Source organism: Haemaphysalis longicornis, unplaced genomic scaffold, assembly GCF_048455015.1.
Source record: "Haemaphysalis longicornis isolate Haplotype H1 unplaced genomic scaffold, Haemaphysalis longicornis Haplotype H1 scaffold_1, whole genome shotgun sequence".
Taxonomy (NCBI): Eukaryota; Metazoa; Arthropoda; class Arachnida; order Ixodida; family Ixodidae; genus Haemaphysalis; species Haemaphysalis longicornis.
In genome coordinates this window covers 365,049,887-365,194,065 of record NW_027526203.1, presented here as the reverse complement: position 1 = coordinate 365,194,065, position 144,179 = coordinate 365,049,887, and the positions used below count along the sequence as shown (strand labels likewise).

The following is a 144,179-nucleotide window of genomic DNA, read 5'->3' as shown; positions in this document are numbered from 1 at the left end:
CAGTGGGGTCCACTGTTAAAGGGAAAAGGCGAGTGTGTGGATGCTGCGCTCCGCGAAGCGCCGGCACCGAGAAGTGGCGAGAATCGAGACAGCCGGCACATGCGCACTGACCGCATAAGGCGGGAGAAGCCGCTTTGTCGTCTGCTACGTCGCTTCACCTGGCCGCTTATATCCTTCGAGTGCAAAATCCCTCAGCTATTGGACCGAACCCACGCCTTTCGATTTGATCTCGAATGCCTTACCAATTCGACTATCTGGGCGACTGTGTTCTCCTTCACTTTCTGGGGTATTTATATTTCCTAGAACTGTATCTGACGCTTGAGGGTGGTAGCCAGCAGCACTCTGACTATACAGGGAGAAGGCGTCCTTCTTTTCAACCCCCGGGGCGCGACTCGAACATGTATTGCAAGCTGAGTGGCGCAGCGGAGCGCCGTAGCAGACGACAGAGCGGCTTTTCCCGCCTCATGCAGTCAGTGCGCATGTGCTGGCTGTCTCAGATTCTCGCCACTTCTCGGCACCGGCGCTTCGCGGAGCCCAGCATTCATGCACTCGTTGTTTCCCTTTAACAGTGGACCCCACTGTAGGTGTAAGCATGTATGCATGTGCACTTGCATTACATGTATGCGTATGCACTTACCGTGGGGAAAAAAAAAAAAAAAAAAAAGCAGCTCTGTAGTGCGGAAGGCTTCTTCCAGCCCACCACACTGTTTCGCACTCTTAAGTCTTACAGACTTCCAAAGAACTTGACCAGTATAGAGATGATGGGGGGGTCAGAAGAAACTTTCACACTAAAACAAGATACCAGTAATAGTATCTTTGCACATGTAGACTTTGTCAAAAGTTTCTGGGCCTAAAGAATTCAAGCAGAAGCTATACTTTTAAGTGTCACCAAATTATGACAGTAAAAAAGAAAAGTGCTTTCACCAGCTTTTTGGCATAGAACATCTCACTAGATTAAAAGCTTGTAAGTTGAATTCTTCGTAACCTATTAACGTTTATTGTTGCCATGTTGCCAACAAACCTGAGTGACTACATCGTGGTTGGTGCAACAAGGTACAACACGTGGGACGACGACAGAGCGCAGCAAATAGCCTCAAACACAGCCCGAGGCAATGTATGGTGACCAATGCTTTAAAAAAAAAAAAAAAAAAAAAAAGGTGTTCTTCCATTAGCTGTGGTCTCCCCACCATGCCTTCAATGGGAAGGAGGTTTAGTCAGCTACTAGGAATACTGATAACGGTTAAGCATTGGGAAAGCGGGCAAGTGATTAACCACACAGGTAGTTTTTAATGTGCGAGAGATGGAGCTCATGTCACAGAAAAGCCAATATCAGCAGTGCGACGGGAAAATCCTGATTAATCGATAGGGTTATGACAAATTTGAGTCAAGCAGAGGAGCAAAATTTTCCCATCCATCGCAAAAGCCGCCGAGTGGCACTGCGATCCCAGTGTCACTGTTTGTCCGTGGGGAATGCACGGCCGTCATTAGGCCGTAAGGAGCGAACACGTGTGCAATGAATGCAGTGCTGCCTTCTGCACCGCTACATTTACTCCTGCTTCGCTATCGCGTTCCACTATTAAAGGTGAAGCATCTTTAAAGTGTTTTTTTTTTGCAGCTCATTTCTTTTTTCCTGCCCTACCTTTGAAGGAACTGCCTTTTGCCAAGCGTTATATGCAGGCTCTACTGCCCAAATGACTGACAAATGCACAACTCAGCTGCTAAAGCGTGAGAGTGGCTTATCAATGCAATAAACTTGACATTGAATTCAATCTTCAAGCAACCAAACACAAAAAAAGAAGAAAGGTATTTAGCAACAAAGCATGACTAAAAACAGTCTTAAATTTGGTGTTTCATGCACTGAGGCTACCCCCGGGCATTGAGCGCTTTGTGGTGGAGGGCTACAGTGAGTTCCTTGACATGCAGCGAAATCTCAGTGAGGCCAACTTCATTTCGCTTGCATGCTCTGGAACAGTGCTAGTGCAGCTATTAGACAGACCCACTTAGCCTGCTCCTGCACCTCCTGTTTCTGCACGAGGGAGGGGTGCAGGAAAAGCTGCGAACATTTCCTGCACTTACCTGCACCAGCAGTGCATTTAAAAGTGAAAGAAGGCCGTTTTGCGCTGCTCAACCAAGCTGAAGGGGCCCTGCATTTCCCCTCCAAACCAAATTTGGAAACTGCTCAGCAGCACAATGCCTCAGACACTGAGCCACCACAGCGGGATTATTATACTTCCCTACGGAAAATCAAGCCGCCAAATTTCACCGAGCCACCACAGCGATTATACTCCGCCATCAAGAATGAAGCCTGCAAACTTGTGTGCACGGCACAGCACTTGAGCCATCACGATTGTCGTATTTCTGCAAGTGGTGCACCTGAGCACAAGCTGTTGATAGTATAACATATTAGCAGCAATACCAAAGGGGGACTCTGACTGGTCTCCCACCGATATCCTCTCACTCCCATCACAGGGGAGAGGAGACCCCCTGTTTTTTGTGATCTGAAAAGCTTGTTCACTCCGCACTGTCTCAGCTCAATGAAATTACTGGCTTTGGTCATGATGGGATTCCCCATGACCACGATGACAAGATGCCGAATCCAAACCCCCGTGTGACTTCCATCCAACGTAGCTCCATCCAAAGCAGGCCACGAAAGTGTGGCCACAAAGTCGGTGGCGGAAACGCCAGCAAAACATGGCGGCACAGCTGCCTCCATAGCTCACAGAAAAGAAGACGGGGAGGGCAGGTTGGTGCAACTCAACCTGGGTGGCGGATGAAAGCACTATGGAGGAGCTTTGGTGATTCCTGCGGTAACTAACTAGACAGTGGCATAATCCGGCCCATCTACAACACAAATGCTTGACATTTATATTTATCGTCGCAGTAAACATCAGCACGAACCTTCAAAAAATGTAGGATTGATGAGATCAGTGCGCTTTGCAGCCATTGCTGTGCAGTATCCATAGTCAATGCAGCACAGCAGCAGATGGTAGCAGTTGACCAGATCACAGCAGATGTTTGAGAAACGACCTGTAAAAGGGAAATTGCGAGAAAGGGTAACATATTATTGTGAAAGCACTATTACTCTATCTACGCCTTTTTTTTCATGAAATTTGTGAAGACTCGTTTATGAAGCCTCTGCATTTCCCAGTTTATACGCCTCGAGCGCGGCCTGTAGGGGTGCCACTAAAATCCCCCTAGCGGCCCGTTTCGAAAACCGGCGCGGGAGTCTCCGTTCCGGTCCCCACTGTCATTGCTGCTTTTGCGGAGTGTTCACGACTGAGATTTAGTGTTTGCGGGCGTTGGAAATCCCTGTTTATGTGGAGCAGTCACTCTGTTCGCCATTGGGGTGTGTTTACGAGAGTGTAAATGTTTCCGACGCGATCTTAGTGTGGTATATTCGGTCTGTATAAGCGCCAGAGGCCAGCGTCGCGGAACCGACCTATGTATGGACCTGATTGTAGTTGCACTGCCTTGAATTTACTAGTAGTGTCTCCGTAACCACCGGTTCCTCAGATGTTCATGCTACCGGTATACACTACGATGTAAATTGGTTTTGTGCACTTACATATTCAGCGGAACACTCATACCTGACAGCACGCCAGTTACTTTTGCCAATAATTTACCTCACGTCCCCGGGTAGCTCTCGCAGGCGATCGCGTGCTCTATGAAGACGCAGCTGCTTTTTAAGTGACCTATACGTACTCTTTGCTTATAGACGTCACCATAACAAGTTTTTTTAGGGCGTGGAAAGGCGAAAAGAAGCGAAACAGAACCAAACCACTGCTTGAGCCCCTATCAGCCATGCAGCGCACATCCCGTCAACGCCACGGAGAAGTGGCGGCAGGCAGCGCACCGATCGCGAAGCTCGAGGCGTATAACTCGCTTGCCGTAGGGTTCATGCCCAGCATGGGGATGAACTGAAGCAGGCGTGCAAGAGCCTATCGTTAGGCCTAACACTACACTCCATGGTCAATGTCTTCAAGAGGGCACCTGCAGCTCGAGAGACGAGTACGACGTTGCTGGCACGTCGTATGAACTTGAAGGTTACCTCACAATAAGCCTCAACATAGGATGCTAAGCCCAACGCCGCACCTTGAGGTCTTTATATTGTAAACTGGTGTTCATTGGAAAATGTACTCACTGTATTCTTTGCATGTCAAGCTACGGGTGACGGTCAACGTCCCAAGACCTAGGCTAAAGACCCAAATTCTGGGCCTAAACCGCTGCACACCTGGCAGCCGCTGCTGTTATTCTCGAGTAGCACATACCCACAGTTGGGGATTGACCAATACGCTTTGTACTCTCCCAAGCATGCATCAAGCAGTCAATTAAGGCAAGCACTACTCGGAGGGTTGCCCACAAGAAATTTGTACCCGCACTCTAAATCCTATATGCACCCTGAAGGCTACCAAAGTATTTCACGCACCTAGAATAGCACATACCCACAGCGGGGTATTGAAAATGCTTTAAACGCAGGTGTGTATGCTGCCGTAACATTATACTACATGGTTGAGGCAACCAAACAGTCTAAATTAATGTGCTTTCTTGAAGGAACACGGTGCAAGAGAGGATGGAGAAAAAAAAAAAAAAACGATACATGCAAAGGGAACAATTTTGATCCATGCAAATGACACTGGCTAAGTGAACATGACCTATGAAAATTTTGATAAGCTCCTTTGTTCTGCTGCCGCATTGATAGCCCAAGTCTACAATTGCCAATCTGGGTAAGCCAGTGCGACAAGGGCCATTTGGAAAAAAAAAAACTGCCAGGGTCAAAGCTATGCAAAATACAGATGTCCATACTAAAGCTCTCACCTTTGATGTAGACGTAGAGGGTCCAAATGAAATGAAACATGTCTTGTGAATTGCACTGCTGAGGCCTAGAAAAGCAAACAGAGTTATTTCTTTGTGCACAGCGGTGACTACTGACCTAATTACAAGGCACCCATTCCAGTATGGACCATTGCACGACCCGTAAAGACTTTTTTTTTTTTTTGCTTACATGCACTTCCCAAGATTCCACTGTACTAAACACATACCTGCCAGGTTTGCCGGGATGGCATTAGGGAGATCTTACCGGGGGCGGGGGAAGGCGAGGGGGGGGGGGGGGGGGTACCAACAACAGAATGGGTAACTTTCCACACATTTTTTTATTTACTTACAAGATAGCAGGAAATGAACTGTTTCTTTGCCCAAACTACCAACAAGCTAAGTCCTGGAAATAGTACTGCAAGCGCAATACAAAACAGCACGAACTGAACTGTTCTGTTGTTTCGTCTAAACTAACAAGAAGCTACACCACTGGAGCCTTGCTAAATCTTCAGAACGGCCATGCTCGTGCGTAAATGAAAGCGGCGGCGGCGTTGCGTTTCTATAAACAGTAAACTAACAATGGGACGAACAGGTTCACCATCTGCGCATGGCTGACTACCGCTTTTTAAGCACTTCACTGATAACGATGCTGATTGGTGTCGGGTTCAGGTATACCTCCGGCGCATTGCGGCCAGACTAGGAAAAAGATTTGGCCAAAGACGGGTGCGTTTTCGAGAGATTTTCGTTTCGGTCGTACAATCGCACAAAACCATGAAAATTCGGGAGTCTCCCGGAAAATTCGGGAAACCTGGCAGGTATGTAAACAACACAAAACTTACCAGCGCTAGACTAAATGCAAATTATTATTATTCCTGAAAAACTTCCAGCTTTTTGTAAAATAAATACAAGGGGTTATTGCTTTCAAGAGCGTGCTTGCCAAACACTGTGCAGGTGTGCCGCGGACTTGACCCCTCCGTAGGTTCGCAGCAGGTCTCCCCAAGGTATTGAGAAGGGTGTAATGAATTGCCAGGGGCAGCCCAAAAGCTGTCGCTGTGCTTAGGTTACGGCAACACGATGATAATTTGACTGATTTTTTGTACATACAAACTCGAAACCAACACAAAGGTCTTTGGTTGCGCCAAAAAGAGACACCGCAGCTCAAAGGTACAACGCAGCACTTAACTGAAGCCGCTAAGGTTGTTACTTCACCAAATGTTCCTTATTAAGCGGTATTACGATAGCCATCTTGTGAACGTGCCATCAGGAGGCCACACAATATCGTTCCCTTCACCTCTGTTTGCACTGACGCCTCAAGGATTGCGGAGATATTGGTGTGGGAAGATGAGTTTAACCAACACTGCTTTTAATTCCATGGAATTCCGCAGAAAAATCCCTGCTTTTGGGAAATCTGCTGCCATACAGAATTTTTACATTTGTCTTATAATACCCAAGAACAGCTCTACTAGCAACACAAAGAAGAAAAATTGCTTCTCAATGATTTCCACCATGCTTCTGTTGCGACACGACAAAGCCACAAGAAATGGCGGGTGCACGAGCAGAGCGACGGGAAGAAATTACGGTGACAAACCAATTCATTTCCAATGCAACTGCTGCAGGGAAAATCCGTCAGCTATGTTACCACACCTAGTGACCAAATGCAGCTGAATTCACGAGGCCAGCATGTGCACTACGCATAGAAAAAAATGCCGGTGCCTTATCCCCAGGGCAGTAGATGTTGCCACGGTAGACAGATGACGAAGGCACAGTTCCTGCAGAGCTTGGCGACAGATTTCTGCCTGAATACCGTTTTGCAAGCACGGTAACATGGTGGGCTTCATGGCCCGTCAAAACCCAAGCAAGGGGCTGCGAAGATGATAGGGAGACAATTTACCCTACAGGGAATTTTTCAACTCAAGTTCACAATTTAAATAGGGATTTTACATACCAAAGCTATACCTGGGGCTATGAGGTGTGCCATAGAAGAGAGCTACAGATTAATTTAGACCATCCAGGGACCTTAAATGTGGGCTGAAAACATCTACACACTGGAATTTCAATTCTACCGAAATACTTTCCAATTTGGAGTCACGCTTGCAGCCTGGTATGGCAAATGAGGTACTCACAGAAGAGGTATCGTCAAGAATTGATTTGATTGATTGATTGATTGATTGTGGGGTTTAACGCGCCGACGCAACGCAGGCGATGAGGCGCGCCGTAATGGAGGGCTCCGGATTAATTTTGACCACCTGGGGATCTTTAACGTGCGCCGAAATCTCGTACACACGGGCGTTTTTGCTTTTCGCCTCCATCAGAAAAGCGGCCGCCGCGGCCGGGAATCGAACCCGCGACCTCGTGCTCAGCCGCGTAACGCCTTAGCCACTGAGCCACCGCGGCGGGTTACCGTTAAGAAAACCAACCCTGTGCTATATTCTTTTTAAAATGCAAGACAGCTCAGCAGCACCGAAACTTGCTAAGTTATGCAGACATATTACGACAAAATGACCTTGCAAGGTTCAAAGTGACTCTTTTTTACATAGCAAGGCTACATCTGAGATGAGACACACCATAACGGAAGACTAAGGGTTAACTTAGATCACATGGAGCTTTTTCATGCACACTGAAATTTTGTACTCTATCTCTTAACTTCGACATGGTTACTAACGCAAAAAGGAAGATGCAAGACAAGAGCAGACAAGACTAATGCTGAGGCCTAGCATTGTCCAGTCTGCTCTTTTTCATCTTGAGTCTCCTTTTCTGTGGTAGTAACCATGTCAAAGTTAACTAGCAACTGACTAGTCCAATTTTCATCCTGAAATCTAGATGAAAGCTTACGTTTTTCCCTTCCATAAAAAATAAACATCTGCCACACCCAGGAATCAGAACTACGAACTCGTGTTTTGCAATGCAACACCACCCACTGCAACGGATATAACGCATTGCAACTTTTACTATACAACCCCTACTAATGGGCTAGCATACCACAATGTATACCCCTGACAAATAACATGAAAATAAACAAAAGTTGTTTTAGACAAAGTTAGAACTCTTACAATTCTTTTTTCTTAAGGTATGCACCTCAAGCGACCAAATGAGCATGCACTATCATGAAGAGATGAACTGCGAGCTCAATAATATGACCGTGAAAACACAACTCTTAGAATTTTGGTCAACAGAGGTCAAATGGCACGGGAGAGGTAATAACAAAGTGAGGTCATCTCACTTTGCAACTAAAAGAACACCATATGAGCTTCATCAACCAAAATCTCCCAATTCATGTATCCACGTTTTGACCATTGTAAAAAGTGACCTCGATTCTATCACCACGTTCCTAGCCACCCAATGATGTAATGAAAACTTTCCCAATCTGGACCATATTTGGACACATTTACTGTTACATGCCTGCCATTCTCACAGTGCATATGCAGGTATAATTTTCATCTTACTGGCTGCTTAGATATTTTATTTGCAAAAGAATGAACGGAAGTGAAGCCACCTAGAATTGAATGGCGTGCTTTGTAAAAAAAAAAAAAAAAAAAAGCTACATATATGTGAAACTTTGGTAACAATCAAACACAAACTAAATGGCTGCGTAATTACTTTTAGGTACTTTTACCTGCATAAAAGTGATGGAGAAATGCCTCCATTTATAAGCTTCCATACAAATGTTAGAATGCAACATAGAGGTTAAATCTTGAAAAGCAGTACCTGTGCACCCTGCGCTTTGCAGGCTTGGTAAGGCGGCGTTGAGCCATGCCACGAGGATCCTTGAACACGCCCACATAGATCTGAACGTATTTCTCATAGATCTTTGCTGTAACGCAGAAGCTCTTCTCGATGGTTTCAATGCGCTGACGCATCCGTTCATTCAGGTTAGCCATATCTGCCCACTTCTTCATCTTGGTGAAGAAATCAAGCAAGCTGCAAAAAACAACCTAGCATTAATTGAAGGCCTGTGCATGTGCCAAAAAGAGACACTTAAGCTCACTTAACTGCCCAAGTACACAGTAACACAATAACAATGCCTCCTGAGGTAAGGGCAACTACATACTTTTCCCAGCTTCAAGGCCAGCCTTTCAGCTAATAAGCAGAGCATGAAATATGCACTTCTCGAAGCAATCTAACCACTGGCAAATGAGCATAAAGCACAGACGTTATGACAATATGCCTCCACTCCTAAATCCCCACTGCACCTATCCTTTTGTTCAATGGCTTTGTATTTCATCATAAAACCAGTCACACACATTTACTCGACCCACTAAACAAACAAACAAAAAAATGCCACAGTGGAATAGCAGGACTGACGAAAAATTGGTTCACCATGGCATATCCTGCATCAGCACTATGCATAAGGTGACTGTGCTTCTAGGCATTTTGCAGCACTATGATAATGTATACCATTTAACTAGTGGAAGCTTGCACCTGTTGATTTTGAAAGACCTACATAGCTCTACTTTAATATTAAGCATCTTGTGACAGTGAAAACAAAACAAGCACAACACAAACCAATCCCTGCTTACTGCTAAAAGCCAGCTACCATTTCAGAGGCCGATTTTGCTGGGTCTACATATTTGCAAGATGAACCTGGTTATCAACACAAGTTTCTGCCAAAACTACCGGCTTCATGAAACAATTAGAATCTGGAGAAAAGTAAATTACTATCACTCGCTCTGAAATTGCGCTATTACAGCCCATTTAGTTCATCTACGGTGTTCAGTGAGGAAGACAAGGAAGGCAATTTCCCGGCTTACGAAACAATATCCTAAATGTTCCCAGAGGTTGACAGAAGCAAAGGACAAACCTAATGTTGCATGTGGACAGAAGCCTGGTGAGTGACACGCAGTTGCCTTCGATGCGCGATGTCTGGGCTACTGTGGGCACATTCCCATTTCTGCACTCAACATAGAGCGCGCATGCAATCCAATGGAGGTTGTTGCCCTGGAAAGCAAATTATGTCAGCTGATTTCGCAAGTACGAAAGGCAAAACATATAACTTTCGTAAATGAGTCACGCATGTCGCACGGGTGCAGGCTCACTTAGCAGCCACTGTTTTGATGCCGCTGTAATAACCATAATACACAACGCTGAACTGATCGAATTTGCACAGGCGTGTAGACCTGTTGGAAACCGATGCCAAAAGTTAATCTGACAATTTTGTCAAAATCTTTGGTACCCTGTCTCAAACGGCAAACAACACATACAAACAAATAATTTCTATACGTAAGGTCCGTGGTAAACTGAAAGAACCTTCACTTAACTTTACATCTGCCGGCCGACCCATTTCGAAGGCTACCAAAGGGTGCGTCTCTCCGGATTTTTCGTTTTGATACGAAATGATTAAGCGCTGCTTCGAGATTTTTACAATCCCTAACAGACAAAAAAAAAAAAAGAAAGCTAGCTCTTCTCCTTCATCAGATCAGTCAAATTGTTACGAAATAACGCCGGTTCTCCACGGAGGATCATATGGCGGTAGGCAGCGCACGCCACAATCAAGCCTAAACAGAGCGAATATGACATCAATTTTTATAATTACCGTTAAGCAGTAGCGAACTGCACTAAAAAGTTCCGTACCAGCTATACTAAAGCTTATACACTGCCTAATGAAGCACCGTTTAGAGAACGTCAAATCAGTGGCGTCGTAGAAACGCGTCGGCTGTTTTGACACGGTTAACACGCAAAAACACAACCGCCGCCAACGGACTCAAGGTTTATCCTGGGGGTACTTTATTCGCAAAAGGCCTGAACTTGATTAAAGCTAACCAAGTCAGCACGGGCAAGAAACATACTCTTTGTTCATTTACGCTTTTTAGGGAACCGGCCGAAAGAAATTTCCCAACTGCGTCTTCGTGACCGGGAAACCTAGCCCTGTCACACATCGTTTATTAGCTGTACTCGCGCATTAAAAACACCACTAATGTTAAAGCATGCGAGACAGGCACAACGAACGAAGAAGAAGAAACTTCGGTTGTCAATGATGGTTTACCTCAAGTGTGTAGTTCATGCTGATGTTCTCGTACGTGTGCAACGCTTGATCTGAGGTGAGGCGATCCATGTTCAGGTCCGAGCAAACGTCCTGAAAACGAGCTCTAATCTCCTGATCTCCCTCACTAGAAAGCCCCATGATGAATGTGGGGTTGTTCTGAAAACGAAATTACCTAACCACTCTCAGACACTCACGCGCGCTATCACACATACAACCAGCCACTGATATGCATATGCACGTACTCTCATACGAAAAAAAATCTAGTTCGGCAAATTGGCGGGAAACGCTTCGCCGAGCAACAGCTTTCTTCCGCGCAAGAAACAAGTCCAACAAAAAAATTGAGTTCGTAATTAAAATAGAAATATTAAGTATAAACTTCACAAATGAAAGCTTTTAAAAGCTATATTAGTGTACAAATATTACCATTTTGTTGCCAAAAATGTATTACTTTGTTCCGCGAAAGAAATAGACCGCGATTACTCCGCCGAAACACCGCTTTGCGCTTTTGCCAGAACCGAACCAAACAGACGAATGTCAAAATGCAAGTAAACAACATGTAATGCATTAAGCATTTCCAAATTTCAGTGTTAAAATATAAATAATTTAAAATTTACAAGTTTTCCTTGAGCCCTAAGCCAAATTTTTGTATGTAAATTCGTCCCATGCGGGGCGCAGCAAACGCCCTGCCAACGTGTCCTCTAACGAAAGGCGGCAAGGCGGCAACATCCATGGGCGGCAAGTTCGGCGCGTGCATGGGGGGGAGGAAAGCTCCATGGGCGCGTGTTTGGAACTAACCGCGGATTGCCTCTCCAAGCAACCATTTTAAAACGTATGCTTCGTAGCTAGCTTGGGGGAAAAGGGCTTTCTTTCTGTCGGCTCGTTGCGCTGCTGAACTGACGGGATCCTTATTCTGAAGCATGTGATCTACGGCCAATATTCAAACGCAACACCTGGTTCGCGTTATCCGGTACGAGCTGGGCGGATAGCTCGATGTGTGCATCATGGCTAAATCTCCCAGCTACTCCTGCACGAAAAGGGGTCATTGTAGACTTCTATGGAGTGAGGATCTTTTTTTTTTTTTTTTTCACTGTCTATTGCTGGCCAAAATTTGCGGACATTTTTCGGCATATATTTGAAATATATGCCGTAAAATTTCCGCAAATTTTATTTCAGCTTCTTCGGGCTTTATGGGCGTGTGTGCGTTTAGGCGAGGCTTTTTTGTTGTTGTTGTTGTTGTGGCTGTTATTGTTGTAATGAACACTGATAGTTCTTTTGTATGATTCAGTCAGAAAGAGGCTCTAATGCTACTGGTAAATAGTAAAAAAAAGCGAAATAAACACAGAGGAAAAGTTAAAAGGCAGCACAGAAGCAAGCTTTTTTGTTTGCATTTTGCGTCCGCGGAAAACTTGCTCTCCACAACAGAGTCAGACAGAGGAGACTGAGAAGCACTCATAAGTTAGTAAAAAAGAAAACACTATTGACCGCCACAAAAGTGGTTTAAAACGCCAATTCTTGGCATGTTGATCATGCAATTCTTGCGGATCCTCAAAAGGGGAGGCTAGAGGCAGCCAAGACGCGTCGATGGGGTAGTGTAGTATACGTGCTGGTGTTGGTAGACGTGGGGTGTGCTTGAGGTGGTGTTCGTCCAGATCCCTAAAAACGGTCAAACTTCTCGCTGGAGCCAAGCAGACACCACGTTATGTGATAGAAATGGGAAATATATGCTGAGTGCGCCTTTTGCAAAGTCCCCCCCCCCCCAAAAAAAAAAAAAAACCATCGCCTTGCGAAGCGTTCTCCTATGGCTACAGTGCGTGACTCGACCCTTCCATGCGGCAGAGCTTCCCCTCCCCCTCTCGAAAGGCCCCTCTCTGGGCCCGATACTGGTAAGACGGGAACAACTTTAAAACTTTGGAGAGCGGTTGATATTTTATTCTGGAAGTTTCGAAATTAATACAGTGTCATAAATTTCATAAAAACGAGAATGTGGGGGCTAGGTGTAACCGTTTTACACACTTGTATGGCGCGTAGCATCATAACCGCGCTCCCACGCAGGAGGAACATTCTCACAAAATGCGTTGTCTGAGCACAGTTGTGTGGGCGCAAGTTGAACCACTGGACGAAAAAAAAAATGGTGAATGCCTGTGTAAAAAACTAGGGGTGGGGGGCGGACTGTGAGTTTTTGTTTCTTTCAGAAGCGTCCGTTTTGAGGGCCAGAAGCACGGAGGAAAGAAGTGCTTAGTACAGGCCTCGCTAGCCGTCGGCGCATTGAGATAAGTGTATTGGTACTCACGCGGCTATGTCGCGCTCTCAGGAGGCCACTGGCAACGGCATCGTAGCGACGACGCCGAATGGCACCAGGGCCCTATGTCGCGGCTCGGCCCAACCGATAACCAACGGTTGACGGGCTCAGACAGAGAAGACGACCCTTCAGAAAAACGAGTAAAGAAAGGGCAGCGGAGGGGGCGAGAGTGTGCAAAATGCAATAAAAAAGGATACCTTTTAAAATAGCGTTTACTGCTTCAGTAGACGTAACTTCAGGGCCTCTCCTAAGCCTTTATTTCATATTTTCTTTCCTCCATGGTCAGAAGCATGATTAAAGGGACACTGAAGTGAATTTGTCAAGCTCCCGTTTTTGCTTGGACTGCGTAGACTGGCTCAAATTAGCACACTTTTCATCGTTTATCCGGTTGACAAATCGGTAATTATTTTACAAAGCGCGAAAGAAGAAAAACTACCATGCGCGGTTTGCGGCGGCCGCACCAACTAAAGCTGTGACGTTAGGAGGAGCGGGCACCGTGATTGGACGATGCCCAGGGTGAGCAACCAAACAAGTTTCGGTTTCGGTTTCGGTTCTGTAAAACACAACTGGTGGCGTTGTTGGATGGGCATTCTCAATAACTCAGTAATCATCGTACCGCGCTTCTGCCATGTTGTCAGCTGTGAAAATGCATAAAGATAAGCCTCCCAGGACGGCTTGGAATCGTAGCATTCACTAGCCGAGGCCTACGCAGTGCATGGACGCCCTCCGCGTACCCGCAGACGCCCAAATGTCATGCGCTTTTCCCCCATATTTGGAGCTTGCCTCATTCATGCCTGTACCGTAAAAAGCGTGTTCGCACCAGGCCAAGGGTCTGTTCATTCTGGCCTGTGCCCACTGCCCGCAAGCAGTCGGTGCTTATGGCAACAGCACGCCAACGAGAACTCGCTAGCGCGCCAGTGCCAGCCTGCGCGCGTTCTGTGAACTAGTTCGTGGAACCATGAACGTTGCGGCCCAAAAAAATAAGGTGAACTCAATGTAGAAAACGAAAAAGTTAACTTACAAAAAAAAAAAAAAAGCACGTACCCGCGGGGACTCGAACTCGTGACTTGCAAAACACTTGCGACCACACCTAGCGCTCCAGACTACTAGGCCACGAGACCGGCTCAGCCGACCTTGGTAATATATGATATATATATTGTACAACACGTTTACACTTTTATTTAGTTTTGGCATTTCAAGTAGCTTAGGTGACTATTTGTTGTATTGCGCTCGTGCAGTAAGCGTACCCCGAGTTTCCACAATAGCTCACGTCTAGCAATTGCATTTCGTAGACGGAAAAGCGTTCGCAGATGCGTAGTCGTGCTGCTGACCGCTTTGGTTGTTCGCCCAGCGCAAAAAAGTGCTTCCCGCACCCTATTTTGACGCTGTACGGTAAAAATATCAGTTGATTTTATTTCCTTAGTACCTATATTGACTTCGCTGACTCTTCTCGCGCCTTCAAGAGACCTTATATTTTCCTACTGGCGTACCAGTCAGCGAAGCGTCGCATGTGCGCTTGTGCAGCGCTTGTGTGAAGCGACCTTGACTTGGAGCTAGATACAGTGTACAAACTAACCAAGTAAAGAAAGGCACATTCTTCCATTCACAAACGTGTCCTGGCTTCGTTTCAACTGAGCGAACGAATTGCGACGACCCGTCGGCGGCCGGCGGACGAAACGCTGGGCCGACTGACTCTGTCTGAAGGCCGGGGAGCCGCGCAGTAGCGCAGCCAATTGCGAGCTCGGCACCTCCTGACGTCACACGAAAACGCCACAGAAAATGGGCGAGCGTAAAGAGAGGAGGACAGCATTTTCGAATTAATTTTTCTACTAAATAAAATCGCGTAAACGCGCCCAGAGTGGTCGAAACATGACCTGGGGACCCCGGGCTACAATTTGCGCTAGTAATCCCGCAATGTTTACATATCACTTCAGTGTCCCTTTAAGCGGACACCGGAAGTCGCAGGGTCACCTGGCTGCGTCTGCTGCATACAACTGCGCAAACGGACACTTTTGAATCGGGCAAAAACTCAGAATTCCGCCGCTGGCGTTGCATGCTCCGTATACTCTGCTCGGAGGGGCTTTTTTGTCCGAAGAATCGGCGCAGCAGACCACAAACAAAAAAGGATCTGTGAGAGATTATGTCCTGCTCGGCTGAAGGAAACAAGCATGTGCTATTCCGCCTTGTGAGTAAGGCTTTTGGAGCCACAAATGCAGCTGATAGCATTTAAGGGATAAAAAGCGATATGGTCGTCGCCTGAATAAACAAACGACAAAAACGTCACACGCAAGATTTGAAATGGTGATACTGCGTTAACTGCAGGCAGGCTTGGTGTGCAACGTCTTTACCACAACCACAAGCGTTATTGGGCTGGTGCATTTGCACGTACTTGGCATATATCGTACGCACTACATTTTTCAAGTATCACAGACCTTTTCACGGTTTCGCCCACAAAACCGCACCGAAGCGCATTTCGTGATTTTCTAGCCGTAACAGACAGCTTTTTACGTATACGTATGCCCTCACCTTGAAATTTCGCGTCGCATGGTGTATGTAGCGGTTGTAAGCTCGCTTATAGGTTAATCAGCGCTCGGCGATGAAAGCTTAGAAAGAGGGCTATTAGGTAACTTCGGTCTGTCGAAGTGTGAAGCCTCTATATTGAGGTCACAGAAGGGAAGAATGCTGTGCAAGCAAGAAAACGCCTTGCTTGGCAGCACCCAACGTTACTAGATTCTAGTAACGTTGGCAGTGCCGAGGTTCGAAGCTCGTCGTCTGCTACCGCGCAGAACGATGCGGCGCTTCCCCGCTCGAGCGCTCCCACTTGCAAATGGCTTTCATGTTTACGCACGAGCGTGTGAACCCTAACCTTGAAGATTCGCGTCGTGGGTGTATGAATAAGTAGATAAATAATGATAGCCGAAATGAGAGAAAAAAGTGCGCTCGCGCGAAATACAGGTTCACTTCCCATGGTATGACCTCTAATTTTTTTAGCATCTGCTTTGCCTTTGTTGCGATTTTCTTTGCGGAAGCTATTAAACAATTCACTGCAGCGACGATATAGTCTGTGCTATGTCACATAAGCGCAAAACAAATGGCGCGACTTTGAAGAATGTGGTAAAGAAAGAAAGATCTTTTAACGAATTTCTGTCATCTGTTGCCCACAAAGCAGTAAAGCTTCTATAAGCATGGAACCAGCATGAAGGAACGCTGACAGGATAACGTGTGCGCCACGACAGCGTAGGCTGTAGGCTTGGAAGATTATCATTTGCTTGAGTTTGATAAGGCAACGAATTTCCCTCCGGTTAGTAGTGACGGTTCCAGCTCCAGCGCAGTACGAGTTGGGCCCCATGGCGGTTGAGTCGCTGTTCCATTGCCTTTGCAACCACATTCCCGCAGGTATATGCTTGCTTTTATTGAGCCGTTTTATTTACCATTTTCTCCAACTACCCTCTATCTTAGCCCTCAGCCTCAGCCTTCTCTCCTCTCTCGTGCATGACACTGCATTAATCTTACACCATACTCCCCCATGTAACTTCCTTGCTTTTTGAGCCAATATATACTGATCCACCACTATCCCAGGGTGTGGCGCGCTTTCGGTAGAAGCTAAGACCTCCACTCGTATACTGTATATTATTTGTGGAGCTGTACATTTGGGGGCACAAAACTAAAAAAAAAAATTATCTGTGTTTTTGCTTGTTACCGTACCAACTGGAACGATGTGGCTCATGAGCTGGCCTGCGAGCTCACCAACCAGGCGTGAGATCATACTGCCACTCCCCCTCTCTCAGCACCCCTCCTGTTTTCAAAATATCCTATCTTATTACACCCGGACGCCTCACTCACTCGATACCACGCGACCGTATTACGGCAAATCCAGACGAACACCCTGCCATCCCCAGCACTGTACAGCAGAATACACCCTACCTTATACAGCCCGCTCTGTCCATCCTGCGGAGTCTAGGCCAACATGAAACACACGTTACGTCAGTGCCCCACCATGCAGACCAACAATTTTATTCACGACGAATCAGGCGGCGAGGCCGCACTGCTCAGCCCCAGCAAGGACATCCAGACGCCTCTCGTGGCTCCGGCGATCAGGGCGGGTCCTCCGGTGCTCCAGCGGCACCCGCCACAGCAGTCGCCTCCATGAATGACCCGTCGACAGGCGCCGTCGTACGGGCCAAGCTGGACTCGGGGAAACTATCGGGCCACTGAATAAAGTTCTCTCTCTCTCTCTCTCTCTCTCTCTCTCTCTCTCTCTCTCTCTCTCTCTCTCTCTCTCTCTCTCTCTCTCTCTCTCTCTCTCTCTCTCTCTCTCTCTCTCTCTCTCTCTCTCTCTCTCTCTCTCTCCCCTCCATAGGCACAGAGCCCCCCACCCACCCGTTGGTGTGAAGGTTAGTAAGTAATCCCTCTCGAACGGGTATGTGCCGCCGATGAGAAAGAAGATAGAACCCAGATGGCGACGACAAATGAGGGAAAGAAGTGCCAGGGGAGTGGAAAAGGGAAAGAGCACGCGAACCCTCAGCCAATGAAATGGCGACGCGAGAACCCCGGAATGACGGACAAATGCAAGGATGCCATATAGGTGGCGAGGTGGTCCAATTAGAATGTTCCCCGAGTAACTAAGGGTAGCAAAAATTAGTGCCCTTCCATTCTGTGAAGATAGATGACCCGCGAAGCTGGACGCAGTCGACGGAGTGCACGAAACAAACCACATTTGTTTGTAATTTGCGATTGAGCATATACTTCCTATCCATTTAGCTGAATGAAACTTGCAGGGACTCAAGCTTTATTCTAGCGAACAAACATGTGACTGTTTGTTTCCCTACCGCATAGTAGGCATCTTACTGTCTGTATAACGCACAACACGTTAACCCACTCGACCAGCGAAGACACCAGGCAGCTCGCATTAGGCTGTTTGACGCCCACGAGTAAGCCTCCCGCCAGCACAACGGACATGTCAGGACATGTCATCAGTGAGGGCATGAAGCCACTCACCGTTCCTCCACTACCCACACGTGCACGCATAAACTGGAAACCGCTTATGGGCTGTGCGCGTGCTTAGACGTGGAATACACCGGCAAATAACAGTTGTGAAAAGGAAACAGTTGTGGCGAAAAGGAACGCCAGAGCGGCGCCGAGTAAAGCGGCTTCACCGGAATGAAAACGGGGGGAGGGCGGGGGGGTAATCATATACTGCTTCGCAGTAAAAACATGTCTTTGTAGAGCAGCGGGACTTTGAAGAGAGCCACAGGAGAGAGAAGACACCTGGCGAGGGAAAGGGCTGTTACAATTCAGCGCACCGCTACCCTGTGCGCTCGTGCTACAAGTTGGTGTAGTGCGGTGAAGTTCTGTGCTTTGCCGGAAAGCCCGCCTTCCTCGAACATGTTGAGACAAGCACCCGTCACGCGGGCCCCGCCAGTGGTGACTCATGCAGCGGCAGCTGCAAAAATACATAACTGTTCTAGCAGAGGTATACGCAGAGACTTGAAACTGCCAGCGGACGCCGTTCGCAGAGGTCTCCTCTCCCCTTTCTCTCTCAGACTGTCACGAACCCGGGGAAGAGTGTTCGCGTGTGTGTCTGTACTGTGTTCGGTCTGTGTTCAAAGCAGTACGAAAGCTCTTTGACCCTTAGCGCTTCGGGTATGAATACGTGATTACTCCGAGCGCATTATTCGTTCGATTGACAGCATCGGAACCCGCTGTTGCTCCGTTCGAGTCATGTTGTAAGCTCGCCCGGAATGGTGCTGTTCCTGTATCGTCGCTGTTCATCTCTCATCATGCAGTAAACCAGTTAAGATTTTGACTTCGGCTTTTTGTCTTCAAAACCAAGGCAGCTGCTTCGGCTCTCCGCGCGTTCACCATGCTACCACTACATGACGGAGGTGACGTAATCCGATTCAGGATGCCTTCGCCAATGTATACAGGGCCCAGGGGCCCCGTCGACGCAGCTTCAGCCTGGGAGACAGCTGGCCGGCCGCGCTACGGCTTCCTGGCTCTTCTACGCACCTCGGGCTCGTTGCTCCTGGGCAGATGGACAACGGTCAGGGGCCCCTCGCAAGGGTAAAGAAAACTTTTCAGGCGTGAATTCCCTTTTCAAGTGTACGCACTCAACCAGGGGCGCCTGTACCCATTAAAAAAACTGGTGGGTGCCCGGCGGTATGCGGATTCGAACCCGGTATCTCCCGCATGCGAGGAGTGCTGTGCCTAACTTCCCTCGCACCGTAACAATTATATACCAATGCTTTCGCGTTAAAAATGTCAAGACACTGGCGGCCACTGCCTCACCACCTCGACTGTCGTGTACAAGTCAAGACAGAGTAAGGGTACCAAAGGGACACCCATGAAGTGTTCACCCTTGCTTGCAGAGCGACCGGCACACACGCATGTTTGGTGATGACGAGCTGGCCAACGTAGATGCAGTATCGGGGTTTCCCCGATAAGAGTATTTTAGGTTATCTTCCACCAAGGGGCTTCTGCCGGGGCTATGTATACAGTAATCACTACGATAACTCTACAGTGACGCGTCTTTTATCTTAACTGTGTATCACAATCACACAGCACGGGAATACGGAGGCGGCGATATCCGATAGCCGTTTCTTAGTGGGGGGGGGGGGGGGTGCGTTCGAGTACTATGTTATCGCAGATGTGAATACTCGCACATGACGCATGCTGTTAAGCATGTGAGGGCTCTTATGGAAGCTGGCACCTCTCTCCGTAACACCCTCTGCATTATGATATCAGGAGAGAAGCCCGATCTCAAGCCTTTCAGCGAAAGTACGCTGATTCAGTGGTCTACACGACGTTTCAGACGCTCGTGTGCATGCCATGAGGGCGGTGGTCGCCAACTTTAACACACGACCACATCGCAAACGGAAGAAACGGCATACACTGGCCTTCTCGCACACAAATGCAACATCCATAATCAGACTCCCAAGGGGCATGTAGATCGTACGTCCACGGGAAACTTCAACTTCCGCATTGAAATCCTCCGACAACGACCACCCAAGCGAAAGGTCACATGCGTTTGGACACCCGCTCACTCCAGTCTCCGTGGGAACACCCAACACCCTTGACTCTCCCGCAAGATTCTCACTTCAGCTCACACTTCCCACACGAAAGAGAAGGAGGCGGTGCTCAGACAGACTCAAACGAACACTTCCCCACGTACCACACGCTTACACGCCATTTTACTCGCTGTTTACTCCTCCACGTGCCCACACTGTGTAAAGTAGAGAACGCAGCTGCTGGTACAATCCCCGACCCCAGGTACGAGCAGCGGGAGAGAGAGCTGTCCATCCCGGGCCTTGCGGTCCAGCTACGGCTGGTGCATCGGGCGACGATGGCAGCGGGATCAACCGGGGAATAAGAACTCCACCCACCTCCTCTTCCGGCTCGTGGGGTCATTTGACTCATTTGACACACCGCAGGAACGCTCGTGAAGCAACTCAGGGGCATGCTTGCCCGGTAAAGGCACTAAGGAAGAGCGGTGACACTCCCTCGGGACAGATACAAAACGAGCGCTATATAGACTGGATATAATAATTTAGACATCTTAGGGCCTCTGACCAGCACCAAATTCGCGTATGCGGGTATTTTCCTGAGACAGCCGCAACAGAAAAATACTCAAAAAGTGCATCTTAGTGTGTGTAAATATGCATCTACTAGACCAGGGGTCGGCCACCTGCATCCGGCCCGCCGGGCACTATTATGCGGCCCCCGGCACGTCGTCAGAATCCTCTCTGAAGCCCGACTGGCCAGATTTGGCCTCAAAAGGGGCCCGGGGTTACACGGGAGACGGAACAGAGAATTGATGCTGTCTCCCATCGTCACGCTTAACCAGACTATTGTCAATTATTGTCAAATATTAATTGTCAATTCGCTGGAGCTTTTCTCTTTGCCTGCAAAGCCCCCCTTCCCCACCAGATTTGCCTCCCGGCCCTTTGTCGTGTCGGCATCATGCAACTCGGCCCTCCACTCCAAAAGGTATAAACTATCAAACAGCCCCTCTTATATTAGTGCCAAAAGTTCACGAGATGCCATACCAATTCTATTAAACGACACTAAAAACACCGCAGTCTGCTACATTTCTGCCATACACTGCCATTTTTTAATAAAAGAAAGGCTCGCATATTGGCCGCACATAGCACATTTTATGCAGGGTGCCCATTACAAGAGGGTCCAAGGAAGAAAAAATATAAAATTTGATTTGTCTATTGCAACAAATATACAGTGGACTCCCGTTAAGACGAACTCGGTTAAGACGAACACTATGGTTAAGACGAACAACATTTTTGCTCTCTTGTAACGTCCACAATGAAAAAAACCTCACGAACAAATTTTTACGGTTCCTTCGAGTTCGTCTGAGTCTACTCTATTTCGTAAATTTGGTGACAATACGTAGTATACCATTTCTTTTAAATTCTGATAAATCTATGACACATCGCTATGTAGAAAAGGAAGTTTCAAAAGACATCATAACGTTCAGGTCTTAAACTGTCAGACGCAAGAAAGCTTCCGGAAGGAGCTGCTGTATTCACCATCAATGCTCTCAGAGCGCTGAAGGCCAGCTAAGAGGACGAGGCTAGCAGGCAGCAACGGTTTCATTAGCACCCTCCACTGTACAGAGGCCGCTGAGAGCGCACTACTATTGAATCCGCCTGCACTGCACGCCAGAACTTCCTTGAATGAGTGGCGATTTCTGCACCAGTGCCTGACGCACAGCGCCAACGTTTTGCGGGGCCCGCCTAGTCGAGAAGAAAAATAAATGAAAGGGGGCATCGGTATCTTCTTCTCTTTTTAAAGCAAAGCTTTCTACCTCTACCAGCCAACGGTTCCTTCGTGGCGTGCGCGACAAGAAACTCCCAACGCGGCTGGGGACGGGGACGGCGGTTTTCACTCTCATAGCACAGTGTAAATGGCGCGGCGAATGGTTACCCAGCGTTCCCCGCGCGCAGGTGCCCGCTCACCTGCTCCCACCGGCGGGCGCGTCGGCGGGACGGCTATGTCGTCTGCTTTAGCGACGGTTGTTTTCGGTCTGTCTTGGCGCACATGCTTCGCGTCTATTGCGCGCTTCCTTCGCACGGCTTGACTAACTTGTTCGGCAGCACCTCCTGGGTAACCCGGACCCGACGGAATTAAGTGGTCGTACGGCAAAGATACGCTAAGGATTGGTTTGCAGAGCGGGAAAACAAAATGTAGAGACCACATACAGACATCTGGCCGCTAGAGAAACGCTACCTTCTGCGCACTGCTTGCCACGAATGGGACTCCGTTTTCTAAATTGGTGAATACCAATTCGGTTGTGTTATAAAAGGTATTACAAAAGGCGAAAGGAGCAACTATATATAGTACTAATAAATAGCGGTTATAAAAGTTCCCTCAGCATTCTCGCAATTCTCAAACTTACTAAACTAACTAGTTTAAATCGGTATGTATGGGAATCACTAAGCTCACATGCCGATTTGTTTCGGTGTCTGCGCTTGTGTCGCGCGGTGGTGTAGCCCCGAGCTAGCACATCGGGATGGCTAGGTTCACCGGTCTCACCCTTCGAAAGACGCTCCTCTCCGATTTCTCTCTGCCGACGCACGGCCGGGCTACAGCGGCAGCGTCCGCTCCCGCCTCTACTCTTATGTTCGTTCGTTCCTTCGCTCCCGACAAGCTCGATTCCGACTTGGGACCGCTCTATCCCCACCCATCACCCTTACCCGCGGTACCCCTCAAGGTGCCGTACTATCACCTACCCTCTTCAACCTCGGCCTTGCCCCCCTTGCCAGAGCCTTGTCCGAGATCCCCAACCTTCAGTCGCTTCTATACGCCGATGACATTACCCTCTGGTGCACCCATGGGTCTCCGGGGGAGGTGGAACAAACGTTGCAATCTGGCCTTAACCTTATTTCTCAGTTCTTTGCCTGCTCAGGCCTGCAAGCAGCTCCAGAGAAATCAGAGCTGCTTTTACTCTCCACCAGTAAATACCAACGATCTGTCAACCCACTCTTGTCGCTTACCCTCGATGGCACTCCCGTCCCCCGATCTTCATCCTGCCGGGTTCTGGGATTTCCCCTCCAAGACCACTCCTTCTCCCATGTAATAAAGTCCACGATCACCACATGCCACCAAGTGACTCACTTGGTCCGACGGGTGGTCAAGCGGCGTGGGGGCATCGATGAACGCAGAGCCAGTCAGCTAGTAACAGCCTTCGCCCTGAACAAAATCTTGTACTGTCTCCCATACTGCACATTAACACAAGCACACATGCGAAGTGTTCAATCTGCCCTTAACACACTTTACAAAGCTGCCCTGCGTCTCCCAACACACGCCTCTACAGAGAAATTATACGCCACAGGTCTCTTCCTTCCTCTTCCTGATCTTCTGCGCCTCCACAGGGATCGACAGCTGGGCCGTCTGTCTGGCTCCGCGCAGGGCCATTGGCTGCTTCAGCGGGCGGGCATCAGGCCCATTGACTTTCCCCTGCACACCCCCCAACGGCCCCTTCCCAGTAACCTCCGCTGTGCCCCCATTCCCTCCAACATGACCCCACACCTTCACGAGGGCAGACGGCAAGCTCGCGCGTTTTACCACGACCCCTTCCCTCCGGACACTGTCACATGCTATGTTGACGCGGCATATCACCCAGCTTGTGGCTCCACTGCTTGCGTAATTATGTCCCGCCCCACTGACACCCCAATAACCTCCACAGCAGGACCTTACTCCCATCCTACTTCTCCCTTAGCTCTCGAACTCGCGGCGATCGTTCACGCAACTAGAGAACTAACTTCCCTACCCCCTTCCCCCCGCTACCGCATATGCTCCGACTCCATGGCGGCTATTCGAGCTCTTCGCGACAACCGAATTGCCGAAGATCTGCATGACGACCTCTCTGAAACTCTCACGCTCCTCTCCCCTGCCTCGGTCGCTGTGGTATGGGTGCCGGGCCACTCAGGGATTATTGGCAATCAGCTGGCTCACCAGCTGGCCCGCGAGATTACTAACCGGGCGCCGGTGATCCCTTGGCCTTTCCCTCCCATGGCGGACGAGGCATATTTCTACAAGAAAACCCTCAAAGAGCACTACCAACACCTCCGGCACTCGCTACAGACTCTTCCGCCACCACACATTACCCTATCCATTGCACAAGTGCACACCCTTCGGGCAATCCAGCTGAACACCCTCACCACTCCGGCACGTCTTTACCACTACGGCTATCGCTCCGACCCATACTGTCCCAACTGCCCCGCTACGTACGCAAATGTTGAGCACATCCTTTTCTCCTGCCCCGCTGCCCAGCAGTCTCCTCATTACCCTAACCCCCCTCCTCCGAACTGGCGAGTGTGGTTGGCGTCGGCGGCCCTCGTCGACCAGCGAGCCATGATTCTTCTTGCGGAAGAGTACGATGCATAGGTCTTAATCTGACCAGAAATAAAGTTTTTTCTCTCTCTCTCCGCCGCTGTGAAGCCCGGCCGTGGCGCCGCCATGGTGTCCGCCGTGGCCGACTCTGCTGCGTTGGGGACGACGCCCCAGCGAATTCCAGGTAACGGCTGGCAGAATCTCTGGTTTCACCCTTTGCAGAGCCACGTGTGTGAATTCAAGTAACTTAGCGTGTGCAATTGTTGCAGGTGTCGCTTAAAGCTCTGCTTTCCAACCACCTTCACAGCGTGGATTGGAACCAATTTTATTTTTATTTACAACGTGATCGGCTAGCTACAAAGTCCGCCGCTAACATCTCGTGATCTTTAAATAAATTATTATTTTTTCGCAGAATTGTTATCGCGCCATTACACTATAGATGATCCCTTTATGTGGGTGTCGGTGGCTTGACGCGTGGTGAGACTGGCTCTTGAGAGCTCAAGCAGGGAGGTGACGCTTACGCAGACTAATTTTGTCAACATAGGCAGCGACTAGCGTGCATCTTCTACAAAAAATTACGTCCCACTCCAACATGACGTGTAAAGCGGCGCTGCTGTTCGGGCGTCAAACATCAGCGCAACGCGTGCGACGCTTCAAACGCCTAGCGCTCATAGATAATCGCTCAGTGAGCCTATAGTAACGTGGATTTAACTGTGCTAAGGCCGGGACAAAGTGAACAGTAACAAACACGGGCGCGAGTAACAAGCACAAGCGCCCATGTTTGTTACTCTTCACTTTGCCCCGCCTTAGCGCTGTTCAATCCATGCAATGAACCAACTACCCCAGCTACAAACCCTCCTGCAACCTAGTAACACTTCCACTTCAGTAACACCATCTCGAAGCAGAGCTTGACTGTGAGTGGGCATTGGCTTTTCACTGAAAACAATGAAATTTTTTGGCATCGATCCAACTGCTTGGTGAATTTGTCGAAGTTATGAAGCAGCACCTGCGACAAGTGGTTTGCGCAACCCCAGACCATTCACTGCTGCGGAAAATTTTTCAGAATGGAATAATCGAAAAATGATGGCCATGAACGCGCTCAAGCACACTCGGTTAAGGGTTGGCCGCTGCGAAGTAAGTCAAACCCGGTTATAGCGAACTGCAATATGCGCCATGCTTAGTTCGATATACCCAATAGTTCGATATAGCCGAACCCACCCATAACGAGTTTAGTGTTACGAGTTCGCAATGCGCGGGAGTCCTCCCCGCCATTCCCGCATGCAGAAACGAACCAAATAAAGTATGTCATTACCATACACAAAATAATCTATTTATTGCAAATAATAAAGCTACTTTCTGCCTTAACTGCCTCTTTCCAAAAAAAGAGGTGATTTTCGTTTTCCCTTTCGTTTTCAACTAGAACAGCTTTCATTCTTTACACGAGACATTGTTTGCACCAGTTCGAGTCCGTGTCCTTCAATATCGAAGAAATATTAGCGGAGGACATCGACTGCCGAAAGCACTTCATTAAGCGTCGTTGCATCCTTATCCTTGAGCTAGCCCAGTATGCTTTTTGCGGTCTCGTCGTATGTAAATACTGCAACAAACTCTGTAGCAAACTATTCGTCCGGTATAGCTCCCACAAGCTCGACGTCCAGCTTGCCCAGTTCTTCATGTTGGAATGGAGCCGCCCCATGAACGCGCCTAAAGTCTCCACATATGCACTATCCAAAGTCACCTTGCCTTCACTGATAAGTCGTGTGTTCTGTTGACGGCGGACTGTTCTTTTTACTTTCATCTTGTGCACACTGCATCGCGGACTATGCCGAGACCTCGTTCACATTGTAAACACCGTCACCATTTTCACTACGGTTGGTCCGTGATCCGTCGGCTTGGTAGCCCCAACTTCTTTCCCGGGTTTCGGCACCATAAATTGCCGAAGAAAGTGGTCGAAGACCACAATAAATAAATATTAACTGTATTTACATTAGAACGAATCACTTGCTACTAATGAACACATGAACACGGCGTCCGAAGGTCCTCGTCTTCTCTTCTTTCTTCCATCGACACACTCCTGCCTTCATGCACTTCCTCTTCTTCACCTTGGTTATTTTTTAATGTCCGGGGCAAAAATATGTAACACCCCAGACCTTCTACCCCGTCCCCTCTTTATAAGCAGTGGATGGCTCATCTGGCTGACCCGGACCTTGGATACCAGTGAGACTTGGCGAAGATGGCGTGGACGGAAAGTCGTATACCTGAGTATCCTGGACTAGGAATGCCCTCCAAAGGGTGAGTGCCCTGCATCTAAGCTCATTAATAAAGATATATTTTATATGTCTGTATGCCTCTGTTTCTCCCTGTCTCTGATATTAGCCTGCATCTCTGACATTAGCGACACGGGAAAAGAGTCATTTAGGGTTCGCTTTGTGTACTCAACTGATGGGAAAGTCGTAATTCAAGAAAATTTTATTGCCTTTAAATCAGACAGTGAGTCCACTAGGGGAAGCCTCATTAAGGGTATTTTGTCGGTGTTTGACAAGCCCGTCATCAAGTTTGAACCCGCTTGAAAGCGCCAACTTGCCGGGTCAACAGCACGGAGATTACCACACTTTCACATTCGAGACTGCCGCGTCACGGTTGTGAAAACGGCTCGAAAATGAAGGGGAAAAGGAAAGATGGGGAGGCAAGAATTTTCGGTAAAAATCCCAGTGTTTTTTTCTCCCTGTGTGTGCCACTTGCCCAATGTTTGGCATACGGGAAGCAGCACCATCTTCAACAGAATCCGTCACCCTCTTTGGCGTGCTCCAAATGATTTATGTTTTGTGTTCTACCTGTCTTCATTGCTGGAAGGTCCTGGCACATCATTCAAAGAGGTTGACCTTGAAGTCCCTGTGGGACAAACGCCAGGAATGTAGAGTAGACAGGCTGAAAATTGTTCGCTACCCGACGGCTGAACTTCTTGGCGCACTTGCGTTGAATGACTCGCAGACCCAGGTGTCAGACGTGAAGCCGAAACTCTTGCACGGCAGCTGACTGATCGTTAGTTTGTCGTCTCCATCGTTGTGTGCTAAGACGCTCTTTTTCAAGACAATGTTGTGAGCGAAAACGCTACAGAGGACGTCAACGTTAAGATGTGAGTCTCCGTTACTTCATCGTCAAGGCAGCGCTTTGGAACGGAGATGCTACATTCACCACCCATGCTCTTGAAGCACTGAAAGCCAGCTGAGAGAGCGAGACTAGCAACAGCGGTTTTATAGGTGCCCTGCAAGGTACAGATGCTGCAGAGAGCGCACCACTGTTCGTATTAAAGCTGCATGCGGCGAACGCTAGGGCTTTGATAAACGACTGGCGATAATTCTTGGTCCAAATTCATAGGACAATCCGAGAAGAAAAAATAATTGTAAATGAATCATGGATTCCTCCTTTCCTTTGCTTATTTACAACCTGATTGGCTGGCTAGGAAATGCGCCATTGACGTCATGTTATCTTCTCAACTTAACAAACCATAATTTTCCCGCGTCATTTGTTATCACTCCGTTAACGCGCGCGTCCTTTCTTTTTTGTGGAGGTCCTTGACTTGACGCATGATAAAAATGGCTAGCTGTTGATAACTCAAGCAGGGCGATGACGACAACGTAAATTTTATGAACAGAGGCAGTGATCAGCTCGCGATCTTTCCTGCAAAAAGAAAGTTGCAGAGGACGTCTGGTTAAGATATGAAGCGCGATAGCAGTATACTTCGTCGTCTAGGGAGAGGCTTTGGAAGGGAGCCGGTACATTCATCGTTCATGCTCTCCAAGTTGAGGAGTTCAGCTGAGAGAGCTAGACACGGCTGCGACAGAAGCACACCCCCGACGCGCGATAAGCGTGCACGATTGGTGGCTCTTTCGAGCATGGTGGCCGGTTACCTGGTGTTTGCTTCGCATGAACATCTCACTTCTTTTGTTTACCTTCATGCGCAAACAATGCTCTTTCAGTACGTTTCGCAATGCCGGAGTATAGTCTATTCCAGTGCACTACAGCCCGCGTATTGGAACGTTTCTCAAATTCATGCGTCAGGCTAGTCGCGGCAGCCATATTTCCGAACAATCGTGAATCTCATCGGGCCGTTTTGTTGGTCATGTGTCTCGTTATTCATCAGCGCGACCACCGATGGCGGTGGGCGTGCGCATGGAGAAAAGATTGTTTTCTTTCCTCCCCCTCTTATGGGCAGCGGATGGCTCGTCTGGCCGATCCCGACCTTGAGGCTTGGACACCAGCAAGACTTGGTAAAGAGGGCTGGAGCTGCAAGTCGCAGCCTGCAGGTATCCCGGAATAGGGAGGCCCTCCACCGGGCGAATGCCCTGGTATCAGCACTTACACTCATCGATAAATGTTTATTCTCTCTCTCTTTCCTCCGTGGTGCGCCCGAGTCGAGCTTCAGTCGGGCGCTCGCATCTGCAGGGTGCCGCGTCGTTCCCGGCTGGCTGTGATGGCGCCCACCGACCGACCATACGCCGCCTGTTAGGCGGACGCTCAATAGCACGGCAGATTACCACGGAAAGCTCCGGACAACTGCCGCCCATGAGGGATCGCTCAATGAGCATTATTACGCCCCACATCACCAGGCTGTGTAGAACGGCGCTCCTTGCGGCAGTTCGCGGAGTTTGCACATTGGCGCACACTTGCGGTCTGGTACGCGATTCTTGGTGTGACACTGTGCACATCAGGAATCACACACAAGTCTTAATGGTGTCCTAACTAGTTCCCCAGACGCGGAGTATCACTGGATGGTTTGGCGGATCGCGGCCGCAGCGGCCGCTTTTTTGATGGAGGCGAAAAGCAATAACGGCCGCGTGTTCTAGATCTCGAGGCGCGTTAAAGGTCCCCATGAGGTCAAAGTTAATCCGGAGCTTTCCACTACGGCGCGTTTCATAACCTGTGTAGTTTGTTTCGGCACGTAAAACCCCACAATCTATCAAATCTGGTTTGCTGGTGATTCGGCATGAGAAGTACGCACGCCTTAATATGAACAGTTTCATCATATTATGTTCATTATACTCGCCATGCTGAAACATGGGTGATTCCCCATACATGCAAAAATTATGGTCGCCAGTTGCTCTCCTTTACACTGCCGTCATTACTGAACTCGCTGGGTTACGTAGATATCCTTTGTGTGAAACTGTTATTGTAGAGGCGTCCTCATTTTTCTGTATGAAGTGTGTCTTCGCGTATGTGCTGATCAAGAATACTTGCCGTATAAAGTTTCATCCCTGCGACCGTTCACGGGCAGCGACCTGGCTATTCATTGCGAGGCATGCCATTGTTCGACCCTTCTTGAGAAGTGAGCAATTCTGAAGCGTTTGAAATACGGGAATAACATAAGTCAACTGCGGCGTTGATCCGCCATCACAGCTGAAATCAGATACTGCCAAAAAGCTCCTGTTAGTTGACGACTGTTTCAACCTTTGCTTGTGGGTTGCCTTATCTTCAAGAGAGAGAAAAAGTAGCTTTCGGCGCATGCACGCTGATTCGGCACGCCATTTTGCCCCATTGTCGCTTTGCACGGCCCAACACACTTGGCCATTGTTATTTCCCCCTTTCTCGCCCTTCTAGCATTTAACTGTTATCAAGTATATGTCGCCTTCACAATAACAACCTTAGTTGACATTCGACGCTCGTGTTGCTTATTTCTTCTCAGTATTCACGCTACTTTTTTTTCAGACGACCCTTTCAGAGATGGCGCCACGTACCCGGTTGCTGAGTTATTCTATAAGCAACAAGTTTGCTGTGCTTTCAGGCTGCTGCGAATGCCCACCATATTATACCGTGCAATCATCGCGAATTTTACACAGGACAATATCCCAGAATGCCTGTACTTGATCTAATGACGATAAAACCGAGCTGATCAGCCCGAGTTTGAGCGAAAATCAGGTCAGCCGAGTTCTTCCAAGGCTCGGGTGGGAGCAGGGCTTCTAAAACCCAACTCGGGGACCGTTGGCGGAGTAAATTACGGCAAATTGATCACAGCACTACGCAAGACCTTTTCACACTGTTACCCACCACAGGGCCGCGCATCATGAGCGCTCGCATGCTGGGATCCTCAAACACTCCGGAGCCATCCCCTTTTGAAGGCCTTATATTAATCGATCAGTCAGTCGGTCAGTCAGTCAGACAGTCAATCTTTATTTGGTATCAACAACAACAACAACACAGATACCAGGGGCACAGACAAAAAGCCAGAAAAAGAAGGCTTGACGGGGTCTGTGCCCCTTCAGTAACAATGTACAAAAAAATTACACACATGCGGAACGACAACGAACTGGTCATCATTTACACAGAGGCCGTTCTTTTTTACAACGAGCTGTCTTTTCCCGACGGTAGCCCAAAATCTTGCTTTGCTCTGAAGGGGTCTTGTAACAGCGGTAAAGCTTATCAGGACATCACTTGTTTGCGATAACTCTCTTCAGTCGCAGAATGTGTCGAATCCTAGATAAATCCACTGAGGGAGCAGTTTCACCTTTCGAAGCAGGAACGCAACTCGTGGTAGCGCCATTACACGGACGAGTCGAGGTTTTACCACTTCCTGTTTAGTTAGTGGTTTCTCTTGAACCGCATGTTTTGGCGTGGATTCAGCCATATGCAAGCGGGTAACAGCATTGTTCTTCATTTGTTAAGATTGTAGTGAGGACGAAATATCTTATGTCGTTAATGAAGCGAAGTTCTACGTTGCACTTATGGTGCCAGAATCGTCCTGCTTTTCTTTTTTTTTTTTATGGCAGATTAACAAATTAAGTACAGCCTGAGCAAAAAAAAAAAAGTTGCAGGGGATGAGAGGATACATGCGTTTATGTCCGTTTATGTAAAGCGTTTTTGCATCGCCAAGGTAGAGTTATGAAATAGAGTTGATGCATTCATCATTCACTTTCTCCTAGCGCTGAAGGTCAACTGTGAGAGCTAGATTTTCAATTGATTTTTTTTTACCTTAATGCGCAGAGGGCGCTTTTTTGATACGCTCGTAATGCCGGGGATTAGCCTCTCGATGACTTTACGTTTTGCCAGGGGCTGCGGAATGAGCCCAATAACGCTATCGAAACAAAATAAGAAGAAAATAACTTTATTTTCACAAGGAACCCCTAGTCCGGAGCTCCCGGGATAAAAGGTGTCCCCTTCCCCCCGCTGACACGTACGGGTGTTTTCTCGGGACTCAGTTTCTGATTTCCTTTTCCTTTGAAACTGTACAATGCTTCTGTAAGCGTGGGATTCGAACTTTCGAATTATTCAAACTGACATTTCAGGAGCGGCCGTTGAAGCCATTTTGCCCTTGCTGACGCATCGTATGCGAGCGCGTGCTCCTCATACGGAATGTTGTCACTGACTGACATTCACAACTTATGGCCCAACGCCTTTTCCAAGAAAGCTGTAACCATACTTGCCCCCTTGGTCGATCGCCTGTCACAGCAGTGACTTCAGAGCAAGTCAGAAGAAAGGAAGATTGAAAGGCCGGCGACACCTGACAGGAGACATCCTGCAGTATCGAAGGCCGCCCCTGCCAAATTTTTCCTTCCCCACGCTAGCCGAAACGCACGAATCGACGTTCAACGGAGCAGTCTCGAGAGGCTGTGAGTAATGAGGAGTGCGGGAGTTGAAAAATTGCCAGAAAAAAAAATAATTAAAAAAATGAAAGCGGGTCTTACGGCATAATTCCGGAAAGTTCGACTCCCCAGTTATTGGCACCGAAAGAGCGTGCGTGCCTGCAGCTCTGCAGGTGAATGACGAACCGTGCAGAGCAAACAACTCGCGGGGAGAAGCACACGGGACCGCACTCTGTGAACTGCCGATGCAGGCGAGCTCGCAGCGTCGTCCCGGGCGCCTTTTCACCGGGCCAGAGCCGACACCTAGAGGCCGTTGCTAGAGGACGCGAAGCACCGTCGCGAGCTCCGGCTGGGCTGAAGCGAACGGCTTAGAAGAAGCGGCGGTTGGCAGGACGCCGTGTCGAAAGCGCGCGGTAAGTGACGCCCCGGGCCGCTTCAAGACCCTCGGAATACACAAGGAACTGCAGGCTTTCGTAAGGTGGAGAGCCGGGAAAGTTGGTGTGGTTGCATTTTTTTGACATGGTGAAAGAAGACGGGACCCAGAAAGAGCTCGCCCCGTCGTCTTCTGTGTTCCGTCTTCTACCGCGCTGTCAGAAAATGCCGCTATGCTTTCAACAGAGGTTCTTGACCTGGCTTCTGAACGCAGCGGACGGGAGTGCCTACACGTTCCGCCATCTGTTGGGAAATATGTAGGCAAGGTTGCCTTTAGTCACGGCCCGCTCTACTGCTGTCAGCTGTTATAAAACGTGTCTTTTTTGCTTGGCGCGCAACATCGGGGCAGCATTTAGTCAACCCGATGTATAAACTCTACTACCAACCAGGTGATTATAGCTGTAGATATATACGAGGATGAGCCGCTGTTGGTTCGACTTGCTTTTGACATATGGATTTATAAAATGAACATAGAGACGTGCAGAGGGACCAAGCAGGCATAATACAGGGTGAAGTTTATGAAAACTACTACCACGTCTAACCATACGAAATTACAAGTAGCTCAGAGCGCTGCGAAGGCATTTCATTATTTTGTTTGTTTGTTTTTATTTCAAGAGTGGTTGTTCACACTACCTTCGCACAAAAGTGTATACCGTATTTACTCGATTCTAAGCACCCCTTTTTTCCGCGATCGCGATGCCCAAAGTGAGGGGGGTGCTTACATTCGAAAAACCTAAATTACCCCCCCCCCCCTCTTTTTTGCGGCCGTATTTTGACGAGGCGGGCGCAATGAGTAATATTTCATTTGGCCAACACATTCAAAAGGAAAATAGGTACAGACAGTGAACCCACCGCTTACGTATGATACCAGTCACCTTCACTACCATTCGAGTCCGTTGTGCCGCTTGGGCCGCCGCTTTGAGTATCCCTCAGCAGGTCGTCTTCGTTTACGTTGAAGTGGTTTGTAATTGAAAACTTCATAAATTACTTGGTTGCAGCATCAATAGCGAATCAGAAAATGGGGAAAGAGGGGCTCCGAGAAATAAGACAGAAAATAAGGGTTGGCAGTCAGTCAAGAAAACCTCGGAAAGCAAAGGGGAGGTTGTGGTGGGTCATAGAAAGAGATGAAGAATTTTTTTAGTCGAAAAGAAAGTGGTGAAAAAATGCCCGCTGGGTGGGATCCGAACCCACGACCTCCAGAATACCGGTCTGGTATTCTGGATATATATATGCAGAAAGATAGGTCAGCAGTCTACAACGCCAAAGGAGGCATAGGGGTGTGGTTAGGCTCTTTTCTTTTTTTTATTACGGTTAATGAACGAAACATTTTTTTAATATACAGAAGAAAGAAAGAAAAACACGCGCCCAGAGTGGGGACCGAACCCACGCCTTTCGATTACATGTCGAATGCCTTACCAATTCGGCTATCTGGGCGACTGTGTTCGTCTTCGCTTTCTGGGCTATTTATATTTACTAGAAGTGTATCTGACACTTGAGGGTGGTAGCCAGCGCCACTCTGACTACACGGGGAGAAGGGGACCTTCTTTTGAACCCCCGGGGCGTGACTCCAACGTCTACAGCCTGTCATGAGCGGGTAACTGGTGGGAAGCCCTCTTATGCTACCTAGGCATCAAGGCTGCCAGAACCGAGACCCTCGCTAGGCTTTCGCAGAATAATATAGTAAGGAAATGAGGGGCTCGTTGAGGAAATGCAGAAAGATAGGTCAGCAGTCTACAACGCCAAAGGAGGCATAGGGGTGTGGTTAGGCTCTTTTCTTTTTTTTATTACGGTTAATGAACGAAATGTTTCGTTCATTAACCGTAATAAAAAAAAGAAAAGAGCCTAACCACACCCCTATGCCTCCTTTGGCGTTGTAGACTGCTGACCTATCTTTCTGCATTTCCTCAACGAGCCCCTCATTTCCTTACTATATATATATATATATATATATATATATATATATATATATATATATATATATATATATATATATATATATATATACATACAGTCAAACCAGCAATAAGCAATATGCGCCGTGATTAGTTCGATGTAGCCGAACCCGCCAATAATGAGCTTTTGTTACGAGTTCGCAATGCTCGGGACCCCCCCCCCCCTCCCCCACGCATGCAGGAACGAACACAATAAACGGTCATTACCATACACAAAACAATCCACATTTACTGCAAGCTACTTTTCGCCTTGGTTGCCTACTTCACAAAAAATTAAAAAAAAAACAGTGATTCTTGTTTTCATTTTCGTTTTGGCGGCGACAACTAGCAAAGAATGCTCCACGCGAGACATCGTTTGCACCAGTTCGATTCCGTGTCCCTCAATATCGAAGCAATATTGGCGGAGGACATCCGCCGCCGAAAGCGCTTCATTAAGCGTCGGACGGCTTGACATCCTCCGCCTCTTCGGTGCTTTCAGCAGCACTAGCTGTCACGACATCGGCGACGGTGCCCCCGTCCGAGGGGCTCACAGTGATGGCAACGTCATCGTCGACACTCAAGAACATCTCGAAGGACACTCCTTTAGGCACAGCATCGAGAACGTTGGCGAGATCTTCCCACAGCTCGCCGATGCTGCCGTCTTGGTCAGGGCTCGCTGACTGGGCGGGTTCCGTTGTGAGTCCCGTGCGTTACGGAAAGTGTCGGGCGTCACGTTGCTCAATGCGAGGCTCAACATTTCAATCGCGACCAATCAACATATCAATCGCCGCTCCGGACTATGCATTTCGGCGGCAATTCTAGGCGCGCCGAGTTCGATGTATCAGATGTGAACTTCGTTATAAGGAATATGTTTCGCGTGTATTTTCTTGACTGATTTGCTTTTGTTCGGTATATAACATAATTCGCTCTATCCGGGTTCGTTACAACCGGGTTTGACTGTACACTAAACCCTTGTTTACTCGAACTCACATATCTCGAAATATCGGTTATGTCGAAAATTTTTCTCGCCGTGCATTTACCTCCCATAAATGCATGTATTTGGCCCCCTTTATCTCGAAACGTTTTTTTTTGGGGGGGGGGAGGGGGGGGGGCATAGATATATCGAAATGTTGAAAGAGAGGACACAAGGCAAAGTCCGCTCAGCTGATAAAGTCTTGTGGTCTCTCTACCTATAATATGCATAACCTTAGCATTGCACCAGGCATGCACTCATGCACACTGCATGCGAGGAACCACCGCGGGTTCGAGCTAGTTGAGCACGCTCACGATGCGCCGTCGCGCCAACTTAACACCGCCTCTGTTGGGCAGGTGGAGAAGGGGGCGAGAAAGGAATATGCCCAGGATGCGGAGGGAAGACGTTTATTTTATACTAACGTTCTAGTCACATATTTTACAGTCCCAATTACATAATTTACAGTACAGGTACGTATACTTCCCGTTACGTGAAAGGGGCGTTGGGGCGCCACGCGCAAGTGTGCGCGTCGTCGGCACAAAGCCAGTGGGCTCTTCGGTCAGGGCAAATTCCGGGGTGCGCGCACGTTGTGCGCGCGCGCATCGCCGTGCTGGCCAGATCGGCTCGCAGCAGCGAGGGAGACGGGGCCCATTCGCTCACAGGCGCGTACCGCACGGCGTGTTCGTCGAGTGGTCGGTACGGCCTTACTATATGCAAGCGTAGGGACAACAGGAACAACCTTAGGCACGGGCCGCAGCCGGAAGGGCTGGTGGGCTTTCGCCAGCGCAGCAGAGTTGCAGCCGGCTGGTAAAGAAAGCGTCACATACCTTCGGCCAACGCCTTCGGCGTCCTGGAAGCGTCTCCTCGAACGGACCCCCGCGCAGGGCGCGCGTTCGCGTCCCGGCGAGAGTCGGGTTCGGGCATCGTTCAAACGGACCAATGAGGTGAGGTTAGCTCCGCTACCAGGGCGGAGCGCCCGCTGCGTGACAGTGTTTTATCGCAGCAACGGTCGCTGGAGCCTTCACCTCGGGCAGGAGTTTGAGAGGACTGCTCGGCTCTACACAGTGGCGCCGAGACGAGCCGGCATTTCGGGGAGAGAGGGGAAGAGCGCCGCGCAAGGGCACAAACCTAGCGATCACGCAATGGCTCGGCGCCAGGATCCCCACAGTCTCCACTACGCGCCGAACGCTGTCGTAAAAGGCAAATTTGAAATTCCCGCCGCCGCGGCGGTTTCCTATCCAACGTGTAAACCTACTGTGGAAGGGATAACGTGTGCGCCACCGAGACACTTGTGCGCGGGTGATCACGGGTTTTCGATCGATAAGTCGGCCCACGGCCGGGCCCAGGCATTGCAAGTGCAAGGAGGAGGTTGTTCTGACTGTTCCTTGTTTTCGTTGCGCTGCACGTACAAAGCATGTTGAATTGAATCTTGCTGTGTAGTATGTGGCCGGTGCAACGGGAACTTGTGAGTATGGACCGAGATGTCCCGCCCGAAACAGTGTAAATATTTTATCCGGAGAAAAAACGTCGCCTTGATCAAGGAAGTGGAAAAAGCAGGACGGACCAAGTCAAGCATCGCCAAAGAATTCGGCATCCCTTTGTTGACGCTCTAGACGACACTCAAGAGCAAACAGAAGGTTTTTGATGGTTTCGAGCAAACTTCTCAGGCAAGTGGCCTGATTGGCTATAAATTTTTGGCATTTTGCTTAAAGGGGTCCTGGAAGGCGTTTTGAGCACACTAAATGAACCAGCGCAATCGTTAGGTTTGGGTGGTCAACGTCAAATGTACCAAGTATAACATTTTTACGTGCAGCGAAAAGCTCGCACTTTCGTTGCAAAGTTAATTTTCACGTTCTCACTCTTTCCTGCGTGTTTTTGGCCTCCTCCATCTTCTCGCAACCACGTCATCGATTCTCCCATGTGCGTCACGAAGCCGAAATCTTGCTATTGGACGGCTTTATCTCTCACTTCCAGCGAAGAGAAACGTCGTCTGCTCAGCGTCGAAGGCTCTCAGCGGCGCCTTTGGTTAATTAGCGCTTCATGCAGCACGCTTAACCCGATCTTGTTCGTCAATATTATATATCTTTTTTAATCTACTACCACTCTTCACGTTAAGGCGCGTTGGCTAGGCCGATGCGACGATGACACGGCGATGACACGACGGCGACGCCGACTTCCGAGTTGGCAGACCGCCTTATCACACGACGCCGACGGCGACACGAACACGTCGGCCGATCAGAAGTCCGCGTGGTGTGACTGGCTCGTGACCGAAGACGCCGACAATACCACCTGCCGTACGTTCGTCGGGAATCGATCTAGACGCGAAAACTGCGCCCCGACAAAATTTGTGCCGTAATGAATGCGGCTCTGTTCTCTTACTTTTTAGAGTGTAGAGTGCAATTAATATGGTCCATAAGATTCATACAGCGCAACACATGCATTCCGTATTTCGGCTTACAACGCTTCGGCCGTTCGCTTTCGCGACAATTAGTTTCCCGGAGCTGCAATCTGCATATTCATGTGCGACCAGCAACGCTTGTAGAAAATATAAGCTCAGCTGATAGTACAAGAGGAGTTACGGAAGGTTTATTAGGTAATAAAGACTCAATTTCGACCAAAGTTTTTAGCATAAAGCGTAAAACAAAAGCACGGCGAGCACTATTCCCGCATGGCGAAGTCGCAGTCGCAGCCGAAACAGTGCTGTTGACGGAGGTCAGCTATGCCTTACTGCGGTACTGTTATTCAAGAAATGTTCAGTTAACCAGTCAGGAATCCTTGCAGTCAGGTAGGAAACATTGATGTGACACAAAGGGTGGGCCTCAATGTAGATACAATTATTTTCGCGCAAGCTCCCGTTATTTCGTGTCGCGTTGGATTAAAGCCTCGCGCTCGCTCAATCACACTCGCGGGTTCAAATGTCGGCAGGCTGTTGCTTTTTTTTCTTCTGCCTTCTAAGTTGGATAGTTTCCGAATCGTATTCGCGAATCAAAAAAAAAAAAAGATCTTGGTTGAACCCTGGACCTACCATACCAAACGTCAATGCATCGCTTAAGTGATACGCACGATTTGTCCAGTGTTAAACTCGTGCTTTGTATACGTTAAAAAGGCAATTGTACTTTCAGAAGACGAAATACTGATGTGTGTATTTTGCAAAATTTGAATGCCTTTATATGAGTAAATATAGTTTCCTCCCATCCACTGCAACAAGACACAAGGTAGGCTTGAGGGGGGGGGGGGGGGGGAGGGGTAATGGCCGCGGCCGGCAACTAAACCCTCCACATATCGCGACTGGCAGCACTGAGCACATAATTAACGAACAGACTTTACAGAGCTCCAGGCCATAAGGTGAAAAAGCGAGCTTGGAACAATTGTTTTGTGCGATCATATGCACAGTCGAACAAAGCGGCAGACGCGCAGCGCTCCAAAACTCACACTACTGTTCCGAGACCGCTCGTAATATCTGTTACGGTGTTCTTGTACGCTAATTTTTGGTACGGTTATAAATGTTTAGAACCGATCGCAATAACGGAATGGAATACAACTGCCTGTGTACGCGCGTGTATGGCGTCACCACAACACGACCAAGCTCGACATTGGCGCTAACGAGAGGTCACTTAAGCAATACATAAACTTTCGTCGGTTCAGAACGCATGTACGGGCTTACTCTAATAATTTTTGAGGTGATTATTCAGTCATTCAGACTCCCATGCGTACCAAGACATATTGTCGCCGCGAACGTGTGGTGACAGGGTCGTTCTCTTTTCGCGTTATCTTTCGGCGTGGTGTGGAAGCGTAATCATCCCGACCCATTCCTTTCATCAGCTTTTCGAGCCGTGCACGGAGTGCAGGATTCATAAGCAAAATGATAAAAAAAAAAGCGGCCAAAACGGAACGCAGGAAGCAGACGGCCCCGTCCCAGAGCGATGCTCCGGCGCAAAATATCGCAGTAGCAGACGACGCCCGCAACCGGATGTTCTTGCAGACGTCACCGAGAAGCGAGTCACCATGGGAAGTCACGCTCGCGCGGTGCGAGGAGGTGGACGAAACGAGGGAGAATCGCGGCGCGGGCGAAAAGGGCTATTGCAAGTTATTGCAGTAGTTTGGCAAGTTATTGCAAAAAATTACAATAACTGCACTAATACTCATCGCTTTAAAAAAATTATTGACGGAGGTGATTACTACGACATTGATTTACCTGAAAATGCGAACACCCATGTATCGGCAAAACCTCTTTCAGGGCCCCTATAACTCGAAAATCCTCTAATCTCGAAATTTTAGCGGATTTTACGACTTCGAGACAGGCGAAACAGTTGCTTATTTGGGGACGCTGCTTTACAATGCGCGCGGAATCACCGTCACGTGGTATTTTTCATATTTCGCGGGTTTTCTTTATCAGTCATAATAAATGAGTACGGATTAGTTTGTCGCTGAAAATACCGCATTTAGATGCCCCTCGTGGGTACCTACAAATGACTCATTGACACTTCAGGGATTAGGACAGTAGTTGTCGAGTTAGATAATTAATTATAATTAATTAGTGAAGTCTCATTAAGGGAAAAAATTAGTGCCCGCTTCTCCACAGTACTGCAAACATTATGCACTTGGTTTTCTTCGAGTAACGCCATTGCTCTTTTTTTTTAAATCATGGTGCATGTTAGCTGGGACATCCTGTATAGGGGTTGAGTATACTCAGCTCATTTCTCTATCACCTGATCGATCGTGTGAATATGGTCTATTGTTGAATAGCCTTTACGAAACCCTGCTTGTTCATTAGGTTGACTAAAAAATATATAAATATAAATTTCTGTGTGTGTGCGTGCGTGTGCGTGCGTATGTGTGTGTGTGTGTGTGTGTGTGTGTGTGCGTGTGTGTGTGTGTGTGTGTGAGCGCGTGCGTGCGTGCGTGTTGTTTATTGCTGACCATGTGTAGAGCGGACTGTTCGCGTCTTTTAACGGATCGAAATAATGCTAATACTGCAGAGGCGACTGTTAGCGCATGGTATGAACTTACCCATTTTGCAAGGAACTGTATCCCCCGACCTTGCAGACACTGCGTATTTTATGCTGGAAATAAAAAAAAAACGCAACAAAGCAGATGACACATGCATAAAGGAAGGCCGGTCCCGCACGGTCCGAATTTCCCAACGCTCAGCCTTTTTTTGTTTTGTTGTTTTGTATCTTTCATCCCTGCTTTCTTTCTCGAAGACGAACTTTTACTGGCTAGCACAACTCACTATACTCGTTCCGTAGGGGGAGTACCGCTGTCGACGAATTGAAAAGTGTCTCCCCAAAAAAGTTCCATCTCCTATTTTGCGCGTCACATTACCCTTAATTTTGATTTGTAATCACATATATTCTAAGATTTCATAATGTAGCGGAAGGAACGATGACGGTGGTCAGGTGCGACGGAGATTTCATAGTGACGCACTCATCCGTGATAGCTATCTCAAAATTCATCATGATCAGTGCAATAATGTTTGCCTGCCTGCTTCCCTCTCGTCTTTGGTTAAAATTCCCAATCATGTACAGGGTGTTCCCCTTATTCATTTCCGATCCGACATCTTCGTAGAGACTGTCAACAGCCCCACCCTCGTAGCTAGGCGCTGGTGCACAGGTTCGCACTTCCTTTAACTTGCATGTCACAAGGGCCGCGACCTTCTCGTTAATACTGTGGGGTTCTTCCGCATTCCTGCGATCTCTTTGTGGATCAATGATCCTACCCCAAGCTCCTTATTTTCTCGGTGATCTCGGTAGCACGGAATGGGCCCCGCTGTTCAACACTTTGAAGCCCTCACCTGCTCTTCTAACCTCGCTTAATCGTATGATGTCCCACATAATGTCTGAGAGCCCCTCTAATGTCACAGCAAAACTGCCCTAGCAACGCTGCCAGGTTCGAATTCCAGAGGCAGCCTGTCCGGACGAGGAGAAATCCTTGGCACCCTCTGCTCTATCGCTGACTATACACTGCTACCTTTGTCGGGTGCTCTATACGCCTCGAGCGCGGCCTGTAGGGGCGCCACTGAAATCCCCCTAGCGGCCCGTTTCGAAAGCAGCCGCGGGAGTCCGCGCCCCGCTCCCCAGTGCCGCCGCTGCTTTTGCGGCACTTCCACGACTGAGATTTACCGTTTGAGGGCGTTTGAAATCCATGTTTATGTGGAGCAGTCACTCTGTTCGCTAATGGGGTGTGTTTACGAGAGTGTAAATGTTTCTGACGCGATCTTATTGTGGTCTAGTTTATATTCGGTCTGTATAAGCTCCAGGTGTGTCGCAGGCCAGCGTCGCGGAACCGGCGTATGAGGCAGCAGATTGTAGTTACACTTACCTGAAATTGCTAGCCGTGCCTCCGTAACCACGGGTTCTTAAGATGTTCATGCTATGGCTATACACTACGATTTAAATCGGTTTTGTGCGCTTACATAAGCAGCGGAGCATTCATACCTGGCAGCACGCCAGTTACGTTTGTCAATATTGTATGCCTCACATATTGATCACCACCATTTACAAGCCAGTCTGTGTTAATTTCGGGGATATTCAACAAACGTACGATGGAAAATGCATAATTATACTCGGGGATCAGCACACGACAGAGTCGTATTGTCGTGCGGTGAGTGCCCGCAAACATTCATATGCTGCATATATCCTCTGCGAGCAGCGCGGAGACGGGCTTAGAATATAATCTAAATGCTTCTTAGAATATAGACTAAATGCTTCTTCGAAATATCGTCATATGGCACAGGGAGCCTGCAGAATAAAGCAGAAACTGAAATCAGAGGACCTTATCACATGCCACGTTGAAAGAGTGTACACTCTTCCAACGACACCTTTCATCGCTTGTTAAACAGCCTACCCTGTATACTTCCAAAATTGCGTCAGCCGTACGATCAGCTCTTCGTTGAAGTAGAAAAACAAAAGGAAAGTGAATGCGAGATTTGTGTGTGGGATTACTAAACCGTTCATTGCTTGATTCCGCTCCGCATTTGTACACAGCGTACTCCTCCCCTCCCCCTCACCGATGCCTCGCGAAAAAGCAGTGCATTTCGCGTATAGTTAGTCTAGTGAACCCTACCTGGCTTAAGTTTCGACGAACGTCTTTAGCATGTCAGAAGCTGCACTGTTTTTTTTTTTTTTTTCATTTCTGTGGAGCTATTATGTTTCTTAATTCCGCACTTGCACAGCATTTTTTTCCCGTGGTTTCATTAACTTGTCTTGGTTCTTGCTATATGGCGTGCGTGGGCACATATTTAACGACGCACAGGCTTGGAATTTACTTAACATTTTCGCATGGTTTATATTCTTATAACAGGCATTAGTTATTGTCCGGGATTGAGTAATCACATCCCCGAAACACATTTTTTATGCGACGTATATTTTGAAACGAAGCCGCGTTCGTTGTCCACGCTGCAAAATGACGCCAACCTCTCATTGTGCCAGTATCAGATTATCAGGTCTAAACGAGGCGACAGTAGAATTCATTTGTGACTGATGTTTTGGAGGTGACATGGGTGATATGCTGCTACCGTCGCCGACGCCCGGAAGAGCGGCGACGAAGCGCGCAGAACCGCGTCCCCGGGTAGCTCTTGCAGGCGATCGCGTACGCTACGAAGACGCAGCTGCTTTTTAAGTGACCTAAACGTACTCTTTGCCTATAGACGTCACCATAACAAGTTTTTTTTAGGGCGCGGAAAGGCGAAAAGAAGCGAAACAGAACCAAAACACTGCACGAGCCCCTATGAGCCACGCAGCGCCAATCCCGTCAACGCCGCGGAGAAGCGGTGGCAGGCGGCGCAGCGATCGCGAAGCTCGAGGCGTATAGCTGCTAGGGACCTTAGACCGTGAGTTCAGTATTGCGTTCATAGGGAGGCTGCGGCCGAATGCCACACCAGGGTGGCCAGACCCTGTTCCAATGAGGGAGTGATGTTCGGGTCCCAGGGGGAATTTTTAGTGTGGTAGTACCTATCTAGTGTGCCTAAACGGTATCCGTGCGTAGTATTTCCTATCGGTGCCAAGCAGCACTCTAAACGGAGAAAACAAGCTATGAACAAACGTCTACATTTGCGTCTTATTCCCGCAGCGCTGGCATATTGTTTTTTCGAAAAATGGTGTTCAGGTTAAATATTTTCCCGTGTTTAATTTCTTAGAATGAAAGGCCTTCTTTATTTCGGGGACTGAATTACGTAGTCCGTACGTCGGTATGACACGAACGGTCGATCCCCGATCCTCAATTGGTGCTTCAGAAAGTGAACAATTGGTGAGCACCGCCCACAATGGAGACGCGGCTTGCACTTACTTTCCGCAATATATGGCCGGCCAGTAGTAAAATAGATGTTCCAGCCGTGTATTGAAGCGACTCGGTGTTGCAGCAGCAATGTGAAATGAAATAACCGAGTGGAACTTCCCAAATACTTAGAGCATTTATTTTACCGCAGGGCATACATGAAGGGGTATGATTAGGAAAAGTGATGATGAGGAAAGGTGATTACTAAGCTATAAGAGGAGCAACAGCCCCTCATGCATGTGCGATGGTTGTGGCTCCCCCGACTTCTTGACGCCAGGCATTACAGAGAGTTATAATTCCGAGCATGTGTCTGCCATGAGTGTAACGTTGACGTGCATGCGCTTTCGTGGAGCAAGGAGCTTTAATAACAACTCACCAAGAACACAGCGTCGATCTTCACCGTGTTGTCGTCTGCGGTTGACGTCCCATTGCGGGTATACAGCAAGTTTTCTCGTTGCCTTTAGTTTTGCATACATAATCGTCGGCATTGGAGCTATATATACTCAAATATTTCAGTTGCCGCGTCTGGTAGCGGGCTTTGTGTTCTCGCTGGTACGCGCGGTGATTTTCCTGCGGTTGAAACGAAGTCGCCATAGAATTTGCCCATCTCGACCACGGCATGAAAATGACAAGTAAAACCGGCATCTCTGGACGAGACAGTATAGCACGAACTCTTCTTGCTGGCATCTTTGCTTTGGCACCATTTTCGAAAGCATTCACGAACATGTTAGTACAAACAGGACACTTCTGCGCCACACTCTTAATAAAAAAAAGTCGTAAAAAGGTAGTAACGGCCGTATTTACTAACTCCTTACGAACCTTACTACCCCGCGGTTTTGTACGTAGGCTCTGGCACTAACAACGGCATGGTTAGTAAATTAACTGAGTGTAGGAAGGGGTAGCACTAGATTAAGGTCGTGCTTATGACTAGGTTGTGCATGGCCAGTTAGTAAACGCGTGTAGCTCAGAAAAGTGCTATCGCTGGGACTTTACTAGTGGGGGTAGTGGTGCTTACTGACTGCTTCCGTTAGTAATTTTGACAAGTGCTACATTTACTACCTCCAGTTACTAAGTACCTAGTGTATACTGGGACAAGTAACTTGTTAGTATTCCATTAGTGAATGCTCCGACCTTTTTTTTAAGAGTGCACTTATTTTTATTTCGCAGTTTTAGCGCTGAAGCCGTAGTAACGTGCCCTGTTTTAGTGTTTTTGTCATTTGCGAAACAACCAGCGTGCGCGTGCTGCCGCGGAGGCGGCAATACACAGCGGTGCAAAGAGCCTGGCGGTAAAACGATAAACGCCGGGCCCTTAAATACCTTGGAGTCAAAGCGACGCGCCTGCCATCTCCGCATCAGATGCAGCCCGAAAGCGTCTCTTTCGTTTCGCGAAGACAGCCACAGTTAAGGTGAGCTCCGTGTTCTCCCTTCTAATATTTTTTTCCCTTTAAAAGCAACGGCCGTAGCACGTGACGGTATAACGCGCAAATGAACCAAAGCAGACTGCGTGCAAAGGGATACACACACAAGCACACGGTTCTTGTTTTTACCATGTATCATGTCCCCGCCTAATACGCACTGTTTTCCTCTCAATTCAGTCATTAAACATGTCCGGGCCCCATACACACACAGTGTCATTCATTCCCACAAAGCAGCACGTACCCGCAGAGGTGTTTTAGCCAACGCTTTGCCCTGGATTTTCCGTTTCGTGCGAGTCCCAAAACTCCCATAATGTGACGAACATTGCACTCCGTGCACAGAGCGAGAGACCAATGCCGACGACTGGGCCTGTGGTGTAAACGCGAGTGACGGGATGCTAACCTCCGCAGTCTACACCACCCCAGGAAAATTCAAAACAGACATCGACACCTCCATGTATATGGATGAGACAAGAACGAGACACATCAGCGGGTATCGCCGGCGACTTTAATGTTGGCATTGCGAAACACGACAAGAGGGACTGGTTACTGACTTTTGTCCTGGGCAACTTTAGACACCCCAATCAGCCAACCACACGGTACTGACGGTGTTTGATTTTGGTCTTGGCAACAAAGCGATTGGCATACTCGAAAGCAATAAAGCACAGCTATTATCAAGTTTTGCAACAGCATCGCGGCGCATTCACTTTGGCGGGGTCAGGATGGCGCAAAAAAAAATTTGGTCTATCTTTATGTCACTCGATTCAGCCGCTTGGCTAAAGTGAAAGCTCAGCCAATGGGAAAGAGTGCCTGGACAGCAAGTATACCAGGACCGTTCCAAGCTATCCAAACTGCCGACATGGCTCCTACATGTCTACATTATTCAGCAAAAAGGAAAGCTAAGGCATATCTGAGACAAAATGTAAGTGCATAACCGAGAGTGCCAGCGTTCTTTTTGCTAACAATACACGTTGAGTTCTTGTAGAGAGACAAGGTAAACACAAACACTAAAACAAAACATGCTAGCTCGTGTTCCAAGCAGGACAAAAAACGAAAGGTAAAGAAACAGACGCATGCTGCCCCAACGTTCAAATAGCAGTACGAACGCGGGAAAATTTCATTGAATTAAACAAACCTCAATTGCATTCGCAATGTAGAGGAGGGCAAGAGCGTGACGGGAGGGAGCGGGAGAGAGGAGAGTTTTACGATTCAGTGGCGGCGCAGGACTATTGTCTTTCGACGATATTTGCAGTGGAGACAAGCCGATACGAGGCCAATCATTTTGTTCGCAGGATTTTCTCGCAGTGGATGGCTATTCGAGCGCATAACGCTGTAATGCTTGATAGTGCCGTAGAGTGGACTTTCGTGAACAAACAATGCACTTCAGGCTACTCGCCGCTTATGTTTGCCTTCTTTATCACTCGCGTAGCACGCACTGTGGGGTGCAGTCATATTTCGTGATTCTAGCAGGATTGTAGGCGAAAATCCTTCCTCGAGATCTGCAATCTCATTGAGACTGCGGCAATAAAACGCAGAAGAGCTCCGAGATAGGAAGGGAGAGAGGGAAGTAGGATGGAGGGCATTCCACTTTGTATTCCTAGGCGCATTGGTTGCGCGCCAGAGTGAGCCGCGCTGGTTCAGATATCCCGAGTTTTGATGTGTGCGCAGTTGTTCGATTTCAGGTTTCTTTCAGGTTGCCTCGCACACAAGATGTTCATTATTAATGCCTGTAGTTAGTTTGCAGTGGGCGTTATACCCACGTTTTTCTATGTTCCCCTATCTGATTTTTGATATTCACAGTCAGAAAGGTTCACGATTATAATATCTTGTGCAACTCTGTCTCTGCCTGAGCTCACTTCACATTCTCATAACCTCGAGACGCGTTCCAACCACCAACCTTGACAACTCACGTTCACTTGCGCAAAAACACACGACGGAAACAGACGAAATACGCAACAGAATACGCAACTTTCAACTAACTTTATTATGAAGATAATACTTATATATGACCACCACTACACGAAAAACGGGCCATTTCCACTAACGTTAAACCTGGGGAGGGGCGAAGAATGCAGCGTATAAGTGTATTCAAGTATTGTAAGTCTCGCTTGCCACACAGAGCGCCCTGATTGGGCGCCGGAGAAGCGCCAGGGGGAGGAGCAATCGCGCGCTTGCTGAGGCGGTAGCGCCCTCTCTTGCGTTGAACCGAATTTGAGCAATTTGCATGCCCCATCTGCCCCAGTTTGGGGTAGTGGCAGGGGTCAACGCGAGCGCAGTGCAATGCCCGCGCCTCGCCCTGGGGGCTCGTCCTCGCTGATCAACGAGGCCCCGGCACCACGTAAGTATGCCTTTTCTTGCTTCTACCGACCACCCGACCCGATCAGGCCTAGCGTCGAGAGCCGGTGAGTATTTTAGTGTGACACAAATTATAACCCGTCTACAGTTTCTGCTTGTGCTTGACGATTGCTGAAGCGGACAGGGTACGTTACAGAAACCTTTAAATCATGTTAGTTTATTTTGAAGCGGTTTTATTTTAGTACGCGTTTATTTAGTACTTTTCTTTTAGTACGCGTTACGTTCTAGCGCGAGGCGTTGGAAAACAAGTGTCCCAGTGTTCTAGTACCGTGAGTACAGGAGACGCCAACAGCCCGAGCCTGTTAGGTGCTTCGGCCCTAAAATAAATGCCGTCCCCTGTGCCTTCGATACTTATCGAGCACGTCTTACCACTTTTTGCATTGTGGTAACAAAGAATCATATTGTCTCAGAAAATACAGTTATTTTTTCGTAAGTGACAGGGAGGGCGCTCTAATACGAAAATCACCTGCACGGTGCGATACCACCTGCCTCTATAATTTATCGAGTGACGCGCCTCTTTTGTGTGCCTCGGATTGCAGCCATGGACCTGGACGAGGTGCTCCCGAAGATCGGGGCCTTCGGCGCGTACCAGAAGTGGATCTACTTCCTGCTCTGCATCCCGGCCACGCTGCCGTCGGTCTTCACGCTGTTCAACAGCATCTTCGTGTCCGCCACGCCACGCCACTGGTGCCGGGTGCCCCAGCTGGAGCCCCTGCGTGGCGTCTTTCCGGCCGAGCAGCTCGCCGACATCAGCATCCCGAGGAAAGACGACGGCTCGCCCCACGGCTGCCGCATGTACGACCGCAACTACACGGCGCTGGCGCTGGACGCGCTCGCCGCTGGTGCGCTGCCGGGGCCGGACTCGTCCTGGCCGACAAAGCCCTGCGACCGTGGGTGGGAGTTCGACACCACCTACTACGACGACACGCTGGTCACGCAGGTGACGCGCCCACTTAGCATCACTCTCTCGGGTAGCGAGGGGAAAGAACTTGTTAGTATACCAACACAGGATGTTATTTCTCCAGCTTAGTGCGCTGCCTGCCTAATTTTCCACACCCCCCCCCCCACACACACACAGACACACACAGACACACACACGCACGCACACACACACACACGCACACACCTTCTTTTTAACTCCCGGGCCGTGACTCGCGCATCTACAGCTTGTCATGAGCAGTGGACTGACGGGAAAGCCTCTTTTGCTACCTTTTGGCATCAAGGATGCCAGAACCGAGGCCCTCGCGCTTAGCTTTGCAGATGAATATGGTTGGGAATGATGGACTCGTTGAGGAAATACAGAAGGGAATGTTGGCACTTCACTAGTCGCAGTAAAAAGAGAGAAAAGCCTAACACTACCCCTGTACCTCCACTGGCGTTATCTATATATATATCAGGGTGTCGAACCGAAAAAAATACCGGTTCCGTTACGGTTCGGGTTCGGGTGAAATAATTTCGTTCCGGTTCAGTTCCGGTTCGACAAAATCACGTACCGAACCGGTTCGCGAACCGGTTCGGGAGCTTGAACCGGTTCGCGAACCGGTTCGATGAGTTGAATTATCACTGAAATTAGAAAAAAAACATTTACTAGTTTAAAACGACCGTCAAATCAAAACACAAACTAACATTCAAAATGCTGCTGCTCACCAAGGGCAGCTTTAAACAATTTAAAGCTTTAAACAGCTTTAAACTTTAAACAATTTGGAGATATTAGAAAAACACATGAAGTGGCGACGATTTACCACCTTCTTTCTCACTCAGACTTTATGTTGTCCCAGTGACTATTCATAAAGCCACCGCCAAGAGATATGACGGTGGGATATATTTTCTGCCCTTTCCTTTTTTGTTGAAATCGCAATCGTCGCTATGCAATCACCCATCACGCTAACCTTGAAGCCTTAAATTTAGTCCTGCGTACTGGCGCGTTCAAATACCAGCGCTTAATACCAATGGCGCACATTTTTTATATTTGTAACAAAACAGAAAAATCCTACAACAGGCACATAAATACTGCCAATGAATTAGAATATTTGGTCACCAATAATTTGTTAGCCGTCACCTTATCGAATGTGTTAGCCACACTTTTGTTAAAAGTAAGCTTTAGTTAACGCTCAGTCACTGCATTATTGCTCTGACCACTGCAATTCCTTTTGCGATACCGAAAGTGTGCATTACAATCAGTATGTCATCGTACCGCCTGAACCCTTACCATCGTTCCGTGTGCTACATTGCGGAATCTTATAACAGATAATGTGGTTACAAAATGAAAGGGAAATTTGACACGTGGAGCATGAGATGGGACTTTTTGGGTAGACGCTCTTTAATTAGTCCACAGCAGTACTCCCCTCCGGAACGAGTAGCAGTAGAAGCAATGTAGCGAGTTGGGCAAACGGCTTAGCAAACGGCTTAGCCACTGAGCAGCTCCTGCGGTCACACTTGTCAAGTATTAATAGTGTCGGACCTTTTAAACAAATTATGAAATGCAAAAAGTTTGCACACATCGGGTGTGAGCTTTCGCTGTTGCGCAGTGGAGCACTCCTGCAGCCTGATTGCTCCAATGAAGTCGCAGCTAGGGAAGGGCAAAGTCGTTTTATATCCCCTGCACGCTGCCGAGAATGACATTTCGTTTGGTCAGCTTGCACTACGCTCGCGCCTCCAGCAGCAACAGACCACTGCTACATTGGTGCTCATTCATTTCCCCTGTTGTTACATAGAGCGTGATAGTGTTAAATTGTCTGGAGGGGAAAGTGCGCGAGCAAGTACGAAGTTGATGGTACGGGAAAGAAAAAAAGGCCTGAATTGCATTCACTGTGCAATATCAACAGCAGAGGGTCGAACCGTTTCGGCATGAACCGGTAACCGTTATTTCTTTTTCCGGTTCAGTTCCGGTTCGACACCCTGATATATATATATATATATATATATATATATATATATATATATATATATATATATATATATATATATATATATATATATATATATATATATATATATATATATATATATATATATATATATATATATATACATATATATATATATATATATATATATATATATATATATATATATATATATATATATATATATATATATATATATATATATATATATATATATATATATATATATATATACATACATACAGTCGAGTCCACTTATAACAATACCGGTTTTAACAATATATCGGATATAACAATGGACAGCCGCGGCACCGTCAGCTTTTCATTGCATTCTATGGCAAAATAAACCGCTTATAACAATGCTGTCATGATGCAATATCGGTTATAACAATTAAATGTGGGCACTGGAACCAACCCTGAACGAAACAAAAATGCAAAAACGCTGCGACAATGCCACCCCAACCCCGCCTATTACGCAAAAGGGCATGAGAGCATACGCGCGGCGGCCAGGCGATTCGCTCTTTCTAGCGACGCTAGTGACGCCGCGCGGAATTTGTCCGAAGCCGGGAGATGGTGATCGGCGGACCGGTCGCTCCGACGGAGGCGGCCGGCGGCATCCGTGCGGGCTCGCAGAAGCGATAGGAAAATTGTAATTGCATATATAGTACTCGACAATGCCGTATAAATAATCGGAAAATATAGACTGAACGAGCGTTCATATTCTCTCAACTTTCTTAAAGCTATATAAGCTGCATGTAAACGAAAGAGTTTTGGGACTCATTGGTGTCTGCTGCGGAGAAAAATGGAAGTTTTTCCGACAGACGCGTGCGTACGTGGGGCCTCAATTATTCTTCACTGAATTACGGCTGCCACATTTAATAGTTATTTGCGGTAAGGACGCTGATTTTGTAGGCTTTTTGTATAACCTTGTGATCGACTCTTTCGGGTACTATTTACATTCACTGCCGCATAATATGTCAACCGATCATTCGCTTATCTGTTGTTAAATTGGCTCAATTCCACTGCTTCCAAACATATAAGCAGCAGAGGCTGTTCAATCCGCTTACTTTTATTTCAGTAAAGAAAAAACTTAAAACTTTTTGCGCGCGAAGGCGAGAAGCAAATGTGGGGATGTGTTTATTGATTAATCATTGAATATCGAAATAAGTGTGTCTAAGCGAGATGTTTTAGAAATGACAATACTGTAACTGGGTCTGGTAGTTCAAATGCGAGCTCTTGAATGCATTTGGTAGCCCCCATTTTCGTTTTGGTAATAAGGATCGACGCACTTAAAAATCTTACCGGCAGTCAAATCAACATAACGTAATTTCAGCCGTGAATTAGTTTTTAACGCAAAATAGTTATCACAAGCCAGAAGCACACCTGTAAAGTACTGCCTGTAGTTTAACGGTGTACGCTTCAATATCACACGCCCGTGTATGCTACATGCACGCGTAAATACATCGGCTTAAAATATATATATATATATATATTTTTTTCATATAATGCTAACACGTTCGTTTGTACACCACTGGATACGACGTAATGGTAGCCTCTTTTTTGCCGTTTGACTACTCAATGTCGTGACTAGGTTTTACTACACCCTAGCAAAACACCGCAATACGCACATATCGCCCGCGCATGGTGCGCACGGGCTTCTGCTTAGTGTTTACGCACGGAAACGACCACGCCTAAAGTAAAACGTACACTGAGTGACGTGCACTGCAATAATGTCCCAAAACTTAGCGTTGCACATTCTGTAACAGGTTGTTTGCCCAATAAAGCGGGGTTGTTCTCAAGCCACTTCCGTGCGGCCTGAGCCATGCACCGCCGATTGCCTCGCACGCACCGCTTTTTTTACACCGCAGCAGACACCCTGAAACGAATCGAATGTTGCCTCGCGATCAGCAACGTATGCATGCATTTATTTTTTAAGAAAATAGTTGTTTCAAGCGGAGCAATGGGCTTTCAGGCCGCTACTGATGCTGGCACGCATATGTTGCTACGGGGGCCCGATCACCGTCTCGTCCGCCATTGCCGTTTTCTGCAGCGCCACCTGTAGGGGCTGGAAAGAGCGGATAGCGCACTTGGCCTCGCACGCGGCGAGTGCGCGCCGAAGAGGCTCGCATGCCACCACTGCTTTCGCCTGCCGCGGCGACGCGGAGGAGGGGGAGGAGGACCGGATGGGCGCCTCTACGGGCAGTGGGGCAGTCCATTCTGAGAGTGCGCCGCCTGTAGAAAAAGCACCGGGGCGCTTTTGTGCGATTTTGTGTTTGCTAAAAACCTCCCGCACGGCCACGCGCAGCAGTTGGACGCTTTGCAAAAAGATGTCAATAAGATGGTCAGTAAGCAGTCGAAGCTGACTGCTTACGGTTTTCTACCTGCTAAAAAGTGAAAAGTTTAAGCAACTTCCCCCTCATTAAGTGCTCTTGTTTATCATGTTCCCCTCATTAAATGCTCTTGTTTGTCACGTTTTCTTTGTTATTTTCGGCATAACCCGCTTATAACAATAATCGGTTATAACAATGATATTTTCATGGCACCTCAATATTGTTATAAGTGGACTCGACTGTATATATATCCTAGCAGGGGCAGAGGAAATGCTGCCGTCTTTAGCCGTCATTTACAGCGTAGCAAGCATATTCGTGAACGTAAGTTTTTTTTTCCTTTAATTTTGCTACCCAAAGACATACATGCATCCAGAAAACCAATCGCTCCGTTAAAGTTTACCTGATCGTGTAAATAATGTCGTATCAAAACAAGGAAACAAGACGTATGAATTTTCAGTGCCATAATTTATGTCGCAATCTCATTTCAGTCCACATAATCGAAGGTAACAAAAAAAAGTTCAACTCGCTGCAATGCTTGCGCACATTGGGCCTTAGTGACAGGATTCGGAGCAACTAATGGCTTGTTCTATTAGGGAAACTCCTGGAGATTACAAGCCCTACTGAGTGTTGCGTATCTTTCTTCGATTAATGCAGATGAATGTTGTCTGCGACGACGCGTGGAAGGTGTCCATGGCCCAGTGCGCATTTTACATTGGCAGCGTGGTTGGTAACCTCGTCTTCGGCTACGTTGGGGACAGGCAAGTGACGTCTGATAGAACTACAGATTTATACCGAACAAATTCCCGGTTCCGTGCTAACTGTTACACTATTTTCCAGAAAACGATACTTTTACAGCGAAGCTGTATCCGCTAGATTCCGACCAAACCTGCATCCGTCGACAGAGCACCGTAAAATAAGTATTTCCGCCTCCACAGCTAGTGTAAAATGGTCTGTAGCTCTCATCAAAACTCTAATAAGCACCCAAAACGCCTTACAAGCTGCTATTACAGACCTTCACGGAGAAATACAGTCTTGCGTGCGGGCGCTCACAACAAATGCTAACCTAGCCCCGACCCCACAGGAAGTCCCCCTCCCCCCTTCTGATTTTGACAATGAGCAAATCTAAACTTAAAATTCTAGTCTGGCAGTGGTACTGCAGAGGTTTTGGTAAAAAGCGCCACAACCTGCAAATGCACATATCCGCTCAAGACCCCAGTCCCACCATCATTGCGCTTCAGGAACCAGGGCTCAAAGTAAAACTCACGGGCTATCAAGCCATACAATCCCCTAACAACTCATTCGCTGCTACCCTCGTGCACCGCAACGTCTCTGTTGAGTCCACCCCGATTGAGGGTGCGGACATACCACATGATTTTATTATTCTATATCCTCCTGCTCGGCAAGCCCTTCGCCTCTACGTATTGAATGATTACAGTAGCCCCAAAGCCACAGCTCACAACTTTCACTCCCTCTTTACTCATGCCATCCGAGCAGCACAGCATCATCCCCTCCTAATCCTTGGTGAATTTAATGCTTCCCATCTCGCTTGGGGGTACCATCGCACCACACCCAAAGGCCGCCGTCTATGGGACCTTGTCCAACCCAAACGTCTAACTATTGAATATGACCCGACCACCCCCACGCGCATGGGAAACAGTGTGCAACGCGATACCATGCCTGATCTCTCTCTCTCCCGCAACATCCATTGCTTACGCTGGTACAGCACACCGCATTCGCTCGGCAGCGATAACTTTATCATTGCATTGGACCTCCAACCCAATTAACCAATCGCTTGCATCGAAACCGCGTCAGCAGTATCTTACCAACTGGCACCAGTTCCGCACAGAAAGTGAGCAGATCCCGCCACCAACAAGCATCGACGCCAGCTCTCTGACCACTTGGATCGCCGAACTTCTAACAGCTAAACGATCTCAAGACAAACCCCTCGAACCTGAAATTACAAGCGACGTTGTTGACACTCGCCTCCACCATCTCTGGGAAGCTTATAGAAGTATTGAACGAAGGTGGCGAGCTGGTAAAAACCGCCGCCGACTCCGCGCCAGATTAGCGGAACTACAAAAAACTATTGAGGCCCACGCCCTTGAACTCGCCCGACTCCAGTGGGCACAACTCTGTGACCAGATGCGCGGAAATCTGGGTATGCGTCGTACCTGGCACCTTCTTCGACACCTACTGGACCCTAGCTCCTCCCGAACCCAAACCCAATCACGACTCACTCAGCTTGTCCACAAATGTCCCGGCACCAACACCCAACTCCCGGCACCCAACACCCAACACCCAACCCAATTTACGTATACGTAAATTGCACAGGGCCCCACTTTTATCGCGCCCAACTATACTCTGGACCCCCACACCCTGATTTAGAACGATAAATCACACAAGCTGAGGTACGCGCGGCGCTCAAGATCCGCACCAACACAGCTCCCGGCCCGGACGGCATAACCAATAAACTTCTACGAAACCTCGATGATACCTCTATAGCCACTCTCACCAAATACTATAATCACTTCTGGATTACCGGCACTCTCCCTCCCGAATGGAAACATGCTAAAATATATTTCACACTTAAACCTGGCAAACCCCTCGCACTCGAACAACTCCGACCTATATCTCTCACTTCCTGTGTAGGCAAAGTCCTTGAGCATATTATTCACGCCCGCCTTACTCAATACCTGGACGATTCCAACGCCTATCCCCCCACCATGCTTGGCTTCCGCTCTCGGCTATCAGTACAAGACGCCCACCTCCAACTCCTTCATGACATCATTGCCCCTCCCTCCCGAATGGACACGGCCGCCATTCTAGCTCTTGATCTTCAAAAAGCTTTCGACCAAGTATCCCATGCAGCAATCCTGAGCAATCTTGAATCACTGAAAGTAGGCCACCGGACCTATAATTACATCCGTTCCTTTTTAACCAACCGTACCGCGGAGCTTCACCTGGGAGATGGGAGATGTCGCCTCCGCACCAATAAAAATGTCATCCATAGGAACCCCTCAAGGAGCAGTGTTGTCACCGTTGCTCTTCAACGTAGCCCTCCTCCAACTCCCACAACAGCTTTCTCAAATACCCACCTTCGACACAGTTTGTACGCAGACGACATTACCCTTTGGACTTCTGGAGGTAGCGATGCCCAAATTGAAGAGACTTCAAACCGGTGCAAACATAGTCCTCGCTGCCGCGGCTCAAGCAGGGCTCACGTGTTCCACAGCAAAATCCGAGCTACTAATTCTCTTTCCGCCTCGCGGTAAACCCCCGAGCCCTCCTACCATTACTATAACTCTCGGCCAGAGCCAAATTCCTACGGTGCCCCGGATAAAGGTGCTAGGGCTCACAATTCAACAAAATCGCGCGAACTCCCAATACCTCACTCAACTAAACGCCCAAATCACTCAAACCATTGGCCTTATTCTCCGACGCATCGCTCCCCGGCATCAGGGCCTCAATAATGGAGAACGCCTACGCTTCATTCAAGCTTTCATTATCAGTCGCCTCACCTTCTCCCTCCCGTACCTCAATCCCACGCGTGCAGAACTTGACAAAGTAAACCGCCCGTTGCGTAAAGTCTACCGAGTCGCCCTGCAGGTACCTCACAGCACTTCCACTGCCAAACTAGAACAATTTGGTATCCACAATACCGCTGAGGAACTTATTGAGGCCCATCTAATGAATCAATACTCCCGTCTAGCATCGTCCCCTGCGGGACTAACAATTCTCCGCCGATTACACATCCGCATCCCGATCTTTACTAATTCTGCCCACCCGATTCCCCCTACCATTCGAGACAATACCCTAACCCGGCTGCTTCCCCGTAACATGCACCCCACAAACCACGTCGCTCGAAGGGAACAACACGCTCGTTTCCTGGCAGAAAAATACCCCGTCAAACCGACAACCGACTATGTGGATGCCGCTAGCTACCAAAACCACACAGCCTATGCCTTGGCGGTCATCAACAGTCCTAACTCCCCCCCACCCACATCTCTCACCATCCGCACCCACTTACCTACTGAGGCGGAAGCCCTTTCTCAGAGTCCTACCCCAAAAGTCATCTTGTCCGATTCTCAATCTGCTATACGGAACTTTGCCCGAAGGCGCATATCAGCCAAAGCTCTCAAAATTCTTCTGCACAACCCCCCCCCCCCCCCCCCCCCCCCCCCCCAAAACGCCCGTGGAGCTCGTGTGGATCCACACCGGCTTAGGGGGTAACGAGGCGGCCCATACAGCAGCTCGAGATCTTACTGTCCGAGCAGGCCCTTCGGTTACCCCTAACCACGGAGCGCAATCCACTCGAGATAGCCTTATTACGTACGCGGCTATCACCGCGCACTACCGCCTCCTCCGCCAGAAATACCCCCAGCCCACTCCTCACTTAGAACGCTTGTGGCGGCTCCTTCAAACTATTACCATTCCGTGCCGCGCCAGCCTTTATCGCATATACCCCGATCAGTACCCATCACCCCTATGCCCCCACTGCGGAGATGTCGACACTATCTGCCACGCCATGTGGGCGTGCCCTCGAAACCCCTTACCCCTAATCCCCTCTGTTGATCAATGGGAGGCGGCGTTGGGCGGCTCTGACCCCGGGGTCCAGAAAGCCTTGGTGGAACGTGCTGCCGAAGTCACCGCTGGGCTGCGCCCAGTGGTCACCACCCGCCCCTAAATTGCATACTGCAATAAAGTTTATTCCTCCTCCTCCTCCTCCACCACTATATCATTACGTCGAGTTTCATTTACTTGTCATAATTAGTTCTGCGGTGTGGCTAGTTCACAGTGAAGTTGTCAACACATGGCCGTCTATGAAGGGGGTGCGGTTACAGAAATTGGCTGTAACACTTGTTTTATCGAAACTACCCCGAGACAGTTCATATGAGAATCAGCCGCTAAGATGACTCTAACATAACGCCGAGATTCAGCTACTCTTCATTATTACGTAGTCCACAGTGAATTTTTGTGAAATTACCGTCTGCATCAATACAGCTTCGCTATATATAGTCTTCCATCTGCGGAACGTCTCCAAATTTTTCCGTCCGCTGGTCCTGCAAGAACATATCTCATTCTACAATGCCTCAGAGATTATGTGTTGTTTTACGCCAAGAAGGTTCATACGTTCAGGCTTTTTCTACGTCGCTGCCGCACTGTGAAAAAAAAAAAAAAAAAAACGACCGAGAAACAAAGGGCAGTGACTATATCGACGTTTCGTATAGTTCGAATACTTCCCGTAGCCACAGCGGCAGCTTTGCCGGCTTAAAAAGTAGACCTTAATTGGCGCTTTAAACAACACGCACTGGGACCAGCCGCGGTGCACGGCTCAATGGCTAACGTATTGCGCTGCTCAGCCCAAATACGCGAGTTCAAATACCGGCCGCGGCGGCCGTTTTCATGACTGAGTCGCGAGAAACAACTAAATGCCTGTGCGTAGAGATTATCGGCACACGTCAAAGATGCTCAGGTGGTTTAACCTAGTTCGTAGCCCTCCACTACGGCGCACCTCTCAGCCGAGGTGTATATATCTTCGACGCGTTCAACTTCCCAAATTTGAATTGTTTGAATACGCATTGGAACGCGTATATACAGGGTGCTTTCTCTGCACCAAATTTTTGAAAACATAAGGCTTGCACGCTAGCAGACTTTTAATTTAGCCATTGCCTTATTATCTTGGGGTGAATAACGGGTTACTGTGGCGTGAACCGGCACGGGGAATCAGACGCTGTGGCCATTTACACAGCCGCGTTCCGGTGTGACGAAGGGAACATTGGACAGTGGATGGAATGGCCCCCCTTAGTTAGTAAAAGTCACTATTGTGTGAGATTCCCTGCCTGTTTGTACCGCTCTGATATCCCCCAAAATTGATCGCTTCTTCCCACCTTCGGTTTTATGGCACTTTCCCACTTGAGGGACATCCGTCTCATACGGGTCCCCGGTCATAAAAGTTTATGGCTGAATGAAGTGGATGATTCTTTGGCGGGGTAATCGTTAGAAAAGCCTCCGATGGACGTCTGCTCATTTCCAGGTATAGGCTGCTGGCCGGAGCAAGGTTGCGTAATCAACGTCTGGCGAGGTTTCCGGAAGCTGTTATCACCTCCTTGGAAGACTACGCCTATTTAGCACATACGTTGAACCCCCGCCTCTGGGAATCTCGTCACTAAGAAATTACTCTCACGACCATACGATGAAAAGTTCCTCAGCTCAATTCCTCAGCTCAGCTCAGGAAATTGAACGCGCAGCTTGTGTATGTGATTACTAAAACGTTCATTCCTTGATTTCGTTCCGCGTTCGGACACAACGATAGTTAAGCGTCCCGCCTTCCCCCCTTATGTCCTGCGAAATAGCAGTGCATTTCGCATCTAGTTGGGTCTGCTGAGTCCTACATGGCTTAAGTTTAGACGAACGTCTTTAGCATTTCCGAAGCTACACTCGTTTTTTTTTTTTTTTTAATTCCCGTGCGAGCTATTCTGTTTCTTCCCGACTTGCAGGCCATTTATTATTCCGCCGTTTTATTCACTTTTTTTGGTTCGTGCTATAAGGCGTGAGTGTGCGCATATTTAACGACGCAGAGCCTTGCACTGTGCTTAACATTTTCGCGTAGCTTGTATTCCCTTAAAAGGCACAAGTGGTTGTGAGGTATTGGGATAATCACATCCCCGAGATACATTTTTCTACGACATATTCGAAACTAAACCGCATTCGTTGTACACGCTGCAAGACGGAACCAACCTTTCACTGTGTCGGTATCGCGTCTAAACGAGGCGGCAATAGAATTCACTTGTTCCAGACGTGTTCGGAGGTGACAGTGGTGATATGCTGGTGCCGTCGCTGACCGGTCAGGAAGCACCCGGAACCGCGTCCCCGGATAGCTTTTGTTGGCGTTTGAGCATTCTACGAAGCCGCAGCTGTTTCTTGAAGTGCCCTAAACGTACTATTTGCTAACAGACGTGATCATGTTTTTAAAGGGCAAAACAAGCTTTTTTATGGCGCGGAGCAAGTATAGCAAGTTTTTTTAGGGCGCGTAAAGGCAAAAAAAAAAAAAGCGAGAGAGAACCAAAACATTGCATGAGCCCCTATCAGCCGCCCAGAGCTCTTCCCGTAGACGCCGCGGAGAAGCGGCGGCAGGCGGCGCAGCCATCGCTAAGCTCGAGGCGTATAGTGCTTGTTCTAGAGGAGCTAGTCGGGGCCCTGGTATCCCGTAAGTCAGCCCACATTCTTCATATTCTTATTTCGCCTTATCTACTAAACTATGCAGATGCCGATCTATGTCTTCTTATTTCCTTTAAACTTCTGGATGGATGCGCGCGCACACTGAGACGAGGACAAGTCTCTGGGTACAGAGGGTCCATTATGATTCACTCCAAGCATTAATTAGTAAAACGATTGCCTTAATGCTGGGTATTTAATATCTAAATAAGGCACGGGACGCGTTCATTTCACACCTTTGCAGTGACAACCTAACACGTACGTCGGTTTCTTTCCTCCGTGGTTTTGGTATACACAGGCTGATGGAAGAGCCTCCCTTCCCCGCGATGCTGTGTCTCTCCCTGCCTTGCAGGTTTGGTCGCAAGAAGGCGTTCCTGTTGATAATCGTGGTGAACTTGGTGGGTGGAATCGGGGCTGCGTTCCCGGGCACCTACGAGGGCTACATTGCCTGGAGGGGCATCGTGGGCACAGTCTACCCAGCCATATTCCAGACGCCGTTCATCATGTGTGAGTACCCCGTGCACTACTGGCCAGCGTTTTAAAGATGGTAGTCTTTCTTCGGCTACCTAAACGCGCGAATTTTGGTCGCTCTGTCCGTCACTGGATTCAAACACCCGGCCAATAAAGTTGAAAAAACACGAAGCAAATATAGGAGCGACCGTTCTACTAAAACTGCTTCCACGGCTCATGCGTGTCGCATTATTCAGCGACCATGAAAGCTCAGGCATATCTGAAGCAAAGTGTAAGTACATAACCGAGCGTTCCAGCGTTGTTATAATTAAGAATACATGTTCAGTTTGTTTTTACGAAATACCAATGAAAAAAAAAAAAAACTACGCTTAAAAACGGTGTCGAAGGAGACGAGATAAGATGTCTGAAGCCGGCCTTATGTGATTTTTCCACCGCTGGCGCAGGCATGGAGATCATGAGCCCCGAGAAGCGCACCTTCGGCGGCATGTTCGTGTGCGCCGTCTACGGCGTGGCTCTCATGTCTCTGGCCGGCCTCGCTTACCTGCTGCGCTCCTGGTTCCCCGTCTCGCTGGCCACCTCGCTGCCATTCGTCTCCCTGCTGGCCGTCTGGTGGTGCGAGGGCCTTCCCTGCCTCAAACATGCGCGCCTCTTGCCGCTCAGCGAAGTGTGCACTTTGCAGCGGCGCTCGCGACGATTTAGATCGCGGGCGTGTGCAGCCGCCCACGAGCCAAGACGACCGCCGAAAAGAAGCGCTCGCGAGACCAGTCTTGTAGCTGTGACGCCTTGTCGTACCCCTGCCTCGCCCTGTGTAGCCTGTTCTAATTCACAATAATGACCAAGTATTTTTTATACGTTCCCAGGTCGGTAACCCTTTGCGCTAACTCGAATGCCAACAGGCTCATTCCAGAATCGCCGCGGTGGCTCCTCAGTCAAAACAGAATCGCGGAGGCTGAGGTCCTTGTCCAGACCATTGCCAAGAGGAATGGAAAGAAAATACCGGCCAATTTCCTGGAGTCCTTCATTGTAAGTGATGCCGATACTTTCTTCTCTGTCTTTATTTATTATGTATCTTGGATGACCGAAAGCGCAGCGCAACTGAGGAGGCGCACGTTTTTGTCCAGTAGATGCCAACAGTTTTTTTATCAGTGGGACAGAGAAAACAACCGGCATTATCTGTTGGCAAAAAAATCTGGCAAAAATCTGCTGGTAAAAACACAATATGACGTATTTTTATGCTACTTTTGTGTTAGCTTATGGTATTTTGGTATCTTACCTTTATTTTACCGTATCTTTGTTTTTTATGCTGTCTTATGCTATTGAGATATAAGTAAAGTAATGTTTGTAGGACAAAAAAATGCGAAATTCATTTTAAAAATTTTGGTTAAGATCGAAAAATGTCGTGTATAAAGTCAATAGACCTTGAGTTTGACTTGTGTTTTGCGGAGGGTTCATCATCGTGTAACGTCGTGCCCGTCACAAAATCGCACGAGTCTGGTGACATTGGACACACTGCTATCTAATGCTTACCGCGTCGTTCTTTTTATTCACTCGAGTGAATAATATCACTAAGCTATTAACACTTATATTTCCCGTCTTCAGCCTAACCTTGTGTTTCCTTTGTACTCTTCACGTGCAGATATGCGAAGCGCAATTTCACGTTGCTTATATAGCCGCTGTATACTGCGTACGTGCTCGAACGTTTATTTTTCATATTACATTTGTGGCAAATATTAGAAATAAACATGTCATCTCATTTACCTGCGTTGTTAGGTTTACACTCCCATCAGTTATTTTCAGTGTGTCGCCCCATCGTATAAGCGGTGACTGCGGGTTCATCGTAACAGCACAGACTTAAGACTACTAGTTTGAGGCAAATAAATAAATAAATAAATAAATAAATAAATAAATAAATAAATAAATAAATAAATAAATAAATAAATAAATAAATAAATAAATAAATAAACAAACAAACAAACAAACAAACAAATAAATAAATAAATAAATAAATAAATAAATAAATAAATAAATAAATAAATAAATAAATAAACAATCAAACAAATAAATAAATAAATAAATAAATAAATAAATAAATAAATAAATAAATAAAATGCTGTAGATACATTATTTCACATTTATTTTAATTTTTCATCGTTTTTTGATCAACATAGCAATTTGAAAGCACAAGCATTGCAAAGATGCCCCGAGGAGCTCAGTCAAATTATCGAATATACACCATAGTTGAAAAAAGCCGATGAACTTAAATGTGAATAATAACTATTCGCAGAAAAAAAACGGATGATCTCATTCCAAAATAATAATAAAAGAAGTACAACCAATTCTGAAGAAAAAAAAATTAAAACCTAAAACTCAGAACCCTTGATGTAAGGAGTCATTGTTGCCGAAACGTAAAAAAATATTAAAACCTGAAACTCAGAACCCTTGATGTAAGGAGTCATTGTTGCCGAAATGTAAAGAACAATTAGCACGACTTGCGTCTTGCTTGCCACCGTACTGGCACGTGCCCTCTGCGTGCATGCGCAGGACGAAAAGCGAAGCCTGGCCTGCGATGAGCCGGAAACCAGCGAGGAGACGACGTTTAGGAGCCTGGTGCAGTACCCGAATCTCCTGAAGAAAGTGATGGTGGTGAGCTTCAGCTGGACGGCCAACACCATGGTGTACAACGGGCTCTCGTTCGCCGTCTCGTCCATGGGCATCAGCGAGTACGTGTCCTTCACCATCAGCGGCGCCGTCGAGGTGCCGGGCGTCTGCCTAGCCTGGTTCTTCATGGACAGGAGGGGCAGGCGGCCCGTCATGGTCTTCAGCATGCTGCTCGGAGGCCTGGCCTGCATCGCGACCATCTTTGCTCCCCCAGGCAAGCATGCGTCCTCCTCGCTAACCGCAGCTGAGACTGCAGCTGCTCGGCGCGCCGCCGTATCGGATAGCTGGCTTCTCTACAGCGCAGTGACGATACGCGCTTCCGGCTAACAAGCCTGTGCAGAAACAGTGATTACGGGCCAGTTGTTGTGAGCGCGTTCACGTCGATCACTCCTTGAGGTCAGCGTAAGAGCTGCTTTGATGCGAAGGGCGCCATGATAGCAGGTGTCTCGGCGAGCTCATCGCTACAGTGCAATTCGCTTAAAGATGTTTTAATGTCCTCAGACACTCGCAAGGGCCCAACATTCAAAGTAGAGGATGCACTCACAAGGAGGCAGTCCTCCTCCTCCTCCGACAAATACCGACCAACACATTGCCAACGGAGCACCTCACACATTGCTTTCGAAATTTACCCGGCACCCCCACTGGTTAGTTCTGCGGAGGTTACCCCAACATATTCCACACATTATGGGCTTATGATCGGCACCCAACCATGACCCGCACTTCCAGCCCAACTCTGTCATCCTGGGAGGCGGGGCTGTCCGACCCCAGCGCAGCGGACTCAGCTCCTCTTGATGTCCAGAGCAAAAGAAGCCTTGACCACAGCTTCCCAAGGAGGCGCCCCTGTGGACTAAGGGTGCTTTTAAAAATATAGTTCATTTTCTTCCTTCCTTGCGTCCAAGTGCGCAAGCAACACCAAGAGTATGGTAGACGCTGTAATGGCTGTAATGGGCCCAACATAATATATGTTGGGACTGTTATGACTTGGGGCTCGACCTGCAGGCTACTGTATTATACTGGGGGAGGAAGGGTCGCAGCGGAATATAACTTGCGCCGGGTGTCGGGTTCTCTTGATTCGAGTTCACCTACAAGTTCAAACTTTATTTTTGTATTATACCTCTCTCTGGAAACATCACTTTTGTTGCTGGCGCTGTGAATCGGGTGGCTGACGCCTCTGCCAGGCCACATGCGCCTTCAGTCTCAGCCCCCCCCTTGGTTTCTCTAAGGAATAAAACTCAAATAAAATAAAATCAAACTTTTAAACATTTACTAAGACAAATGTTTAAGCTCCTGTCCGTGGCTAGAAAAAGGAGGGAGGGAGGCAGGGAGGGAGGGGACAGAGTCTGTGTGATGCAAGCCCAAAGCCCGCATCTCATCGCAGGGAGCACGTGGCTCACCGTGGCGCTATGCAGCCTGGGAAAACTTAGCATCACGGCCTCCTTTGCGACCATCTACGTGTACAGCGCGGAGCTGTTCCCCACGGTGCTCAGGACCTTCGCCATGGGGATCGCCGCCATGACTGCCAGCATCAGCCTCATCATCACGCCTCACATACTTTACCTGGTGCGAGCCTTGCATAGCGATGGCATGCTTACGTGCTGCCGAGCTGCAATATGGAGGGTTCTGCCACTCTTTATAGGCACTCATGACAGTCTTGAGAGTGAAAATTAGGCACGTATGGTCAGTTAACGCTGTGTTGCATTTTATTATGCAATATCTGCAGGAAGTCTGCAATTTGTGCTAGCTCGCCTTATAAATTTGTTTAAAGGTGACGGTGTCGTCCAAGTGGGCCCACCCCTGACATCGTTAATTTTAACACGCAAATTAGGGGGGGGGGGGGGGGGGGGAAAGGGGCCACAAAACTTGCCAACGAAATAAGTCTTTGAACCTGCGAAAACAACAAAAAAAGTAACGTTAGAGTGCACCACCATTTCACACAGCACACACTTTGTTCTATGTGAGCTGTTTTTCGGAAAGCTCAAATCTACGCAGTCAGGGACACACGGGAGGAATACAGGCGATCGCTTCCTGCGTTAATTTTACTCATTTTCTGATGTCGGGCTGCTATACAGGGACGCCACTTTCTTGTCATCCATTTACCAGTTACTTTCTATCGGCGACTCTAAAAAAATGACTGACACTCAGTCCTGCTCTCAGTCCTGCTCAGGACTGCTCAAGACACTCAGCCCTGCTCAGGACTGACACTCAGTCCCGCTGCGTGTTTGTCTTCTACTCTACGTCCTGTCCTTTGCACTGTTTCTTACATTTTCAAACATGCACCAACCAGCCCACTTGCTCCCCGTTCTAAGATACCTGTTCACATGATTGGACAGCGAAGCTGTTAAAATAATAATGAAACTGGTATCACAAAATGAATGACGAATGCGCTTTGAAAATACCGATGAAAATTATGCGCTTTGAATTACAATTTGACAATAAGTTATAAGCATTTTACTGGGGTGCTGTTCCAACAAGCGCAAGAAACAAAGCACTATAATTTCGAATTTGCAATTTAGCATTCTTCTGAAGTATTTATTTTGAAACTATGAGGGACTACATTTTTATACCAGCACACAAACATGGGGCTGTTCTCTTTACGGCTGGTTTGGGATGCGCCTGGAATGGCTTACGGCGACGGTTTCATGTTATTTGTTTAAAACTGCGACTGAGATAGTTATTGATGATACCTGTTTAGATGAAAATTCCCACAGTTGTGTAGTCTTTTTATTAGTCTACCACCGTGTAATTTGCTTTGCTATAGTTTCGACAAAACCCGAGTTACAGCTATTTTCTGCAACCACATTCCTTCCGTAGGTGCCAATGTATCGACACTAGACGAAAACTTTTAAATGTTTACAACTCCACAGTGAATTAACTAATTCTGACGCGGAAGTGAAAATCGGCATAATGGAATATATAGAGTCGTCATACACGGGCCAATCGTACTGTGATTTTTTTTTCAAGATATCTGCAATATATTGAAAGGGCAAAAAGCTGGCTTTGCCGCAAAGCTTATTGTGCTGACCAACCATGACATGAACAAATACCGAAAGAGTGAGACATACACAGCTTCGCTGTGAAAGAGCTTCTAGTCTGAACTAAGGTCGTCTTACTGCATTACCTTTTCTCCGATGCATGCACCTGAACAGAGTATGGCTTGCAGGGTCAGCTCTACGGCGTCGTAATCCCAAGTTCCATCTTCGGTGCCTTATCGGCGGCAGGGGGCGTGGTCATCCTTCTGTTGCCGGAAACAATGAACGTACGCCTGCCACAGACGCTCAGCGAGGGAGAGGCTTTCGGAAAGAGCACCAGGCTGTGCAGCTGCTGTGGGAACAGGTAGGACGCAAGCCGCATTCGGGGCTAACTACCCAACGATTAAATGGTGCCGGAATAGAGAAGAATAGCGATTCTTGCACATACGGAACCAGTGCCCGAACCGACAATTTCCCTTTCGGGTGAGCTGGAACGAGCAGAACGGATGGGGACGACATAAAATGGTACTCACGAGGTGTCTTGAAACAGGCGTGAACACATAACGGCCCAGTTTGTTTTTTAAAAGACATACACAACTCCCTCCTCGTTTTCAGCGTCAGAAAAGTGGCGTTTGGAGCAAGTGGGCATGCGTGGAGATTTGGCCTGAAGCTCTGGCGTACGCAAGAACTCATTGGGGGGGGGGACCCGGAGGAAAGGGAGAGGGAAGCCATGAAAGGATCGAAGGAAACAATAAAAAGAAACAGAAATCACAAGAAAACATAAAATGAATGAATGAAACTTTATTAACACAAGGATGGCGACTAAAACACTAAACATTAAATAAAAACTGTGGTTGATTCCTCCGTCATAGGAATCGGTAAAACACGAAAGTGAAATGTGCAATGAAATCTGAAGCGAAATTAGTATGATTTGCTGGTTGGTGGCTGTCTTGTGGGTGTGCCTGGTGAGCGACGTCCTGCTGGCCGCTTCAGCGAATGTGTACTGGCGTCAATTTCCATGACGGATATGACGTCAGTGAAATCTTGGTGTACCCCGGCATAAAACACTCTCGTGTTAAAATATCGAGCCCGAAAACGAACAACCCTAAGTATAACGCACTCTTTAGTACTAAAGGTTTCTACCCCGCAAGAAGACCCTGTGTGCAGGGGTGCACCCTTTACAGGCAGCTTGCTTTGTTGTACTGGCGTCATTTCGAATTCCGTGACGGATATGCGTCTGTGAAACCTTGGTGCATCCAGGCATAAAACACTTTCGTTTTAAAATAAACCCTCCGGGATGCCATGGGCGTACTCTACGTTTCCTTCCAATTGGTCTCCTCATTTCTGCTATTCTTCAGGAGTATGAAAAAATTAAGGTGAGAGCAGACATCGAACGCGAGTAAGGTTGGTGCGTAGCTGAGTAAGAACAGACTCAGCCTGTACACCAGCTTGGCTACATAAAATCAACATTGTTTCATCCTCTGTGTGCCCCTTTTGCAGTGTGACCGGTGACATTGATCACTACACAATGAACTGCTCCAAACCCAACCTTGAGCAGACGAACTTTTTCCGTGATCTCCAGAAGCTAGGAGTACCATATACTGCATCGGAGAACATTATTTTTCCTAGGGACCACTAGATTGTGCTAAGAGAGGTGTCTCGTCTCCTGCTGGGATTCTTGCAGTCCACAGGGCTAAGTAAGGTGTGGGCACATCGTGTGCCTTTGTTATAACAGGACTCAGTGAGGTGTGGTGACATTGCCAGCAATACATACATACTACTACTACTGGCAACAGACAAATAATTGTCATCAGTCCTTATTTGATGATAGGCGTAGTTTGTGGCCTTGTCGATTCCCCCCTCCTTAGCTCAAAAATTTCAAGGTTGGGTGGTGCGGGAATGAGGAAGGGGGGGGGGGGGGGGGGGGCTGTGCGCGAGAGGGACCTCACGCTTTTCACAATTGGAGGACAGCACAAAAAAAAAGCAAAAAAAAAATAATAAAGATAGAACGTATATCAAGTCGTGTATGAAGCGATTACCGCTTGAGAACGTGTGAATGGTGTTTTACGTTTGTGGATTCAAAGCGAATACGGAGCGAATAAGATATTATTCACTTCGCAGTTCCAAAACGAGTAAATTTGAATGGAAGTAGATATTTAGTGATTGCTACCCCGGAAATTGAAAGTAAAGTTTCTCGGATAAGCTCTGTAGTACTCCAGGGGTAAAAAATAGCTCCAATAAGAACACTGGTAAAAACATTTTATGACATAAAAGGAACACAACAACAGAAAGGGCCCAGCTGTCACTTTCAACTTTATTGACGGTTTCAGTTGAGGCAGCTTCCGCACATTTCGGTGACCTTATAGCTGCAGTATCGTTTCAGTACATTACTAATGATTCATCCTGTATGCTTCGCCACAATGCACCTGAACGACCATTCGCCGAGGTTCCAAATCTGAAGAACAACGCGGTACGACATATGATTTGACTGTAAAGCGCGATCTGTGTGGCGACATCGCGCAATGGAAAACGTCATCCTTGCATTGCGTAATGACACAGCGCAGACCGCATTTTCCGGCCCAAAGCGTACGCTTAGCTTCGCCTACTGCGCCCCTTCCATTGCTATTCCAGTCTTAAGGCGCTTGGATTTTATTTTGAACAGGCGCTGTTAAATGTCCCTGTATGCGCCCAAATCTCTTTTGGTGGGTTATATCGAGTGCATTTGATTTTTAATATAAATGCGTGCAGAACTTCGTCGTCACCGCTTCACAAAGAAAGCTTTCGCATGGCGTAATCGACGTACGAACAATGACACGTTTTCTGTTCTTCTTTATGGGCCACATATATAAAGAAACGACCATTGCTAAATTTGAATCAACGTTCACATTCATTTAGCCATGAAACCTGGTGCTACGACTCGAGGCAGGGGACGCTTTCTTACCCAGGAAATGTTGACCAGGACCGCTTGTGTTGCGATACGTTATCACCTTGTACTATAAAGAGGAGCACACGAGTGGCGTTGGCGGTAGGCCAAGGATGTTATGCAAAGCCCAAGGCCGAAGCCACGCTTTGGAATCCCTTCCTTGCACTGGATGGGTGTACCGGTGGACTCAGCCAGTTACGAGCGCAGCAGCATTGACCCGTTGCCGACTCCGCTGTCCCTGAATGTGTGCTCTGCGGGAAAGCCGGTTGCAGCAACCGAACGGAGCCGGCGCATTTGGGCGGCGGTCAAGCGCTCAGAGTTCTGTTGAGATGCAATAGTAATTTTTTGCCGGGGTTCTTGGTGCATAATTTCTCGCGTTTGATATAGGACGTATCTTCCTGCGTCTACGCTTGTTTAAATAAACGGTGCAAAAAAGCCTGCATTTTTTATTATTGAAAAACTGCAGCCGAAGTATGAAGCCCTTTCAGAATAAGAATGGCTAGATAACCTTACCGAGAAACCAAGTATTCTCGGAGACACGGTAGGATTAAAAATAAGTTTTTCCTATCTCTTACCGTTAAAAATACTCGCAGTTAGCCAACGGTCCTATTCGAGTCGAAGACGAATCAAATGTCGCATTATTGGCTTCCACATTCGACTGTTTGGAATATGTGCGGAAACATAGTTGCTACCTGCAAACAATATCCCGGCAGGTGGATATTTATTTAATAGTAAAGTCTCGTCATTACTTATCAACTTCGGCTGTAGCTCGGCTTAATGGAAGTATTCGCCTACACGAGGCAGCGTTGCTAACCTACCTGCAATCTATAGGTTTTACGTTGCACGATACCAACCTTTCGAACGCAGCCTTTGTTGCCTCCCTGCCGGGCAGGGTTGAAGGGACTTTGAAGCAGAGATGATATAGCGCTTTCTCCCTCCCCTTAGTGTCTGGAATACTTTGAAATCCCGCACATAACGGTGCTCCACAATTCGCTCGCCGCAGATGACTTTTTTTTTTTCTTCTGGGCATCTGCTCGGATTTTGTAGCGATTCTGAGCAATTTTATTGCAGTAACTGAAAGGACGCTGGCCAATAGCGGCTATGCTGCTTCTGGGGCATCAAATAAGCACACAAAGAATGCCCAGACTTCAAAGGACGTGAGAGAGCGAAAAATATTTTGGACGAGGTTGGCTTGATATTTCGTTGCCAATAAGGGCTGCACAAGCTTATTGACCATGTTATAAAAGCGTTTCGGATCTTTATAAAGTATTACAAAGTTTTTAAGGCGCCCTTAAACGTGGCTTCACTCTAATACGCATTCGCTTATATCTGAATCATGGATGTCTCGGAATATTTTACCTGCCTTGGAAGCTTGTGCGCCGTATTATCTGGCTTTGCTTTAATTTGGTGAACCCTTTTGGGCTATCGAAAAATCACCCGACAGAACTTTAGCAGTGCGTAGGGTAAATAAAGACATTCTAATCGAGAAATTAAAAAAAAAACGCGCAAAGGCGGTACAGAAGAAGAGACGACAGACAAAGCGTTGGCTGGTCTCCTCTTCAGTCCAGCCTTCGCGCTGTTTTTTTTTTTTAGACATGGCCATGCCTCAGTTAGCCGGCTTACGCACCACCCTACCTGAAATCATGCTCGGGAGCAAATGCGCGTGCAGTGAGATCCGAACTGCGCAAAAAAAAAAAAAAAAAAAAATCAACTTTGCGCTCACCTCTCTTCACTGGATGAGCGAGTCGAATACATGGGAACCCACTGAACGTGAACGTCTGTACGCTTTTATTTTCACAACAGTTTGGCAAATACGACTGCGACATGAAGAAAAAAGGCACTTCTGCAACAAACATACAATCATATGTGTATATACAGCAAAAATGTAATAATGCACAACTTCAAAACAGGAGCAGCAACAGTTCAGCAGCGTGATTGTGCGGTTCTCCGCAAGAACACAACTTTGCTGAAGTATTTTTTTCTCCCCCCCCCCCCCCTTTCTCTCTTTTTTGATGCCAGCAGGGGTGTGGACGAAGACATCGGCATGGCCAAGCAGGAAAAACAGCACCATGAGAGGCTGAAATTGTGACTCAATAAATCCGGCGAAATATGCATGCTTGTGTTCAGTTTAACGTACCACGGCCCGAGCTTCTTTGGTATTTGAATCGCTTTAAGCTTGGGGTGTCCATCCGGGTCATTTAGCTACAACCAACGCGTTGTATTACCTTCACGAGAGACCGTTAGGTATAGCATTGTGGATAGCAGCTGTGTACTAAGCATTACACAACCGAGAGCCCTGCGCTGTTCTGAAAACGAATTTTCTTCGCTTCTGCTGTTCCTGTTCAGTATCGTTCGTTCCGGAGCGCACGTACGCGTGTGCTCATGTGCCGAAAGGAAGAAACTTTCGAATTGCCCGCTTATCATATCGCACGATGCACTTGCACGATGCTGGCTAAGTTGGTTTTGATTAATGGTGGAAAAGGCGCGAACGCAGGACAGCACGCCGTCCTGCGTCTTCGATTCTGGTTTGTCGTCAATTTCACGCCTTTCATTAATCAGTCACTCAGCATGAAGTACACCGTTTGTAAAAAGATCTCGCGCCAACGCGCTTTTCGTGGCTGCACGGCGGGTGGTGATATTCGTTGGCTTCAGTGACAAGTTAAAAGTGTATACCTGACTAACCTAACACAGATTCTACGGGGCTAAGAATGGCCAAAAACCGTGAGCAAAGTGGAAAGCTAATTGTTTTCTATTATTATTTAGAGGCAATCAAGGTTCACGGCTTCTCCTGTGCTGAATTTATTCAATTGTCTAAAAAAAGAGTACACGCGCGCTGCGTCACCTCTCGTAGAAAATCTTGCGGCCGCTTGTGGCCTCGGCAGGCTTGATGATAATAGTTTGGGCAATGCTACGAACTGTTCTACCTCAAATTGAGATCTTTGCACCTACAAAAATGGGGCGATAAAGCTTGATTGATTGATTGATTGATTGATTGTAGGGTTTAACGCGCCGACGCAACGCAGGCGCTGAGGCGCGCCGTAGTGGAGGGCTCCGGATTAATTTTGACCACCTGGGGATCTTTAACGTGCGGCGAAATCTCGTACACACGGGCGTTTTTGCTTTTCGCCTCCATCAGAAAAGCGGCCGCCGCGGACGGGAATCGAACCCGCGACCTCGTTCTCAGCAGAGCAACGCCTTAGCCACTGAGTCACTGCGGCGGGTGCGATAAAGCTCGGCCATGGCTTACAAGCGCAATATAAAGCTGAATTAGAGCCCAATTTTCACTCTACAGTCAGAGGTAAATGCATGCCTTCATGTTCCGAAGGAGTATACGCAACTGCCGTGGTGAAGCTGCCATGTTGAGTGGCTGAAGCTTCAACCGAACTGCTCCTTTTATTTTTTGCTTGAGCAAAAAGAGGGGAACAAAGATTAACCCAACGTGCTGCGAAGGGGTACAATGTGCTCATCTGAGCGGCAGAGTAACCACGGAGAATGCCCGTCGCTGTTAAAATTAATTCGTGTGTCTGAAGGAGGCTGTGATTCATTTGAAACGCACATAGTCTGTTACCACTCAATAAATACCTCTCGCAATGTCGCTGCATAATGGCACTCGTGCAAAGCATCTAAGGCCAACTGCAAACAAAATTTCGACCTCTTGAAACCCCATTTCCGTATAGCCTGCCAGAAAAGATGATGATATGCAAAACTGGCAGCTGAAATACGTGCGTGCACGTTTCAAATGACCACCGAAAATCGGCGATTTTGAGACCGAAATTGAGAAGAGCCGGCCATTACGGCTAGGCTGGAGTGACGTTGCGAGCAAGCGGCCGAAGCGGCCGGCCGGCCGACCGGAGCAAACCTGGGCGCAACAACTTTGCACGGGTGACAGTCCTCGGCGAAGCTCGCCCAGTGGCACTCGACCGGTTCTACTGGCGAGCCGGAGGAACAAGCACCCGGCCGGCCGCATGTCACTTCCGCTTCATGGTTGTTTGCGCGATCCGCCGGCAGGTGCAGCGTCGTCTGCGACGGAGCTATTTTAAACGTTTCTAGCTGATTAACAATACATTTCACCGGGCTACCAGTCATGTCCCACTCGATTTGGTGGTACGTACTGCACATACAAAATAAATTTGGCCAAGGTGAAATTTGAGTGCAGTTGGCCTTCAAGGGGGCAAGATGAAGGCGGTGCGCTAAAACCACCCAGTTACTCCAGAGGCACCTAAACCGTGATGCCTGTCTCGAAGGTGGTCCCGTATGGATCATCTGAACGTACAAGCGTAACTTGCGGAGCATGGGAGCTGCCGCATGCATTTCTCCCCACATAATTAGTACCCCCGCTTCTATTCGGGACCATTTACTATTCAGGTTCCTATTACCCATTACAACGGAACATTAAATCGTCGTGTCACGGCAAAGCACAAAGTGTATTTGGGAACAGGTAAGATAATTTAATTGAACATTCCCGGCTTCGTGCTTGGCAGAGACAGTGCTGTTCAAGGTCGCGGGTTCGATTCCCGGCCGCGGCGGCCGCTTTTCTGATGGAGGCGAAAAGCAAAAACGCCCGTGTGTACGAGATTTCGGTGCACGTTAAAGATCCCCAGGAGGTCAAAATTAATCCGGAGCCCTCCACTACGGCGCGCCTCATCGCCTGCGCTGCGTCGGCGCGTTAAACCCTACAATCAATCAATCAGACAGTGCTGTTTTACAGAACACGAATTAAGTTTTATTTTATCGTCATTCCCTTGAATTTTAGTTTGAAACTTACAAAATCACAGTTTTCACCTGTGATTTCTCACCGGTGATCATTTTCATTTGTGATTTACTGTGGCCGCGGCCACAGTAAGGGCCGTATTCTGAGTCCCTCCTCGACTCCATTTGCTCCCTTCATTCGGCTGAGGGGAGGATTCCGCAATGCTTATGCATAGGGAAATCGACTTCAAGGACCTCCTCCACTGGAGGATAAAGTAGAGGAAGGATTCAGAATACCACGGTAAGTCTCCAAAACTTGGGGTTTTAATGTAGTAAAAATATTCCCCCAGCATTTTTCCGAATACTTCATTGGTGTCGTTGGGGTCATAGAAGCACAACCAATCCAGAAAATTTCACGAGCCGTTGAATTCTCACAGTTAATTACCAGGCAGGCTTGAAAGAGTAAGTAAGCGGATTAAGGTCGTGGAGAAACTTATATGATGAATATTTTGCCCAAATATATCTTTACAGAGATAGCCCATTTGTTAGCGCTGACCTATCAGACAAGGTGTTAGACACATAGAACAGAGTAACATTTCACAGAGTAGGCAACGAACCTGCGAAACATTTTTACGAGAAAAACGCACCAAAACCTAAGTCGTGAGCATAGGCGTGCGCACAGGGGGGGCAGGGGGGGCGGCCGCCCCCCCTAATCGTCTGAAGGGGGGCGCCAAATTGGCCCATATTTTGCCAATGCAACACGTTAAAGTAAAAATTTCTGCTCAGAAATATTTTGTATGTGTTGAAATTCCATCGCATTGAAATAAAAATTTTATAACCATCCCTCTTTGCACTGCGTTCGGACCGCTAGGCCGTCAGTGCGAAGAGGTCGGGAGTCGCTGTAAGGGGGGGGGGGGGGGGGGGGGGGGGGGGGAGCGCAGCGGTAGGACTTTGCCCCCCCTAATCGAGAACTCTGCGCACGCCTATGGTCGTGAGCGATATATTTTTTAAACAAGGAGGTTAATTTTCAATGCTTCTAAAAAACCTGATCCGGTGCACCCCTCCATTTGCCTTCATATCGTCCAGAAAGCGTACGTGCCCTGAGAACTACAGCGCACGCACACAAAAGGCATAACGTATGCGTGACTGGTGCGTAAAGATACTTCATTATCGAGCTACTGACTTTTCCAGACACGTTGCTAAGCTTGCAATGCACTCATAAAAAGGCACGGCGTGGCTCCGGATGAACGAGGCGGAAATAACGCTGCTCTGACGCAGCGCGCACCAGAGACATTTTAATTTTAGCACGCAATCGGCTTTAGAAGAAAAAAAAATGTCACAATTAAAGAGTGCACCAAGTTCTGGTCAACGGCGTCCTCCATTCAAAGCGTCATTAGAAATCTCTCTAACGAGCTGACGTGCGCGCGTGTCTTCTCCAGTAAAGCCATACCCCCCTCCCCCCCCCCCAACCCCGTACACACATACAGTTTTGGCCTTAGCTATCGTCATATCATTTTGTCATGAGTGTCTTGTCATGTACGCTCTTTCTTGCTTTTTCCTTCGATATTTTCGAATTCCTTCACCGTGGAGCGCAACATATTTCGCAAAAAAGAAAACTGAGGCTGAGAAGGACCAAAATGCATTTGATGATGACGCAACTGGCCATACGCTGTGATGCCAACACGGTATACCGCGTCTGTTTTTTTGTTTTTTAGGTGGACTACGGAAATTCGTGGAATTCATTAAGGAACAAACTCAAGATACACCCTGGTAACAGCCGGATGAACAGCATATGACACAGAAGCAAATTTTCGCACACAACGTAAAGTGCTATTATGTGAAAAAAATTTAAGAGTAGCCCGAAGAAGAAAACATGCGGACCAGCTTCGATATCACATATAAAAATCTGTTTTCTTCTAACGCGATATACAAGTATCGCGTGGAACTCAACAACCATATAAAGATTGTTTCTTATCAGGGATTCAGCCCATAGTTCGCTAAAATGGTGTCCTTAAATTGAGCAATAATAATAATTAAATGGGCCAGCTTGCAGCAGCATGAGCACAGCGTTGAAGGAGTTTGGAGAAACACACCACCAATATTTCTCGATTATAAGCACCGTCCTTTTCTCGGTGTGCACTGCTTAGATTAGAAGAGTTAAGTCGCAAAGCTTAAGAAAAAAAAAACCATTCTTTTGAGTAAATTGGAGTAGGGTGCTTGAAGTAAAAAAGTACAGTACTTTTCATGGCAACTTGGCAGCAATATCACAGTGTTTCCAGTATGCAGAAATAGAAAAAAAATCAAGTTTGCGCCATGAAATAGTGCGCAGAATTTGCCTTCTGCAATTCACTACGACAGGAAGCACGTAATTTACTAAAATTTGATTTTCGTTTGTTTTCGCTGCCAATGCTTCAGGAATGTACGATTCATGTTCAGCAGACAATAATTTTGAATTGTACGAGATCGTGCATGCACATTAAGTTATGACAAAATGAGCACATGAACCCTTTTCTTTTTAACGTTTCGGTCCGTGGAACATGCAAACCCAACTCCGAATCCATGAGTAAAAGTGTGCACTTTCCGCGCTATATACATTAATATGACAGTGTCATCAAAACAATTTGGGCCAAGAAGTGGGCTCTCCACATTATACATAATACATAACATGTCGATGAGTATGACAAAAACGGGTAATCCGCTGCGCAGACGTGCTGGACAATCAGGCAGCTGGAACTGTTCAGAAGAGGGTCGGGGAAGACTTCACTTGAACTCTGAAATAAATAAATAAATAAATAAATAAATAAATAAATAAATAAATAAATAAATAAATAAATAAATAAATAAATAAATAAATAAATAAATAAATAAATAAATAAATAAATAAATAAATAAATAAATAAAAAATAAAATAAATAAATAAATAAATAAATAAATAAATAAATAAATAAATAAATAAACCTCTAAGGGCTAATTCCCAACCCGTGAACGCTAGCACGGGCTTGCGTTGGGCGATTTGGTACAAGTCCCAGCGGAAATTAAACATATGCTGCACAGCTGGCCTAGATTCTCTAAACTATGCCAAACGGCATACTATCGCAAAAAAAAAAAAAAAAAAAAAAACAGGTGAAAGGAGAAAACAATATTAGATGATCATAAAATTGCTGTTTGTCTTTTTGTGTGTTCAGCCATGTGATGTTTAATTCAAGCCGAAAATGTAAGGTCTGAGAATAACGTTTTAAACCGCAAGGATCGTTTGTCACAATCTGCACAAATGTGAAAAAAAAAAAAAAGAAAAGAAAAGAAAAAAAAAGAAAGAAAGAGTAGCGTTTGTTTCCGTTGAGGCAATATTTTTATTTTACAGAACTGCCCCAGAAGCAAACATAGGCAGCGCGAGACTTGTAATTTAATTATTAGAGTACCCTGGGAAACGGTATTCACAAACCACGATGCACCCGCCATAACTAGCAGAGACGACGAGGGCTGACTATAGTCCGCGTTTCCGGTGACTTTCACGTTTAACATTCGCCTACGCTATGTGCCCTCAAACCCCGTTAACGTACGCCGGGTAAAATCTTGATAGAGCCAGTAAAAGCTTAGTTTCAAGTGTGCGCGCACGCAAACCAGCGCCGCTAGCAGACGACACTTCCGGTCACCGCTTGCACGAAGCGAGTAATATTTACCTTGGCGAGTATCCGGAGAGACGAGTTTTTCAGTGCGGCTAACTGGGGAAGCGCCCGCAGCCGGCGCTGCGGCTCACAGTTTCTCCTCGTCCTTTTACTTGCCCTTGCCACATATTTGCCGCATCTCCCGCCAAAACCGAAGACGTTCCGTCTCATCAGCAGCTGGACGTTACTGTTTCGGTAATTTCAAAACAATTTGTTCCCGTGTCCAGATTTTAATTTCGTTGACGCCAAGCTCAGTTGCGGCTCCGGTGGCTCCGCTAACCGAGAAGTAGTTTCGCGCGTTCTTTATTTTCAACGGACGATGTACGTGTCCGATCTAAAAAACGATTTCTACCGAGAGGTGATCAAAAGCCGAGTTTTGGTGATAATCGCTACTGATGTCGACGCCGTGGCAGCTTGCCGCATTTTGCAGCGGCTTTTTCACTACGACAACGCTTTTTACACGTTGGTGCCGGTCTCGAAGAAGACAGCCGTTGCGGCGGCATACCGCGAGCACGGGGAAGGCATCAAGAGCGTCATCTTGCTCAACTGCGGCGCGACGTGGGATGTTGTCGAAGAATGCAAGCCCGGGGACGATGACGTGATTTTCTACATATGTGACAGCAATCGACCTGTGCACGTCCACAACATTTACAACTCGACCCAGGTGCGTCTCCTCATGCCTCCCAGCGAGGATGAAAACGTGCCCGCCTTCGACGATCTTTTCCGCGAAGATGACGAGGACGACGACGAGGAGCTGTCCATCGAAGAAGTTGCGGACAAACGAAGGGAGCGTCGCGAGTGGGAGGAACGTCGCAAGAAGCTGCTGTTCGAGTACACCGAGTTCAGCTACTATGGCCAAGCGACCGCTGTGATCATCTTCGAGATGTGCCGTATAATGGACCGAGACACGGAAGAAATGCTTTGGTGGGCCATCGTCGGTCATTCAGAACAGTACATCACTGGAAAAATTGAGCACAACAGGTAGGCATAGCATATAAATAGCTAGGAAAGAAAGTGGTGATATCTAACGTAAGCGTCATGTCGCTGTAGTCGAGCTTGTTTTTGGCACTGCAGTTTTTACAACAGGCTCGAAGGCGCCAATACTGTTAACCCAGGTATATTGAATTTCAGAAGGGTTTGAAAAAAGGTGTTGCGTGTTAACTCGATGTACAAAATTTTCGTAATGTAAGCTATTCGCGATTGGTTTCTACTACTGTTGCGCGATTTTTACTGTTGTGGAGAAATTCGGAGCACAGCGAAGCAAAAACGTGGTGAATGAATAGTTGGGTTTCAGAATTTCCGTCAGTACTACGCCACAAATGCACACCGCGGTGACTTTCTCGCCTAGTTCTGACAAAAGGAATTTTTGACTGGGAAATTCTGCGAAATCATTCTGCGAAGTGGAAGTAACTGTTAAGATTTATAGCTAATGCAGGACCTAAGCTGCTGAAAGTATCTTGGACTACGGTAATAGGACAGACTGTATACTTGTGAAAACGTACCCTATGGGTTGGGGCTTAACTGCTTAAGCCAGTATTCCCAAGCTGTGTGTAGAGGTTCCAGCTGCCTTTTATTAAAGCTGAAATTAAGATGCATTCGTAGACAAGCCGGCTTTCGTGCGAGCACTTGCTGATGAAGCTTATATAGCTTATCGACACTTGAGGAACTGGGTGGTCGAACATAACCTTTGAAATGTCTGGGGGTCGTTTCAAATGAATAAAAGCTCTGCTTTATTCCTGCAGGTATGTGCTAGAAGTTGGTGGCCTGCAGGCCCACATTGGCCGTCAGGTGTCGAAGAGAGGTGCTCATGTGGACCCCATGGCTGCCAACCTTGTTCAGATTTCCTTCGACCAGGAGCTGCACCTGCCGCTCTACTCGCACTGGTCCCTCATGGAGAGCCTCCGCAACGCCCCCCACATTTTCTGCAAGTTCAAACTTTGGACCCAGAAGGGCTACCGAAAGCTGCAGGAGTTTCTCGCCGAACTGGGCCTCCCTCTGCTCCAGTGCAAGCAGCAGTACGCCGCGATGGACATCAGCCTGCGCAACAACGTGAAGGAGTGGATGTGCAATGCGGCCAGCAAGTATGGGCTGGAGAACCTGCTCTTTGCGTGCTTCACGGGAAAGTGCGGCTACCGGGACCACTTCTTTGCGTCGGACACGGCGTACGGCTTGCTGGCGCTGCTCGAGTCGCCCGTGGAGGACTTGAGCACGCACTTCTTCAGCACACTGGACGCGCTGTCGTGGTCCAACACGGAGCTGCTGCGCAAGGGCATCCAGCTGGCCAAGGAGGGCCTGGTGGCCACGACGCAGCAGGTGCACTCCTTCATGGACCTGGGCAGCATCATCTGTGCGGGGCCCTTCTTGTATGGCACCGTTCAAGAGGGCGCCCAGCACGGCCGCCTGTTTGGCCGGCCCACGGCGCTGCTCCAGCTGGCACAGTGCGCCCTGCGCGCGTACTCGGCCAACACGAAGGGCCGTCGCCGCCTCACCAGCCTGCCCCTCGTGCTGGCGGCCGACTATGCAGCGGACCCAGCCTACACGCTTGTTGTGGGCATCCCGCCCCTCTCCGAGCTCTCACCCAAGAACTTCTTCGGCCGGGCATTCGAGCGGGCCAGTTCCATGACCCACTGTACGTTCGAGGCAGACTTTTTCTACTCCCCAGCGGTTTTGGTCTACAAGCAGGACCGTGGAAAGTTTCTCGATGCCCTGGTGTCACTCTTGATTTGACCCAGTGTGGCATGGCTTTTGCGTGGTTGGGGGATTGCCTTGTTTCCTGTTTACCATTCTTTTAAAGGACAGTGCAAGCACATTTACATACTAGTCTGGGCAGGCTGCTCTGCCACGTTTTTAACGATATTTATTCGACACTTATTTATACAGGTTGGCTGTGTGCTTACGCGTGCAGTGGGAGGCTGACTGACCAAGTTTTTCGGCATTTTGTTTTGTTATACGTTCAATGTAATTTGTTGGAGTTGAGCATGAGTGCTAAAGCCTCTTTTTTGCCACTTATTTACAGCTGAATTTTTCCTACTTTGTTCCATGTAAAAAAAAACTGGCTTCTCAAATCTGATGTGTTGAAATGGAGCATGACAGTATGTCAAAAGTGTTCCACAAAGTAAGGAATGACATCTGTTAATCATACTTGCAGTTTTGTTTGTGTATGTGTGTACTCTATGCAGGCATCATCACTGCATATAATATGCACAGACATGCAACTATAAGCAGTGTTATGTGCCTTTGTGTGTGCTCTTTTTACCTGTCATTGTATAGCTGCTTCTACCTTTTGTACTGTTCATTGTTGTAATGTGCTCCTTCAATGCTTTATTTTTGTAATGGCTTGCAACTTGTTCTAATTTTTTTTTGTTGTATATTGGAAGGGGAAAAGAAATGCTATTACAATGAAACGTTGTGCTCATGTATTCACCACCAAGCAAAGCTACTTGGTAGATTTAATTATGTGATCCAAGTGTCAAATGGACTTTGAAGACAAAACTACAGAAATGTGGTACGTTGGTCCAGTCAGTACATGTTTGTTAACATGGTGCGAAAGAAGGGACAACGACGCCAAGAAAACGATGCCAACGATGCCGAGAAAAAAGGCAACGACGCCAAGACAAGCACTGATGCCTGGTTCCGATTACTAACAGAAGAAGCATGCAAGAAATAGTGCTGGATATGATTTAGTTGCCCAAAACCTAAGGTTATGTCATTGCTTAGATGCATTACAATTGTGACAAGTTTTGAGGTAATGTGACTCTCAACTAAAGCTTTTTGTGGAATATGCTGAATAATTACCAAAATAATCATACGGCACGTGTCGAGGCATAAAAACAGTAGGGAAAAAATATGCGCAGCTTGCACTAGTGGTGCAAGGCTGGAGAAACAGCAGAGCTGGCGGGTCTCCGGGTCTCCCTTCGTCGGGGGTCTCCCTTTGTTGGGGACCCGGCTGTTGCACCTCACATTTATTTCTGAACTTGCCGCTGCAAGTTCTTCATGACTGGCAGGCCTGGATCGTTTTTGTCCCCAAGCTTTTACATCTCTCTCGAATTGGACCAGCCAGTTGCCGCGTTAACCTGCGGCAACTGGCTTTGCGAACTCAGCGTCTGTAGCACAAACTCGGTGTCTGTGCTTCCCACTTCAGGCGTGGGAGATAGAGAGAGAGAGAGAAACGTTTATTAGGAAAAAAAAGGAGGTGTTGCGATTGTCCTAGGGGTGGTGCCCTCCTTCCAGGGCCCCAGACTCTTCTGCTCCTCTCCGGACTCGAAGAATTAAATCCTTTTGAATCCCAAAGTCGGAGCTGGCCAGAGCTGCCTCCCATAGTGCGACCGTGTTTGTGGTGGTGTTTCTTGAAGGCCAGATGATAGGGCAGGCCCATGTTGCATGAAATAAGTTGAAAGGGTTTCCGCATTTGCATGCATCTGTGTGTGTTTGAGGGAACAATTTGGATAGCCGGGATTCGTTAGGGTAAGTGTTTGCCTGGATTTGCCTCGGTGTTTGAGCTTCCGCGCCAGAAAGGTTCTTGTCAGGGTTGGCGAAAAGGGCTCGTGATTTGCAAGCCGCCTGCCGCAGGCTCTTGTTGGGACGGGTGGCCCCCGCCACATGCCGACTTTTGAATGAACATCCGCCTGCCCATCGGGTGGACATTGTGTGGACTCCCGCCCACTCTGCACTGACGGGCAACAATTTTGCTCATCAGCAGGCTCGAGACTTCACTCACCGAGCCGCTGAGACCGGGGCTGTTTCTGACCTCTCCTCACCTACCAAGAAATCACCCAATACTACAGAACCACGAGGCAGACATTCCCCAGTCCTCACACATCTTTGAACAAAAGCCAAGAAACCACACTCAAATTCAAGGAGGTACTTTTCCCCACCCCATCCGTATGCATTTACTCTTTCCTACACAGTACTCTGATAAGTGTAAATTCTGCCACGAACCAGGAACTCTGACACACATATTATTCGACTGCACAAAAAACTCGGACCTTCCACCCCTGAACCCGTCCCCTTCCCCTGAGCAGTGGGAGATACTGCTGTCCAGCTGTTGACCTGAGGACCAGCTCTTGCTTGTGACCAGGGCTACGGCAGCCTGGACAGCACATGGGCTCCTGGACTGAGCATTATTGCATAATAAAGTTGTCTCTCTCACCTCTTCGGACAGTGAGGCCTTCGCCAAAGCCACTTGGGAGGGGCTGCAAAAGGCTAAGACTGTTAGCCGCGCTGTTTGTAAGATCTTGCGCAGCCTGGTCGACCCTCTCGATTCCCTCCAGCTCCTCGTGTCCTAGAGTCCAGACAATGCGGTGGAACTGATTCAATGTTTGTGGCTCTAGTTTTGTAAGACGCTTGTGAATTCTTCCATTTATGATATTTTGCATTGCCTTTTTGGAATCTGACTATTTGGAGGCTTTCGTTCTTGTGCTAGTTGCACGGTCAGATGCTCTCGATATTTTTTCACGGTATTTTTTTTTCTGGTAATGCTAACAGCTTAAACAGCTCTGCTGTTAAAAGCGGGTGGAGAGGCGGGTTTCTTAGCAGTCCGAAAACATGGCTTCTCTTTGTGAGAGAAATATAGACGAATGATTGGTGCTTGCATTATTTCTTTTCAATAAATTACAAACAAGCTTCAATTCTCAATGTTTCATATAAGCACATTTTGTTTTTTGTGCATTTATGCCTCGACACGTGCTGCATGCATCCTTTTGTATTCTGTGTTTGTTTCATAAAAATTTGTTGCAGATATGTGGCAACTTGGTGCAGGAATGACAGCAACAGCTGTCCGTCTGCCACTAGCAACCTGCCCTATTTCTCATCAGGCAGGTTGCTAACGGTAGGCAAGCTATCCTCTGTCAACTTGCCCAGACTGCCCCTGCACGAACGCCTGTGTGTCGAAATTTTGGTGTATGTTAAAGGTCCCCAGGAGGTCAAGAAATATCGAGCCCTTCACTATGGTGCGCCTCATAGCTCAGCTGATGCTTCGGTGCATTAAACCCCGCAATTTTTTTTTTGTGCTTTTGCGTTTGCGTGTAGCGTGTGCCTGTGCAACCTTTCAGGTATACTTCCTTTCACTGCAAGCAAGCAGTGTATGTGCTTCCAAGTCACCTCATCGTGCGCTTGGAGTGAACTTGTGAGGCGGGATAGGAGTTCACCTCTGTCCAGCTTGCCCAGCTGCAGTGACCTGCTTGCACTGTGGCAGTTGCTATGGCGACCTCGTCTGGGTCCTGTTGTGCTGCCACATGACGTTTGCGGCAATTAAGACACACCCACACCCCCTCTCATAGTTCTTTGTGGCGCATGTAATGAAATGGCGATTACTCTGTGATAGGGGCGACAACAAACAGTGCGTGCACACCAAATGCCTGCTGTCAGGAACCCGCCGCAATCAGCAGTGTATGCGCTGTGACAGTGGTGACGACAACCCGCACCCACTCTTCCATTGTGCGCCACCAAACCTTTGTAACTGCTGACGGCTGCCACTGTAAAACATTGGGTCAGAGACAGCCCTCATCCTGTGTACTTCTTTGCCTCGTCTCGTATCTTTGTTTTGCTATATGTTAGTAATGGACAAGAAACAAGCTGGTTTGTCATGTTAATGTGCCTACTTTGAATTCAAACCATACACGGTGGCAACAGCTCTGACAAAAAAGTAGACAAATGTTACTGCTACGGGCAATTTCCTGCTCAATGATGTGCGAAATCACAAACTATCAAGTGTGTTTGCAGGGCTTGTCTGCAAACACATATGAGAGAGCATTCATATGTGTTTGCAGACCCATGAGAAATGCATTTGGCAACTTTCAGTTCATAGCTTTCATGGGTGAAAGTTGGTAGTGCTATTGCCGTTTTGACAAGTGGTACCATCTCGCACTGATCAGAAAAAGAAAAAAGGAAAATTGAGAAAAAGCCTGCTGCTTCCTTTGCTGATTTCTAAACAAAGAATCAAGTGCTGAGAAATCTGACGAAGGTTCAAACTGCATGTTCAAACAAAAATCTTATTTGCCTTTGGTGCCCTTTTAAAGGAAATTAGTGCGAAAGCCTTTGCATGAATTAGCATAATTAATGTCTTGGGGTTGTATGTACATGACAGGTAGTACCTGTGCACGAAATGTTGCAATTGCAGCTTGTTGCTTATCTGTGCCGTGACAATTCAGCTTTTGCTTTCAGCGCAAAATCTTTTGTTTCATTGACAGAACTACCAGAACTATGGCATGTATGCTATAATTTTGAAGTGGGTTCTATCTGAGCTAGCTTGCTATACTTGTTATCTTGCAACTTTCTGCTTTTTTTTTTTTTGCTTGGGGGAATTTTTCTACCACACACGAACTGAAAGCTGGTGCACATAGTGAAATTCACAGTGCTTGGGTAAAATAAGATGCCCTCGCAGCAGATGACACATGCAAGCAATTGGGACTACATGGAAAACCAGTTTGTGTAAATTGATCCTGAAGGTAGTTATTCACAGTCCAGCTGCAACTTGCTGGTATGTGGTTGACCTGTTTTTCATGTTTTTTTTTGTTTGTTTCGCAGAGCTGTGTAGAAACCAACCATTTGGTTTCTAAACTTTGTTTAAACCAACCTAGATCCAAGCCTAATAGATTTGTAGTCTACTGCAAAGAATTAATTAGGTTTGACAGTTCAGGACTGAGCTCCACTTAAGCACATTAACAATTGCCATTTTAGTAAGGGAAAATTAGAACACATTAGTACAGGGATGTTCTGTTGCATTGCAAACAGTGAGCAGGCTTGAAGTGAACATTTGAAGAGTATCTCTGTGGTGGGGTAGTAATTGTGATGCAAAATAACGAGCCTGCCACAACCAACTTGGCTAGAAAGTCGTACAGGAAGTTTTTGAACCCTTCCTTTTATTTTGCTGAACCAATGTAGTAGCAGTTACCACTATGGTCTTTCATAGGCGCAGTTGCTGACCTGTGTGCTGTAGGTGTGGAATGTCTACATATTGTTTGGGTGAAACAGAGGTGACTGCCATATCAGGTTGTTTATACTGTAGGAAAGTGCACAGCTAATGCAAGCGGAGCTGGCGTCGTCCACTAGTCCATTCCGAAGCCGATCTTCATCCTTTATCCAGCTGAATCACCAGAAACATACCCAGCTCCCATTTCTTTTTATCAGTGTCTAATGGCATATAGCCATACGGGTGTCTAAACCAGCCCACACATAGCTCCAACCTTTATCGCACTAAACATGCCCGGTTAGGCACATTGCCCAACACTTAGTGACAATATGACTGCCAAAGCGGACTTCACTGTGACTTCAATCCTTGCGACGTAAGCTAATGTCGAGAAGCAACCGCACTCAGAATTGGAATGTTTACATTTGATGAATGGAAAATATTAATCGCCCCTCGGAAATGTCCCAGTTGTGCACGATAGCCCCAGTCACTTCTTATTAAAAGCTATTGTAGTTGGTCTTAAAATGTGAGGTTATACGTTACACGCAAGTTTATTGGTGTTTGCTTTAGCTTGTACCCAAGCTGTGTTGTTTTAAGTTCTGGCTCCCAGAACTTGAAACAACACAGTATTAGTTGCTTCATAATCATTTGGTCCATTGTTGAAAAATTTGGGTTCATATGCATGAACTGTGCCATTTCCATACCACAACTACCCCCGTCTATATGTGGTGCGGCACACCTGCTTGCCTAGGCTTTTTTATGAAGAGGGAGGCAGAAGACTAATGTTGTGGAGTGGTGGAGAAATGCTGGGTGCTTCTATATCACCAGATGGCCTAGTTTTTTGAGCTGTTGAGCATGAGGACGTGCTCAACAGGACGTGCTCAACAGTTTGATTTATGGTCGTGACGTGGTTTTTGACAAAGACGAAAACCAAAAGCCCCCTGAGGAAAAGATCTCAGTACCATTTTAGGAATCCAAGGTGATCAAAATGAATCTGCAAGCCTCCGCTATGGTGCACCTCGTAGCCTAGGTCTAGCTTCTGCGTGTAAAACACCAATTTAAATTAAATATTATCGAGTAATTATGACTGCCATGCTTTGTTAAAAACGTAGCGCAGAGTTACCACTTCTAGGTAGCTGTGTGTTCAGATTTTAAGGGAATAGGCATCAAAAATATCGTAAGCTTTCTTACAATCCAAGCTCTGGATTTCTGGCCAGTGCTCTTAATGCAGTGAACTCTGGCATTATTCAAGCTCAATTGGTGGCATTCATAAAGGTGAAAAACTGAGCTGCAAAACTGTCACAGATTATGAGTAAACCCTGCATGAGGCAAATATTTGTGAAGTCTGGAAGGCTTGCAAAATGGTGAGTTCGGGAGGTTGGAAAAGGGGGGGCGGAGTAGTGGAAGCTATGATAACTAAGAGGTCCCAAGGTTGGTGTAAACTGCTAGAATACCCACTCCTTCAAATGCTTTAGCTAAAACATGCAATTGAGCCTGCTTTATTCACTTGCCCATCTTACACTGCATGGATCAAGTACTAGTGCAAGACTAGGTCATTATTTGTTTGTTGGTGCACTAATCAGATTTTAATTTGGCACTTTGCTCTTCGCCCTTATGTGATGTTCATAGGTGGCTATTTCAACTCGCAAAACAAAGTATTCAAGCTTCGAGCGTATGTCTGCTTTATGCAAGGAGAAAATTTGGCATCCACCTAGAATGCAATTACAAAGAAAAGCTGTACAGCTTTCTCAGAAGCCTTGCAGTTGAAGAAAAATTCATCCTTGTCCAGTATTTGAACCTGGGACCACGGCCTATGTAGTAAAGGGACATGCGTACATAAAAATGTAGGTGGCTTCTGTGTTTTTATTTTGAAGGTGTCGGGGGGGGGGGGGTTTGGGGCATCTTTTTGTGTGAGGGGAGCATGGTGAATATGTGACGTTCAAAGCAAATTTCTACCACCTGCTGGAACTTTTGGGTCCGAACACGGTTAATTAGCAGGCTTGATCTTTTCAAGCTGTTCAAAACAGGAAGTCAGCCGTCTCATCAGTCTTATTTGGTTTTATGGCTTGCCTGTGGCAGAGATATTAACAAAATTAAAATTTTGAGTGTTCTATGTTCTGAAGCTACACCTGGGCTATGAGGTGCATCAAAGTGGAGGGCTCTTGATTTATTTAGACCACCTGGACGGAAATCTTGACACGTGAGAGTTTTTGTTCTTCACCTCCATTGCTGCAGTTGCCGTGGCCGGGATCGACCCGGCGTCCTTGGGCTCAGCAGCATGTCTTAGCCACTGAGTTGCCATGGTGGGTTGACTTTGACATTTAGCTTGCTCGACATTCCCTTTAGAGAGAGTGCATAGAGTGGAGAAAAAGTGATGAATAAGATAGATGTCAAAGTTGTCTTCTCCACCCTGGACAAGCTCAGCAAATGCTGCAAAATGATAAATCCCTTTACGCAACACAAAATTTGATTATTTGAAGAAGCACCGGTGCCCTTTTGTGCCTCGTAAGGAGCAAGGGGTCGTGTATCAAGTCCCTTTGTGACATCACATAAAAGTGCACTGCTCAGATGCATAAATGATTAAATAATCAGCCACTTGAGCACAAACAACATGTAAATAGCTAAGAAAATAGCCACCTATCTGCCCATTTCCAAGGTTGCAGCAGAGTGCTGTTAGTCACTCAATCCTTAATTTTGGACTGTCGTAAAGGCAGAACTGTCAGAGGAATGATCAAAGCTGAAATTATTGGGAAAGCCAGTGCCACCTGTATCTGCAGTGCCTCCATCGACTTGATCAGCAAAAGAGATTGCCTTTTTGGAAGCAGCCGCAGGTACTCGTGTTGGCTCATATTGTCACAGCTGCGCCTTGTACATGTTTGCGCTTTTCTTGAATGAATAACAGTTCGAAAGTATTTTCGAAAACAGAGGTGGCAGCCTTTTTTCTTAAGCAAGTTGCTTTCATTGAATTGGAAAGACAGAGCCTTCAGAATGGTATGCAACTAGGTATTACCCCGCCGGAAGTCTTTAAGGAAATTGGAAAAAAAAAAAAAAAATGATCAAGAACAGGGCTGCAGGGAGTGTTGTGGCACTACGACAATGCACCAGCCCATGTGGCCCACAAAACCACTTCCTTCCTGTGGGTGACCCCAGTGAAGCTAGTCTCTTTCTCGCCCTATCACCTAGGCATTCCAACATGTGATATATATTTCTTGGTTCCCAATGGCGAAGAAAAATAATCGGTTTTCAGTGACTGAAGGTGCCCTGAATGCTTGTGGCAAGTTTTTGAAAGAGGTTGTCGGTTCACCTTGGCAACAGTTTTTGAAAACTTGTTTAGAAGGATGAGTTGGTGGTGGTGGAGTGTGAGCAAAAGCATTTAATAATTTTTATAAGTATTTGCGATAAGGGTATCTTCGAGCAGTAGTAAGTGCCTCGAAGCTTTTTTAGGGACCCTCGTGAAAAGACTGCCCAACTTCCAGTTGGAATCATTCCGAAATTGTAGGCCTTGCTTTGATAAAACGAAGAACTAGCATGGCCTAGAATCAAAAGTTGGGGCGTTGGGGCAGAGGCAAACTGACTTTTTGCAACGGTATAGAGTTTAGGCTCAGCTGTAGTAGTTCACAAGGCATTTTAGGGTGTGCAACAAAAGCAACTTACAGCTTGGAGCAGGGGAACGCTATGTGTGAGATTGGCATGGGATGGTAGCTTATTTAATTATATGGTAAAGTAAGCAGTCTACAAATTAACCTTTTGCAAAAGTGTTCCTAAAAATGGTGGCTCAGGTATGACTGCCAAAAGAGAAGTTCAAAAATCAGCAAAATTAGACAGCACACTGGTTTTGTGGGGTCACTGAAGTAAAACCCTGTTGATGCCTTTTTGAAGAAATTTGGGGAGGAGGAGGAGGAATAAACATTTAATTGAGCAGTCAATGGTGTTGGGTTGACCGCCAGGTGGGGGACCTCCTTAGTCCAGGAAGCCCTCGGTATTGGCGGCCTGCCTCGCCCGGTCTACCAGATGTTGTTGGTGATCCGGGTTGGAGCTGGTCAACCGACCCTCCCACTGCTCAAGTGAGGGATATGGGTTTGGGGCAAGGGATGGTGTGTGGCGGCACTCCCATACCATGTGGTAGAGAGTGCATGGCTCCACGCAGAATTTACGAGTGTATGTGTGCAGTGTCGGATGCATTGAGTGTAGTAATGTACCATGTGGAAATGTGTTAGTCTGTAGCTGTCTGTAGATGACCGTGTCTTCGCGAGACATGTTGAGATGTGGAGGCGGAAAGGTTCTTCGTCCCAAGCGGTAGTGGGCCAGGATGTCACTGTACCTTCTGGGGATTATTTCTCTCGTTGGGCTAATGGAAGGACTGGCTGACATCTCAGAAGGAGACGCCCGGTGAGTGTGGGCTCGGGCTGCGGCATGAGCCGCCTCATTCCCTTCCAGTGATGAATGAGCCGGTGTCCATATGATGAAAATTTCAGGTAAATCAGGGTGGGCCGATAAAATTTTTGCTGCTGTTGATGAAATGCGTCCAATTTGAAAGTTTCGACACGCCGTCTGGGAGTCTGATAGGATGATGACATGTTCTTTGCCAGTGGTAGCTGCAAGGGCAATGGCTGCTTCTTCGGTGGTGTCGATGTCCTTGGTAGGTATAGAAGCTGAAGCTAGCTCCAGTCCCTGGTTATTGACTATGCTGATGGCGTGGGCTGATCTACTGGGGTATAGTGATGCGTCCGCGTACCTAACGTCAGGCCGTTTCCCGTATGCAGTTCGAAGAGCTTGAACTCTTGCCTTGCGTCGTGCTTTGTTGTGGATCGGATGCATATTTCTTGGTATTGGGGCGACAGTGATTTTCTCTCTAACATGTAGAGGAATGCGTTGTTTAGCGTTATTTTCTTTCGGGACTTCGTAACCCAGTTTTCGTAGGGTACGTGTGTCTTCCCGTCTTGGTGAGTTTTAGGCGTTCCAATTGGCTAGTTTTGTGGGCTTCAGCCAATTCCTCCCAAGTGTTGTGCAGGCCTAATTGCAATAATTTGTCTGTAGAAGTAGTGAGGGGTAAACCGAGAGAAAATTTGTAGGCTTTTCGGATCAAGATATTGAGTTTTTCTTTTTCGTTATTTTTCAGGGCTAGATACGGCGTTCCATACGTAATTCTGCTCGTTATTAATGCTTGCACAATTTTAATTGTGTCCTGTTCTTTGAGGCCATGTCGGCGATTTGTGATACGGCGTATGAGATGTAGAACTTGATGAATTGTAGTTTGCAGTTTATGGAGAAACAAAAAAATTAGTGCCGTTCCACTCTGTCAAGAAGGATGACCTGCGAAGGTGGGTGCAGTCCAAGGACCGCATAAAACAAAACATGTTTGTTTGTAATTTGAAATTTAGCATACTTCCTAGCAAATTAGCTGAATGAAACTTGGAGGGACTCCAGCTTTAGTCTGACAGACAAACAAGGAGCCCTCGTCTGTTTCACTCCCGCATCGTAAGCATCTCACTGTTTGTGTAACGCACCAACCCAATCCACTCAACCACTCAGGACACCGTTCCAATGGCATTGGGCTGTCTGACGTCCATATTTAAACCTCTTGAGCCAGCACAACAGACTGTTCATCTCCGGCAACCGGTCATGAGCGCGTGTTTAGAAGTGAAGGAAACCGTCGAAAATGTTGCTCTGAAAGCCTTTCAAGCTGAACGAGTAATATTGGCACACTTCAGCGGGCAAGTTGCCGTTCATCCAGGAGAGATTCGCAGCTACATGAAGAGCTGGAACTTCAGCAGGCTTTTCAATGTTTTCGCACCTATTCACGCTTCTCTTCAAGCCGACGCTTTAATTTCGGCTCTTCCTTTAAGCAAACGACATGAGTCCGTCTCATAGCACGTTAAACCTGGAAGGCCTCTAGCTTTATTCTAGTGGACAAACATGACTGTTCTTTCCCTCCCCCATGGTAGGCATGTTACTGTATCTGTAACACACCAACACAGACCCCAACCGCTCGATTACAAAGGACAGCTGACAGGGCGCATTGAGCCAACAGTCTTCCATACGTTAAAAATCTCCCACCAACACGGCGGGCATGTCATCAGTAGTGGCATGAAGCGCTGCTGTGCGTGCACGCCCCACTCCTTCCACCCCCAACTCGTGCACGCATAAGCGGGCAACCGGTGATGGGCGCACACTTAGGCGTGAAGTATACCAGCAAAAATGTTGCTCGGAAAGCTTTTCAAGCTGAAGTAGGATATGGGCTCATGCCGACGTTCCGGGCAAGTGGCTTTTCAACTGGGAGGTATTCGCATCTACTATGCGAGGTGGAATTTGAGGCGGCAACGGCGGCGGTGGCTTTCGGTCGTTTTTACGCCCATCCGCACTTCTGTGTAATCCTCCACAATCATCTGATAATAGCGCTACCACCGTTGTCAGCCGATTGTGCAACTTGTGAAAGAGGCATGGGTGTTGGCAAGGGGAATAGCAGTTGTGATATGGGGGTCAGCGGTGGCGAGGAGGAGTCCCAGATAGCGCCGAGTAATTCGGCTTCACCGGAATGAAAACCGAGGGGGTTAAACATATATACTGCTTCGCTGTAAAAAGGAAGTAAAGAAGCTAGCACTGGGGCCGAATTCTCTAAAACGACGAGGCGTCGTTTTGAAACGACGCGGTAGCGCCATGCAAATGCATGTGTTCTGGGGTTGGGGCCGTCGCTTTGGGGCGACCCGCAGGGGCAATCACCGCAGAAAAGCGCTGTGGCAAGGGCGCGAAGCGACACCCACTGCCCCCCCGTCGCTTCACTTGTCGCTTCGCAACCTTGCCACAGCGCTTTTCTGCGGTGATTGCCCCTGCGGGTCGCCCCAAAGCGACGGCCCCAACCCCAGAACACATGCATTTGCATGGCGCTGCCCCGTCGTTTCAAAACGACGCCCGTTTTTTAGAGAATTCGGCCCCTGGTCAAGCAAGTCCAAATGTGTTAAAAATGCACGCCTGATTGGAACTGCTTACTTCCAACACGTTTTATTTGGGAGCTTAATATTTCACAAATCTACCAAAATATGAAATTTCGGAATATTTAGCAGTTACTAGATATCGCGAAGTGGGGGACAAAAAGTAAAAACATCCTCCTATTTTGGTATTGTTGCTTGTACGTTCTGTATTTTGTCATGTGCTTTTTTGAAGGCTAGAATTAATACACCTGGATGTTCACAAGAAAGGTGGGGAAGTCTTCTCAATGAAGCCAATAAAGCTAACATGCCTATATGGAACTGTTCGTGCCTCGTGAACTATAAGGCATAATACCAAGTACGAGGAATGTTATATGAGAATCAAATGTTCGTTGTACAAGGGAGACCTTTTTTATCGGTATTTTTATAGTTTCAATTGACATGGTTTTAAATGGCACATGGCAATCACACTGGGTTCTTTGTTTACCGATATTGAAGGCAATCAGATATTTTTGTTTCAAGAGATTTGATATTTTGCTCAATTTTTTTGCCAGACCTATTTTTTATGTATTGAAGGCGATTTGTCAAATATGCAAACTTAGGTCCCTGCAAAAATTAAGTCTGGCGCAGCATTCTTTAAAAGGGCTGTGAACACAAAATACAACTTCGTTCAGTTTGAAAGCACTAGTCTTTGGTAACTTGGTCAGCTCCATTCTAGCCATAAAGGACGTTTTTCTAACAGAAAAAAAAACGCAAGAAATATTGAAAAACTTTCAAACTTCGCCCTGCGGTGACATACTACGGGCAGGTGTGGCGTGATATAGGCCAGCACTAAAAACATTTTTATAAGTGTTCTAACTGCGCATTCAAATTCAAGTGATACGATTAGATGAAACTAGAGTCCCCGCTAAAATCGCTCAGTCGATGTCATGCTTCTTTGTGGTGGCTTAGGCCGGCAGCCGCCAATCGCGCAAACAACATTCTGTGACGTCATAGAATAATTTTTGGAAAGTGTTTGGGGATGTCACCACTGCTTCACATGCAATCTTTAATTTCTCAATTATTTGTTTGAAGTTTGCGGTGAAATTCGCGTCATTGTTATTGGGACAAAGCAGTCTTTTTGATGAAGTGAACTTGTATTTTGTCATGGCCCCTTTAAAAAGAAAGCCATTTACTCAAGTCTGCATGCATGTAATTTGAGATATAATGTTGTCAAGCTTTCCTTTTCTACCCATTGTCACTGTAGCCTATACTTCTGCAAAATGCATGCTTTATACTTGCAGTTATAATAAGAGTATCACCAAAAGGAAGTTGATGGCAAATATAAGCAATTTCTAATTCATACAATACTACCGTGATTTCAGGATTGCGGAGTCTGTTAAAAATGTGTGACCCAAGCTTTCTAATGGAAAAGTTATTGGGTAAACTCAAGTTATATCAGTAGTATGTTTTACCGAGTTTCTGATGTCCAGCACTGCTGTATTTTATGATCCTCCCCCCCCCCCCCCCCCAAAAAAAAATATTTAATTTCTACTTTCCAACACCCAGAAATTTCCGGTTGCCATATGTCTTGACATACAGTTAAACCTCGTTATAACGAAATTGAAGGGGCGCCGCGATTTGCTCGTTATAGCCAATATTTCGTTATAGCCGTAGCCGACATTTACTGCAAATATTGTGCATTGTAGTTACCTAAAACAAAAAGCGGGCGAAATAGCATCTTGCTGCACGGCGATAGTCAGTAAAATAAACACATTCCGGAGGTAAAAAGGAAAGTCACGAACCTACTTTATTGCAGTTCAAAACTCGTATTTGAAACAGACTTGGCTACGAAGAAGTCCGTAATTCCTAATGCGAGCGATGGCTCCCTCAGCTGCGGCCGCTACGTTCACGCCATCTTCGCCGCCCTCGTGCGCGCCGAAGTAGCGACGCAGCGCGTCCACCGCATCTAGTGCCTCCGACGCCGTCCTTAGCGCTTCTTTTCAAGCCATGTGCAACAGCGCTGACGATGGACTCTCGGTTGCTCACGATGGTAGACAGCGTACTCGTCCACACGTCAAAGTCTTGCCACCTTACCACGGAGTGCACCTTACCTTCCTTCGCGCCCGATGCGACGGCTTTTGCCGTCTTCTGTTCAAGCGTGATAGTCTTTCGCTTTCGCTCCCCGCCTGTCGCACTCGCGTTGTTGGAATCACGCCGGCAGTACGATATAAGATAAGGCTGAAGACTGCCAAAACCCCCGCACACACAACTACGCAGCGACGTCGGCGATACGAACAGGGGAGGAGAGGAAGGAGTCTAGGTGGTGTTGCGCAACCGCGCGCGCCGTGTGCATTGGGGTTCTCGGGCTCACCGCGGATAGTCCGCGGATTCCCCGAAGCCCTAGGGATACGTGGGAAAATGGAACGTCGGACTGCTTCTCGGGGGAGCCCGCGGTGAGCCCGACACTGTTAATCGAAGGGCCCCATTGTCTGCATGCCGTGCGCAGCGAGAGGAGGGTGGGGGCTTCGCGGGCGCAGCGTCCGCATGGCGCGCCAGCCAGCTTCGCGCGCGTGGCGGGAGTTTTGAACTGCTAATACAGTTGCCGCGTCACCCACTGTCTCAAATCCGCGTTGCGCACTGTTGTAAAATTAACTCAAAATTTGATTTCTCAATGAAATTTGTTCGTTATATCCCGTAACGGGGAAATTTTACCTCGTTAAAACGAGGTTTTAAATACATTGGTTTCTATGGGGACTTTCAAGGGGAATTACGATTTGCTCGTTATATCCATTATTTCGTTATAGCCCGTCTCGTTATAACGAGGTTTAACGTACTTGATCTTTTTTCTGTGGCCATCATCACTGAATAATCAATTTCAGTCTTTGCATGGAGTTGTCGTTTCTGGTTGTGTTTCGGATTTTCTCTAGCATTTCTTTTCGCGTAGGTGACTCACCGCATTGATGTTCTCAAGCTCTTCCTCAGTGCTGTCATTTGGCAGGAATGCACGAGACATTGTGTTGGCATAGTGGAGTTCTTTGCCTGGTAGGTACTTGATGTTTGTCGTATCTTTAGAATCATTCCTTGCAGTCAACTTGGTACCTGATTGAGTTGTTTCTTGAGAATGGGCTGAAGTGGCTTGTGATCAGTGATGATCGTTGTGGTTCTTCCAAAAGTCTACGGTTGAGATCCCTTCAATGCAAAGGTGATTGCTAGCCCCTCCTTCTCTATCTGGGCATAATAGATTTTTGCTGGTGTCAGTGTACAGTTTGCAATGAGTCTGGCTCGTGTTCTGGAGAAGAGCTGCTCCCTGTCCCATCTTGCTGGCACCACATTGAATTTTTAGTGGTTTGTGCAAGTTGTAGTACGCAAGAGGTGCTGGTGCTTTTGTTTACATCCTTGACACATCGAAATGCTTGTTCTTGTGGTTTTCCCCAATACCACAGTTCATCTTTGATCATGAGCTTTACAGTGGTTCCATCACACACAAGATTCTAGGCAGAAATACGGTGAGGTAGTTGACCATTCTACAGAAGCACTGTATTTCTTGTACATCTGTTGGTCTTCGCATTTCTTGAATTGCTTTGACTTTCTCTGGGTCAGTTGTCAGCCTTCTTTTGTTAAGGGGTGTGCCAGAAACATGGTTATTGTCAATGTTTTCAGTTGTGTTTTTTCTTTGTTGAAGTGTATTCCCATTTGCTGGCACCTTTGGAGTAGTCTTTTCAATTTTAGGTCATGGTTCTTTGCAGCCTCTTTCTCTGTTTTGCTGATCCCAAACATTAGGAGGCCGTCTGCAATGCAGATAACTACACTAAGCCTTTCAAGTGCCGGTTGAAGTATCTCCTGGAAATTTTCACAGCTCTTAGCAAGTCAAAACGGTGGACAAAGCCATCGATAATATCCTTGACGTGTTTGAAAGATCGTCATGAAGCTTGACTCTTCATTGAGAGAACATTGCCACAAGCCTTCTTGCAAGTCAGGCTTTGAGAAAACTTCTGCCCTTGCAGGCTCAGGTAGCACATCATCAAAAATTGACAGTGTGTGTGATGTTCTTTTTCCAGTGCTTTGTTCAATGCTTGTGGATCAATGTGAATCTTCAATTTACCATTCTTCTTTGTTGCTATGACCACTCTGCTCACCTGTTGTGCTGGTTCCAAAACTTTCTTGGTTACTTTCCACTGCTCCAGGCATGGTCAAGATGGTGTTCAGTTGATGTTGTATGCTTACAAGAACTCTGCAGCTAGTTATCACTTTGGGACATGCCGTGGGCTTGGTCACCGAGTGAACTTTTCCCATAAGTGTTTCTAGAGGGTCTGCAAAATCATCTGGGCATTTTTCGATGCAATGTGCAAAGTAATCTTCTAAAACCTCATCAGTCCTGGCCACAAGGTTGTAGACTATGGTTATTCTCTGCTGTCTTTTTTCTTATCAGAGGCGTGAGATCTTCACTAACAACTACAAATTCCACTTTGTGCTTCGTCCCATTCTTTGCTGTTGCTTCGAGTTCTGCTTTTTCTATTTCTTTAACCTTGATGCCATTCCATGTTCGGCGAGTTGCTGTGCATGATTCCAATGGCTCCCAAGTGATATACTTGCTTGTGCTGACATCATCAGCTGCACCCCTGTCTACTTGAAAAATTACTTGCTTTCCATTGACTTCTAGCGAAGTGCAGATTAAGCTCATTTTTTTGCTGTCAGCGTCAAGGATATCCTCTTCACCACTTTCGTTTGCTAACCCAGTTGCAACTTTGCCACTTTTTGCAGACAGTTTCAAAATAATTTTGCTTTTGGCACTTTCCGTATACTTGCTTCCATGCAGGGTAGGCTTCTTTTTTGTGCTAATGGCTGCTGCCACAATATTTGCATTTCAGCAGAGTAGGCTTCTGTGATTTCTTTGCTTTAGCGGTATTTTGGCTGCTGCCATTTGCCTGATGGGCATTCTTTTTGATTGCATGCATTGGACTATCAAAGGGCTTCCTTTAAGTGCTCTCATCTGGAACTTCGTTGCTTTGTGAGAAAGACAAACATTCACAAGTTTTTCAAGAGTTCGGTCTTTCATCTTTAGTATGTCTGCACATGCTCTTTCGTCATGTATTCCACAGACGATTTGATCATGGATCATGTTGTCCCTTCCGGTCCCAAATCTGCAGTTGCACACTTTTAGTTTTAAAGTCTGTCAAGAAATTGTCGAATTGCGCCTCTGGCTGCTGCATGCGAGAACAAAAACTAGCACAAGTAGAGTTCGTTGTGCTTCAGTAGGAAGTGTGCGTCGAGAGATTAATAATACGAGCAAAGTCGAATTCTTGTTGCGGTCTTGCAGGAGAACATAGACTAAAGTCCAAAGTGTTCTTTACATCAAGAAATACTGATCCTTTGAGAGTAAAAAGAAGTGCTATTTGCCGTTCGAGTGAGGCGCTGGCTGTGTCCATTGCTTTGAGGTATGGCATGAATGCTTGCTTGAAGACCATAGTGCCTTCCAAGACAAATTTCGGTGGTGCTGGAAGGTTATGCATTTATTCGCTTGCGGTACAGCTGGTTCACAATTCTGGCACTATGTTCTGTTGTGGGTTCACATATTAAACACTGGAATTTGCTGGTTAGTTACCGAGTTTATAGTACAGCTTAGATAGAGACAGTGAGCATAGGATGGCGCTATAACCAAGTCTACATACAAACAAAATAATAAACTACACATAAATCTGGATATAGCCAATGTGTGACTCTTTGTCTGGTGATGCCATGCACTACAGCTTTGCTGGTCAGCTACCTTCACAGAGTGGAATGGTACTGACTTTTTTTTAATATATTTGCTTCATTTTACTTGCTGAAAACACATGCTAGATTTTCCACACGAAATGTCAGATGCAAATGCTTCACTTTAAACATGAGCATCTAAAAACTGATAAGTTGAGGTGTCGTATCTGGTACCTGAGACCAGCAAGTTATGAGCACATAGTGCTGACAAATGACTGTGCTTATGGCTATAACACACCCACAATGCCTCAAACCATTGAAGGGTGATAAGGAAGGCAGGGAAAAGAAAAACCAGAGGCTGGCCCTGCACAACGGTTTGCACAAGCTGAAAGGGATAGACATGCAGTGAGCATCAGGTTAGGACGGTGCTTTCTGTGCACATCAAACTAGAAGGTATGCATGAAAGGGTTAACAAATAAACTTAATGCAGTTCTTTGAACCCTGGCTTTTAGAAAGCTGGCTTACTGCTGCTTTAAATGGTCCAGTGGTGCCACAATTCCTTCTAGGTTTAAGAACAACCCAAGGAAGACAATACCAAAGAATTTCATAGTACTGGTTTTTCATGGCATATGGCTTCACAGATCCCTTTCACAGCCTGCAGTTCAAGGAACTTCATCAGCCACTGAAAAGGACTTTTCTCATTCCTTCGACTATGCCGGCTCGCAATGATAAGCCATGGCGTGCATACTTGCCCTACATGGTGTCTCTGTACCTTCGTATTTTTTCACCTTCACCCACATTAACGAGTTTTTAGTCGGTGTGTCCTGTCGTGTGCATGTGCTCTTAGGGTCTACAGTGGAGCACAGTTCCATGATGTCTGCTGAGCTGACACAGAGTGCTGCCCAGCTGGGAGCTGAACCCCTTAAAATGACCAGTATGCTTGCTTCACAAACACAACCAGCCATCTGATCTGTGTTCGTGCTGCTTGTGCAGCCATGGTCTCTAGCTGGGGTGGCAGAGGCTGGGTTATGATGGGGCAGACGCCTTCAAAAAATTTAGGGCCTCAACTAGCATAACTAGTTGAGGTCCTAAATTTTTTTCTTACATTGCCGGCCTAATTCTGCACACCTGTGAATGTTATTTTTGCCGCAAGTGGGAAAAGGGCTTTGATACAGAAGTGATGTATCTAGCATCGAGTGCTTAGTCAAATGGAGCTTTCTTTTTGGAGGGTGTAGGAGGAAGGGGTGATCTTTACAAGTTTTCTTTCCCCGTCTATGCAGTTGAACCTGTACTCCCATGTCTGAATTGCTCACTGTTTTAGCTGCCTTCAAAAGATATTTCTGTGGCTACCCGACTCGTCAGAAGCACTGACTGCACTGACTGTCACATATGCATGCAGCGTTTTAGTTCGACAACTTTGTTAGGCCTTGTTAACCACTGAAGAACTCCAGTGTGGCAACTGGTAGCTGGCCATTTTTCTGGGCCACATTGCCGCTGTCACAGCTGCTGCCAAGCTTCCATCTCTCAAAGCAATTACTAATATCCCCAAGGGTTTAAGTGAGTTCAAATTGCCTAAGCTTGATTTTACAGCAACTTCCATTTCTTCTCACTAGAACACATCTTCAGCTGCCTATTTTCCCCACATAGTATGTTGCAATCGAGAAGCACCTAAAGCAGTTGTGTGGGCAGTGTGGCAGCTTGATAGGTCGATTTCTTCTCTTTGTGAAGTGGTCACGGGAAAAATTCTATGCTTAAATCCTTCTTTTGATAGAAAAAAGGAGACACCACCCCAAAAATAAATGAAATGTTGTGGCAGTGTCAGTGAGACAAATTAAGCCACATGTACCTCCCTCCCCTTCCCTTACGCCTCTTCCCCGGATTTCCCATGAGAAATTAGCCTGATTTACAAACCTACCAGGCATGGGCTGCTGCCATAATGTTATCCCTTTGCAATGCCTTGTTCACGGGGCTCTGTCTCAGTACCAACAGGGCCGAAAGTGTTGTTTGACCCTTGTGCTTCAAATGCCCTCGCACGAAAATTTCCAATATGAATTGTGCTAAGGACATTTCATGTCTAATATAAATGCATAAAAAGAATTAAGACTGCCATTTAGGTAAGTGCGTGATAATCTATTATCTTCACCTTCCGGATCGAGGTGTCAGTGTCTTCTTGTAAATAAAGATAATTTATTTGAGTGTCACAGTACAATGCTACACAAATTGGTAGTCAACTCTCATGCCCTACATAGAAAAAACGCTGTGTCTAAAGGTACGTCGGACGTACCCGCAAAATTTCTTAAAGATACGTCGGACGTACCCGCAATATTTCTTCGATGCCTAACCTGACGCAGAATGTATTTTTTTCCTCGTGTTCTCTAGTTGGACCTTGAAGGGGCGGTTAGAGCCTTCGCTGAGGTCAGAGATCGAATGCGGACCACTACGGGTTCTCGCAATAGGGAAACAAAATCATGTGCGACGCGAGTATCTTTCTTTTTTTTTTCCCCTCATATGTTTCTGTTTAAAGCCCTAACCACATTGGACGCGAAATCACGCGTCGCGCGAGCGTCGGCGTCGTTCGACGTCAACGCGCGGGCCCGCAGGAGACCGGCGAGGTCGCGCGCCCGTCGCTGCGTCGGCGGGCGTTGCTGGACACGTATGCCATCCTGTTGAAGTCGTTTATGAGCAGTTATTATCGCTTCTTGAACTGCAATTGTCAAGACTTTAGCTTTAGCAAAAAAAAAAAAAAATCCCTTGGCGTCTTTATTTATTGCTAAGTATGTTGGCGGGCAAATATTGAAATGCTGCGAAATGTATCTCGAGCCATCACGGTCAAATCAGAACAAAATAAGATAGAATGATAAACGAAGACGCACCTCGCACAACTGCTTTAGTTGCTACTTGATTTAACCTTCATGTTGCGTACCGACTGCACGTTCATGAATTCAAGTTGTAAGCAAAACAAATTTCAGCGCTGCCTTGATAGTGAGGTTACCGTCGAACGTCATTTGTAGGTTGAAAGGCAGGGTACTCTGGCACCCTGTCTGTACCCTGTAAAAAAAAAACTGATCAAACCCTCGCCGCAAAAAAAAAAAAACTGTTTTTGCTAGGATTCGAACCATAGACTTTCAAAACAGAAGCCTGGCTCTCAACCGCTCGACCACGGGAGCACACGAGGAGATGTGAAGAATTTGGTGTACCAACTGAGGCCGCCCACGAATAGTGTCGGGTGTGCTTTCTTTTGGTCGTATTTGAGAGATTTGAGCAGTGGTAACGCTTGCTTCTTGCGCACCGCTCTTGGAGCCGAGGACAATAATGGTAGTGCTACAAGCGATGTAACCACAGCTCCCTTATTTGAGTCAAAAAAAGCTATCACACATCCCCGGTCTCCCCTGCGCAAGCCACGGGAGCTACGAATGGAATGGAATACGCCAGAATTCTGGCGTTGATAACGCTTGCTCGTCACGCACCGATCTTGCTGACAAGCCACATTATGCTAATACTGGATGCGATGTAACCAGAGCTCCCTCATTTAACTCACACAAAGCTATCGCAGATCCCCGGCCGATCTCCCTGATGAAAGCCGAACAAGCCACAAATGGATGAGCGCTTGCGAACAGAAATAGTTTGCAATTTGTCTCAAGGCAACCGATTACCGTAAGTTAAAAAGAAATTGATTGTTTTCTGCTGAAAGGAACGACCCCAAACCACGCGAAGACGGACGCTGCCGCTCGCTTTCCGATGCTCTCTCGCGCTGCGTCGACGCCGCTATCCGGCGAGCGTAGACATCGGCGTCGCTCGAGTTTCAGCTCGCGTCGCCATGCATTTCTGGCGACGCGACGTCGACGCGAGAAAACGCTGAACGTATGCTGCATGTTTGGGCCGAGTGAAACCGAATACACCGACGTACTTAAAAAAAAGTTTTTCCGGATACGTCCGAGGTATCTTTAAAAAATCTTGCGGGTACGTCCGACGTATCTTTAAGAAATTTTGCGGGTACGTCCGACGTATCTTTAAGAAATTCTGCGGGTACGTCCGACGTACCTTTAGACACAGCGTAGAAAAAAATGGGGGGCTGTGGAAGGGGGAGCGTCACAGGTCAAGAAAAAAATCAACGTTGCGCGTTATTCAATGAGAAGACGGACAAAGGGCTATGGCAATAATTGGCTAGGCTTTCTTAGCTAGAGGGTGTTGACCGGGCCGCTTGTGCGCGGCCACGTTATGAGGATGCGAAAGTCAAAGCCCCAGGTTAGAGGTGGCCCAACACGAAAAAGTAAGAAGCGATCCTCTTGCCCTGTAAGAAGCGATCCCTCTTGCCCTGCAGCCGCACGCCACCAATGCATTGTGGGGAAGCCTATCACTGGTACTAAGAAGCAGCTAGGGTGCACAGATAAGACATGTCTCTATTTCGCGCGGACCGCCCTGAACGTGCCGCCCTCTTCCGACTATGCAGTCAATCATCTTCTCATGATCCCTAGTTATCACTATTGTTTCCCGGTGGGAACTTCTAAGCCCTTCCGCTCCTTCTTGGGCCCTCTCAGGGCTGGGCAGAGATACCTCCAAAGCTCTTCCGGAACGTAAATAACTCTATACACGTGTTAGACGCCTAAAATACACATACTGAGATGCATTTAATTTTGAAGTACTAGTGGGCATTTCAGAAAAACTTTTGTAGATACAGAAAAAAGATCTTCCGGAATACAGGTACAGACACCAAAATACCTTTTATTCAAAATTTAAGCAGCTAATTTCGTGAAAATGCATTTTTGTGTAGTGTTATGCAAAGGCAGAAAGTTATCATTTTTCCCCAAGGGGGTGGGGGGGGGGGCGGTGAGTCCCCCCTCCCGACACATATACATATACATGTATACATATACATATATACATGTATACATATACATATAGCGGATCAGAATGGGAAATGAGGGGCTCGTTGAATTAAGACAGAACTAAGGGTTGGCAGTCAAGAAAACCTCGGAAAGCAAAGGGGAGGTTGTGGTAGGTGAAGAAAGATGAAGAATTTTTTGAGACAGAAAGAAAGGGGTGGAAAAATGCCTGCCAGGTGGGATCCGAACCCACGACCTCCAGAATACGCGTCTGGTGCGATGACCACTACGCTACCACTTTCTCGGGTATATATGTTAAGGTATTTTTTAAGAGGGTTCAACGCTGGTCGACTACTCTCGACATGTCGTAGAAACTCGAGTCACGGCCCGGGGGTTAAAAATAAGGGCCCCTTCACCCCGAGTAGTCCGAGTGGCGCTGGCTACCACCCCGAAGTGCAGGAAACAAAAAATACCTTAACATAAATACCCGAGAAAGTGGTGGGGAAACAGCCCCGCCGGTAGCGTAGTGGTCATCGCACCAGACCGGTATTCTGGTAGAAACTATGAATAGGAACTATGAAAGTAAGCCACGCACATCTGCGCTAGCAATGGTGCAGTCAGCTTTTAACCACAATAAAATTTTGCGTGAAACGGTAGAGGCGATTCAAAAGAAACCAACTCGTAATGGCACATGGTAATGGCACTTTGGCGAGTACGGGGGTTGCAAAGGTCAGCATCGCCCTCCCCCCCCCTTCCCCCACGCGTAGTCGTCGCGTATGGCGTTATGTATTTAAAACCAAATGCATGGCATAAAATTTAATCACGCGCAGCCTGGCGTCATGATCGAGCTCACCGATGACATGCATTGGTGGTGGTGGGAGGTTTGAACGTGGTCGTCTCACGGTTCGATGCGACCTGACTGCTGTCATCAGGGCCGGCCTTACGGCATTGGCACCCTGTGCGACCTACTGCTAAGCACCCCCCCCCCCCCCCTTCCCCCCAACCTTCCACACACGCATGTCAAACTCTTTTTTACAGAAGCTGTCTATGGGTAGGATTAGAGTATTATAGTAATTTACTCTAGGTAGGATCCAGCGCGTCTCCGATTACAGAGCGATGTAGAAAGAATCTCACGCGAGTGTAGAGCCACTTCCGGCGCCAACCCAAATCCCTGGGATCGTAAGACTGTGTGACCATCGCCTCCTGTATTGGCGGTGGTGTGGCACACCTTCAGCGTATGGAAAAACTGATAAAAATCATAAAAACGTCTGAGGGCCTTCATATTTTGGTATAAGACTGCTTATATTTTCCCCAAAGAAATGTCTTCCCAGCAATGTATTTGTGTTCAAAGGCAAAGCCGGCATTAAAAATATCGGTGTAAGCTTGGTTTTTGTAAGGTGGCTTTCTCACATAGCCTGTTGCGCAGTGAAGCATGTCCATCTACGGAGGGAGTACGTTTACGGAAAATGGATCTAACTCTATAGTTTATTAAAACTATCCCGAAATTAAGTATACGAAAATTAGCCACTAAGACGTCTCTAACATTACGCCGAGTTTCATTAATGTTTCAAAATTACATGCTTCACAGTGAAGTTGTAAATATTAGAAAATTCCCGTCTGCTGTCAATACAGGGGCTTCTACGGGAGGGAAACGGGCAGCCCCGTGTTTTTCCGCTGGAATAAAACTCTAGGCCGTCCAAATTTAATTGATGTAATTAGCTAGGAAGTATGCTTAATCGTAAACTACACACAAAAATGTTTTGTTTCGTGCTCTCCTTGGACTATGCCCCGGTCAAAGCATGTCGCTCACGATGGGGATCGGCACCACAGCTTCGCTGCTCACCCTTCTTCGCAGAGTGGAGGGGCACTGAAGTTTTTCTTTATAATTACCTTTCGCGACTGATTCTTTTCGTTTTTTTTTTCAGCACGATGTCTAATCTTAAAACAAAATTGTGTTCCACGCGAGCTATGTATTACGATGGCTGAAGCCTGTGGCGGAGACCGCGAATCAATATAGCGCCAGCCAGAATTAAGTTGTCACCACGGCACCGCCTAAGGTCCCAGTAGGTAAGGCTGGATTCAGAATGTTGCCGCAACTGTCGTAATAACTTTAAAGAGTTACGTCATTTCACGTCTCAGCCAACCGAACTGTGCGACATGCCGTTTTTTTACGTCCACAGATCACGCCATCGCTTTTGCGCCCGTAGTCTGAACATAGGCTAACAGACCATGTACATTACAAGCAGATCATGCGGCCTAAAATGCACAAACGAAAAGAGACTTGCCAGTAAAAAAAAAAAAGTTTAGCTGTATTAACCAAAATGCCAGACAACTGCAGTTATCCACCAAGAAGCTATAGAGCGCACAAGGGAAGCGCCAATATTGACTGCCTGATTTTAAACAATCATAATAAACCAACCAGTGCTAGAGACAGGAATAAAACGGGCATTAAAGAGAAACAAGTAGTGCTATATACATAGTTACTCTAAAAAAAACAGCTGAATAGCCCGCCGCCCGCGGGTTCGATTCCCGGCCGCAGTGGCCGCTTTTCTGACGGAGTCAAAAAGCGAAAACGCCCGTGTGTTCGAGATTTTGGCGCACGTTAAAGATCCCCAGGCGGTCAAAATTAATCCGGAGCCTTCCTCTACGGCGCGCGCATCGCCTGTGTAGCGTCGGCGCATTAAACCTCATAATCAATCGATCAAAAAACAGGAATAAGACCTCACACTAAACTTTTTTACACCCTTTTAGCCAAAAAGGGCGTAGAATAGGTGGAAAAAGGGTGTTGGGAGGCCTTTACACCCTTTTTCTTGAGTCTCAACACCCTGTTTCTAGCTCTACGCCCTTTTTGTTTGAAAATAAGGGTGTTGATCAACTTCAACACCCTTGGTTTTTCTTATGGTGTTGAAAGGGTGTGGAAAAGGTGTTCAGCTGTTCATTGAATAAGGCCATGTTCGGATGCATAATAGCACTGTAAAGAAGACATCCCCTCATATACTCCTCTACTCGCAAAAAATTTCCAAACGCAACAAAAAAAAAATAATTGCTCTTATGCAATGATCACTCGTTTCCTTATTGGGTGCACCTCATGCCCCAAGTTTAGCTTTGGCACGTGAAATACCAATTTGAACCTTCAAAATTAAGAAGACTGTAGTCTTGTGGCGAAAAGGATGTTTACGAACTGCAACACGCTTGGCTTTCTGTAGGTTGTTGAAACGGTGTGAAATAGGTGTTCAGTTGCAAAAAAAGAACAGCGGAGCTGGGGGTCGACCTAGTTTCTTCCGGTGTTGCTAGGTTTTGTTATGTTTGCTAAGGTTTACAATGTTCTTGCTAAGCCAGGATGACCGCTCAGGGATGAGGCCAAATTTAACCAGATTTTACAAGGCTGTTCCAGTGTGCCCGCCTCCCCGCCCCCCCTCCCCATTTCCAGGAGATCCAAGAGGGAAACAAGGTAGGTCGGCCCCCAGCGTTGCTGTTTCTCCAGCCTTGCACCACTATTGCAAACTGCCCGAATTTTTTTACCTTTTAGAATCCAAAAAAGACTAGTACCTTTGAAATGGTATAGTAAGAGGTGCGGATACGCATACGCCCCTTGTGCTCACAGTCTAACAAGCTCGAAAGCCGACTTCACTGTCATAATACCCTATCTGTGGTGGTGCACCCTTTACAGGCGCCCCAGTTTTTTCTTTGTATGTTTTTGCTAATGTTGCCGAAACTACCTCCTGAAGCTTAAGGAGCTTCACTGGTAATAAATTATGCCAATTCATATTGCTGTAAACATCGTGAGGCACAACCCCCCCCCCCCGCCCGCTTGTAGAGAATGTTCAGTCCACCCGTGTAAACATGTACAAAATGCCTCCAAAATTGGAGGTCTCTACACATTTTTTCTTCGTTGGCGGTCTTTTCTCACACCCTTTTTTCTTTACGCCCTGTTTCTTAGTTTCGAACACCCTAATTTGTAGCTTTACACCCTTCTGGGAAAAATGGTGTTGAATTAATGAACACCCTTTTTGAAGGGTGTTGAGGTGGCAGGGAAGATTTGTATGATATTTAATAAAATTCTTTAAGTTACGGATCAGAAAAACTACCGCGTAATTAAAAAGTTTTTGCAAATCCACGTGTTGATTTGTATATTCTCGTAGTAAAATCCATACTTCCAAAATTAGCGCTATAATATCAGTTTTTTGCGACAAGCCCACCGACTCCATCTGGGGGCTTTCCTCTGCTGGGTATAAAAGCAAGAACAACACATGTATTGCTAAGTAAGTATGCACTCCCTGTACCGCTTGCATCCCGTGTTCCAACTGTAACTTGTACGTATTGGCTGTTTGTGTTGAATGCTGCGCGCTCCGCCGTTTGACATTGCCTCTGCGCATGCCATCACCTCAGAAAAAGAGTGTGAGACTCCACACCCTTTTTTTAGGGTGTTGAGCATCCTCAACACCCTTTTTTAAAGGTGTTGAGCTCATCACCCTTTTTTCATCCATACACCCTTTTTTTGCCAAAACACCTTTTAAGGGTGTTAGCCATGGGACAAGATTTTTACACCCTTTTCGGCCCAAAAGGGTGTAAAAAAGTTTAGTGTGCTCTATGCTGAAGGGACCGATAAAGCGTCCTTCTTTTGTTTTTGCAGAATACGCCCGTGAAATTACAAAATTTCTTTTACAGTACTACGTGCGCGCGCCTCTTCATTGGTTAAGCCTGCTGCGCAGAGGTCCAGACAGACAAGAAAACATTTCTCCGCTTACCCAGCTGGCCGAAATCAGGGTCAAGTTTTTTCTCGTCTTACTTTTATTATTGTGTGCGCGTGCGTGTCTGTATACGCGTGACGTGCCATTATGAGATACTTCACTGCAGACAACGGGCTGCCTTTTCGTCTGCAGTGAACGATATCGCAATGGCACGTCGCAAGCACAGACATGGACGTACACGATAAAAGTAGAACAAGAACAAATTATGAACGACGAGTCGCGACTCTAATTTCGGAGAGCTAGGTAACCGGCGCAGCAGACGACAGATGAGCCGAAAGCGTTTAAAAATAAGCGTTTACTGGTATTCGTATAACGGCGAACCGTGTGGATATTTTAGCGTGATTCGTATGAACTTGTATGTAACTTCTTGTGATTATCATAAACTAGTGACGAAAAAGGTTTTCTGGCCTTCTTCCACCTCATTTGGCTTTTTCATACCGTGAACCCCCAGCTTAAAAAACCTTGGGAAGTTCAGCTGGACCAGCCCAAAACACCATTGGACCATTTGGAAGTACAGCTGGTTTCAATTGATCCAACGGTGTTTTGGACTTCTCCAAAGTTAGTCATACGCGTTCAAGATGGCCGCCATTTTTCCATAGGAGAAATGTTTTTTTTTTGTTTTTTGAATAGGCAGTAATGTGCCGTTCTTGTTCTTGGTGTCAAACAAAATAAACTACCTTCGTGTAAAGTTTGAGCGCAAACGGGGAGGCGGTTCGCCCAGGAAAGTTTTTTAGAGACACTCATTTATCAATGCCACACCCTGTTATTTTCTGCCCAAGCAACCCTGTACAATTTCGAGCCCCTTTGGTTCGGAGCAGGCCAGCACGCGCTTACACGTTTTGCCGTTAATCAGTGTGAAGGGACATGTATAGTCACCAGAGGATTGGAATCGCGGAAGTACGAGGTTCAAAACTGATACAACCCCATTTGCACTGTCCGGAATAACCTGCCTTCGAAGGAACACTTCGTCGTGAACGTTTGCTGTTCACATGCGTCGGCTTGTTTTGCCAAGCAACTCTCACTAGCTTGTCAGTGCGTTTGGGAGTTCGGTTAAGGTTCACCCATCAGCGCTGTGTACAGCGAGGGCAGAGATATGCCTCAAGAGTGAAATATAACGGAATAACCGACGGCAGGAGCACTGTAGTTGCTGTCGTCAAACCGAGAACTGGTCTGGTTTATTACCGGTTCACGTTGCCCTCAAAAGGATGTGTAATAATAATAATAATAATAATAATAATAATAATAATAATAATAATAATAATAATAATAATAATAATAATAATAATAATAATAATAATAATAATAATAATAACAAACAATTGCAATGCTATCAATGTCAAATGCAAGAGAGAAAAGCAACTCGAGCACTGCCTAAACTCCGATTCAAGCCCCTAAAATGAAGCCATGCGCATAAGGAGCGACGAAACGCCTTGTGGAAGTGCGGGGTCTCATAAGCAGAACGTCGTCGAGTGCTGTGTTAAATACGAGATGGTTGGTAATAAAAATAAAAATAAGCTCTAGCGGTGAAATGCCGGCCGGAACGCTGACGAGACCACCTCAGGACAGTACCGTCAGTTTCCACGGATTACAGAAAAAGTACGGCACTCCCGTGCTGTCTCGGTGACATCATCCAGGGGTCGGCATCATACTGCCCGCGGACAGTATTATGCGGACCTCAGCACGTCTCATAACCCCCACCCCTCCCCCTGTCACTTCCTTTCTGAAGGCCGGCACGTCAATTTTGTTCTCAAATGGGGTTAGACGGGAGACAAGAACACATAATTGATCGCTTCCAGTTGGCATTGTCCCCCATCTTCACACTAAGCGAGACGATTGTCAATTATTGTCAGATATTATTGTAAACTCCCCCCCCCACCCCCCCCCCCACCCCCACCCCCCTAACCTGATTTTCAGTCCGGCCCTCCGCCGTGTCGGCTTCATGCAACACCTCAGAAGGCTGCCGACCCCTGACCTGAACTATTGCAGAATAAAACAGGAGAGGTGCAGCTACCCATTAGCGGTCCAACCTCACTTCACATCCCCCGTCCACCTCCTATCCCCTTTCATACATTCAAACCATCTGCAACGGCTGAAATCAAGCGAACTTTTCGGATTCGGTGACAAATGGGGGTGGAACCGTATCATCGAAGCGCTCCAACGTTCCTCGCGAACAGAACGCCGTTTGGGCCCTACTTCATATGAGCTTTAAAACAGATAACTCTTCGTTTCACTTACATTCCAGCCAATAAATGTCGCCCTTTTTTGTCTCCTTTCCCGTTACAATTCACTGTAGATGCGTATGTGGTATGCAAAAAAGAAAAACGGAGTGGAGGGTTAGCTCCGAGTTCTGCTGCCCGTAATTGCCAGCGACAACTCGTCTCACACAAAATGTACAGGTGAATGCACCCAACGAATGCTATAAAGTTCAAACTTTGTAAATTACAAAGCAGAAGCACATTATGAGGATGGAAGATCGGCAGGGTCACCGGAAGTCTGAGTGAAAATTCGAAGCGGCATTGAAGGGGGGTTGCAAACGGAGAGGAGGAGTTGACAGCGAGCCAGCGCCTCCATCATTAGAATAAATAAATAACTAAAGCTCTGAAATGGTTGCCAGATCATGATGTAATAAGAACTCCTGCATACATGCTGGTTATGCAAGCCGTTCACGTCTCTTCCTACCGAGATGACACTGCTAACCCGGTTTAAACGCGCGCACAGTTCCTGTTTGCGTGATGCGAATATAGGCGGCGGAGTCGATCATGAACAGCCGACCGTTCGGACACACAGTACCCGTTAGCTCCCTGATGCCGTGTCTCAGTATAGGTGGCCGTCGCTGTTGCAAAGCGCCTTTGTCGTTCGTCTACTGCCATTGTGGCTATCGTCTACTGTCATTGTGGCTATGCGTCATGAACTGCTTTTGTCGGCAATGGCTGACCTCGTTACTGTAGCGTTGCGCCATTCAAATTTCCCTCTTTTGCACCGGAAAATGTATCTGCACTCGCCGGTAAATTCCCTCGAGGGACGAGGTCCATGACTGCTGTGTCGACTGTCTAGCACGCGTGCAGCCGGGCAATCCCGGCACGTCATCACAGGCCGCTAATACGGTGGCCCTTGCCCAAGCCGCCTCCAACGCAGAGCAAAACCTCGCACAATGTTTCTACAATAGCGGCTGTGAGCTTTCGGCTCGCTCGCGTTCCGGGAGCGCTGAGCGACAACGGGTCCCTCGTACTCTGTGAAATCATATTTGGCGCCAGCATCCGCGTGGCCTAGTTTCTGTCGCCACAGTCGCTACTCCACTTACTCCATCCGCCTTGACTGGGCTGCGGCGTGGTGGGGCTGCTGCCTCCCGAGCGAGGATGCAGCACGCCCGGATGGTATTCCTGGAAGCCTGCGTACAGAGAGCCCGCCCCCAGCATGACTCCCCGCCGTTCCGGCCGCACGCGGGGAGCCGGGGGCCACTTGCCTGTGGTCCTCCTCTCGGCCGACGGTGGAAACGGAATCGCCTTCACCTGCACGAGACGCGGCGCGCGTACGCCGTCACTTTTTCTTCGCGGACAAGCAGCGCGAAAAGGAAACGCCTCGCATAGCGGACGGACGCCCCAAATGGCACGCTCCGGTCAAATTACCAGGTGACGTCACTAACGTGGCCGCCGATTTTCGCCAGTCGGTGAGACACGGCTGCTGCAAGCGCATCCTTTTATACCGTATGATTCCCCTCAATTTAGTCCCTTCCGGTACGTGGCACGCGTGGAGGCAGCTTCCAAGGTTTTCCTTCCACGCACAGTTTATGTACTGACTCTCGAAACAACCCGCGCTAAAGAAAATGCAATAGCTATTCAGATTACGCGTCACTCTTAGTCGAAGACGCCGTGGAAAAGTGGCACAGAAGTGGCAGGACAACCCAGGCGGCTGTCATATGTTTCCCACACCCTTTCTTAGGTTCCACAGGTAGAGACCACTACAATGCTGCAATGAAACGTAACAGGTTGTAAGAGCTTCCACACATGCAGGAAAGCAACTGCTAGATGAGCCTAGCCGTGATATATTGCAGGGCGGCTGCGATTCACAGTTATGATTCACGCTCCGTAGCAGCTGATGCGGACTGCAAGCGACGATGGACCCGTTTTTTGGTCGTCCAGCCCGAATTCCTGAACGTGCGCCAAGCGCTCAATATATGGTAACATCTCGTTAACTCAAAGTACACATGATGCAGGCATCATACTTCACACAAAAACAATAAAACCGCGCAAAATTAGCTCCATATCTTCCCGTGTGCATTTGAAGAAAAAAAAAGAAAGGTGATAAGAGTAAATATCCACCCGACGGTTACAGGAGTTCGCCCTGAAACTACGAAACTTTCCACCAAGCATCAAGAGTGACTTGCCTGGAAGAGTGTTTGGGGGAAAGGACTGTACCCCCAGTCTGTACGGCATCCGTTAAGTCGAACAAAATCGGCGCTTTGTAGATGTCACAGTTCATGTGCATCAATGGAGCGTGTCACAAATTCTGAGCATACCGATGCTCAGCAACCGCCTTCTATTGCGTTACTATAGATCCGAAATGCTGCATGACTGGTCCGGTCATAACATCGCCGCGGATTCCGCGGGAGGCTGCACTAGATATGTTCGACCATACTAGTTGAGGCTCCCCGGGACACAAACACAATTTTCTCACGAGACAAGGATTTGGCAACCCTGGTCCAGCAGCAGCTGCATTGCCCCTACCCGAGGCGGCGGGAAGGCAAGCAATACAGCAGGAGGTGCTAAGAATCTCTGGGTCCGGGTAGGCCGCCAATGGAAATTGTTTATTTGTACATTTAATGCTCGAACTATTTCGAGCGAAGCTAGTTTATCTGTTCTTTTGTAATGAGTTATCCTATATTCGATGAGATATAATAGGGTTGAGTCAGGTAAAAAGGGTTGGGGAGGGATTTGTGGTGCTACCTTCCGGCGATATTTTCTGTTATGGCGGGTATTCCGAAACACATCGCGTAGGCGTAGGGTTTTTGGTTCATAGGGCTCCGGGAATGTGGTAAAATTTTACAGAATTAATGAGCGTGCAGTATCTCTCGTTATTAGGCTCAATAAAAAGCACAAGTATGAGGTGTCGGTCTATGTGCCTACATACACTTACGATGATGAAGTTGTGGGCGTATTTTACGAAAACATTGAATTGGCAATGAAAAAAAAAAAACTCCGTACTCCATCATTATGGGCGACTTCAATGCACAAATAGGGACACAACAGATCTAGAAACACAACAAACCTAGACTCTAGAAACAGCCGCGGGGAAATGCTGGTTGCTTTGCCGAAAGGAATAATCTTCGAATTATGAATACATTCTTCCGAAAAAGAAAGAACCGAAAACAAACTGGGAAAGGCCTGAATGATGAAAATAAAAACGAAATTGCCTTCACTTTAACTGGCACTCCCCGCATGATTCACGATGTGCAGGTGATTGATAGGATATAAAACAAGTGATCACAGAATGGTCAGATGTCGTATCCGCCTGGATTTAACCAGGGGGAGATTAAATATGCTGAAGTGGAAGACGCCTAACCTGCCCTCCGGGGGACGGTAAGTGGAAGAATTCAGATTTTTACTTGAAAGCAAATTCTCCGAGTTGTCTAATGAAAGTAATGATCTGGACCCTCTCAATTATCATTTCCCGCATGCGGTTGTTCAGTCAGCACTAGCCATGGGAGCGAGGTGGCCCAAATTCGAACCCAAGTTGTCCCAGAGAACTAAGTACCTTATTAACAAGGGCTGGAAAATGTTAGTCAGCAGTGCGCGGAACCGAACAGAAATGGCAAAGTTGTCCAAATTGATCAACAAAAGGTAGGCTGCCGACACCCGTGCATTCAATGTGGCGAAAATCGAAGCAACATTGAAACACGGAGAAACTTTGAAAGCCACTAGAAGGAAGCTCAAGAATGCATGCACTCCGGGACACCAATGGTAATTATTGATGACACACTAAAAATAGCTGAGGAATTCTACACAAAACTGTTCGCTTTTGCCCCTGACTCAGAGGCAAGTTTTTTAATAACTGGTGCCGGTCGTGTTCCTGCGGTTAGGACAGATGAGGTCGCAACGGCGCTCAAAGCAATAAAGGAAGCTACGGGAGATGATGGTATTACGCCTGATATATTGTGCCTCGGAGGGCACGTTGTGCGAACAAGGCTTGCAGCCCTGTTCTCGCAGTGCTTGAGGTCTTTAATGGTGCCAAAGGCGTGGGAAAATGCGAATTTAGTTCTCATACATAAGAAAGGTGCGTGACGCCAAATAGCTGAAAAATTACGTGCACATCAGCCTGCTCTCAGTTAACTACAAATTATTTACAAAGGCAATTCTCAATTGCATTATTGCACTTTGGACCTTTAACAGCCACGAGTACAGGCCGGCTTCAGGCAAGGTTTCTCAATTTTAGACCATATTCACGCTATCAACCAGGTAATCGGAAAGTGTTCCGAGTATAATGCACCACTGTATATGGCATTCATAGATTATGAAAAAGCATTTGACTCAGTGCCGACTTCAGTAGTAATAAAGGCGTTACGTGATCACGGCGTCGACGAGCCATACATTGCGCTCTTCAAAGGTATATACGACGGATGCACGGTAACTATTCGGCTCTATCACCGAACTTTTAAGTTTCCTGTACAAAAGGTTGTCCGGCGAGGTGACGCGATGTCGCCACAATTATTTATAGCCTGTCTGGAGGGTTTGTTTAAGAAAGCTTAATTGGAGGAAAACAGGGGTGCGAATCAATGGGGGATATCTTAGCCACCTAAGGTTTGCAGACGACATTGTCCTCTTCAGTCAAAGCAGCAGAGATTTGCAGCGCATGCGTTGCCAACTGTGCCCGGAAAGTATGGCTGCGGGCTAAAAAATAAACACGAAAAAATCCAAGGTAATGTCCAATCAGCCCGCCAACACTCATGACTTTAAGGTAGGTAGCGAAGTCTTGGAAACAGTAAGGGATTACGTCTATCTTGGGCAAATCATAACTGCTGATCCAAACGATGAAAAGGAAATTACCCGCCGAATAAGCATGCATGGGCTGCTTTTGGTAAGAATTCAGATATCCTGACCTGTAAGCTTAAGCTACAGCGCAATAAAAACACGTACAAGGACAAGTAAGGAACGTACGGAGCGCTGACTTCCAACTGATAGTTTATTGACACGGGAAAAATTTATATTCATGCAAGATATAGTGACACAACAGCTTAAAAGCAGATAAACAAGCTTAAGATTAAGATAAGCTGTAGCTGTAGCATGTTGAACCAACCAGCTCAGACGTCAACCTTAGTAAGCTTCAGTAGCGTGGAAATTTGGGCTTGTTGGTTCATAACATACAAATATATAGCGCAGAAGACGAGAAACACAGACAAGCGCCGTGTGTGTCTACTTGTCTGTGTCTCTCGTCTTCTGCGCTATATATTTTTAACTTAGTAAGCTTCCTCTGTCACTCAAAAAGCAGTATGTAATCAATGCGTTCTTTCAATATACCCGCCGCGGTGGCTCAGGCTAAGGCGTTGCGCTGCTGAGCACGAGGTCGCGGGTTCGATTCCCGGCCGCGGCGGCCGCTTTTCTGATGGAGGCGAAAAGCAAAAACGCCCGTGTGTACGAGATTTCGGCGCACGATAAAGATCCCCAGATGGTCAAAATTAATCCGGAGCCCTCCACTACGGCGCGCCTCATCGCCTGCGTTGCGTCGGCGCGTTAAACCCCCACAATCAAATCATCGTTCTTCCAATATTGACTTACGGGGCAGAAACTTGGGGCCTCACCAAACGACTCGAAATGAAACTTAATTCGTTCCAACGGGCCATGGAACGGAGAATGCTAGGGGTCACGCTGAGGGATAGGAAAACAGACGCATGGATTAGGGAACAGGCTAAGGTGGAGGGCATTCTAGTTCAAATTAAGCGAAGGAAATGGGCATGGGCGGGTCACGTATGCGTATGAAGGACAGCAGGTGGACCATCCGTTTAACAGACTGGCTGCCAATAGACCACAAACGCAATATGGGTCGGCCGAGGACTCGATGGAAAGATGAGCTACGGAAATTTGGGGGGAAAGCATGGATTGAGCTAGCGCTCGACAGGCGTGGCTGGAGATCTTTGGGGGAGAGAGAGAGAGAGAGAGAGAGAGAGAGAGAGAGAGAGAGAGAGAGAGAGAGAGAGAGAGAGAGAGAGAGAGAGAGAGAGAGAGAGAGAGAGAGAGAGAGAGATTTAGGAGAGGCTTTCGTCCTGCAGTGGACACCACCAGGCTGCTGCTGCTGATGATGATGATGAAACATAGCTTACGAACGAATTACCTTGCGAAGATAAAAACGAGCACGAGCAACTTGAATGTGTCGTCTGTCTGTCTGTCTGTGTCTGTCCATCCATATATCCATATAGCCACATATCCATCCATATACTAATGTATCCATATATCCTTCCGTACATACATACATACATACATACATACATACATACATACATACATACATACATACATACATACATACATACATACATACTTACATACATACATACGTGAATACCGCCACGTACCCGCCGCGGTGGCTCAGTGGCTAAGGCGTTGCGCTGCTGAGCACGAGGTCGCGGGTTCGATTCCCGGCCGCGGCGGCCGCTTTTCTGATGGAGGCGAAAAGCAAAAACGCCCTTGTGTACGAGATTTCGGATTCCCAGGTGGTCAAAATTAATCCGGAGCCCTCCACTACGGCGCGCCTCATCGCCTGCGTTGCGTCGGCGCATCAAATCAATCAATCAATCAATCAATCAATCAATCAATCAATCAATCAATCAAATACCGCCACGTGGCGGCAGAACGAATGATGCGAATTATGGGAGGTGTGAACGACCTCCCCAGCAAGGGTCGGCAACTTTTTGAGGCGGAGGGCCAAGTTAGGAAGCCAACACGGCGTGGGCCGGACAAATCGGCAAATAGCGGAGGGGCGGGGGGGGCGGTCTTTGTTCCTGTATAACCCTATTTGAGGTCAAAACTGCCATGTCGGCCTTAAGATAACAAGGGACAAAGGGAGGGAAGGGGTTCCGACGTCGTGCAAGGGGCCGCATAATACCGGCTCGCGAGCCGCAGATTGCCGACTCCTGATGTACAGTATGTACAAGACAGCCATGGCAGAGCCCGCGCAGGCTACGCCCACCTACAGCTTCCCCGTCAGAGGGAAGGCCCACACCACCGCTGTGCTGCGCTCCCTCTTCGTCGTCGTTTCGTGGCAATATATAGGTAATAACCGTGATAATATATAGGTAAAAATATATAGCGCAAAATCAAAACATGAAGCGCAAGAACAACGGCGAGTGAGGTGCCGCTGTCACTCGTTTCTATCTTTGCAGGTCATAGAGTCAGAGTTCGCTTAGTTTCCTGGCAAGCAGCGTCTACCATGGGCCACAAACAAAGCTTTAATTACAGAACGGCCCATTGCACGTGGATAAGGTACACGAATGCTTCTGGCCTTATCCTATCGGTGGCATTGGGCCTGTAGATAGGAAGCTCCATTCCTGGTCGTGGTAGTGCCGCCTATCGATGGGCGCGAGATTTCGATTAGGGTGCGTATACGCAAGAACAACTTAATTTGGACCTCCCCCCCATCTCCCCGCCCTTCCTTTTGACAGCCTCCAAGGCCGCATGACCTTAGAGCCACGAGGCGCACAGCTTTGCGCACGATAGAAAAGCACGGGCTGTATGTGATAGACCCCCCCCCCCCCTCTCCCTTTTTACTCTTGGTAATTATTCCTGTCGGTTAGTGTTTTGGGGTGCGTCCAAGCTTATGTTTCATATAATGCGTCGCAACAACGTACTGATGGTCCGCGAACTGTGCTCTTTTGGTGTTCTTTTCCTACACATGACTCGGTTAGGTTACCCTGAAATATTGTACCGAAGTGCCTGGCCCATGAGGCGTATACGAGGGGTGCAGAATAAAACGCGCAAACAAATCTCGTAGTCGCGGGTGTTTTTCTTTGTTTCAACAGCCACTCTGACAGGGAGTCGAACCCGCTGCAGCACTGGAAAGATACAATGCAAAAGCATGCTTGAAACATTGGGCTCAGCGAGATAAATCAATTCTTGCATTTGTAATGTATTAAACTTCCAGCGTATACCCCCAAACTAATCCAACCCCTTCGCCCCTATCTTCCTACCGTTTTTGTTGCATCAAACTTTAATGCAATGGTCATCAAGATCAGGCGCAGCCCAAGCGTTTCTGCTCACACCGGCAGCTATCCCAACAGCCGTCACTACTGTCAACACTACTGTTAATACCGTTACTATTGCTACTGTTAACATTGTGCAGCATGTATGCTGCATTAGCCCCATTGAAGCAATTTGCGTAATGGCGGCATGCATATATTGTCCAAAGCTTGCGTGGGTGTCCTGCTTGCTTTTGGCCAGCGCTTTAGAGCGTATATATGTGCGCTGGGCGCTTCTTGGAGACTATCTCAAACTTACATCAACTATCTCAAACTTCTACGGTCTGGGTGGAACCTGTAATCGTCTTCGTGATATCGATCACTCCTCAGGTGACCGGGGCGAAATTCAGTGTTTTTACACTCTGTGAAGAATGATGACAAGCGGAGCTGGGCTCAGACAAAGAAGTGAACAAAACAAGCCCGTAGAAGAAACTCGGTGTGATGATATCTTAGCGGCTAATTTCAGTATTTTTTTTTCAAGATACCTACATTGGGTTGAGATGTACAGATTTTTTACTATAAAGCTGGCTTTGCCGCACGATCCAGTTTGGCCGACGCGACTTTTGTCGATGCAACTCAATTTTGACGCTTGGCTTCGGCTTTCCGCTCTCATTCGGGATTAGCGCGTCATCGGCACTGGCGTTCTCTGGCGAGCTCCCGCTCCCGCTCGCGCCGTCCGGAGTGCATGGGGCGAAAGGACGCGCGCGCTGTGATTGAAATGAGGTGGTTGAGATCGGCTATGATGGGTTGGTGACAATAGAGGCATCGGGTGTGTTCTGTGGATAATACCATTTTCTAATCGTCTCTGAGGCAGTACAGGTGTTGGGGAAGAACTTGTTAAGGAAGATTTCTTGTGGTCGGGTTAGGGTGGGGAAGGAGTTGAGGTGGCCTGGAAGTGTGAGAGACTCGAGGCGTGTAGCTATTTCAGTTTCTTGCATTTACGGAGTCTGATTGCGGATGCGAGAGCAAAGTCACCATCCGGGCAGGCCAGGTGTGGTCTAAAGAGGGTGGCGCCGGGGGCCATCGGAAGCTGTTGTGAGGAGGGTCTCCTGCGCAGCCCCGTGAGCTGTCTGGTTTCCAGGGCCGTCTGTCTCATGACGGGGGTCAGTCAATGCAGACCTGCCATCCGAATGTTTTTAGTCCAGTGATTTGACGAATAATGTCGGAAACCGTAGGGTGCGTGGACCTTGGATGAGAAATTAAGTTTTTGGGGAGCTTCATAGGAGTCAGGTTGCGAAGTTAGGGCAAAATTGGAAGGTTGTAAACGTACACAAAATGGTCGAGGGTGTCGTGGATGGCGAGGAGATCCATGTTCACTGGAGGGAATGCGGTGATGTCGGGAACCCATGACAGATAAATCATTCAGGCTTACCCGTGCTGTACCAATATTGGAGTTGATGTGGCCAGCGCCTGCGTAGGCGCAGATAATAACAGAAGCAGCTCGCAGGGGCAAGGGGATCTGAGCATAGCTCACTCCTCGAGCTAGTGGCAGTTGGTTCTGATCAGCGCAGCAATGGGGCGATCTTTCCTTTGGCTCTCTCTGCGTTGCTTCCGATTGCGATGACTCAGGGGCACCCACACGGCACCGATTTCGGACTTCACCAACGCGGTAGACCCTGCCTTGAAACTACCGCTTGCGCAAAGAGGAACCTTGAAAACTATGAATCCGCACAGCAAAGAACAGATCAACCACGTGCAACTTGACCCTCATGTCCACAACCTCTAAGACTTGGAAGACTTCACAAAGGATCACGAACCTGACGCATACCTGGCAATGATTATCTGCTGTAATTTGCTGCTTCAGGAGAAAATACCTAAAGGTAATGAATACAACCCAGCAGACCAGTAAAGGCAAGCCTTATTGGAGAACTCGTGAGACCGCTCCTGACGTTGTTTTCTTCCGAACGGGATGAAGTCAGACTGACCACTCCAGTTTTCTTTGACAAACCGTTAGTACACGCCGACGAATCGCTGATAGTGGAAACACCGAAGGTAAGCACTCAACTCTCTGTATACGATGTCAACCGTGTCTCTTTCACGACGAACCCACAGAGGGAGTTCATAGCGCATAAAAATTAAAAAAGATCGGATGAACACAGCAGGCCGGGATTCTCAAGCATGTGACTGGGGAGTAGACGCATTCAGTTTACAATATTTATTATTGAAAATGTGGTACCATTAACAACAGCTCAAATCGTCGCAAGACCCAGAAGACTAGGCACAGGGCCAGAGGACAACATACGACTGTTAGACCTGAGGCGCAATCACTGAACTATACAGCACTTTTCGAACAACGAAGAGGTCAGCAATTTTTGCTAAGGAAAGTTGTGTCGATTACTGACTGTTCACAGTTGGCGACAGAAACGACTACTGAAACAACACGAAGCCCAGTCAGTCGACCTTGGATAGCTGGTATTTCGTTCCTACCCAAGAACAGAGTTTTGTATAGGACTGTCGTCACCCGTGGTAAGCAGAAGGGTGACTATAGAAGTTACATCATTCCTTGAAGCACAGTTGGAGAATAAAGCTGCTTAATACCTGAGCCTGGCTGCATATAAGTATGCTGAACTGGCCGTTATGTCATTTGTGTGGCGCTTCCATCACGGATCCTCCGCATGTGTGCACAGGAAGCATTGTCGTGGGCGGGAGGATGCATGTTGCGGAAAAGGAAAAAAAAAAAACGAGGAGCTTAGAATATTATCACTATCATTAGCAAAAAGAAGAGTGTTCTGAGCACAACCGTGGCCCCGGGTCCTGTTCCTTAACAAGCGGGTTTTCTCATATTCTATTGAGCAATCGAAGATGTTTACCCGAGGTGCACATCTGGTGGGTGCGTGGACATAAATAACCTCGTTATGCGGCGGCTCACGCCTCTGCACCCGTGAGCATACCCCGGGCCATTAGCAGAGGACAGCCTCCACCGCCTCCAAAACGCATCTTCAGTACCAAGAGAGCCCGGCACATTACAGATATGCCAGAAGAAAATTCCCTGCACCTCATCTTCGGCTATGCAGGAAGAAAGCCACCACTCGTAGGTTACAGACGAAGGCTATACCCACAGCAACCTCTTCCGTGCTATCACCCATGCACTCCACAGCTCGTACATTAACCTCTTCCACGCTATCTACCCGCTCAACAGCTCCTACGTTGCAATTTGTGTTCCACACCCGGCACCCTGTAAAACCATGTAGGGGAGCACCAACAAACCCCATACCTACCGCCCCACCCCATCCCCTCCTCTTCTCATGAGCAGCGGGTGGCTCGTCTGGCCGTCCCGAACCTTGAATTCCACCAAGACTTGCTGAAGGGGGCCTGGACGGCAAACCGCAGCCTGGGTATCGCGGACTACCAGTGCCCTGCACGGGGCGAGTGCCCTAACAAATAACTTACGTTCAGAAAGAAAAAAAAAATCTCTTTTCCGGTGACACATTTTCACTTCGGGTGTTGTTGCTGGACGTTGTCTTCTTCTTGACGTGACTTCGTGGTGGCGTGGAGGGCCGCCGGCAACTGAGACCACCGTACTCGTACTTTGCCTTTTTGTGAGAGGGTTGCAGGATCTTGAAGCTGCACGTTAGCGTCTCGTCAACAGACATCATGGCCCCGGCGTTGTCGAACTAGCCGCAGTAGTTGGGCGCTGAGAAGAGTGTCACCAGCTGGCGCTCTGCGAAGAACTCGTAACCGTCCTCCACCACCTGGTGGGCTCTGCAGACTAAATCGAGGTCGTGCGTGATCAGGAACATGAATACTACATCTGAACAAAAGGTGAAAGACACGCCCAGGCCGTTGTCGCCTCAGCCCTGAATGTCTTTGACCGGATCCGGCCAGAGAAGGTCACACATTAGGCCTCTGTCGGGGACGTCTGCTGGTCGCCTGATGTGCCTGATCTCACCCATTGATCGGAGCTCAGGTGAAAACCCCCTGTGGCAGCAGAAAATCCTCTCCTGAATGATGGCAGCGATGGGCATGCAGAAGAAGCAGTCGGTGAAGGTCTTCCACAGCTTGATGTTATACCGACGCTTGCACTCGTCGTAGAAGCCATAGATGCGGTTGATGGCGGAGCACTCGTGGTTGCCCCGCAGCAGGAAGAAGCTCTCAGGGTACCTGATCTTGTAGGCCAGCAGGAGGCAGATGGTCTCCAGAGGACTGGCTGCCCCGGTCCCCGTAGTCTCCCAAGAAGAGGTGGTTGGACTCCTCTGAAAGCCGCCGCACTCAAACAGCCGCAAAAGGTCCGTGAACTGGCCATGAATGTCGCCGTAGATCTTTAGTGGCGCCTCCAGCTCCAGCAAGATCGGCTGGGTGAGAAAGATCTCACGCGACTTGCGGCACCATTTCCGCCCCCGTCAGCTCCTCGAACTTCCCTTGGCGGCATTCTCGCACATCCAAGAGCCTGGCAATGATACTTTCTACGTTTAGGTCATCCCGCCATAGTGTGGTCCCAAGGAGCTGCCGCAAAGCAATGGGCGACAGCAAACCGAAGTTGTTGTTCCTGGTTACTAGACACATACCCACGTGGGGGGATTGGCCAGTAATCGGGCGTGAGGAGGGCTAATGCGTCCGCTTAAAACAACAGAAAATTATAAAACTGGCGATTTATATGCAGAAAGAGCGCATTATTACAAAATAGAATTGGTTGAGAATTGAAAGTAGAGTTTGGAATAGAAAAATGAGCTTTTTGTGTCGGAAAAGGCACATGCAAGAATCAAAGCTAACAGGGCAGGCGCCTGGTCTCGGATATGAGATCATGAATGGCTGCAGCCACCCCTCGGTGACAATGTCCCAGTGATGTGGCCCCAAACTATAGTAGTACGGGCATGGAAATAGGAATACCAATTCGTTGTAATGGCGTGGCAAGGTGACATTGCCTCGTCATAGAAAAACCGCGGGAATACAAGAGGAAGTGCTCTAAAGTATAATGTTCACCACAAGCAGCACATCGGGAGGAGGAGGCGAGACCAGCCCGGGGCATATAAAAGTTGAGTTGGGGGACTCTACATCTGAAGGTAGTTAATGTGAACTGACATTGACGAGATTCACAAAAACTGGAATTCCAATTACGTTTTAAATGGACATAATCTTCAAAATTAGTGACTACCTCTTTCTGCCCTCTTGCTAGACGTTGATAGGTACGAAACCTTGCTCCTGGTACAATAAATCGACCAGGGCATAGGTCAACCGGAGGGCCATCCAACGCCGATCCTGCCAAGGAGTCAGCCTGTTCATTCGTTTGTGACCGGGAACCCACATGAAGCAGATGTCCCGCAAATGGGACGGCACAAGAAGTTGAATGCACGAATAAAGGTGGAATTTTCGGATGATGACAGCGGGGAACAAACCGATAGGGAGTCAGTAATTATAGCTACATTAAAGTGCCGCGGAAGAACTTCTTTTAAGGCCAAAACTATAGCTAGGAATTTGGCTTGAAATATCGGTGTGAAATTGGGTTAACGCAGCCAGACTGACCAGTTAAGGTGTGGACTAAACATTCCCACACCTGCTCGCTCCCCACGTTGGGATGCATCTGTTGACACTATTACATAATCATTCAAGCTGGCCAAATGGTCGTCCAGTAGTCCTGTTAAAAATCGCGACGCAAGCATTTTAGCGTCACTGGGGAAAATATTATGAAAGTTATATCTCACAGGGCATTGCCAATATTGTGGGAATGTTGATACTCAATGGAGAGAGTAATGTCTGGGCGTAAACACTCTGAGGGCGAATGTGCCGAGGCCACCAAGAGTTGAAAAAGAGTGCCGGCTGAGCAACCATCAATAAAAAAAAAATCTGCCATGTGGAGATTCAAAAATCCTCATAACCGTTAGTACTGTTAAGAGCCGAAACCGAGGCTCCAGGCACGGAATGCGGGCCTCCAAATACAAGATGTTATTGGCCAGGCACCTTGGGAGGCCGAGGCACAATACTAGTGCGCGACACTCCAACATAATAAACTTGTTGAGTTTGTAAGCTGGTGAACCAGGCAAGAGGACGCAGCCAAACTCTAAAATGGGACGCAAGTACACCCTGTAAATAAGAAGCAATGTGTCAATTCTCATGCCAAAACTCCCATTTCTGAGTCTCCGCAACAGACCGAGTGCCCGTTTCTTTTTGGTAGCGACATGGTTTATATCAGGGCGCCAATTCATTGTATTATCATAGATTACACCCAAGTACTTCAAAGATGTCACCTGAAGGATAGTCGCCTCCTGATACGTCAGGCAGAGGGTAACCGGAGCGGATACTGAAAACCCAATTACAGCGCACTTATTGACATTAATTTCCAAATTTAGGTTCGTATATATCCACCTTTCGATTGAAAACAAATAGCCCTGTAGCATTTGATAAAGGACATGAACGTTCACTACGTCCACTTTTAGTCAGCTTCATGTAGCGTGGTAGTGTTGGGCTTGCACGCACATCTCGCAATATGGAAGCCCTGGGCTTGGTTTCCGTGCAGTACCTTTTCTTTTTTTTCGAAATTCCTTCTAAACTCGGTGATTTCACTCATGTTCTCTTGCGTAGTCGGATATTTCGCGTGCCATTTCGCTGCTACACACGACCGACGGTAGCTTTTCTGCTTCCGCACCAATCTCGCTCACCGCGCCCATGAGGCCACGGAGAAAGCATCCCGACGGCACCTCTCCTGTTAGCCCAGCGGCAGCAGCAGAGAAAGAGAGAAAGTGTTTATTAAAATGAAAATATTTACAAGGCGAAGTTTTGCCTCTCGACACCAGCAGCAGCAGAGCGTTGCAGCAGGCTGCATTTGGGCGCCGCCCCCCGCACGCGTCGCGGCTATCAGCCTCGGCGGACAGGGCTTCTTCTCCGCTCAGACCACGCCGGGTTGTCAGCAGAAAAAAAAAAAAAAAAAAGACAGACTATGTTGTCCGCGTAAACGTCCTGATTTATCGGAATTGCACTCATTAGTACATTAAATAGGATGGGTGAAAGCACCGAGCCCCTTGTCTCATATAAAGTCGATGATTTAAAACCATTTTCCCAGCAAAACGACTTACGGCCATCAATCCATGAAAGGATGTACTTGGGTAATCCCCATTATTTAAGTTTGGCTAGCAGGATGCATCATTCCGCGCTGTCATACGCTTTAGCAACATCCAGTGTAACGAGCGCGCATACCTATTTATTTCTGCGCGCAAACTGAATACGGCTCTCCAAGTCAACATGAGCAGACCAAATGGAGAAACCCGGACGGAAGCCAATTTGATGTGGGCTCAGAATATTTTTACGGGACAAAAACTGGACTAAACGCCCATACAAAATTCTCTGAATTGATTTGCTCAGGTTACCAGTTAGTGCGATTGGGCGAATATTGTCCGGAATAACCCCTAGGCTAGAGTTTTTTAGAAGGGGGACATTTTTTTGCTATTTTCCAATCTGCAGGTACCCATGATTTTCCCAATGAAGTATTTATGATATTCAACAGATCGTCAGGAGATTCCTTAAATAAGAGTTTATCGCGGGAGTAGAGATCGCATCTGGCCCCGGGGAGGCTACCAGCAGCCGCATAACAACATCCCCATCTCTTTCATCGTGACAGTAGAGAAGTCTAAAATTGGTATACTTTCTACGACCATGGGTGATAGAGTAGGTGAAAACCTGATTTGTAAGTCCTGGGTGACCTGTTCGAGCAAATTCATGGTTTCATCAGTCGTTTCGCGACTGAAACATCGTTACTGCGATTAACAAAACTCTTGCGGTTCGACCCGAGCACGCAGCTGGTTGTCCCGCGCTCTTCACGAGAACAAAGTTTATGGTGGTGATGATGATGATGTCCAACAGAAAATGGAACATAGCCATTATGGGATTGGGCAAGAAGAATTCCGTTTTATTAGCGAGTATAATTACACAAGACGAAAACAAGAGCGTGGAAGGAGATTTAGGGCCGTATTTCGAGTCCCTCCTCCCCCCCCCATTTGCTACCTCCCCTCGGCTGAGGGGTGGATGGGGGGGAGATTCCGCAATGCTTATGCGCGGGGAAATTGATTTCAAGGATCTCCTCCACTGGAGAATAGGGTAGACGAAGGATTCAGAATACCAGAGTTAATCTGAATAGAAAAAAAAGAGCGGTAATAGAAGAAAAAAATTCCCCGCATTTCCCCGAGGGGAAGAATGTGAAAGTGCGAATGCACGAGTTGAATTTGCGCGGTTCGGTAATGTTCGCGAAAGAGAGATCACACACACACACACAACTACAAAGAAAGAAAGATGCATTTATTCACAGACACCTATTTGTGTTGTCGTTGTACTTGATTGCTAGAGCGGATCTCAGCTTTGAAATTTCGTGTCAGTACTCCTTTAAGCGGGTGCATTAGCCCTTCTCACGCCCGATTCCTGGCCAATTTCCCACGTGGGTATGTGCCATGTCAGCGGCCAGGCAGCGCGCGCCCATCTCCCCCCGTTGCTAGGGAAGACGAGGAGCGCGCGCACCCGCAGCTGTTGCTATGCGGACTACGGCGGCGGACGATTCAGGCTCGCTTAAGAAGTGCATTCGCACTTAAAATAGTGCATGCCCTGTGACTACGCTTCTTCGCAAGCACAGTCATGTGAATGGATGCCAGTTCTGTAAGCGCCGCCATTTATAGTTTTGTAAAGTGGGCACATTAGCCCCTCAAAATTCGCGATTCCTGGCTAATCCTCCAAGTGGGTGTGCGTCAACAAGAAAGGCATAACAACAGCCACCAGTCAGGAGACCAGCGTTGAAATTAGTGCTTCTAAAAACTAGTCTACCACCGTCTTGTAACTAGCTTCGACTTTTTTGGACCAGCTATTTTCTGACCCTCACAACGCGGGTGCTTTAAACATGTAGATTTAAAGGGACAGACAACCGATTTTTGTGGAGTAGCCAGAGTTCTATAGTTAGACCTACAGTTTAATTACAGTTAGTTAGAGTACAGTTACATGATTTTGCTGCAGCAAAATCATGTAACCGACTCTGATGAAGGCAAGACCCATTGCCGCTACGAGAGTAAACCTTCTTTGTTATGTATTGTTCTTGCTGTGTATCCGACTCTTTACTTTTTTTCTTGTTCTCTCTCTCTCTCTCTCTCTCTCTCTCTCTCTCTCTCTATATATATATATATATATATATATATATATATATATATATATATATATATATATATATATATATATATATATATATATATATATATATATATATATATATATATATATATATATATATATATATATATATATATATATATATATATATATATATTGGACAGCGGGTTTCGCTCCAGAGACAAGCGAAATGAAATATGAGATCAGTAGAATGCTAAACAAGCGTTACATTTTTTTTTTTTTTGTGAACGCCGCTTTCTTTATCGCGCAGTGCTTCGTAACCGAACATGTCGATTTTCTGGCGATATAAAAGCTTTAGTTGCCTTTTATTCCTATGTTCACTGCAACGAGTTTTAAGTTGGTTTTGCGCGCTGAACACCTGCGCTATTACGTGCGCCGTGGTGTAGGGATAAAAGTTGAAAATTGGGGAGCTTGAGAGTGGACATCTTGAAAGCTTGAACGTACGGGAGCGGGGAGTTTGAATATCTCGCACACCAGGGCGTCTTCGTTTTCCTCCTCCAAGGCAGGTTCCGACCGCTTGAAACGAAGGCGCTGCTCAAGATGGCCCTCAAGCCCATTCCCATTAACCAAACAGGACCACACTTTTAAAAGCCGGGCCCGTGCATTTGCTTCTCCGCAAGTCACCCAAGTGTTGACGCATTTCAGGCGCAATAATTTGAGGCCGTGAAACTTTGACAATACGCTAAGCAAGCACGTCGTTTTGTATTGCGGCTATCAAACGCAGGTCACCGACCTTTTCGGGCTCGCGACGTAACGATCGCAGGAACTTGCTTTTATTGTATAATGTGAAGTTGTGTGTAGCGTTCTGGGGGCTGATAACATTAGAACGCAATGTTAGCGTAATGCTGGCGTTGTAGATTCAATACGCACAGGTCTACATATATGCTTCTACGCATGCATATGGTTTGATCAAAGGGGAAATGGCCACCCCTTTTTATACTGAAGACGAAACAAGATAAAACGAATAAACGCACTTGCACAAAACGTGTAGCACACTTTGTCAAACTCCCGGTGGTACAAATTATAACAGAGTTAATTATGCGCGTGCCCGAAATACCGCATGTGACACTTCAGCGCGTCAAGCCCTAGATATTACGTGACCCGGGTGCCTTGTAATCTCGCGTACACACTCGCTAGAACATTTCTCCTTCCAACGGGGGTCGATTTGGACTATTACTTGGGGCATAACGAATGTAGATACGCGGGTAGACCTGTAGAATGTAGATCTGCGGCACTAGTCAGAAAAATTATTCCGACAAGTTCTATATTTTGAGAACCACCTTTTTGTAAACATGAAATACGATTCCCCGCAGGGTTCCTTGCTTTATAACACTTGCTGTTGGGCGAGTTGGGTTGGTCCATGTTCCTTTTGAAATAAAGTGCCCGAAAAATTGACACAGGACACACAAAGAACCGACCTGACTAACGCTCTGCAGCGGGAAACATGGCGCGATGAACGCGGTTGGGCGGCGAACGAGTGTGCTTAACCCACTGATCTCCACTTAGTGGAGAACAGTGGCTTAACCGAATCGGTGTGGAACCATGGCGCGTAGATGCGGAGCTGTCGAAGTGCACACGTACCTTCCATCGGTCGCCGTCCTTGTAGTTGCTGGCGTTGCTCTTCTCGGACATCGTGCGGCCTGGGAGAGCTGCAAAACACCGGAGGACGTCGACTGTTCAACTTCTGCGATACGCCAAACCCGCGGCCTTCTCCGGCTGTGGCCCTGACACTGCGTATCGCGCACTTTTTACACTTTCGGTACGCTGCCCCGAATATCTCCGCAGTGCACGGTATCTCTCCTCTGACGCACACTTCATGCACGCACTCTTCAGCACGCTCTGTTATGTCAACAAGCGTCCCGCGAATCTTACTCGAGCCCCTATCGGCTTATATATAGCGCACATTCCTGACTTCCGCGCGTTATCGTTTATCAGACTGTATCGGTAGATGGGCGCCTCTGCCCCTCTCCTGATATTTTCATGGTAAACATAAACACGGCAAAACGTAAAATGTGCCACTTCCGCGTGTAATATTATTATTTGCTGACTCACTTTCTACCTTTCACGTGTGCACACACACGCCCACACAAATTGTTTTCGTGGGCTGATTGCGGCAGACATAACTCAGAAGTAAAACAGACACCGTGAGAGGACGGCAATGCTAGGCACTGAGAAGTAGCAAACAGGGTAGACCGCCGGTGGAACGGGTACATGCTGAACTATAGGTCCGAACAACACTATGCGTCTCTAACAACGACGCTGCCGCATCCTTCGGGGAGCGTGCATGCTTGTGTTTTCTCTACTACGATAGATCGTGAAGCCTCTACCTAAGGGGCAGCGCCCGTGCGAGATGATACGCCTCGGAAGAAGACACGTGTTTGAAATGAGCGAACCGTGCACAACTGCAAAGGGCATCTGCACAATTTTGACACGAACAATGTTATCGTGGAAGCAAGTGCGATATCGGCAAGGAATCCTCCGTGAAAGCCTGCAACACGCGTCGTAATTCCTCACAGAAACGCACCTCATTTTGATGCGAATGCAACAGTTAAATCTTAACTGGGTAGGTCAAAAAAGAAACAATACGCCATCGTGGCACAGAGATGGCCTACAAGATGACCGACGGCTGAAAGAGTAAAAGACAGATGAAAGTTCTCTTGAGCACGAAGTGTATACAGGCAAGACCGTTTCAAAGGGCTAATACTGCAGGCACGGTTCATACATTACGTGCGCGAAGGAAACCTGAAAGGCATATTTGAGGAAAAACATAAATGAATCGAGAGTGCCAGCGTTTTTTAAATTAAAAATTCACGTTGAATTTTACGATAGCAAATAAAGACAACGGGTTAAAACAACGTGGAAGAGAGGTGAGATAACGGTGAATACAAAAACAACAGATGTCCGCTCGAGCTGCTCCAAAAACAACGAAAACGAAAGATGAGTAACAAGACGCGCGCTGCCTTTGCAGTAGTTGGCGCGTGAGCACTGCAAATTCGGGAAGGTTGAATAGAGGTGAATAAACCTATTGCAAACAAGGAAGACATATGTCCTAAGTGGGGAAAAGGGAAGGTGCCATGGAATGAGGCGGCGTGTACATGTAGAGGACTTAAACGGCGCAAAGGGAAAGGGGTGACGGTGACGATGATTATGATGATGATGGTGATGAGAGAACCCTTTCGGCTATCGGCGAATATAACGCTTTCACATTAACTCCACAATAAGGAGTGCTTAGCTTGCCTCGTAATCTTTCTTTTTAATGAGCCTTCAAGGTGCATATGACCCACACTTCGTATGCATTAAAATTCTTTCTAGAGGTATTGCAGAAGCCCCTGGCGTTACATGTTATAGAGCGTTAGATTGTGTACACAGCATGACAGTGACAGAGCTGCAGAGAAAAACATGCAGACCGCGCAGCAATGATTTAGATCGTCTTTTTCTGGGATTTTTTTTAGTTCCCTGTACTCGCGTTTAACATGCTGGACAATTGTAATCCGGGCGTTAAAAAAAAAGGTGTTCGAAGAGAAAAAACAAAGCCTAAGCGCTGTATTCTATCTTGCTAATAGGCTTATTAATTTACCCATTCATTCATTCATTATTGCGAAACCATCAAATGCCCCATTACGCGAAAATGCGGCTCCCGCCGCCAGCGTGACCTAAATGTGGTCCGAAAAATGCCGGACAGCGTAAACAGAATACATAAAATCAAATGAAAGAAAAGTAAGTGAGTCTGGGATTCAAACCCGGGTCATGCATAACGGGAGTACAACACGCATTCCTACACCATCGCCGAGCATCGGCTGTAGCATGATGCAGCTAGTGAAGTGGCCTTCAATTTAGAAACTTGTGTTAGAGGCATGTATTGAGGCTTGCAGGAACAATTTGAGCATGCTTATTACATGAGGAACAAATCACGTTCACCCTAATGGCGAATATGTATAGATTTAAATGGCGGAGAAGAATGAAACACAAGAGGTGGAGTAGGCGATCCCACTAAATGAGAAGTAGTAGAAAACGAAAGGGAAAACGAAAACGACGCAAAGGGAAAAAGGACCATGACGTTGGTAATGAGACACAATTGTACCACTGAAGGCCCACAAGGGTACTTTGAACATGTTAATTACGGACGTATCACAGCATGTTCACGCTAAAAGCGTGTATGTATAGGCTAACAAGGGCGATTTGCTAAGCCTTTCAGTCATAGTAAGAGAGACGAAAGGAAACGCCGAAAAGGAAGTAGGATAATAAGGATGGTGTTAGGAGAACACAGTTCCAACACTGGAGGCCTACATGAACAATTTCGGCAAGCTAATTACAAAAGTAGCGATGCACCTGTATACCCTAATAGCGTATATCTGTTGCTAAAAACTTGGGCCATTGGCCAAGCATCTTTCATAGTAATGCATAGACGAAAACCACGCAATCGGAAAAGGATAATGACGGTAGTGATGAAATAACAACCGCACAACTGGACGCGTTTTTGTATGTTTGTGTTTTCTCAACTACGATAGATTCTGAAGCCTCTACCTAAGGGGTAGCTCTGAAACATGAACGTCCGTGGGAGTATACGCCTCAGAAGAAGATACAGGGGCACACAAAAATGCCGCTCTGCGAGCAAAGAAGCAGGCACTCGCTGCACTAAAGGCACCACAAGCCGACACCACTGCAACAGTTACGACGCGAAAATTACGCGCCAGACATATATCCCTCTCGTGACGAAGATAATCACGACAGTCATATAACGTTGACGTTAAGCTTCAAGTAAAATATAAAGCTTGCGCCATCCCACACGTAACAGTCTTAAGTGTGTCCCTGAACTGTTTACTCATTTATCTGCCAGTAAAGCCTACATTTACCCGCAAGAGTTCATGGGGGAGCTAAGTTCGTGCATATTGTTTCAATCTTGTATTCCCTTAACTGGGGTGCCAAGGGACATACAGTCCTGTTTCAGAAGAGAATTAAACAACGCATGCAGACATGGAAACAACGGCAAAAAAGCGAGGTTAAAGCAAGCAAGGAAGGGTACACGCACGGCCGTATAGCCAGAAATTTTTTTTCGGAGGGGCTTATGGGTAATCGAAGGGAGGAGTTCTGCCGAAACGAACAAACGAACTCGTCAACGCCCCGCCTGGAAAAAATTCCTAATGGGGTTTAAACCCCCGAACCGCCCCTCTGGCTACGTTCCTGGGTACAAGTGTAACGCAGTATGGACCTACAAGGCTAGATCTCAAATAAACGCGAAATAAACTGCGAGAACGGGTGCCAACAGCAGCAGCAGCTGCGGTGCGAACAAAGAGGTTTCGAATAATGTGTCGCCAACCCGTGCATGCAAATCAGTACGCAGGAAGAAGCAGAGGTGACGGAGGCAGCGTAGGACGGCGCTAAAGACACAGCGAGTGCATGGATCGGTGCGGGAGGAGGAGAGAAGCCCACGGAGCAACCGCGCTCGGCTACAGACAGACGGTCGGTCGCTCATGGAGGCTCGCCCCACGCTTCCGGCGCATGGAACCCCCACGCGTATGGTGAAGAAATGCGGAAGACCCACCTGCACCATCCCCACCATACGGTCTGCGAGACTCTCCGTATGGTGGAGGCCAAGGATTAATTCGGACCCTCTGGTGTAAGTTAATGCTAACCTAACATGGTGCACCCACATTTTATTTTCCTTCCTCCGTCCAGGATAAGTCTAGCGAGCGATGTCTTTCTTGCCTGCTCAGAGCTTTTCGGTGTGTTTTTTTTTTCTTTTTCGAATGATATCCGTCCCCTCTTCAGTGAGACCGCTGGTCTTCATTAAAGTTATTCTCTCTCTCCAGCAGACATGATGGCCACATAATTTATTTATACGAACCCCGATTAGATCTGTGTCAGCGATGAAAGACACACCGCATGGAGCTGCACACGCGCAGATCGACCATCAATTCGTCTAAATGTCACTCCATGCAACGTTACGCGATAAATAGAAACCATTTAGAGGAAACAAATGAAGAAAGAAAAATCATTGAATGCGCAGATAACGGCGAGCAATGGAGGTCACACTCCTGGGTCACTGATCAATATGATGAAATAGTTAAACGCGTAGTAACGAGAGACAGACAGACAGAGAAGAGAGAGAGAGAAAAGAAACGCAAAAGAAGCGAAAAAAAGAAAGACCGACGCGGAACATACCTGTGGGCTTCACAACATACGTTTTGTGTACGAAAAAAAAAAAAAGAAAAGCTTTCCGCCGGTGCGTGTTGTGGGGAGGAGTAGCATGACAGTGTATACGGATTGAATTCCCGTTGTATGCAGTAAATACCTGTGCACTTATGCTCGGGCGGACTAGCTTGAAATATGCAGGAGTTTTAGCTCTAAAGATCTGTAACTTTTCGCCACCGTTTTAAGGTGCAAGGCTTCAAACATGTCCCTCATGCTTCCGTAACAAGAAGGGGGCCGGACGGTGCACTCAAGGAAGAACCGCTGTTTGTGCTCCCAGGATTGTTCGCCACTGTAACCTTCGCTCAGCTAGCGTATCTTTGACAGAGAAACTCCCAGAGGCCGATAAAACCGTACGCCGATAAACGCAGTGTGCACTGCGATAGCAGACAGCACGTCGCCGCGAAGCGACTTGCACGGCGCCTATCTTCGCAGCGAACGTTTGTGTCACGAAGGCACGGGGAGGTACAGAGTCGGTTCACTCTTGGGCACAGAGTAAGAACAAGACATATATATTCTTCCTTTTATTCTTGCTTGCATATATATTCTTGAGTGTAGCCCAGGAAGAAAAGTTTCTTCCCTGGGCTAGACTAGAGAGAGAGAGAGAGAGAGAGAGAGAGAGAGAGAGAGAGAGAGAGAGAGAGAGAGAGAGAGAGAGCAAACACGACAGATACGCGGGTAATTTAGTCACTACTACTTCGGAGGTCACAGCACAGCCCAAAAAAATTAAAAATAAAAAGGCGATCGCGTCTTGCCACTTCGTTTCTCACGTTTTCTTTTCGGTGCTACGTGGGGCTTTACAGAAAGGAGAGAAAAGGAGTAAAAACATTTGGGCAGGAGCCGGCTATGCCTGGATGACGCTTCTGATAACGAAATGGGGGAGGGGGCATCCCATAGAGACATCACGAGCGCGCTACTGAAACACATACGTAAATACGTAACCGGAAATATGCCTCCCAGGGACGTTAACATTGCACTTGAATCTATCTACACCTGCGAATACAACAGCCAGAGCTTTGCAACCAGTGGACAGACAGAATTCGGCGCTGATGTCTTGCCTCTGTACGCTGCACGCGGCAGCGCTCGACGTTACTCATCGAGCTACGTTTATCAGAAATTGTGCTGACAGCACACACAATGCCGTACGATAAGAGACCTCTAACTTCAGTCACTCACCCTCGGAGCAGTGGGGAGGGTTCTAGAAAAGCACCATCAGAAAGGGCGGTCTGTACCCTCTATTCAATGACAAAATCCGCTATCTTGTAAAGTGGTAACATGACAGGGAAGGAATTGAACGGTAGTAAATTGGCTCCCTTCTCTATACTGCCAGGAACAATGCAACATTTTCATGCCGAAGGGGGAAGTCTAACGAGCGCAGGAGCGTATATCCTGCATCTTAGCTCCTCTCGATCATTCTTTTGTGCCCTGAACTTGTCTTTTCTGCCACTTCAGTGACTGGTAGAATCGCTTCGCTGCTATTTGTAACGAGGCAAAAAAAAAAAAAAAAACGTAACCTGGGCCATGAAATCATATGGCAAGATCTCCTAAACCCCCCATCAGCGCCAATAAGCACACCTTCACGTTGTTGGACACTTGTGGGAACAAGGCACAGTGAACAAATGTTTGAAACTCACTTTAATTAATCCAATCCCCAAACCTGGCAAGGACACAAGGAAACCGGATTGCCTTCGGTGGACAGCACTCACGCCTACCACCTGCATGCTTACTGAGAGGCTAATCAACAACAGCCTGCGTGGTTCCATCCACCAAAGTCATGGCTTTTGACCTAATTTGGGCATCGAAGGCTATCCATGGCTTCTCCACTAGGTAAGATAATCGACAGAACATCCCGAAAGCATTTACCAGACTGCCTTCTTGCTGTGGTATGCACAACGCAGTTGACAATGTAGGTCAAAATTCAATCGTCCGAGAGCTAGCTGACGCCATCTCGGAACCGGATGCGTAACTTTTTAAAACGTCGTCCCAACCACTTCCGGAGCAAGGGTGCGCAATGGACCTTGAGGAACCAATACCTTCGATCACAATAACAAGGCGCGAATGCAAATTGAACTTCAGGCGGCGGCTTTTATTCTTGAGAGCTCTCTCGCGGGCAGCAACTGTCGCCGGGGGGAAGCAGGATTTCCAAGTATTGACGGTCAACGCCTTCCGAACTCGGCTTAACAACTAAGGCTGCTAACGATTGATTGTGAGGTTTAACGCGCCGACGCAACGCAGGCGATGAGGCGCGCCGTAGTGGAGGGCTCCCGATTAATTTTGACCACCTTGGGATCTTTAACGTGCGCCGAAATCTCGTACACACGGGCGTTTTTGTTTTTCGGCTCCATCAGAAAAGCGGCCGCCGCGGCCGGGAATCGAACCCGCGACCTCGTGCTCAGCCTTAGCCACTGAGCCACCGCGGCGGGCACTAAGGCTGCTAACGGGAAGCGAAGGTCTCACGTCGCAAAAAAAGTTGTATCATCAATACCCTCTGGGTCCATGTTGTCGGCGGGTGTAACAACTCCAAAAGCATGGCGGTCGCTCGTGACTGTGTTACTCGTACATCGTACAAGTTGGACGGTTCGAGTGAACGTGTTTGCCTCTCTCTGGCTCGAGCGAAGGACCTCTACAACTTAGGAAAAAAACAAAAGCAGGATCTTCCCATCCTGCATCAGGCTACAATGATAAGCATAACCGACCTCCCCAAGCATGCCTGGCATCTTGGAGAAATCAACTCCTCTTTCATCTTTTGTCACACTCGTAAAAGAGACTCAAGTTCGACATCACCAACAGCTCGGCCTCACGCCCCAAGCATATAAGCACATGAGCCATGGGATCTGCCTATCAGTCGAGCCTAGCCTTCCCTGATGCCTCCATCTATTCCACCATTGGAACGACCAGCACCCGGGCCCATACGACGCAGACCAACTTCCCGCCGAGAAAGCGAAGTACGAAAACGTTACATTCGAAAACTGCAGCTCAATTAAGACAAGACTCCGGACGATTTAGACATCTTTGCCGATGCCTTCATCGACGGAGCTCAAGAAGCTATTACCTTGCTATGCCCTGAGCGACCCATTTGAAATGGCACCATGCAGGTCACCGGTACGCACGGCCTCGAAAAGGAAGCCGAACTCTTCGGCTTGCTCGGCGCCCTGCAACAATCTGAGTTAAATGGAACCGCCAAATTTCGACTCATTACGGATTTATAAACTAACGTACAGAAGCCCAGCCAGACGTCCACTACTAATATGACCACCAAAAACATAATCGCCCAACCGCAAGAGCAAGGCCTGTCAGGCTTGCGTGGACACCGGGGGCAGATAGGAACTAGCAAGAATGTGATGCTGCAGGGGGTGTTTATCTCCTGACTCCGCCATTTCCACCCGAAATGTGGTCTGCGCAGTGACATCACGCAACGCAAGCATGACGATTTGCATTGCGCGATGCCACAGCGCATTTTTGAGGCAATGCAGAAGTCCGGCCTCTTTATTTGCCTAATTTGTTACCGCGGGCGCCATGATCTGTCATTCAAGGGCGTTCAACAGATCAACGGACATATTTTAGATTGTATCCACAGAAACTACGGAAAGAAAGTCGCTATTTGACAGTAAACTAGAATATAATCTAGTTCACTGAAGTCGCACATTATCAGAGTTTTCGTTGGATGGCACGCCTATAATATCTATGCAAGCGCAGCATAAACACCAGAAGTTGTAAGAAAATAACACAGCAGAGTCACATCTTGTACATCTGTACCCGTAAGTACTATTTGATTTAGATCCGTTACTTGGGCACTGTGCCAGCTTCACAGGGGGGGGGGGGGGATGCGTTATTCGGCAAATGAAAAACCATCACTGACTGAAACGCCCATCTTCAATCAGTTCTCAGCGAACAATCTTAGCTCGGTGAAATCGGCCGCTATGTCCTCGTGAGCCACCTCTATCAAGCAATCTGAGGCGAACCTGACAAACTTTCCACGTCGGCATCTATAGCTGCAGGCATGAGAATTTTCTTATTGAATAAAGTCAATCAATACTTGGTTCTTCCAGAGCATCAGATAATATAACGCGCACATCCTTTCACTTTTCTGTTGGGGCACAATTTAGGGAAAAATAATAAAAGCAACGCATGATGAGTGGCCGACTCGTTCTTTTGCATTTCGGCATAACGAGTCAGTCATTCTAAAATGAGCATTGTTTTTATTGCTCATCTCCCGCCGAATGTCGAACTAAAATACCTAACTGGGGGCCCCATAACCTCGTTCGCAGAGAGAGAAAAAGAGAAACACTCATCGTAAGTGCCCGTACATGTCTCACTTAGTCCTTTCAATACAGTCGCACGTGATGAATGATGAAGCTGTTACGGTAATCCCATACAGGAGAAAAAGCACGACATTTGCACCAATAAGAAAAGCACGCAATTGTCACCAAAACGGAAAAGCCTTTTTGAAGATGGCTACCGGCTGACGGCACGGATGACGCATTTCAAACCGCAGAACTCACACGACGTCCTACTGTCAATGCCTCATCGCCCCAGTCAAGGTTACGAAACAAACGATCGCAAGGGCGCGCACAGTGTCCGAACCACGTGCAGCGACAGAAAGCGTCGCCAATGATCCTGAGTCACACAAGAAGGACCCCGTCGACGCCGCCAGAACGGTCTCCGGGACCGCAAACCAACTGTTATCTGGAAGCCACCAAACGAACCAGCTTTCGGTGAAGGCCGTCGCGATTCCATCGACTGAGCCCCCGCAGCAGCGGTAAGTACGAACTATATGCAGATATGAAAAGCACGAGCATGCGGCGCTAGCCGGGTGTTGAAGCGCCGGGAGAGAACGGCGCGAGCCCTGCCGCAAGCCGGGCGCCTCTGGCATCGACTGCGGCGGCGTCTTACCTGAACAAAGTGGCTTCTCCTTTCCCTTTCAGTGGCTGCACCCCGAGACCGCCTGGCCGTGCCGTGTCTTCGCGCGAAAGACCGGCACGCGTGCGAGGGTCTGCCGACGCCGGCGGGGGAAGGGCTGACCGGGCGCGCGTTGCTCCCTCGCCGGAGGAGCCGCCAGGACCAAGGTCGCGGTAGCGAAGGATTGAGGTGAACGGCCATCGGCAACTACGGCGGGTCGCCGCTAAACCGGAACGCCCCCGACGCCCGGTGCAGTTATCACCACCGCGCGGAAGACCCCATCATCGTTTAGAGGCGGCGTGGGATGAGCGCGGGACCCATAATGGACTCTGTTGCTACCTTGGGTTGTCGCAGGGGCACTCTCGGCTGCTCTTGCCGGATGCGATTCTTATTAAGGTAGCTGCAGCCATGGCCTGTAACACTGTGAGGTGTCACCGCTCCAATTTTCAAAAAGCGATTGTTACTGCAGGCGCTGCAACGACTTTCGGTGTTGGAGTGGCCGTATGAGTGTATGTACATAATCGAGACTACATAGGGATGCAGACGTCTTCTGCGATGCTCCTCAAACAATGAACTAAACCTTCAGCTCGCAACCCTGCCCTAGCGCCTACGTTTGATTACAGCCTTGATTTGTTATACATTACAAGGAATGGTTAGCTGAGGGGTAAGGCGCTCTATAACACCTACTACACAGCTGGTTCAGAAATAAACAGTGTTGTGTCGTACGCTCTACTTTTAGGGTAATTAAAAAGCAAACGCTGGACACAAGCTACCTTTTAATGGCTTTGTGGGCACTGCGGTGTTTGGGGAGATCAGGGCGGGGATGAGGCTGAATCCAGACCGGCCGCGCGGGTAGAAGATGGTGGGGGAAGGTGCGGAATTGGGCAAAATGCCTGGAGCGGAGCCAGGGGTATAGGGAATTACGGGGATTCGGCTCACGCTGTTGGCTTGCTATTGGCTGGCCACCGCTCCCCTAGGGACCAGCCAGTGGCATAACGGTAATAGGTACGGATTGCTCGTTGTTACAGCGCGATATAATATTTAGGCTTTGGTGAAGATGTTACAGACGAGAGAAACCGCTACTGTGAGGCTTCCAAGGAGACCACGATCAGCTTTTCTATACTTCACTCACGCCACAAAGAAGTCAGAAACCCCGAGGCGGCTCCCCCGCGAAATGTAAATCGACAACCGCATACCCACAGCAAATCGCGTACAAACAGCTATCGTTTACCCATGATTTCAGATGAATAATTGTGGCGACTGTGTATTTAGTACACGGTCTATACACAAGCCTATCAAGGTTTGTGGAGAGAGCAGAACTCCGCCTCGAGCCCTGTCATTGTATTAACAATAGCCTTGAATCTCCGGCTTTTCAGATCAGTGTATACCGTTAACTCGTGAACTTGTTTCGTGAATTGGATGTCGGTGGTGCCACAAAGAAACTTCCGTAGCAACTGTAAACCGCGTAAAATTTTGCGCTGTCTACTAGGATTCAAATCGCCGTTTAAAAAAATGCCTTTCCACCAACATATTTGAGGGGCCGTTTAACGAGTTAAAAAAGAAAATTGATCAAGCAAGATTAGATAAAGCGGTATGTGTTGTCATTTCTTTAGACATAAAGAACGCATTTAGCTGTATCAAATCATCGGTCATTGTAAACTTTCTAAAAAAATCAGCGTGTCCGAGAAATCTAATCATTTCGACTCATAACTTTTTTAAAAATAGAAAAATTATCTATAACATGGAGAAACCAACAATTGATTGATTGTGGGGTTTAACGCGCCGACGCAACGCAGGCGATGAGGCGCGCCGTAGTGGAGGGCTCCGGATTAATTTTGACCACCTGGGGATCTTTAACGTGCGCCGAAATCTCGCACACACGGGCGTTTTTGCTTCTCGCCTCCATCAGAAAAGCGGCCGCCGCGGCCGGGAACCGAACCCGCGACCTCGTGTTTAGCAGCGCAACGCCTTAGCCACTGAGCCACCGCGGCGGGTAGAAACCAAGAATTCAACTTTATCTTAAGTCAGGCTCTCCGCAGGGGTCACCTTTAAGTCCATTACTCTGGAACATAACAATTTTAAATCTCCTAAACAGCAAATTTCCTAGCGATGTATTGGCGGTGAGATCTTTGAGTGGCGCCCCCTGGCTCTGACGTCGGCTTAGGGATTCGTGCCTCTATCGTCTGCTACACTCCGCTTGTGAGGGGCAATAGTGCCTGGGCTAGAAATCGCCCGCTTCGTTGCTGTAGTGCGTTAAAAAGCGTATTTCTGGCGACTCAGTTATTTTGCCACCTTCTGACGCATCTGAATAATTTGAAGCTGTATCCCCCACAAGTTTGCAACACACGAAGAGACAGAGAACAACTTTCTTCAGAGTATCGGTCAGAAGATCGTGTGTAACTCGTCCTTTCTTGCTTATTCGCGAGGATCAGCGATCAGAGCTTCTCGATAAGTATTCAAAATGCGTAGGCTTCCCTGCAGTATTTTTGAGATGCTCCTATGAAGACTCAACTGTCTAATACTACGTACCAAGCAGCGGCCTCTACACGCTCATCGCACAGCAGGAAATAAAGCGGCTTTCTTCTGTTTCTTTCGTTGTTGTCTTGTATCGGATTAACGTTTCTTGCTTTTTTTTTCTGCCCAACGCATTACTTTTTCTGCGCCGTCACCAACTTCTTATTAGGAGGTTTCGGGATGTTTGAGAGCCTCACAAAGGTCGTGTGGATATTTCCTTCATTTTGTATGGCATACATTCCCTTCTTCGCAAATTGGCTTTCATTACGGCTGCGTGCAAGAAGGTGCATATCCATAGCGTGATTTTTTTATTCACATGCAAATACAATGAGAAGGCTTGTGCTACGCCACCGCGATCACGCCCTAAACAACGTGGTCCACAGTACTCGAAGGCGGCTTTTGTGCTCCGAATTTCTATCGTAATTGTATCGTTATCATAACGAACTGACTCTCAACTCGAACAATGATGACATGATTACGGTGTTGTAGGCATGATATACTCGCTAACTAACGTAATAAATAGTATACCTGCATATCTTACAAGACTCGAAACCGAAGAAGAATTCCAAGTAGCTCTTTATTGCTTTTCAACCCTTCCAGGCGCGAAGAACAAATCCTATTCTACTCGGGATGGCGTTCTATGATTTGAAGAAAATTACTTTTACTCTCTTGTCCTGGACTGAGGACCCGGCCCACTAACCAGATCGATTTAATTGTTAAACAAAGTTTTCCCCTCCTCCCCTTACTCCTCCCCCTCCTCTTGAGTGCAGTTTTCCTATAACGCATATCCGAATATCGGGAAGATATGGCTGTGCAAAATGTTCCAAAATATCCCTCCAGGTCTTAACAAACATATATGTGTTACTATAAATTTAACGAAGACGTGACTCGTTTTGCTCAATAAACCTCCATACTGGTTAGATGGCTGGTATTTAGAATCAGCACGCGCGTATATACACACTGGGTTATTTGGAACTCAACCTACAGTTTTTGCAGTCTATAGTGCATGTCGGCAAACTTTCATGCCTTGAAAACGTAAAGTGATGAGACAAAACGCGTTCGAGCGTTCGGCAAGGTTGCAAAAGCTGTTTTACCTTACATATGATTACCGGGAATCGTGATGCCTTCTGCCAAAGCCGCCAGCCCTGAAGGCCTAGAATTTGTTTTGGTCTTCCATTTTCGCTGTTGTCGGTTATTAGCAGCTGACTGTTCCTTTTGTTAGAATGCTTACATGAGAAGCTGACGCCTAGCTCCGACTCTTCGCGCTCCGCACAGGACCGGCTTCGCAAGGAATGGGGTGGCGCCGGCAATGTTTCTCCCGTAGCGGTATCTAAAACTATACTTTAATTGACTCCATGAGCTAGTGTATGCGATTTTAAGCCTATTATTATGATAAAAAGTTACCCACACGCCAATTCTGGTGCGGACAAGCATCAGACGTTGACCGAGCGCAAAGAAACAGCAGGGAGAGCGATCCTGAGTGAAGCAGACGACAAATGCGAGAATCCCTAAGCTGACGTCACGGAGGCGCGCTTCGCAGCGCCGCCTGTGTTCGCGCTCACCGCCAATACATTCAGGCTTTTGCCGATGACATAACCTTTAGTAATAAAAGGCAATTCAAGAGATAATATCGAACAAAAGGCAACCGAAGCGCTCAAAATAGTAGAAAATTGGGGAATAGACAAAGAACTTACATTTAACACAACAAAATCAAAATTCACTGTAATAGGTGACAAGTATATTAAAAGACCTCCCATTATCAAACTAGGAAACAACAATCTTAAATTCTGTAAAGAAATTAAAATATTAGGCGTCTATATCGACAACAAGCTCAGTTTTATCCCTCATATTAACTATGTAAAGGAAAAAATAAACCAAATAATAAACAGCCTAGGAAAATTTACAGCATACAACTGGGGGCTTACCAGCAAACACCTACAACAAATTTATATCAGAGCTATAGAAAGAATCATAGTTTATGCCGCTCCAATTTGGTATAAAGAACATGTACTAAGGAGAAAAAAACTAAGAAGTGTTCAAAGAACAAGCCTCATTAAAGTTACCAAAGCATTTAAAACAGTATCCAATCCGGCCTTAAACATCATAGCTAATGTCTCACCAATTGATCTGACGATCGAAAAAGAAATCGAAACATTTAACGTACTTTTCGCCGGAAAAATGTTCACCTAGAAAAACCGCGCTTTTACGGGCGACCAAATAAGTAACAGAGTAGATATATGGCAGCTGCATCCAGCAGATAAGATATCTTTTACCTATCTTACCCAACCAATTTCGCAGACAGATTTTGTAGTATTTACAGATGGCTCGCAAGATAAAACCGACATAGGAGCAGCTTTTATAATTCTAGACAAATCCGGCAGAATAGTAGAAACCAAACAATACAAACTTCCGGAGTACAGCCATAACTTTGAGTCAGAAGGAATCGCGATTTTAAAAGCACTTGAATACCTCCAAACTAGCTTCAAAGAAGGTAACGTACAGTTGTATACTATAGCCTATCAACCCTAAAAGCAATTAGCAATCCAAATAATCGGAACCCAAATATGTTTAGAATTAAAGAAGTGCTAAACAAAATAGCAAAACAGGTCAAAATAACGTTAACTTACACTAAAGGTCACAGTGGCAATGCCGGTAACGAAATAGCGGACGAAATGGCTAAAAAAGCAGCAAAATATGGCGAAAAAATTGACTGGCCTATTTCACTACAATTTATCAATAAACAGCTGCTCAATATTAACCTAAGAAAACATTGGAATGTTGAGTGGCAACAAGAAGGAAATGAAAGCTACACATTCCAATGGATAAAGAATATTCACAAAATTCCGCACCACTTTCCCACCAACTATTACACGTCACAGTTTATCACTGGACACGGTAGATTTCCGTTTTCTTTTCATAGGTTCGCCATTACAAATGATAACTTATGTAAATGTAACCTACCAGCAGACAGTTTTGACCACTATTTACAGGACTGCCCAATAACAAACACAGAGAACAACTTCTTGATATCCATAGAAATTATCTCGTAAGAAGGAAACCAGAGCTAATAAAACACACAAAAACATAAAATTTTTTTAGAAAAAATGACAATACTAATTAACGCTAATATTCAACAATACTAACCCCTCAAATATTTTGTCACAATTTCACACACACGCAGAAACAAAGTCAGCGGCAAATAACGCGATAATTGCTTTTAGATCTTTTGTATTTATCATTGTTCTGTAGTGAGTCATTTTTTGCGTAATTATCTTGTTTAATTACCTTTCTACGTTTTTTTTATTTTAAATCCAAACATCCATTTTCAATGTATTTAATTTACCCGTTATACCTCGGTGGAACGGGAAGGGTTTCAGTTCATGAGCATGTTTAATAAAGGTTAGTAATTACTAACTCGTCGGCTGCTGTATACACGCCGAAAACTTCCCCCTTATTCCCTGTACGATTGAAACTAAAATGCATAAAGTTCAGCTGGTTAATATTCTTTCTCCCTTGAAGGCTTCATGCCTTCATTGCCCCATTTGTACACAAAATTATCCGTTTCACCACGCTCTTTATGGGTAGAGTAATTGTATTTAGTACTGCTAAGAATTCACTGAAATTCAACTTCTGGTTTAAGGTTTGTCGTTCTTTCCGTTCAATTACTCGCTGCTTGTTGTATTGTTACGCATTTAATGATTTGAGGCAGACATTAGTCAACGTTCTTTTGTTCAACTATGTGTTCAAACTGCATTTGGGTTACCACCGTGCGCTTATTCTTTCGGTTAATGAACAGCGCAGTACACCATAAGGAGCCGCACGAGTGAACAGTGCTTCGATGTTGGCAACTTGAACGCGTTTACGAGCCGAAGGCGTATTGAAGTGCCCGTGTGCACGACGGGCTCTTTTGTAGTTGTTGCTAAAGGGACGAGGAACTAAAAGAAAAGAAAAAGGAAGTGA

The 144,179-nt window shown here is 47.2% G+C and overlaps 3 protein-coding genes, 1 long non-coding RNA gene, 1 other non-coding gene and 1 pseudogene across 9 annotated transcripts in view; 2 read left to right on the top strand and 4 right to left on the bottom strand.

The window, feature by feature from the left end:
- LOC144155045 (retinoblastoma-like protein 2) overlaps window positions 1-11,055 on the bottom strand; it is a 62,394-nt gene extending 51,339 nt beyond the window's left edge. Inside the window, exons 1-5 of one of the 2 annotated variants that reach the window (XM_077686260.1) lie at window positions 10,793-11,055; window positions 9,611-9,747; window positions 8,518-8,730; window positions 4,816-4,880; window positions 2,899-3,027 (exon numbers count right to left, since the gene is read on the bottom strand). In XM_077686260.1, coding sequence (XP_077542386.1) covers window positions 2,899-3,027; window positions 4,816-4,880; window positions 8,518-8,730; window positions 9,611-9,747; window positions 10,793-10,930 — 682 coding nt within the window. In that variant the 5' untranslated portion in view covers window positions 10,931-11,055. The remainder of the gene's footprint in view (window positions 1-2,898; window positions 3,028-4,815; window positions 4,881-8,517; window positions 8,731-9,610; window positions 9,748-10,792) is intronic. The other variant, XM_077686259.1, reaches the window with a different exon arrangement.
- Window positions 11,056-32,218: 21,163 nt separating this feature from the next.
- On the top strand, window positions 32,219-70,978 carry LOC144155044 (beta-alanine transporter-like). 3 transcript variants are annotated; one of them, XM_077686256.1, is made up of 10 exons: window positions 32,219-32,427; window positions 47,934-48,334; window positions 53,285-53,388; window positions 60,198-60,352; window positions 60,760-60,928; window positions 61,213-61,339; window positions 62,858-63,188; window positions 64,353-64,534; window positions 66,135-66,307; window positions 70,886-70,978. In XM_077686256.1, the coding sequence occupies exons 2-10, from the start codon at window positions 47,936-47,938 to the stop codon at window positions 70,953-70,955; spliced, it is 1,710 nt and encodes a 569-aa protein (XP_077542382.1). In that variant the 5' UTR covers window positions 32,219-32,427; window positions 47,934-47,935; the 3' UTR covers window positions 70,956-70,978. The 3 variants fall into 3 exon arrangements, with proteins under 3 accessions (XP_077542382.1, XP_077542384.1, XP_077542381.1); XM_077686258.1 differs by lacking the exon at window positions 32,219-32,427 and adding an exon at window positions 44,942-45,030 and having other exon boundaries at window positions 70,889-70,978; XM_077686255.1 differs by lacking the exon at window positions 32,219-32,427 and adding an exon at window positions 44,942-45,030.
- On the bottom strand, window positions 47,218-47,385 carry LOC144156377 (U1 spliceosomal RNA). The gene has a single exon (XR_013319767.1). It is a non-coding gene; the product is annotated as a U1 spliceosomal RNA (small nuclear RNA).
- A 4,069-nt stretch (window positions 70,979-75,047) lies between the features above and the next one.
- Window positions 75,048-137,781, bottom strand: LOC144171237 (uncharacterized). Of its 2 annotated transcripts, XR_013322913.1 has the most exons (4): window positions 137,700-137,781; window positions 128,199-128,266; window positions 110,601-110,808; window positions 75,048-76,326 (listed from the first exon to the last, which is right to left on the bottom strand). It is a non-coding gene; the product is annotated as an uncharacterized LOC144171237 (long non-coding RNA). The 2 variants fall into 2 exon arrangements; XR_013322922.1 differs by lacking the exon at window positions 137,700-137,781 and having other exon boundaries at window positions 128,199-128,444.
- Window positions 77,276-84,685, top strand: Cdc45 (cell division cycle protein 45). The gene is made up of 2 exons (XM_077686254.1): window positions 77,276-78,201; window positions 78,963-84,685. Exons 1-2 carry the CDS (start codon window positions 77,540-77,542, stop codon window positions 79,945-79,947), a joined length of 1,647 nt encoding a protein of 548 aa, XP_077542380.1. The 5' UTR covers window positions 77,276-77,539; the 3' UTR covers window positions 79,948-84,685.
- Window positions 120,387-122,024, bottom strand: LOC144176673 (serine/threonine-protein phosphatase PP1-beta catalytic subunit pseudogene; annotated as a pseudogene).
- Window positions 137,782-144,179: the final 6,398 nt, after the last annotated feature.

Bases quoted from the DNA above. Each gene is read 5' to 3' on its own strand.
- Cdc45 (XM_077686254.1), top strand. From the start codon at position 77,540: ATGTACGTGTCCGATCTAAAAAACGATTTCTACCGAGAGGTGATCAAA. The intron at 78,202-78,962 runs GTAGGCATAGCA...TTATTCCTGCAG, and splicing joins GGAAAAATTGAGCACAACAG to GTATGTGCTAGAAGTTGGTG.
- LOC144155044 (XM_077686256.1), top strand. From the start codon at position 47,936: ATGGACCTGGACGAGGTGCTCCCGAAGATCGGGGCCTTCGGCGCGTAC. The intron at 48,335-53,284 runs GTGACGCGCCCA...CGATTAATGCAG, and splicing joins ACGACACGCTGGTCACGCAG to ATGAATGTTGTCTGCGACGA. The intron at 64,535-66,134 runs GTGCGAGCCTTG...TATGGCTTGCAG, and splicing joins CGCCTCACATACTTTACCTG to GGTCAGCTCTACGGCGTCGT.